The 144179-nt window shown below is 40.5% G+C and overlaps 4 protein-coding genes across 5 annotated transcripts in view; 2 read left to right on the forward strand and 2 right to left on the reverse strand.

The window, feature by feature from the left end:
- Window positions 1–999: 999 nt before the first annotated feature.
- AXDND1 (axonemal dynein light chain domain containing 1) lies at window positions 1000–91806 on the forward strand. Its single transcript, XM_032393416.1, has 26 exons — window positions 1000–1120; window positions 1654–1859; window positions 3834–4006; window positions 4989–5092; window positions 10234–10354; window positions 11147–11232; window positions 13306–13362; window positions 14537–14639; window positions 15937–16058; window positions 31991–32131; window positions 32809–32913; window positions 41269–41389; window positions 42923–43024; window positions 44091–44254; window positions 45775–45847; window positions 48151–48385; window positions 52280–52481; window positions 53296–53389; window positions 60305–60504; window positions 61969–62065; window positions 70417–70527; window positions 79665–79769; window positions 81880–81984; window positions 87054–87136; window positions 87997–88247; window positions 91467–91806. The coding sequence occupies exons 2-26, from the start codon at window positions 1766–1768 to the stop codon at window positions 91538–91540; spliced, it is 3123 nt and encodes a 1040-aa protein (XP_032249307.1). The 5' UTR covers window positions 1000–1120; window positions 1654–1765; the 3' UTR covers window positions 91541–91806.
- LOC116625097 (28S ribosomal protein S35, mitochondrial-like) lies at window positions 23651–24554 on the reverse strand. Its single transcript, XM_032393415.1, is given in 2 exon segments — window positions 23651–24026; window positions 24028–24554. Coding segments are annotated over 2 exon segments (867 nt in total). The 3' UTR covers window positions 23651–23686.
- A 4257-nt stretch (window positions 91807–96063) lies between the features above and the next one.
- Window positions 96064–114205, reverse strand: NPHS2 (NPHS2 stomatin family member, podocin). Of its 2 annotated transcripts, XM_032393468.1 has the most exons (8): window positions 113947–114205; window positions 110293–110396; window positions 105616–105688; window positions 103975–104057; window positions 102113–102316; window positions 99331–99386; window positions 97964–98042; window positions 96064–96848 (listed from the first exon to the last, which is right to left on the reverse strand). In XM_032393468.1, exons 1-8 carry the CDS (start codon window positions 114203–114205, stop codon window positions 96570–96572), a joined length of 1137 nt encoding a protein of 378 aa, XP_032249359.1. In that variant the 3' UTR covers window positions 96064–96569. The 2 variants fall into 2 exon arrangements, with proteins under 2 accessions (XP_032249359.1, XP_032249360.1); XM_032393469.1 differs by lacking the exon at window positions 102113–102316.
- A 10498-nt stretch (window positions 114206–124703) lies between these two features.
- TDRD5 (tudor domain containing 5) overlaps window positions 124704–144179 on the forward strand; it is a gene marked incomplete at its 3' end in the record, with an annotated part of 65262 nt that continues 45786 nt past the window's right edge. The window contains exons 1-4 of the mRNA XM_032393432.1: window positions 124704–124779; window positions 125469–125705; window positions 126459–126866; window positions 128870–129063. Coding sequence (XP_032249323.1) covers window positions 125474–125705; window positions 126459–126866; window positions 128870–129063 — 834 coding nt within the window. The remainder of the gene's footprint in view (window positions 124780–125468; window positions 125706–126458; window positions 126867–128869; window positions 129064–144179) is intronic.

The following is a 144179-nucleotide window of genomic DNA, read 5'->3' on the forward strand; positions in this document are numbered from 1 at the left end:
CAGATACTTAACCGAATGAGCCACCCAGGCACACAAGATTGTTTTTATTTTTAACACTTTGCTCATATTTTTTCGTTGCTATTATCACTGCTATTATCCTGAAAACCAGAAACCAGAGACCAAATCCATCAGCACAGGAGCAGAACTGTCCAGTTGATTTTCAAACACCAGGTAGTTTGGGCCAGGCACTGTGCTTGGTCCTAAGGAGTAGGACGGTTGAACAAGTTATCTTCCCTTCTAAAATTTATTTGCCAGACTAGAGTCATCTAGACACTGGGATTCCACTCGTACTATTTGGCATTAAGGCTCCATCTTTTTCTTTTTTTTTTTTTTTAAGGTAGTGAGCGGTATTAGGGAATTTGTTCATAATATTGCTAGGGCTCTAACAAGTGTATTTTATTTATTTGAGAGAGTGAGTGAGCACGAGCAGGGGTAAGAAGCAGGCTCTCCCTGAGCAGGGATCCCGATGTGGGGCTGGATCCCAGGACCCTGAGATCATGACCTGAGCCCAAAGCAGACACTTAGCCGACTGAACCACCCAGGCGCCCCAAGGCTCCATATTAACAGAAAATGATCCCTGGTGGCGGCAAGGGGCAGGATTTCAGCTCTTCCTTGCCAATGCGTTTATCCCATTCTTCCCTGAACAGGTTTTTGGGAAGCCCCAACAATTTTACTTGGGTTGACTCCGCCTAAAGCGCAATCTCCTTCCCTGCCTCCAGCGAAAAAAAATCCTCGACCTAAGAATGCCTTGAACGTGCTGGGTGGGGTGGGGGTTGTGCGTAAGTGCCCAAGGAAGACTTAACCAAGAGGTCAAGGGCAGGGGCAGCATCCGCAAGGAAGCCTCAACAGATGGGAACCCAGAGCTTTTGGTTACCTAATTTCGCCTTGGATTTGGCTTTTAGAAAAATAGGAAAAATAACAAAAAAGTGGGAGAGAGTAATGGAAAAACAAATCTCTTCCGGGATGCTGGCTCCAATCTGGCGCCGGGTGCCGCGAAGGTCGTCCGCGGGGGCGGGAGAGCGACCCCGGCCACCGCTGGCGCCTGCGCACTGGCGACGACCTGCGGGCGGAAGCGCCGGGATCGAGTCACTTGCGCACTCCGTGAGAACGGCCCGATTAAGTATGTTTGTTCTCTATTGCTGCTGAACCTATGCTGTGGTGAAAAACCACCGCATCCCTGGGTGTTGGGAGTCTTTAGCAGTCCCCCTCCTCCGCCGGCACCGCCGAAGACAGCCCCCAGTGAGGGCGGCCAAAGCTCGGGGTCCTGGGTTTCTATGACGACACGCAGGCGCTCCGGTAAAGGGCGAGGCGACCAGCTGTCTGGCGGGAAACACAATTTACCGGTAGCGGTTGTGTCTGTTTCCCATCACTTCTGAGGCGGAAGTGCTGCCCTGCCCCGAGTCCGCGGAGCTGCTGTGCCCCAGGGCGCTGTGTGCGGGCGAGGCCTCGGCCCCGAGCTCCCCGTCTGGAGCCGGGGACCGCCTCCGGGTGGGGCCGGCGGTCGGTGGGGGGCCCGAGCAGGCTTCTCAGTCGCGTCAGGTGACCTGAGAGGACACAGAAGGCTCCCCAAAGAAGGAAAACCGAAGCTAGATGAATTATAAACTCTGATCCTAACATAAGCACTAAATGGGTCTCTCTCTTTTTTGCCTGCAGGACAGTGTGGCGGCACTGCCAGACCCCAGTACGCCGCTGATTTGTTTCTAAGTTAGCTTTCTGGAGCGATATTTCAAATTACTAAAGCGCGTGGTAGGAGGCCTTGACTGTTATGTCTCTTCCGAAAACGTCCTCCACGTTGCTAACCTCCTTGTCAACACCTGAGGGCAAGAAATTAAAAGTCTCTGCATCCAAGGAGGAGACAGGTAAAGTTCTTCAAGGATCCCGCAGACACAAGTAATCACGGCCCTGGATGGAACTCACAGCCCCTTCCCCCGTTCCCCTGAGTCTGAGACTTCAGGATACCTTAATCAGTTTCGTTTTTCTAATACACTTGTTTCAATAAAAGCCATTCCTTTTATAGTACTTTTGAGTCAGAGTCCTGTCTCACTACTCCACCTAAAGACTAATTTTTTTCAAATGATGATGAGTTTTATATTGTTTTAAAACTTCTTTTTAGAGATTTATTTATTTATTTTAGAGAGGGAGAAAAAGTGGGGGGAGCGGCAGAAGGAGAGGGAGAATACCCAAGCATTACCCCCCTGCTAAGTGCAGAGTGCAAGGGATGGCTGGATCTCGCCACCCTGAAATCATGACCTGAGCCCAAATCAGGAGTCCTATGCTCAGCAGACTGAAGCACCCAGGCACCCCTAGTTTTATAGTTTTAAATTCACCCCATTTTAAGTTCCAGTAGTTGCATGAAACTACTTTTTTTGGTACCTGGGCTCTGACTTTAAGGAACCAGTTTGTATCAGGTTTTAACAATATATCTAAATGACAAGAATTCCCTTAAGATTTTCATTCATCTAGAGATAACTGCAGATCTGCACTAGAATAAGAATCAGCTAGACTCATCCCTACTCCCATTATGTCAAAACTCCCTCCAACACCTTCATCTTTTTTTTTTTTTTAGAGGAGATTGTGCTAAAGCCCCACCCAGCTTTTTTTTTCTTCCTATTTCTTGTGATATTGTAACTCCATTTCAAATATTCAAGAGATAAAGAGATTTGGTAATGTGAACTTTAGAAGTTTTGCTGGTGAACAAGGAAGGCATGATACCTCCTTATAGAAATTAATGATGAGGGAGCAGAAAGCAAGCTGAGGGCAAAGCACAAGCTGACAGCCCACAATCCTCCCAGCCCCCCTCCTGGGTGGGATGTGTGTGACATTCCTCAGGTACTGCTGGCTGCCCTAAAGCCAAGGGAAGGGAAAAACAAACGGTTAACTAATAGAGATCACAGTCCCGCGAGACATGAGTCTCCATCAGTTTTCCAATGTCTTAGTGATTTACAAGGAAAAAGCATTCTTATCAATAGCCTAACTTTCAGAGACCCATAATTCAATTTTCTGGAGCCCTAACATCACCCTCTCTTCCATGAGTGATGTGGGAAACAGAGGCATAAAGAAATGTAAACAAAGTTGAGTTTGTTAATCCACTAATCTACACCCCTCACCAACATTCCAAAAATATATCATTAACATAAGCCATACTTTGTGAGGGGCGTAGATTAGTGGAGAGTTCTGTAAGAGCCACAACCCCACTCTCCTTGACTGACTTCACAGGAGGCCTTTACCTATTTGTTCCCATTACCTGTCTTTACAACTCCTCCGCCCTACTCGGGCTGAATAGAACACTCTTGGTACAGTTCTGACTCTGCCAGTTTGCTCAGATTATTCTACTCTCTTCATTTCCAACAATCCTAATTCTGCTTTTCCTCTTAAACCCAACTCAGATCCCTTCCACTCTAAAAATGCCCCAATTAATGCAGTTATCCTCACCTTTGGATTTACATAGAAATAATTACTAAATAATTTGACAGTTGTGAGGGGAACTTTCTTTTGTCCTTTTCACATCAAAGGGAAAATAGTCATTTTAAGGCTGTTCCACTTAATTGAGCAGGTGATGTGAGTTTAATTTTCAACTTTGAATTTGGAATAATGGAGGTTCATCTTTGTGCCTCAGTTTTTGAAACTGTGTGTGTTAAAAGTGTGAGGAGGGCAGGCAATATGAGCATTTTTTTCTTGACTAGATGATGTTCAGTACTGTTAACTATTCTTGGCAACCAGAAACAGTATTTGCTCTGTTAGAAACATACAGGTAGTATTGATGACGCAGCCTGGGAATTTCCAACTAACTACAGAAAACTGCAGCAAGTTTTTCTTTCCTGTTACTTTCTTAGTACTTCCTGAACTAAAGGAGAAAAAAAATATGGTGGATCGTTCAAAACCCCTTCCTACATCCCTTCAGAATGAGTTCATCCCTGAGGAAGTTCTTCTTTCTCTGACCTATGCAGCCAATGCTGGTCCTTGTCCTGAAAACTTACTGCCCCCTAAGAAAACTAAAACCCCAAAGGTGAGTATATACCTATACGAAGAACTGGGGAACATATGTCTTTTTGGTATCCAGTTCATTAGGTATTTATTGAGCATGTTCTTGTAAAAACCAGAATTCAACTGAGTAAATTTGAGGCTCTAAGTGGCTTTATTCAACAATTCATGAGTCAGGCAGCATCCCATATAGGAAGTGGAAAGGAATTCTGAGAAGCTATACAAAATAGAGGGCTGTTTTTGGTGGAAAGGGGCAGGGACAAGGAAATCATAAACAGAAGAAAGGGTTATTTTGGGCAAGGTCATCTTCTGGCAAGGGTGGGAGCCTATCAGGCTGATTACCTCTCTAGTGCTGATCAGGAACTTCCAGCTGATTGGCTTAAAATGCCACTCTTGGGAGATGCCACAACTGCCATTAGGTAAGGTGTTAAGTGTTGGTTTGCTGATGTGAGGCTTAGCACAAGTGACTTCATTTTGGGCTTGTTTCTTTTTTAATGTTATATATGCCTTTTTTTTTTTTTTTTTAAGATTTTATTTATTTATTTGTCAGAGAGAGCAAGCACAAGCAGGGGGAGTGGCAGGCAGAGAGAGAAGCAGTTCGATCCCAGGACCCTGGGATCATGACCTGAGCTGAAGGCAGACGCTTAACGACTGAGCCACCCAGGCGTCCCAGTGTCATATGTTCCTGATTGTCTTTCAAAATACTTTAAAATTCATTTCCTAGAATGAAAACTAAAATCATTTGCAACAGTGTTTCCAAGGAAATGCTTTTTTAAAATGTGATTTACCTAAGTGATCATTATTACTACTGTCAGTCTTGATATTTTTCTTTCACTTTTGAATTGTCCCAGTTTCAGTTTTTCTCCATAGTATTGATTAAGCATTCTGCTCTCTCTTTTTTCCATAGACTTTCCAAATGCCTTTAATGTAAACATTCCAAAGGATTAACAGATTTCATTTGACTAGAGCTCCCTCTGCTGTATATTCATGTATTTGCTTTTTCTTAGGGTACACTTCTGCGTCCGGCTGACCAAGTCTGGTATCACCCTATCAGAAGAAATAAGTTCAAATACTTGATTGACCATCCTGTTTCCTTAACTGGTGCTGGAAGGTAAAGAAGGCAGATGGTAGGGTAGATGCTGATGAATAGAGTTGTTTTCTCATTTTTTTTCATTTCTTTGGGAGGGGCACAGTTGAAAAAATCATAGAATCAAAGATTTTAAATTTGAAGCTTACAGTATCTTTGATAAATCAGAAAACAATCTGAAGAAGACACAAGACCACCCTTCTGTGTGTAGGATTATTAACTCTACTGGCTTTTGCTTTAAGATTTGCTTTTTGCATGCCTTTGTGTCCTTGTCCACTTACTCTTCTGTCCCTTGTTGTACCCTAGTAAAAGGGACAAGATCCCAGAGGCAGAGTGTCTCATAGTGCCTCTTTCATCTGTACATTTAAGAAGAGTGAGGTAACATAGCTTCATGAAAACCTTGAAAAGCAAGTGCTTACTCCTTGGTTTTTCTCAAAGTGAACCCTTCACCTTTCGATCAAATCAGCAAATACTATTTGTTGTTTTTATGTCATTCCTAAAAATATTATGAATGTCCTGGGTTTCCCTGTGAAGATTGTGACCAGCTCATTTTCTATGTGTAGTCCATTTATCAGTTGCATGCCCCTTATGAGATATCACTTCATCTGAAAGAAATAATATGTAATATTATGACACATTAATGACACATTAATATGTAATAATAAGCATATTAATACATGGGTAGGTTATTTAGTCTTTCTGAGTTCCATTTTCTCATTTGTAAAAAGGGAATAATAGACTTGCTCCATTTTGTGGACCTCCCGGAGATATTGTAAAACACATATTTTAAAGGAAATAATGGGCAGTGCTTTGTATGTATGTATGTATGTATGTATGTAAGCTCTACACCCATCATGGGGCTCGAACTCACGACCCTGAGATCAAGAGGCACGTGCTGCACTGACTGACCAGCTAGATGCCCCTGTACAGTGCTATTTAAATATAAGCTGTTAATACTCAGGTATGTCTCAGTGCTAGAAAAGGTGGCAGGAACTTGGGCTATTACCTTTTGTGTCCTGGGGCTTTGGTGTCAAAGTATCGTATTTTATTTTATACCTTCAGATCATGGTTATAATTATCACTAGTTATAATTAATAGTTATGAAATGTTTGAAGTACTTTGAAAAAATAATAAGCTATATCTGAATGCAGGAATAACCCAATATTAAAGTTTTAATGTCAAATGACTTCACTTGGAATTTTTAAACTGTGAAGATCTGTATTGTGGTAAGCAGGATAATAGCCTCCCCGCAAAATGTTCTCGGTGTACCTCAGAACTTGAATACATACCTTACGTAACCAAAGAGACTTTGCAGATGTGATTAAGGTTAAGGACCATGAGATGGTGAGATTAACTTGGATTCTCGGGGTGGGCCCAACCTAATTGCCTGAGTCTTTGAAGTGGAAAAAGAAGGAAGTTGAACAGGTCAGAGAAGAAGGAGGACACAGTGGAAGTATGAGAGAGACGGAATTCAGCCTACACTTGCTGGCTTTGAAGATGGAGGAAGGGAGGACACAAGCTAAGAACTACTGTTGGCCTCTAGAAGCTGGGTATGGCCCTCAGCTGGCAACCATCAAGGAAATAGGGATCTCAGTCCTAGAACTGCAAGGAATTGAGTTCTGTTAACAACTCCAATGGGCACAGAAATGGATCTTCCCTTAGAGCATCCAGAAAGGAATACAGCCTTGTCGACACCTTGATTTTAGTCTGTGAGACCTGTGTTGGACTTCTGACTTATAGAACTATAACATAATAAATTTGTGTTGCTTAAGCTGCTAAATTTGTGGTAATTTTTATGGCACCAGTAGAAGATTAACACATGTATGTATAACTAATAGTATTTATAACAAGAGGTTATAGAGTTAGGTTAAGAGTATAATAAATACTATTATGTCTAGCAACCTTAAATATTTAGAGCACAGCAGTAAAATATAAAACAACCCAGCAAATAGCCTCTGAGTAATATTTTTCAACAGCTTTATCAGTCAGAGTTCAGTGCAGAAAATAAAACCTATTTTATTTTATTTTTTATTATTTTTTAAAGATTTTATTTATTTATTTGACAGAGAGAGACACAGCGAGAGAAGGAATGCAGGCAGGGGGAGTGGGAGAGGGAGAGGCAGGCTTCCCGCCGAGCAGGGAGCCCGGCGCGGGGCTCCATCCCAGGACCCTGGGATCATGACCTGAGCCGAAGGCAGACGCTTAACGACTGAGCCACCCAGGAGCCCCAATAAAACCTATTTTAAACAGTAAATTGAGTATTTACAAAATTGTCAGGAGAGCTAAAGGAGAAAATATGAAGCAATACTTTTGGGAATAACTCTCAGAACAGGGTGGAATTAACCTACCATGCAGGCTGCTACCTCCAAGGCTGCCACAAGAGTTCAAGAGTCCAAAGAAGGTAAAAATGGCCAATGACCTGAGCTGAAGGCAGACACTCAACTGGCTGAGCCACCCAGGTGCTCCCAACCATTATTTTTTTATTTTTTTATTTTTATTTTATTTTTTAAAAGATTTTATTTATTTATTTGACAGAGAGACAGAGCGGGAGAGGGCACAAGCAGGGGGAGAGGGAGAGGGAGAAGCAGGCTTCCCGCGGAGCAGGGAGCCTGATGTGGGGCTCGATCCCAGGACCCTGGGATCATGACCCTAGCCGAAGGCAGACGCCTAACGACTGAGCCACCCAGGAGCCCCAAAACAGATTATTTTTTAATGAAAAATTATATACTAACAAACAAACCAAATGTTTCCTCTAAAAATAAAGATAAAAAAATAAAAATAAAGTAAAATAACCAATAATTTTAATAATAGAAATATAAAAGTGTCCTATAGTTACTTTTTGAGAAAATTTGAATGACAGTTACCAAACCAACATTTCCTTTACAAAGATGTGTATGTGTACCTATGTATATATATGAACCATTCATTGTTTTTATTTTTTATTTTTAAAAGATTTTATTTATTTATTTGACAGCGAGAGAGAGAACACAAGCAGGGGGAGTGGGAGAGGGAGAAGCAGGCTTCCCGCGAAGCAGGGAGCCCGATGCGGGGCTCGATCCCAGGACTCTGGGATCATGACCTGAGCCGAAGGCAGACGCTTAACGACTGAGCCACCCAGGCGCCCCTCATTCATTGTTTTTAGCTAACAAAGTTATATTGGCCAATCTCTAGCAGTTATTGGTGTGATAGTGACTAATGTCCCATCATCCTGAGAGCGACTTTAAAAAAAAAACTTTATTAAAAAAAACTTTATTGATATATCTTTGACACAAAAATTGTGTACATTTAAGGTATACAAGTTGATGTTTTCATAAATGTATACATTGTAAAAAGATCACAGTCAAGCTAAATAACTCTGTATAATTACCATTTGTGTGTATCTGTGAGTTTATATGCGTGTGGTAAGAAGATTAAATTTCAGATCTATTCTCTTAGCAGATTTCAAATATATAACACAGTATTGCTAACTCTCATCACCGTGCTATACATTAGATCTCCAGAACTCATTCATCTTGCATAACTGAAACTTTGTACTTTTGGACTAACATCTCCTCATTTTCCCCTCTTTCCCCATGCGCTCATCTGACATATAAATGAAGTCATACAATATTTGTCTTTGTCTGGCTTATTTCACTTGGCACAGTGTTCTCCAGCTTCATCCATGCTGTCACAAATGGCAGGATTTCATTTTTAAAGGCTGAATAACATTCCATTGTCTATATATACACATTTTCTTCATTCATTCATTCATCAGTGGACATTTAGGTTGTTTCCATGTCTGGGCTGTTGTGAATAATGCGTCAATGAACATGGGAGTGCAGATATTTTGTCAAGATCCAGATTCATTTCCTTTGGATATAAACCCAGAAGTGGGATTGCTGGGTCATATGGTAGTTCTATTTTTTATTTTTTTGAGGAAGCTCCATACTATTTATCATAATGGCTATACCAATTACAATTGGGGGAGGGGCAGAGACATGTGAAAATCACGTGCAGTAAGTGGCGTGATTATAACTGCTATAGGAAGGTGAATTGGCAGAAGTGTGTAGAATGTACTAGAGAGACTTGAGAGCCACGTAAAAAGTAGGGATAGCTTGGACTAGTGATTTGGCATTGGCAAGAGACAACAGGGTCAATGCTAGAATGCTATGAGGGTGACTGTGAAATTAATAAGTGTTAGTGGTGGATGGGAATTTAGGGCAATGGATGGGAAGGAATCAATTATGTATGCTGAGCTTTTGATGGGTAGAGTGGTAGTAATTCCTGACAGAATTAGTGAGGATAGGAGGGTGGAGAGTTAGAATGGAGGGAGGAGGATTCAGTGTATGTAGAGGTAACAAATGTGATAACAAATGTGATAAGGTGAGATTTGCATGGCATTGCCAAGAGAGAAAGTATAGGGTAAGAAGACAGAGAGATGAGGCCATAATGTTCCAGGGCATTTCCATTTAGTAGACAGGAAGTCACAGAGGAGTCCAAGGAGAGGTTAAGGCAAAAGAACCAGGAGTCCAGTAGCACAGAGGATAGAGGAGAGGATAGTGTTTTTAAAAAAGAGATGATCAACCCTGGGAAATATTACAGGGAAATAGTGGAAGAGAAGAGCTGATGACTTAGCAGTAGAAAGTTATCAGATTTCTAGAGTGGTTTCAGAAGAGAGAGAGGGATTGAAATTAGATTGCAAGGAAATTTCAAGAAATCTGATTAACGGAAAGTGAGAGATCGGTTGATAGATCCTGATAACATGGTCAAGGAAGGACTTTTAGAAGGGGAAAAGACTTGAGTTATAGATCAAAGGGAATATTCCAAGGGAGGGGGAAATATACAGAAAGTAGATTGGTAGAATGAGATCCCAAAGGATGTGGGTAAAGATGAAATCAAGGACATCAGTGGAGGAAATAACCCTGGGGAAGAGAATACATCTTCACCCGAGGTTGAAGGAAGGGAAAGGATTTGTGATGTGAAGGAGAAATATGAGGTGGAGAAGAGGAATAATGGGGTGGGGGTGGCTCTTGTCTAATGCTTCTGCTGTCTTAGTGAAGTATGAAGTAAGGAGACTGGTTTTGTGCCCCTTTTCACCCACTAGAAGATGTATGTGGATCTTACCCACTCTTATCCAGTAGCCAGACAGAAAATTTATTTTGTAAATATATTTTTCTTATTTTTAGGGATATTTCTTTTCTGTACGATGTTAAATATGTTAAAGGAGAGGCCAGGGAGAGTTCGCTTTGTCCCCCACGTTTGGAACGTTCATTACAGTCACATGATGGTGTCATTGTGCCTCATAAGGTAAATAGAGTATTTGACAAATAATTTCCTCTCCCTCTAATTTTTAAAAATCATTTCCTTAAAAATATAAAGCAATGCTGTACTGTAACACTTTCTAATTATTTCTAGGAAAAAGTATTTAGTGGGAAAGTTTCTATGATACCTTATTTTAAGCCATTTTTCAAACTACAGTTACCCACTTTAATCTAGAAAATACAGTATAGAAGGCTAGATTTTTTTTTTTTAATTTACAGTTCAAAGTTGTAGAATTCTTATTTTTGGCATGTTGCTAAGGTAAATTTTAAATTGCTATTGAATTTTATTTATTTTTTATTTTTATTTTTTGAAAGATTTTATTTATTTATTTGAGAGAGAAACAGAGATAGCAACAGAGAGCACTTGTGGGAAGGAGAGGGAGAAGCAGGCTCCCCACTGAGCAGGGAGCCTGACGCTGGGCTCAATCCCAGAACCCTGAGATCATGACCTGAGGTGAAGGCAGATGCTTAACCGACTGAACCACCCAGTCACCCCTCCTATTGAATTTTAAAGAGTCAATGGATTACTGAATGTGTGGGACATGTGTGAATAATACTAAAACCAAGGTTGTTCTTTAATTCATGGTTATTTTTTAAATGTGTGCTCTGCTAAATGTTTTTTATTATGTCCTATGGTCCGTATTACTAATACTGTTATTTCTATAATCAAACCTCTTAATAAATAGTATCCCTTTGGGATAGGAATGTTGATTTATGCAATCCAACTTTTTTCATTTACTAATGTTTTCATTCTTGTCCTTCTTTCTTTCTTTTTAAGCCAAAGAAACTAACAGATACTTTGCTTCCTGAAGAATTTCATATTGTGTCAAATACAGGAGTTTCAGGTTTGGAGTGTTATGATGAGTGAGTACCATAGTATATCCTGAATATCTGACAAGTGGAACTGTTTCCTCCTCCTCAGACATAGAGGAACCTGAGAACAGTTCCTAGGTAATATCTACATTGAAATAAGGAAACATTTGGCCTTCCATCCTAAATTTAAGAATGAAAATGTCTTATTGAAAAGAGTTTGGGATTTTAGTGATCAAAATGTTCTCTGTCTTTTCCTACTATTTAATTTTCAATTAAAGAAGTGGATCTGTGTTCTGAATGCTCACCTAGGCCTCCTTAGGAATGGTTTTGGGTAGTGGCCAAAGAGACAAAGGAAAGTAGCCCTCTGAGTTGATGTCTCATAAGGCACACTCTAGGGCTTGGATCCAGCCTTCACACTAGTCATCTCCAGTTTTCTTTGTTTCCTGCTTATGTCATTGAAAATGGGATCTTCCTTGTATTTTCTGAAACAACGTTTGAATGTTTCATAGTGTAAAAAACTAGAATTATGGACTAAGGTTTTATAATAAAATCTCCAGAGGCTGTCACTCTTTTTACTTTTTCAATACACATGGCATTTCCTTATGATAGTGGGGTTCAGAATAATATTTTGTCAAAAAGAACTAAATGGAATTCATTTTGGGGGAACTTTTAATTTTTATATAATTTCAAAATTATAAAAATGTTACAAAAATATGGCAAGCAACTCTCATGTACTCTCTGTTTTAACTCACTATTTACATTTTGCCTTATTTGCTTTGATATACACACACACATTAAAACTATTCAAGAGTAAGTTGGAGATATGACCCTTTACCACCAAATACTTCAGTGTATATTTCCTAGCAACCTACCAGTTATAGATCTTTTTGATGACTTTTTTAGCTTCATCATTTCTTCTCTGTTTATTAGTTAGCATTTTACCATATGAATTCATGGATTTCTATTTTTTTTCTGTGGGTTATAGTTCTTTACTATGATTATTTTTTAAAAAAGATTTTATTTATTTGTCAGAGAGAGAGAGAGGGAGAGAGAGCACAAGCAGAGGGAGAAGCAGGCAGAGGGAGAAGCAGGCTACCAGCTGAGCAAGGAACCCTATGCGGGACTCGATCCTAGGACCTGGGGATCATGACCTGAGCTGAAGGCAGACTCAGCTTAACCGACTGAGCCACCCAGGCGTCCTTACTATGATTATTTTTATGTTCAAAAATTTTTAGATTTGGCCAATGTTAGCTCCTCTGAGCTGGCTCTTATGTTCTTTGGACATGTCCCCATGATTCTTTGAGTGTTTCCTTATTTTCTGACTCAATAAGATTTCCAGGTTCATCTTATATTTCCCAACTCCAGCTGTGGAATGAGCTATGTCACTTCTCCAGGGAGTACTGATTCCTTTTAGTGGAGAATGGTACTTAGAAATCAAGATCTGGGTGGTAGGCATGCTCATTGTGCCTAAGGCTATCATTGTTTCTGGTTCCTCTCATTCATTTTTGAAACTTTGAGTCTTTATAGTCCCTGGAGATTTTTCACTGATCTAAATTCTGAAAATGGACCTTATTAACCAACTGAGTTCCAGTAGGGGGCAGAACGAAAGGAAATGCTTATTAACAAGGGGAAGAAAAATGTTACATAAATAATAATGAATTAGGATTACCATGTGGTTCTCACTGTGATACTCCTTTAGGTGGAAATGAGCACTTTCAGAGGACAGATTTGGCTGGGAGTTAGGAAAACTGGGTTCTAGCTTCATCTCTGCTTATTAATTTTATAACCTGTTTATTCACTTAACTTTGTTGACTTCAGAGTTCTTAGAACATCCTTCCACCTTTGAAAAGGCATTTAAAAAAATGAACTAAGGAAATGTTCATATTGTCACATATGAGGAATGTTATTAAAACTCCTTTACTAAAAATATTCCAAATATGATAAATGTCATTACATCTGTGTCTGTAGATGCCTTGGTATGATCTTGTGGGTAAAATGATAGACCCTTTCGATTGCCTCCAAGCTTCCCAATTTTTGAGGTCTAAGGTTTATCATGTTGTGATATGTGATAAACAGGCCAGTTAATTTTCTTACAATAATATTTATCTGTCTTATTTATTGCAGCAAATATACTACTCTCCTCACAGATAGTGAAAACAGGCTATTGCTCTTCCCATCCATGTAAGTACAGTTTATTTTTGAAAGTATTTCTCAGAAGGAACATATACATATGAATATGTATTTTAATATACATATGTATTTTTCTTAGTACTTTATTGCACAGAAAATATTAAAATTATAGCAGAAACCCAAGACAATAAGTGTCCACAATTCCATCATCTAATCAGTGTTTTCAATTTTCACATATTTATAATAATATTTAAGTAGTATAAAATATATTTTTTTTACAGTTAAAAAAATTTTTTTTCTAAAATTTTATTTTGTTGTGGTAGGAACACTTAACATGAAATCTGTCTTCTTAACAAATTTTTAAGTTTTCAATACAGTATCATTCAATCTAGGCACAATGTTGTACAGCAGATTGTTTGCTACAGTCTTTTTTTTTTTCTTATCTCTCCATTGTCCCTTTTCTTCACTTACATACTTACATTGTGAAGTAACCAATACTAACAGCTTGGTATTTATCTCTCCATATTTCTTCTATGTTCTTACAATCCTGCACACTAGGTGTATAGAATTTTTGGAAGGAAGCATTATTTTATTTACAAAGAGGATCATACTATTTACATTTTCCTTTTCTTTTTTCTTTTTTAAAGATTTTATTTATTTATTTGACAGAGAGAGACATAGCAAGAGGGAACACAAGCAGGGGGAGTGGGAGAGGGAGAAGCAGGCTTCCCGCAGAGTGGGGAGCCCGATGCGGGGCTCGATCCTAGGACACTGGGATCATGACCTGAGCCGAAGGCAGATGCTAAACGACTGAGCCACCCAGGCGCCTCCCTTTTTCTTTTTTTAAAAATTTTATTACTGCTATAATCCACTAGATCAGTACATACAGGGCTAATGCTTTGAAATACCATTAATATTCCATGGGCAGCTGGGTGGCTCAGTCCGTTGGGCGACCTCTTGGTTTCACTCAGGTCATGATCTTCGGGTCCTGGGATTGAGCCCTAGGTTGGGCTCCACACTCAATGGGGAGTCTGCTTGGGGCTTCTCTCCCTCTCCCTTTGTCCTTCCTCCTCCAGCTCGCTCTCTCTAAAAAAAAAAAAAAAAAAAGAAAAAACCATTAATATTCCATAGTATATACATTTTGTATATATTATATTCTTTTTGTCATTTGAGGATAACCTGTTACAACACTTAATTACATAAGTCTGTCACCTTAATCTTTTAGGAAACCTAATAAAAGAGTAGACGTGGTCCAGCTGAATGATGTGATGGATGCTATGCTAGAGAGGGCTGGTGTGGAAAATCAGGAATATACAGGGCCAACCAAGGTAATTGCAAAGATCAATGTAACCTAGTGGTTGAGAGCATGCATTCTGGAGCCAGAATGTCTGGATTGGAATCCTGGCCCTGCCATTTATTAGCTAGTGACCTTGGGCAACTCACTTAATGTATTTGTGTCTCAATTTACTCATCTTTAAATTAGAGATACTAATAATACCTACCGCATAGGGTTGTTGTGGAGATTAAATGACATATGAATATAAAGGGCTTAGAATAGTGCTGGGCATGTAGCAAACACTGTATAATTGTTGGTATTATTATTACCGTATTTCATTGACTATAAAGTACCATTGATTATAAGACCTTTATTATTTTATGTACCACTAAAAAACACTGCCAATTAAACCATGCTTTCTTACCTCTTAAAATTTTTATTTCATTAATGAAAAAGCTCTTTCAACCTTACAGAGATACAGATATTTTTCTTTATGAGGGCTCTTCCTCTTTTGTTTTGTAAATTTTTATTTTTACAGAATTTGAAACTTAAAGACAAGTTCAGTATAAGGCATTCCTATGTAAGCTTTACCCAGATTCACTAATAGTTTACATTGTGCCCTACTTGCTTTATCATTCTCTCTTCCTCTTTACATACATATCTCTATATGTATAGTTTTTCCTAACCATTTTACAGTAAGCTGGTGACATCATGCAAACATTACAGGGTATGTTTCCTATGGATAAGGATATTCTCTAATATATCCATAATATAGTTAATCAAAATCAGGAAATTTAACATTGATGTGTTGGTAGTACCTGTCCATATTCAAATTTCAAATTTTATCAGTTGTACCTATAATGGTTTTTATAGCTCTTGTCCCGTCTGTTTCAGGATCCCGGGATCACATAGTGCTTTTATGTGTCATGTTCCTTTAGACAACTATATTCTGAAACAGTTCCTTGTTTTTCTTGACATTGATATTTGGAAGAGCATATGCCAGTTATTCTGTAGAATGTTCCTCAATTTTGGTTTGTCTGGTGTGTACTCATGATTAGATTCAGGTTATGTATTTTTGGCGGGGATGATACAGAAGTGATACTGTGACCTTCTCAGTGCATCATGTAAAGAGGTACATGATTAAACATACTTTAAAAAATATATTTTTATATTTATATTTTAAAAATAATATATCATTTTTGTAGATATAGTTATAAAGAAAAATATAAGTGAAATAAATTATCAAGGTGTTTCTAAAACATTCACATTCAGAGTATTTACTTCCTAAAATGGTTTTTTTACTGATAAGACAGTTATAAATACTGATGATATTCCTTATCTTCTGCCAGATGCACAAACTACTACATGTATTGAGGAAGGAACAGACCATTTACAATACAGTATTTCATGAACTTATTCGACAAGTCAGTGTGGATTGTGCAGATAGAGGAGAACTACTGTCCAAAATCAGGTTAGAGCTGTTACTGGAATATCGCGGTTTGAGTTTTATATTACAATTATGTTTATATCTGCTTTTGAGAAGATCACAAAAGTTCCCTTCTCTATTCTATTGATAATAAGGAACTGAATTGCATTTCTATTTTCTGTAGTAAAAATATAATAGTTGAGAACTTCCTTAAGATGATTTCTGTTGAGATGTTTGACACCATCTTCTTCTTTTTTTTTTTTTGAGATTTATTTATTTTAGAGAGGGGAGGAGGGGCCGAGGGAGAGGGAGAGAGAGAATCTCGAGCAGACTGTGCACTGAGTGCGGAGCTTGATGTGGGGCTCGATCCCACAAACCTGAGATAGTGACCTGAGCTGAAATCAAGAGTCTGATGCTTAACCAACTGTGCCACCCAAGGGCCCCGACACCATATTCTTTTATGACTGGGAGTGAAGTGCTATGTGAATTACTAGAAAATGTATAGATTCTGGAGACAGACTGATCTGGTTTCAAATCAACATCTAGATGTGTGACCTTGGCAAAAGTGTGAGCCTTAGTTTTCTCATCTGTAGATGCAGATAATAACTACTGTGAAAAATTTTATTTGTCCATTTGTTCATTCATCAGTCAGTGATGTCTACTGAGTGTCTACTCTGTGTCAAGCATCAAGAGGCTTCACAGGATTGTGGTGAGGTTAAATGAGAGCACAGAGGTCGATGGTCAATACATATAATTATTATAGATGATCATGATAAATACTATCATAACTATAATGTTTCTGAATGACTGTGGTACTTTACAAAACCTGGAAGGAATAGTGGAATTAGAATATTGGGTTCAAATTACATATCTGCAGCTTACTTGCCATGGAACCACAGAAAATTATTAGATCTTTCTGAATGTGTTTCTCCTGAATTAGAATAAATAATATAAATTTGCCTTATTTGCCCACTGTCTGACTTATGGAAGCTGAGTCTTCCTATCTGATGGTGCTGAGAAACGAGGAGCAAAGCTGTTAATAAGATACTTGTCAAGATTAGGTACTAAGGAGTCAGTTCTTGGAAGACGTCAGGAGCTGGAGAATGCAAATTAGAAGAAGGATAGGGACAACTGAAGTCTGAGTTGTCAATCTAAGAACAGAGCTAGGAGGGACAGATGACGAAGCATAGCAAAGGAGCTAGATGACTAATGGTGGATCCAGACTTTCCCATTTATGAGGAGTAGAGGTGAGTGGGACTCTTCCAGCTGATTTTAGGAGTTAGCTTCTAGGGGCCAAAATAGGGTGGGGTCCAATCCCAAAAGTCTAGACAGAAAGAGACAGGCAGGCAAATCAAAGCCAAAATCCTTTAAGAAAAGTTGAGTCACCATGGACACAAAAATACTAACTCCAAGGTACCAGAGACAGGATCTCAGTAGGGCATAAAACCAAGGACTTAGAATAGGGTAAAGTTGGGAATTAAAAATGTAAAGTAGCTGATGGAGCGCCTGGCTGGCTCAGTCAATAGAACATGTGATTCTTGATCTTGGGGTAGTGAGTTCAAGCCCCACTTTGGGCATGGAGCTTACTATAAGTAAATATATACATACATACATAAATAGAAAGTATACATGAGTGTGGAATATTCTTTAAAAAAAAAGAATACAAAGTAGGTGAGAATAAGCAATGAGATTTTAGACTGATTGCTGCAAACATTCATGATGTGTCTATGGAATGGTGAATCATTCACTAAGTTCAGAATAATCTAGTGGTCAGCATTTTGTTGTGGTAGGAGATCTTTTGAAGGTCTAGGGCCTACCTTCAATGGGGAAGGTTGTCCTGAGTTTGGTATCTTCAAGAGTTTTCCCTGCTTCACAAGACTGTTGTGAAGATCCAATAGAAGTCCCCAGGAAATGGTAACGCCATGTATGCCTTGGAAATACTTGAGATCAGCCTGTGACTTCTCTCTGTTTGCATGTTACTGTAGCTTTCTGCTTCTGGTCTCATTGAGTGCTTCCTGATCTGCTTGTGTGTGTCTCTGCTTTTCACACTACTGCCCCTGAGGCCTGTTACAGCAGAAGGAAGTTTTCTGTCGTTTTTTTTTTTCTTAAGATTTTATTTATTTATTTGCCAGAGAGAGAGAGAGAGAGAGAAAGAGCACAAGCAGGGGGAGCAGGAGGCAGAGGGAGAAGCAGGCTCCCTGCAGAGCAGGGAGCCCGATGCTGGGCTCGATCCCAGGACCCTGGAATCAGACCTGAGCCGAAGGCAGACACTTAATCGACTGAGCCACCCAGGCGCCCCAGAAGGAAGTTTCATATGCAGCAGGGTTTCATAATAACACTTTTTTATAGGAGGAGTAATAACTGCCAGAGTGGATATGAGCTGAACAAGATTCTCACATTACAAAGAAATAGGGATGCTGTTGTAATCTTTTTGGTTGACACTATAAATATCTTTGGACGCAGCAGGCACCTGACATTTTTTCAGTTGTTATTTTTATTTTTTACAATATTTTACTATGGGAATTTCCAAATATCTGTAAAAATGGAAATTATTTTAAGTTTATTATTTTAAAAAAGATTTATTTATTTATTTTTTTAAGATTTTTAAATTATTATTATTTTTTTTTTTAAAGATTTTATTTATTTGACAGAGAGAGAGACAGCGAGAGAGGGAACACAAGCAGGGGGAGTGGGAGAGGGAGAAGCAGGCTTCCCGCCGAGCAGGGAGCCCGATGCGGGGCTCGATCCCAGGACCCTGGGACCATGACCTGAGCTGAAGGCAGACGCTTAACGACTGAGCCACCCAGGCGCCCCAAGATTTTTAAATTATTATTTATTTATTTGACAGAGAGAGACACAGCGAGAGAGGGAACACAAGCAGGGGGAGTGGCAGAGGGAGAAGCAGGCTTCCCATGGAGCAAGGAGCCCGATGTGGGGCTCAATCCCAGGACCCTGGGATCATGACCTAGCCGAAGGCAGACGCTTAGTGACTGAGCCACTCAGGTGCCCCGATTTATTTATTTATTTTTAGAGACAGAGAGAGAGCGCGAGCAGGGGGAGGGGCAGAGGGAGAGGGAGAGAATCCTCAAGCAGATTCTGTGCTGAGCACGGATCCCGATACAGGGCTCATCCGAGCTGAAATTCAAGAGTCGGTCTCTTAATTGACTGAGCCACCCAGATGCCCCAAAATGGAGATAATTTTAATGTGAATGCACACATACCTACTATCTAGATTCTGCCGTTAACATTTTACTCTATTTGCTTTATCACTTGTCTCTCCATCTAGCCATCCTTCTATCTATCCATCAATTTCATATACTTCAAAGTAAATTGCTGACCTCAGTGCATTTCCCCCTAAATACTTTGTCATGTTTTTCATTAACTAGACAGAGTTCATTATTTATTTGCCTTTTTTTCCATTTTGAGTAAAATTTACATGTATCGAGAAACACAAATCTTGTTTGCCTTTATTGACTTTTGACAAATACAAACTCTTAACAAGATATGGAGGATTACCATCATCCCACAAAGTTCCCTAATGCTCTTTCCCAGTAAATGCCCATCCCCACTTCTCCAGGAGTTTTGACTTCTTTCCCTCTTAGATTAGTTTCACCTATTTAGGAATTTCATATAAATGGGATCATGTAGCATATATCAGTTGACCCTTGGACAACATGGGTTTGAACTGCAGAGGTTCACTTATAGCAGATTCTTTACAGTTCAGTACTGTAAATGTATTTTCTCTTCCTTATAATTTTCTTAATAATATCTACTTTTCTCTAGCTTACCATTTTGTAAGAATACAGTATATAGTACACTAGTTTGCTCCTAGTTTGTTATTTACCTATTCATTTTTTTAAAAATGTGCTCATCTGACTTTCTTTTATTTCTTTTTAAAGATTTATTTGTTTATTTTAGAGAGAGAGAGAACATACATGAGCAGGGGGAGGGGCAGAGGGAGAGGGACAAGCTGACTTCCCTTTGAGCAAGGAGATGGACTCAGGGCTTGATCCTAGGGCCCTGAGATCACGACCTGAACCAAAATCAAGAGTCAGGAGCTCAACCGACTGAGCCACCCAGATGCCCCTGACTTTCTTTTAAAAGATAAAAGGTTCTTTTTAAGAATAGTTTTAAATTTACAGAATTGAACAGATAATAGAGAGTTTCCATTTATCCCCCCTTCTCCGTATATAGTTTCTTTCATTATTAGCATCTGGTATTAATGTGGTATAATTGTTATAATTAATGAAACAATATTGATACACTGAAGTCCATAGGTTACATTATGGTTTATTTTTTTGTGTTGTATTGTTCTATGGGTTTTGACAAATGCATATCTTTCAATCATAAAAAGGAATGAAGTACTAATACATGATATAACATGGATGAACTTTGGGGCACCTGGGTGGCTCAGTTGGTTAAGCGACTGCCTTCGGCTCAGGTCATGATCCTGGAGTCTCGGGATTGAGTCCCACATCGGGCTCCCTGCTCAGCAGGGAGTCTGCTTCTCCCTCTGACCCTCCTCCCTCTCATGCTCTCTCTCTCTCTCATTCTCTCTCTCAAATAAATAAATAAATAAAATCTTTAAAAAAAATAACATGGATGAACTTTGAAAACATGCTAAGTGAAAGAAGCTAGTCAGAAAAGGTCACAATATCGTAATATGAAATTTCCAGAAGAGGCACAGCCAGACAGAAAGTAGATTAGTAGTTGCCAGGGCCTGGGAGATAGAGAAATGAAGAGTGATTGCTAATAGGAACCGTTAAGGATTTTTTTTGGGGGGGGGCAGGGTAATGAGAAAATACTCTGGAGTTAGATAGTGCTAATAGTTGTACAACTTTTTGAATATACTAAACAGTATTATATACTTTAAAGGGTGAATGTTATGACATGTAAATTATATCTCAATAAAAAATTATAAAGTGTTCACTGTCATTTCATCATTGTGATTCCTCATTTGCACATATTCCTTTGTGTATCAAATTTCACATACTAAAAAAATTAAACAGCTACTTTATATAAATATAATCTGCTTCTCTATAACTTTACCCACTAATTCTCATTTTGTACTGTGAAAATACTCAGAATAACTCGGTTCTTTCTTTTACCTTATAGCTATTTAAATATTTGAAAATAGCCATTTTTGTTTTCCCTCTTATGCATTCCCTTATCCGGGCTAAATATCCCCAGTTCTTTTAAGTTTTCTTGGTGAAATATACTATATGTGGAAAGCACACTAATTAGTCAATGTTGATTTTAGTCTGTATAACATTGTAATGGTGGTGATACTGCATCCCTCCTCCGTTCCCATTCCTTCAAGCCCGCAGCAACCACTGATCATTCTACTGTCTCTGTACTTCTTTCTTTTCTAGAATGTGATATAGTTGGGATCATACAGCATGTAGTCTTTTCAGACTAGTTGCTTTACTCACACCTCAATTTTAACTGCTGAAATGTTTTCTGACCATTATACTGTAGAATTCCCTAAGTTGTGAGCATCATATCATTGCTTTCGAGCAATTTGATTATGATACACCTTGGTGTAATTTTCTTCATGTTTCTTGTGCTTGGTGTTCATCAAGGTTTTTGGATTTGTGAGTTTATATTTTTCATCAAATATGGGAATTGATGGGATCACTGATGCTTTGAACATTTTTTCTTATTTTTAAAATCTTTTTCTGTTCATTTTGGATAGTTTCTATTGCTCTATTTTCAAGTTCACTAGTCTTTTCTTCTGCAGTATCTAATCTGCTTTTAATCCTCTCCAGTGATGTTCAACTCAGATATTGTAGTTTTCATCTCTAAAAGCTCAATTTGGGTCTTTTCAAAAATATCTTCCATGTCTCTACTTAACAATGCAAACATATAGAATATAGTTATAGTTTTTTTCCCCCCAAAGCTGATACATCCATTTTATATTGGAAGCAAGTGCTTTCAGTATTTTTATTTGCTACATTTTAAAAACATCTAGGGCTATTTGTGTGGTTCTTCCCAAACCCTCGATCCTACCATGGCCACTTTAACATCCAAGGTCCTTTCAGGATTCCAGGCCAGGAAGCTGTGGGAGGGATAACTGAATCCTCAAGGGCATGACAATGGTGTCCTTTGCCCAAAGTTTCTCCAAGCAGAGCCAACTGCTCCTCCAAACAGGGCTGGTGGGGCTGTCTCAACACTCCTAGGAAGTGGTAACCCTGAATGCAATACTTGGAGGAGAGCCTCTCTGATGGCGGAGGTTTCGGGCTAGTCTTCCCCAGATTCCTAGCCAGGACAATCATCACTGGCTACCAGAAGAGTCAGGCTGCAAAAGTGTTTTTCTAGCTCAATCAGGGCCTGGAAGTGATGGGAAATGGCGTTCTTCTCAGCTATGGGCATCTTTGCATATGCCTGCTCATATCCATTAGGCTGAAAGCAGAGGTCCCAGACAAAGTTCTGGAAGCCTTGGGGCACCCTGATCTGGACCCTGAACAGGGGCACTAGCTTGCCTCTGCGGACTTCTAGGGGATTTTCTGTACAGCTCTTTTCTCTCTGGTACCCTGTCTTCTTTCCTCTCCCTAGACTCTTAGCTCTGTCTCCTTAACTCAGGGAATCCACTGGGCTTCTCCTGGGTTTCTTTGTCCTTGTGCTTTGGCCTTTCAAGGCCAAAACTTGGAGCAATCATAGGGCTTACTTTATTTACTTCTGGCCTCCCAGTGATTACTTTCTTTCATTGCCTTATATCCAGTGTCTTTAAAATTTTTGTGTCACACGTGTCTTGAAAATTGTTCCACATACTTTGTCTTTTTGTTGTTGTTATTGTTCATGCAGGAGAGTACATTTAGTTCCTCTGGATTTCTTTTTATTTTTCCTATACCTATATCTATACCACAATGCTATATATAGATTAATGTCCTTGATAAGTTTTCGAAAATTATCAATGGTGATCTCTTTGAAAAATGTCTGTTTTCCATTTTCTCTTTCTGGAACTCTGATTAGATTTATATTAGACATTGTCATCCTATGCTTTTTGTCTCTTAATCTCTTTTTCCTCATTTCCATCTCCTTGTCTCTGTGCTGCATTCTAGGTGGTTTTTTGAAGACATTAATAATCTCTTTAGCTGGGGCGCCTGGGTGGCTCAGTTGGTTAAGTGACTGCCTTCAGCTCAGGTCATGATCCCAGGGTTCTGGGATCGAGCCCTGCATCGGGCTCCCTGCTCGGCCGGAAGCCTGCTTCTCCCTCTCCCACTCCCCATGCTTGTGTTCCCTCTCACGCTGTCTCTCTCTCTCTCTCTCTCAATTAAATAAATAAATTAAAAAAAAATCTCTTTAGCTGCATCTATTCTAAAACCCATCTTTTGAGTTTTATAATTCAGTAATTATACTTCTCACCTACGAGTTTTCTGTTGGTTTGTTTCCATATCTGTCTTATCATAGTTAATATGCTTTATATTGCTTATTCATTTATAGATTCAGTCTTTCATTTCTCATACATTTTGTGTATAGTTTTATATTTTAAATCTCATACTTCTAATATATGAAGACTATTAGTGTCTAAAATTACTGTTTGTTGTTTCCTCTGAGTCTCATTTGTGATGATTTATTTATTTATTGGCAAATTTTTCAAATTTATATAAAATGAGATAATGATTACAGATATATCATAAAATTAACAAATCAAGGAGATTTTTCTAAATAAATCACATTAGATTTAATAGTTTCTTCACTGATTCTTTGTACTGAGAAAGGGTATTTTCATTGTCCCCCTCGTTCTTAAGACTAACAACAGACTTTTTGTATTCTTCAACTTCTTTTGTAGCAAGGAGCTCTTCTTTATTTACTTCCAGATTTTTCTCAGCAACTTTCATTTGGAGAAGTGTTTCCAGGATATTTTTTTCAGAGGAGCTATTGTTCCATACATACTCTTCCATGTCTGCTTCAGTCTTATCTTTCTCCCGTTCTTTGGTTTTCCAAGACTCATGGTATAAAACTGTTAGCAGATACATTGCATAATCATAATTCTGTCTCTTTAAAGGGCACCCTTAAGGTTACTACTCGTGCTTTGGGGTTTCGAATAGATGGTGCGGCTGAAACATAATCAGTTGTGTCAATTTCAATGGGAAAATGCTTCTCGCATTTCTCATCACTGTCCAGTGCAGCTGGCCACTCAGTGCAGAAATCTTTAAGAGCTTCACAGTGCTTTTTAATTGCTACAGGAGTTAAATGCAGATAATTGGGTATCTTTAAAAGTTCTAGATTTCCCTCCTTTGCCTTGGGCACCCCCCTTTTTACTGGATAACCCATTCGAATGGGAAGAGGTACAGCAGACGGTTTAAATGGTGCTGCAACAGGATCAACACTAGGCCAGTCTTGGTCAATGGTCATTTTCTCTGTCCTAGGAGGTAGTGCCTTTCTTCTCAGTGGTCTTTCATATCTGGATGTTCTGTCTGCTGTACGCGGGCTTGGTATCGCAGAGCGGGTGGCCAGAGACACAGAGGTACAGAAGGCACGCGGGGTCCTGGGCCCTGGTGGCAGGGCCAGCCATGCGGGGAGCGCAGCGGCCGCCATGGCTGCAAAGACGGCAAGGCGGATGGGACAAGCACAGTCGGGAGTCAGGGGCGGGTCTGTGTGATGATTTATTTAGATGAGTATTTTGCAGTATTTGCTTTTATAGGTAACATTTGGCTAATCTTAATCATGAAATCCTCAGGCTGTAAATCATGGATGCTTCCTGAAGAGAGGATTTGCATTTTCTTCCTTCTGGAATCCTGGCTTCATGCAGTAGTTCAATACTCAGGTCTCCTACTTTGAAGCTGGTCCAAGGCTTAGTCTTGGACCCAGTGTTGGTTTTTTTTTTTTTATTTATTGGGCGCCTGGGTGGCTCAGTCAGTTAGGCACCAGCCTTTGGCTCAGATCGTGATTCCAGGGTCCTGGGATCAAGCCCCACATTGGGCTCCTTGCTTGGTGGGGAGCCTGCTTCTCCCTCTCCCGCTCCACCTGCTATGCTCCCTCTCTGTCAAAGATTTATTTGTACTTTTGTACAAATATTTGTACTCTCTCCGTACAAATATATATTTTTAAAGATTTTATTTATTCATTTGACAGAGAGAGAGAGATAGTGAGAGCAGGAACACAAGCAGGGGAGCCCGATCCCAGGACCCCAGGATCATGACCTGAGCCGAAGGCAGACACTTAAGGACTGAGCCACCCAGGCGCCCCCTCTCTGTACAAATATTTATTTGACAGAGAGAGCACAAGTGGGGGTGGGAGGGGCAGAGAGAGAGGGAGAGGGAGAAACAGACTCCCTGGGAGCCTGGATGCACGGCTTGATCCCAGGACCCTGGGATCATGACCTGAGCTGAAGGCAGCTTAACCAACTGGGCCACCCAGGTACCCATCAGTGTTGGTCTTTTTAAAAAATTTATTTATTTTTAATTGAAGTATAGTTGACTACAATATTATATTAGTGTCAGATGTACAACATAGTGATTTGACACTATGTACATTATGAGATATTCTCCATGATAAGTCACCATAAAGTTAATACAATATTTTTGACTATATTCCCTATGCTGTACTTTACATCCTCATGATTTATTGTATAACTGGGAGTTTATACCTCTTAGTCCCCTTCAACTGTTTTGCCTAGCCCTTTACACCTTCCCCTCTGGCAACCATCAATTTGTTCTCTGTATTTATGAGTCTGTTTCTGTTTTCTTTGTTTTGTTTTTTAGATTCTACATATAAGTGAAGTCAAATGGTATTTGTCTTTCTCTGTCTGACTTATGTCACTTAGCATAATACCCTTTAGGTCTAGTCATATCACAAATAGCAAGATTTCTTTTTTTATTGACTGAATAATATTCTGTTGTATCCATTCATTTATTGATGGATACTTAGGTTGCTTCTGTATTTTGGTTACTGTAAATACTGCTGCGATAAACATAAGAGCACATATATCTTTTCAAATTAGTGTTTGCATGTTCTTCAGGTAAATACTCAGAAGTGGAATTACCAAATCATCTGGTATTTTTATTTTTAATTTTTTGAGGAACCTCCATATTATTTTCATAGTGCTGCACCAATTTACATTCTCCCCAACAGGGCACGAAGGTTCCTTTTTCTCCACATCCACACCAACACTTGTTATTTTGGGTCTTTTTGATTTTAGCCATTCTGACAGGTGTGAGGTGATATCTCATTGTGGTTTTGATGTGCATTTCCCTGATAATTTAGTGATGTTGAACATCTTTTCATGTGCTTGTTGGCCATCTGTATGTATTTTTTGGAAAAGGGTTTATTCATGTCTTCTGCCCATTTTTATTTATTTTTATTTATTTATTTTTAAAGATTTATTTATTTATTTGAGAGAGAGAGCACGTGCACGAGCACACGAGCGGGGAGGGGAGGGAGAAGCAGGCTCCCCGAGAGCAGGGAGCCTGATGCAGGGCTGGATTCCAGGACCCTGGGATCATGACCTGAGCTGAAGGCAGATGCTTTACTGACTGAGCCAGCCAGGCGCCCCTTCTGCCCATTTTAAAATCAGATTATTTTATTGGTGTTAAGTTGTATGATTTCTCTATATATTTTGGATAATAGCTCCTTACTGGGTATGTCATTTGCAAATATCTCCCATTCAGTAGATTGTCTTTTGTTTCATTGATGGTTTCTGTCACTGTGCAAAAGCTTTTTATTTTGGTATAGTCCCACTTGTTTATTTTTGCTTTTGTTGCTTTTCCTGAAGAGATAGATCCAAACAAATATTGCTAAGACTGATGTCAGAGAGATTATGGCCTATTTTTTTTTTTTTTTTAGGAGTTTTATGGTTTTAGGGCTCACATTTAAGTCTTTAATCCATTTTGACTTTATTTTTGTATATGGTATAAGAAAGTGGTCTACTTTCATTCCTTTGCTTATGTTTGTCCAGTTTTCTCAATACTATTTAACAAAGAGACTGTCTTTTCCCCATTGTATAATCTTGCTTCCTTTGTCATAGATTAATTGACTGTATAAATGTGGGTTTATTTCTGGGCTCTCTGTTTTATTCCATTGATCTTTGTGTCTATTTTTGTGCTAGTACCACACTGTTCTGATTACCAATGAACTGTAGTATAGTTTGAAATCTGGGAGTGTGATACCTTCAGCTTTGTTCTGCTTTCTCAAGATTGCTTTGGCTATTCAGGGTCCTTCAAGGTTCCATATGAATTTAGGATAATTCTAGTTCTGTAAAAAACGTTGTTAGCATTTTTAAAAAGATTTTATTTATTTGACAGAGAGAGACACAGCGAGAGAGGGAACACAAACAGGGAGAGTGGGAGAGGGAGAAGCAGGCTCCGCTGAGCAGGGAGCCCAACGCAGGGCTCGATCCAAGGACCCTGGGATCATGACCTGAGCTGAAGGCAGATGCCTAACGACTTAGCCACCCAGGAGCCCCTGTTGTTAGTATTTTGATAGAAATTTCATTGAACCTGTAGATTGCTTTGGGCAGTATGGACATTTTATTTTATTTTATTTATTTTTAAAGGTTTTATTTATTTATTTGACAGAGAAAGACACAGTGAGAGAGGGAACACAAGCAGGAGGAGTGGGAGAGGGAGAAGCAGACCTCCCGCCGAGCAGGGAGCCCAATGCGGGGCTCGATCCCAGGACCCTGGGATCATTACCTGAGCCGAAGGCAGACGCCCAATGACTGAGACACCCAGGCGCCCCAGTGTGGACATTTTAATGATATTAATTCTTTCAATCCATGAGCAGGGTATATCTTTCAATTTGTTTATGTTACCTTTAATTTCTTTCATCAATATCTTGTAGTTTTCAGAGTATAGGTCTTCCACCTCCTTGGTAAAATTTATTCCTAGGTATTTTATTATTTTTGGTGCAATTGTAAATGGGATTGTTTTCTTAATTTCTCTTTCTGCTAGCTTATTAGTATATAAAAACAACATATTTCTGTATATTAATTTTATATCCTGCAAATTTACTGAATTCATTTATTCTAATAGTTTTTTGGTGGAGTCTTTAGGGTTTTCTATATATAGTATTATGTCATCTGCAAATAGTGAATTTTATTTCTTCCTTACTAATTTGGTTGCCTTTTATTTTTGTTTCTTGTCTATTGCTGTGGCTAGGACTTCTAGTACTGTGTTGAATAAAAGTGGCAAGAGTAAACACACTTGTCTTGTTACTGATCTTAAAGAAAAGCTTTCACCTTTTCACCACTGACTATGTTAGCTGTGGGTTTGTCACAGGTAGCCATTATTATATTGAGTTTTGTTCCCTCTGTATCACTTTGTTGAGGGTTTTTATCATGAATGGATGTTGAATTTGCCAAATGATTTTTCTGCATTTAATGAGATGACCATATGGTTTTTATTCTCCATTTTGTTAATGTGGTGTATCACACTGATTTGTGGGTATTGACCCATCCTTGCATCCTTGGAATAAATTGCAGTTGATTGTGGTGAATGATCCTTTAAATGTATTATTGAATTCAGTTTGCTAATATTTTGTTGAGGATTTTTGCATCTTTGTTCATTAGGGATATTGGCTTCTAATTTTCTTTTCTTTTCCTCCCTTCCCTTCCCTTCCCTTCCCTTCCTTTTTTTTGCGGTGTCTTTGGTTTTGCTATCAGGGTAGTGCTGTCCTTATAGAATGAATTTGAAACAATTCTTCCTTTTCTGTTTTTTGGAATAGTTTGAGAATAGATATTAAGTCTTCTTTAAATGTTTGGTAGAATTTACATTTGTAGCAGTCTGGTCCTGACTTCTGTTGGTTTTGAGAGTTTTTTGTTTATTGATTCAATTTAATTACTAGTAATTCATCTGTTTAGATTTTCTATTTCTTCCTGATTCATTCTGGGAAGATTGTATGTTTTTAGGAATTTATCCATTTCTTCTAGGTTGTTGAATTTGTTGGTAAATAAATTGCTGTATCCCCTTTATCATTATGTAATGCTGTTCTTTGTCTCTTGTTATGTTTGTTGTTCTAAAGTCTATTTTGTGCGATATAATTATTGCTACCCCAGGTTTTTTATTTCCATTTGCATGGAATATGGTTTTCTATCCCTTCACTCATTTTGCATATGTCTTTATATTTAAAGTGAGTCTCTTGTAGGCAGCATATAGGAATCTTATTTATTTTTATCCATTTAATTACCTTATGTCTTTTGACCTTTAGTCCATTTACATTTAAATTAATTATTGATAAGTTTATACTTACTGCAATTTTGTTGATTGTTTCTGGTTCTTTTTTTTTTTTTAATATTTTATTTATTTGTCAGAGAGAATGAGAGAGTGAGAGAGGCAGGCAGAGGGAGAAGCAGATTCCCTGGTGAGCAAGGAGCCCTATATGGGACTCAATCCCAGGACCCTGGGATCATGACCCGAGCCAAAGGCAGATGCTTAACCGACTGAACCACCCAGGCATCCCGGTTCTTTGTTTTTTTAAGATTTTATTTTTATTTCCATACTTAACATGAGGCTTGAACTTACAACCCCAAGATCAAGAGTTGCATGCTTACTGACTGAGCCAGCCAGGCACCCCTCTGGTTCTTTTTATAATTCTTCTCTGTCCCTTTCTTCTCTGGCGATTTGATGATTTTTTTTAGTATTATGCTTGGATTCCTTTCTCTTTCTGATTTCTTGTGTATTTGTTATAGGTTTTTGGTTTGTGGTTATCATGAGGTTTATCTATAACACCCTATGTATTTAACAGTCTATTTATTTATTTATTTATTTAAGAGAGAGTGTGCATGTGCATCTGTGCAGGGGAGGGGCAGAGGGAGAGGGAGAGAGAGAATCTTAGGCAGGCTTCATGCCCAGCACAGAGCCTGACACGGGGCTCAATCTCATGACCCTGAGATCATGACCTGTGGTTACCATGAGGTTTATATATAACACCCTTTGTATTTAACTGTCTGATTTATTTATTTATTTATTTGAGAGAGAGCACGTGTCATGCATGAGAGCAGGGGCAGGGCAGGAGTCACTCTGGAGGAGTGTCTGTCCTAGCTGAGGCTACCTGCTGGGCATGACAGGACACTAGAGGCTTTGGAAGACACAGTTGCCAGGGTGGGCAGGTTGGGCAGGATGGGTCTGCAAGGGGATGCTGGGATGGGTCCATAGGTGCAAACAAGGTAAATGGAGAGTGTCAGAACTGGCATCCACCAGTGTTAGGCCATCTAGGCTGAAGGAAGGCTAAATAAATAAATAAATAAATAAATAAATAAATAGTGCTTACCAGCACTTTTTTTCCTGGAGAAATTTCCTATAGATCCCTGTCCCTCCATCACACACCCTAAAATTTGTCAGTAAATCTCCTTCACTCCAGCCCAGGTGCTTTTCAAACTGCTGCCTTTGTGTTGGGTCTCAGAGTGAGGGTTACTATGTGGCAGCCCTTTAAGAACAGAATCTCGGTTCCTATAACCCTCTGGCTCCCCTGGAGTAAGCCCTGCTGATTTTCAAAGCCAGATGTTATGGGAGCTCATCTTCCCAGTGCAGATCCCCAGGGCAAGGGTTGCCCAGTGTGGGGCTTGAACCCCTTGCTCTTCAGTGTGGAACCTCCACACCTGTGATATCCCTCCTGCTTGTGGGTCTCTGCATCAGGGGTTTAGTTCTTGATTGCATCTCTGCCCCTCCTACCCTTCTTCATGTAGATTTTTATTTATATCTTTGGCTGTGGAAGTACTGTTCTGCTAGTGTTCTAGTCTTAGAGTAAGGTGTACTGTACGTAATTGCAGCCTTGGTGTGTCCAGGGGAGGATGTGAGTTCAGAATCTTCCTACTCTGCCATCTTACCCTTTCTGCCCAATGTTGTTATTTTCACTGGGGCAACCATGACCTTGGGTTTGCCTGGTGAATACTGATTACCATTTCCCACTCCATTCTTAGTATATTGTATCTTATTTATTGTTTTTGTTTGTCGCCCCTAGAGACTTCTGTTGTTTTCCTGCAAGCCCAGTAATGCTTCAGAAAGTATGCTCTGTCATGGATCTAGTTGTATTGTAATAAGAAGACCCTTCAGAGTATTTTGTCCTTGTATTTCCAGGAGGGAAGTCTTAAAGAATTGATACTTCCTAGTGTATGAACTACATACCAAACTGATAAACTCTCTGTAATTCTAGGCGTTTAAGCAAGGTCTGGGTAATTCTTTCTGTTATGGGTGAGAGATTAAACTAAATGACCAGGGGCGCCTGGGTGGCTCAGATGGTTAAGCGTCTGCCTTTGGCTCAGGTCATGATACCAGAGTCCTGGGATCCAGCCCCGTGTCAGGCTCCCTCCTTGGTGGGGAGCCTGCTTCTCCCTCTCCCTCTGCCTGCAGCTCCCCCTGCTTGCACTCTCTCTCTCTAACAAATAAATAAATAAAATCTTTAAAAAAAAAAAAAAACTAAATGACGATTCCAACTCAAAGATATTATAATTCAGTGGTCTCAGGCTTAGGATATAACACCAGGATCAATTTTAATACAAATGCTGCTCAGTATGGTATTTGTAATTTATCATTTGTGATCACTTCCAAATATTTGGTTTTATTCAGACTGAAAGAAATGACTTCTTTGAATTTAGGGTCTTTATTCATTTTTGAACAGTTGGTGTCTTTTTGGGTTTAAACAACTTGAGAAAAATGGCTTTATTCATGAATTCAACTATTATAAAAAATCCCATTCTATATAAATACATAAGACATGGTTTCTATCCTCATAGAATTTATAATTTAGAAGAAGAAATAAAAGAAGTCCTCATTTTGTTTTACATCTCAGACATTATATTCCAAATGATTATGACTCTGGTTAAAATCCTCCACAGTTCTTTTGCTTGCGTGAGCATGGCAGGAATATACATATTAGATTCCTTTCTTTTCCTATCTTGTTCATCTTGCATATCTTTTATGAGTATCTACTATTTCTTTCCCTAACATTACTTTTTCTTTCATATATTTTCTCGCTCTTTTTTCCTTTTCTTTCTTTTTTTTTTTTTGCATGATAACCTTGTTTTCTTTCTCATGCAGAGAGCGGTATGTACAAATGCTTGACCAAATTGCCCGGCAGATGATTGATTTCTACAAAGACTTGGTAACTCAGCGAATGATGGACCAGCGCATTTTAGAAGAACTGTACAATTTTAAGAATGTTATTGAAGAACTGACCAGGTAAAATCTGTGATTATCTTAAATACAAAACACAAGTCAAAACTGTGACTCTAAAGAGAAGAAAAAACAGGAAAAGTAGAATGGTTAAAAGTGAGGACTCTTTTTCTTTTTGGGGGTTTAGGAAGAGACAGAAAGGACTGGGTTACACAGGTTAACACGAAACTAGGGCTCCGTGTATGTTTGATAGGGAAGCGATTCCTGTTCTCCTTCTAGGACTGAGATGTTGATCTTAGTCATGTTTACAGAGTAGTGCCATGATTACGGATATTAAGGTTTAAATCCCAAAGAGGATAAGTGTTATATAGCAATCAAGGTTAGTGATGCTCTAATCTGTGCCAAGATGATTCGTGGCAAGAATGAAGAGGGTAAGATAGGCATGTCAGAGGGTAGGATAGAGCAGCCTGCTGGCCTTGCCTGTTAGCATCTGCCTTCTCTCTATTCGAGAGATCTCTCACATCATCTTTCTGCCCTTTCTAGCCAACCAGATTCCATTGCCAAGCCTGACAGAATTCCATCCAAATGGACACTAGATTTCTTGATTTGGCTTATAAGGTATAAAAACTAGGAAGAGATTTACACATAACTGAGAAGATTCCTGAGTATAAATCGGATTTTCTGGGTAGAAACTTTTTGGAACTCTTCAACTATGAATATAAAATTTCTTTGCTTTATTTCAGGGAGCTGTGTCTGGTTCGGGCTCATGATATGAAATTAACAAAGGAAGCAGAGAAAGCCCACAAGGATTTGGCACAAGCTCTTTTAGATGCTGAAAAGAATGCTAGGTGAGTTACCAGATGTTAGCCATTATGTCATACGTGCTTCACACCTTATTTGAAGAAACAAAATTTTATAGAAACATTTGAAGTTTTTTATTACAACAGTGCCTGGAGGAGTTAATATATGTACAAGAAACTTTTAATAAACATATTTATTAACTCCTCCGGGCACTGTTTAATACACATCTCATAAATGTCTTCTTGTGTGAATTTTCCAGGGGTGTATCCCTAGAAGTGGAGTTACTGGGTCATAGGCCATGCATGGCCTTGTCTTGCCAGGATGTTGCCAAATGCTCTACAAAGTAGTCGGACCAGTATATCCTCTCATCAGTGTATGAGATTTCCCTTTTGTCCATATCTTTTATCAGTCTGATGGGTATGAAAAGGTATCTGGTTTTTGTTTGTGTTTTCCTAATTAGTAGTGTGAGTCTAGTTCTTTTTTAGATTTTAATAAATCCACTACGATCCTAATGCTTTTATCCTATTTTAGGGGTTAGCAAACTTTTCCTGTGAAGGGTCAGGTGGTAAGATGTGGTTTCTGATGCAACTATCAATCAACTCTGCCTTTGTAATGTGTGCTACTGTAGTGTAAAAGAAGGCAAGGGCAATACCAGAACATGGCTGTGTTCCAATAAAACTTTATTTATTGACACTGAAATTTGAAGGTATAAACATTTTCACGTGTCACAAAATATTGTTATCCTATTGCTTTTTTAACCATTAAAAATATAAAAAGTAAAATATGTAAAAAACTAAAAATCTAAAATTCTTAGCTTATGTTCTATACAAAACACAAGTGGTGGGTTGTAAACCCACAGGCTGTAATTTGCTGACCTTTATTCTATTTCATTTTCAGTTAGAGTTATAATTACTAGGAAGCTCTTGGGTATATATCAAATGACATATCTGATTGTATTTTTAATTTTTCTTATTTAATTGATTAAAAATAATATACTATCATAGAAGCATTATATGTGCCTTGTAAGTAGAAAATACAAACAAGCAAAAATGAATTAAAAATATCCGTTTCACCACCCATAGATTACTGCTATACATGCCTTAGTGTATATCCTTTTTTCCCTATGTATATGTGCACACATGCATTGTTTTAAATTGTACTGTATATACTGTTATACAGCCTGTTTTTTTTTTTTTCAGTCAACAGTCTCTACCTGTTTCAGTAAAGTTTCACTTCACAAATTACCCAGGTCATATTCAAATTTTCCCAATTATTCCCAAAATGTATTTTACATTGGGTTGTCCAAACAAGTATCCAATCTAGGGCCACACATGTACCCTGTTTTATGATCCTTTTAATTCAGCATAGTCTTCTGCTTTTTTAAAAAATGTGTTGAAGAGTAACTGTATTTTTTTAAAATGTCAAGAAAAACACAAATGTATACAAAATCTAAATTCAGAGATATCTTACTTTTATTCTATTTTATTCCTTACTAGAATGAGAAGGGTACCTTGATCATTTTTTGTGCACTGAATATACTACTGTTTTCTGTAGATGATTCACCCTTCTTGTCTTAGCAGAAAACTATTCTATACTTTGTCTTCTATCCTCATTCCTCTAATAGTATCTCTCCATCCTTTTTCTGAGCTGATGACCTTTCTTTCTAAAAAGCAGAAGTAAACGGAAGAGAACTCCAGCTCTCACCCCTACATCTACCCACCTGCCTGCATCTGTGCTCATCTGATACTCATGCCCATCTTTTACTGTGGACCAATTGTCTCTTTCTTTCTAAGGCCAATCTTCCCATTTGTGTACTATTCCATCATCTCATACCTACTCAAGATATTTTCAGCAAATATTCCCTATTTCTCCCATATCAATTTTTCCCTCTTTTCCTGATTAGTCCCATTAGTATACAAATATGCTATAAGTACTCCCATCTCAAAAACAGCCAAAAAACAAAAAGACTCCTAAGTCTCTTAGGACCGCATGCGTATCCCCTTCTAGCTCTGGCCGTATTTCCTCCCCACCCCCGCTGCTTATAGTAATCTTCTTCAAAAAGTTGTCATATTCATTGTCTACTCCTGGTCCTCTCTTTGTCACTTGAACCCACTCCAATCAGGCTTTCACTCCCCCCACCCGACCAAAGTGCACTTGTCAAAGTCACCAGTGACTTTCATGTTGCTAAATCTAAAGTTCGCTTCTCAATTCTCCTTTAACTTGACTTACCGGCCGCATTTATCAGAACTCATCACTTGCTCTTGCATGAAGCAATGTCTTTCAGTATATCACACTCTCCTAGTTTCCTCCTCCTTTACTATCTGCTCTTTCTTACTGATATCCCTTGCAGATTCCTTTTCTTTTCACCAATTTCTATTTTTTTTTTAAGATTTTATTTATTTATTTGACAGAGAGAGACACAGCCAGAGAGAGAACACACGCAGGGGGAGTGGGAGGGAGAAGTGGGCTCCCCACAGAGCAGGGAGTCCGATGCGGGGCCCGATCCCAGGACGCTGGGATCATGACCTGTGCCAAAGGCAAACGCTCAATGACTGAGCCACCCAGGCGCCCCTCACCAATTTCTAAATGGTAGAGTGTGCATTCCATGGATCTTTTCTGTATCTATATTCACTGATGAAATCTCTTCAGTTTCCTGGCTTTCAATGTCATCAACCTGTATACTCTCAGCTCACAAATATGTATCTACGCCCTTCTCCACAAATTTGTACGCCCAGTTTCAATCTTCTCTTTGAATTCCAGACTTACATATTCCACGGCCTCAACACTTCTCTTAGCTGCCTAACATTCCCAAACCGAATTCCTGTTCTTTTCCCCAAAACTACTTCTCCCACACTCATCTCATTTCAGTTAATGGCAACTCCATCCTTCCAGTTTCTGGGGCCAAAACTCTTGGAGTCCTTCTTGATCCCTTTCTTTCTCTCACATCTCACCTTTCTCTGTGGCAGAGTCGGTCACCTTTCACTACATATGCCGAGTCCTCCTCACTTCCGTCCTGCCATCTGCATCTCTTGGCTGCGGTGTTGCGGTAACCTCGGAGTCACCTTTTTATTTCTGCGTGTACACCGCGGTAGGCTGTCCTCCACACACCAGCCAAGATTGTTGTCGAAAACTGACCTCTGGGCTCCGGAGCCAAAATACGACACGAAGACGGAGTTTGGGGATAAAGAGGAACAATAGTTTTATTACTTTGCCAGGCAAAGGAGGCCGGAGCAGGCTAATGCCTTCAAAACTGCAGACCTGCCCCGGGTAAAAGGCTGAGGGTTTTATAGGAAAATGCAGGTTCTGGGCGGTTTCACTAGGAATCTGGTATGTGCTGCCAGCCACGTTCCTCATGTCTTCAAGGTGGTCTCGTGACTGATGCTTGTGCCGGCCATGAGTCTGGTTACTAGGTATCAACATCCATACCAAGTTCCTGGAACAGAGGATCCCACAGAAGCACAAGTGAATGGGGGAGGGGGCTTCAAGAATGAGGAAGAGAAAAATTTGTTCAACTTGGAGTCAAACCTTGCTGAAACATTAGTATGTCCATCTTAATTTCCATCCGTCTTTACAGTTCTATGTGGTTTCAGTATGATCTATTAAAATTTGACTCCAATAATGTCATTTCTCTGCTCAAAATTCTGTAGTAGCTCCCCATCTTAGAGTAAAGGGCAATGTTTTTAAAAAATGGTTTACAAGACTCATCCTACCGGGATTTCTCTGACTTCTCCTACTTTATTCAGACTTGCGGCCTTTGTGCTGTTCTTGAACATACCAGACAGGCTCCCACTTGGGGCCTGGAATCCTCTTCTCCCTCCCCACCCCCAGAGAGCTGCTAGCTTCCTCCCTCCTTCCTTTGGACCTTTGCTCATCCCCCTCCATTTAAAGCACAATATATTTTGTGCTCTCAATCTCCTTTCCCTGATGATTTTTATCTATTGCACTGTCACTACTTTGTATGTTTTAGTTTTTTATTTGTTGATTATCTCTTCCAACTAAACTTTATAAGGGCAAAGTTTTGTTTTGTTTTGTTTTGAATAGTGCCTGGCATATAGTAGGCACTAAACAGATATTTGTTGAATGAATTAATAAAAATAAGTTAGAACTTCTTTTGTGCTAATGTCCATTATAAGAACATCTAAAACCAGAGAGAAAGGGAAGGAAATGGAGAAAGTCTGAAGTAGGATGGGTTTTGTGTGTGTGTGTGATTAGAAATTTTTACTAATTTTTTTTTTTTTTTTTTTTTAAAGATTTTATTTATTCGACAGAGAGAAAGACAGCCAGAGAGGGAACACAAGCAGGGGGAGTGGGAGAGGGAGAAGCAGGCTTCCCGCGGAGCAGGGAGCCCGATGCGGGGCTCGATCCCAGGACCCTGGGACCATGACCTGAGCCGAAGGCAGATGCTTAACGACTGAGCCACCCAGGCGCCCCTGTATTTTTTATATAAATGAGATCAAACTGAATATATAATTTTACCATTTGGGTTATCTCATGTTACAAACATGAAAAATTTTCCCATGTACCAAAATACTAACAACAACAAGATCTTTAATTAGTTGCAGAGCATTTTCATCATAGAGCTATATCATATATTTATCATATATATCATAATCAGATGAGGTTATTTCTGAATTTTTTTCCTTTGCTATTATAAGCAAGGGTCATTGATTCTCTTTTTAAAATCACTGTCTGGGGTGCCTGGGTGGCTCAATCAGTTAAGTGTCCAACTCTTGATCTCAGCTTAGGTATTGATCTTGGTGTTGTGATTTCAGGTCCTGCATTGGGCTCTATGATGGGTGTGGAGCCTATCTGGAAAAAAAAAAAATAAGCGTCTTACTTTCAGGTAGTAATGTGTACAAATTGTAAGGGTATATAACTTGTTGAATTTTCATATGTGTATTCACCTATGTGACACCTGGGGTGATTAATTTTTATTAGATATTCTGGACACGTGGAAGTCTCCAAAAAGAAGCCTTTCAAGAACTGATGCTGGTGGTTCTTGGCTTTCACCAAAATTAGAAGAATTCTATGTCACAGGCCTTTAATTCTTAAAAAAAAAAAAAAAATATATATATATATATATATATACACACACATATATATATTTATTTAAATATAATTAATTAACATATAGTGTATTAGTTTCAGAGATAGAGTTCAGTGATTCATCAGTTGTATATAACAGCCAGTGTTCATTACATCACATGCCCTCCTTAATGTTCATCACCCAGTTACCCCATCCCCACAACCACTCCCCTTCTGCAACCCTCAGTTTGTTTCCTATGATTAACAGTCTCTTATGGTTTGTCTCCCTCTCTGGTTTCATCTTGTTTTATTTTTCCCTCCCTTCCTCTATGCTCCTTTGTTTTGTTTCTCAAATTCCATATATGAGTGAAATCATAGGATAATTGTCTTTCTCTGATTGACTTATTTCGCTTAGCATAATACCCTCTAGTTCCATCTATGTTGTTGCAAATGGCAAAATTTCATTTTTTGATGGCTGCATAATAGTCCATTGTATATATACATATATACCACATCTTTTTTTTTTTGTTTTTAAGATTTTGTTTATTTATTTGAGAGAGAGAGAATGAGAGACAGAGAGCATGAGAGGGAAGAGGATCAGAGGGAGAAGCAGACCCCCCGCTGAGCAGGGAGCCCGATGCGGGACTCGATCCTGGGACTCCAGGATCATGACCTGAGCCGAAGGCAGTCGCTTAACCAACTGAGCCACCCAGGCGCCCCTATACCACATCTTTTTTATCCATTCATCTGTCAATGGACATCTGGGCTCTTTCCATAGTTTGGCTATTGTGGACATTGCTGCTATAAACATTGGGAGGCAGGTGCCCCTTCGGATCACTACATTTGTATCTTTGGGGTAAATACCCAGTAGTACAATTGCTGGGTCATAGGGTAGCTCTATTTTCAACTTTTTGAGGAACCTCCATACTGTTTTCTAGAGTGGCTGCACCAGCTTGCATTCCCACCAACAGTGTAGGAGGGTTCCCCTTTCTCAGCATCCTCGCCAATGTTTATGGTTTCCTGAGTTGTTCATTTTAGCCATTCTGACTAGTGTGAGGTGGTATCTCATTGTGGTTTTAATTAGTATTTCCCTGATGCCGAGCAATGTTGGGCATTTTTTTTTTAAAGATTTTATTTATTTATTTGACAGAGAGAGACACAGCGAGAGAGGAAACACTAGCAGGGGGAGTGGGAGAGGGAGAAGCAGGCTTCCCACTGAGCAGGTAGCCCAATGCGGGGCTTGATCCCAGGACCCTGGGATCGTGACCTGAGCCGAAGGCAGACGCCTAATGACTGAGCCACCCAGGCACCCCAATGTTGGGCATTTTTTCATGTGTCTGTTGGCCATTTTGATGTCTTCTTTGGAGAAATTTCTGTTCATGTCTTCTGCCCATTTCTTGATTGGATTATTTGTTCTTTGCGTGTTGAGTTTGATAAGTTCTTTATAGATTTTGGATACTAGCCCTTTATCTGATAAGGCATTTGCAAATATTTTCTCCCATTCTGTCAGTTGTCTTGATTTTGTCAACTGTTTCCTTTACTGTACAAAAGCTTTTTATCTTGATGAACTACCAGTAGTTCATTTTTGCCTTTGTTTCTCTTGCCTTTGGAGACGCGTCTAGCAACAAGTTGCTGTGGCCAAGGTCACAGAGATTGCTGCCTGTGTTCTCCTCTAGGATTTTGATGGATTCCTGTCTCACATTTAGGTCTTTCAACCATTTTGAGTCTATTTTTGTGTATGGTGTAAGGAAATGGTTCAGTTTCCTTCTCCTGTATGTGGCTGTCCAGTTTTCCCAACACCATTTGTTGAAGAGACTGTCTTTTTTCCATTGGATAGTCTTTATTGCTTTGTCAAAGATGAGTTGACCATAGAGTTGAGGGTCCATTTCTGGGCTCTCTATTCTGTTCCATTGATCTATGTGTCTGTTTCTGTGCCAGTACCATACTGTCTTGATGATGACAGCTTCGTAATAGAGCTTGAAGTCCAGAATTGTGATGCCACCAGCTTTGGTTTTCTTTTTCAACATTCCTTTGGCTATTTGGGCTCTTTTCTGGTTCCATACAAATTTTACGATTATTAGTTCCAGCTCTGTGAAAAAAACTTGATGGTATTTTGATAGGGATTGCATTGAATATATAGATTGCTCTGGGAAGCATAGACATTTTAACAATATTTGTTCTTGGGGCACCTGGGTGGTTCAGTTGGTTAAGTGTCTGCCTTCGGCTCAGGTCATGATCCCAGGGTCCTGGGATCGAGCCCCATGTCAGGCTCCCTGGTCAGCAGGGAGCCTGCTTCTCCCTCTGCCTCTCCCCACCCCCACGTCCCCCGCTCATGCTTGTGTGCACGTGCTCTCTCTCTCAAATAAATCTCAAATAAATAAAATCTTAAAAAAAAAAAAACCCACAATATTTGTTCTTCCAATCCATGAGCATGGAACGTTTTTCCATTTCTTTGTGTCTTCCTCAATTTCTTTGATGAGTATTCTATAGTTTTCTGAGTACAGATCCTTTGCCTCTTTGGTGAGGTTTATTCCTAGGTGTCTTATGGTTTTTGGTGCAATTGTAAATGGGATCAACTCCTTAATTTTTCTTTCTTCTGTCTCATTGTTAGTGTATAGAAGTGCAACTGATTTCTGTGCATTGATTTTATATCCTGCCACTTTGCTGAATTCCTGTAACGGGCCTTTAATTCTTGTAGCAAAGTTAATATTCCTTGGGAGGAGGTGTTTCAAATGGCTTGTGAAATGCTACCCCTTTACAACTTCTTTGTTTGTATTCAATCTCAGAAGCACTTTTAATTCTAATTTAATTCTAAGTTTCAGTTTAAGTTGGAAGGAAAAGGTATGTTCTGGTAAACATGAAGAAAAGATAGTTAAGAAAAAGGTACTTACTTGATTATACTTAATCTTTAGTTGGTTGGTAGAGAATTTCTTTAAATCATATTAATTATATATAATTTAAAAGTATAGTGGCTCATAATTACTGGGCTTTGTGTCTTTAATAAAGAATCCTAATTCTATTTTGTATTCAGATTTTTAAAATTAGATATACTGCTGTTATTCTATTGCAATACCATGTTGTGAAAATTCTAGTGAATAAACAATATGAAGAAAAGCATTTAGAGCAAGGAACAATATATTGAATTTTTTACTTTAAGACTTTTGTAAGATTTATACATGAAATGTGACTATTTTTTCTTCTATTTCACTGGGTACCAGCAATTATGCCATAATTACTTTATGATGAATTTTAAAAGAACAAATTGCCTATTTTAGAACAAAGTTGTTGTTTTTAAATGTCCAGTATCATAACAATTATCCAATAAATGTGACTTCTCAAAAACAAAGTCTGTATATACTTTTTAATTTTTCTTTTAGGATTGTAGAAGAATACCATGACTTACACACATTGCAAAGAGGAAGGATGGAGAGTGATATTAAACAGTTAATGGCAGAAAGAGATCTCTGGAGCTCAGCCACATATGAATTGGCCCTAAAGGTTGGCTCATCTGGAATCATAACTCAGACTTCTTTTTTGACTGAATAAAGTTTTGTTTTACAATTTTCAGTAATCTAGACAAAAATTTTAAAAATGAGAATGTATATTTAATTTATGAATAATGTAGCTATTATGGGCCTTAAAAAAAGAAAGTTACATTTTTTTCTTTTGTTTCTTCTCTATTAAGTACTTCTCTATTGCCTAGTTAAGGGCTCTTTTTCTCACCAGAATCTATGAAGTATGAGCAAGAATTCTTTTTCTATGGTTTGTGAACATGTTAAAACTTTCAAGTTAAATTTATACTAATAATAAACTAGGAAAAATTGTTTGTATTTTTTCACACAGTGTAACAATATTAGGATTATATGACTTTGGTTCTATTACCTTGGCATCTAAGATGACAAATGAGTTAAAATATGGCAGTCTGTGGGCCACTAATGTAATACTTTAGGGAAATAGCATAGTCCCACAATATTCTATTTTTTTGAAATGTTTGCTGGTTGGTTGCCTATTCTCACACCTGGGACTTGGTGTTTATTAAGTATTAACAGCAAATTATGACCCTCAACAGATTCAAACTTCTGTCTCATTTTCTCTGGAATAGTCAGATCTCATCTAGGATATAATGTTTCATCCGATGCAGAATTTTAAAATGACATGTCAAGAGGAAACAATCATGACAGTAAATGTATAATATATTTTTAGAGCTAGACCTGTTCAGTAGCAATAAGAAGAAGACAAGTGAGTTTCTTCACTCTAGAAGTATTTAAACAATAGAGAACTGACCCCTTGTAGTGGTTTCTGTGGAAAAATACCTTGAATTGGTGGAGGCTTCGTGTTAGCTCATCTCTAAAGGCCCTTCCAACAGGAAATGAATGACAGCTAGAATGTCACCTCCCTAAAAAAAAGACTTTGTTTCTTTTGTTCATGGCAATATGCACAGTGTCTAGAACAGTCATTCATTGAATGACTATATAATTGATTCAGGATACCAGTGGTTCTCAAAGTATGATCCAAGGACCCCCTGGGGATACATGAGACCCTTTCACGAGGTGAAAACTAGTTTCATCATAATATTAAGATGTTATTTACCTTTTTTCACTCTCATTTGCACATGAGTGCATAAAAATACCATTTATGTTAATGTATAATGGATTTATTGTTATGTTTAAGTGAATTAACAAATACATATTTTAAATAATTTCAGTTTTAAGTTTCAATACAGTGACTATCGAATAGATTTAATGCATATAAATGAAAGTTCTTTGGAGTCTTCACTAATTTTTAAGAGTATAAAAGGGTTTTGAGATCAGGTTGCTTGAGAACCTCTGCTATATACTTCAGTTAGATTCCAGTTTAGGAGGTTTAGAAAACATGAGTTTATGATTCAAATTAGCTCATGATTTAAACAAGAAATTGTGATTGAATTAATGATTCAATGAAAAATTGATATTTGAAATTGGTTTGGGTTTAATAAATCACAGTGGTTTATTAATGTCTTAGATTCCTCATTTTAGTACTTTCTTCAAATAGGTAATTGAAAAAAATAGAGTCATATTGGCTAAAAGACTTTACCTCAATGAAAAAGGTTGGAATAAATATGCTAAGCATTTCATCATACTGCTGTCAACCAAGGTAAAGCTCAATTTACTTATGTTATGAGAAAAGAGACTCTAGCCTTTGAGGGTTTAAGAAGCCTTTGCTAAGTTTATAAATTTTAAATATAGTTTTGTATTTGTGCTTTATTGTGAGCGGAATGAAAAATCTAAGGAAATGTGAATAAATGCTCTTCTTTATATTTGTCTTCTAGCCTAATTAAAGCAATTAAGCAATTTATCTAAGTTAATAATACTGCAAATGTTATTTATAGGCTTATTCTATTTGTTAGTATTTAAATTAAAAAAATGTAAGTAGCTATGTTCATTGAAATAGTGGTATTCTTGATGCATTTTATGCAATTTTATGCAAAAATTCAATGAGCACACTTGGTTGAAAAGGAGAGAAGTGGCATTTAGTGTGTTTCTAGAGTCGTACCATTTACCCTAGTCATTTCATACTTTTTTTTTTAAGATTTTATTTATTTGTCAGAGAGAGCATAAGCAGGGAGAGCAGCAGGTAGAGGGAGAAGCAGGCTTCCGCTGAGCAGGGAGCCTGATGTGGGACTAGATCCCAGGATCCTGGGATCATGACCTGAGCTGGGGGCAGCCGCTTAACTGACTGAGCCACCCAGGCATCCCTCATTTCATTCTTATAGCAATTCTGTGAGATATATATTAAGGTCTTTATTTTGTAGATAAGAAAAATTAATCCCAATAAATTGAATAACATCCTGTAAGGTTACATAGCCAATAATTGGCTAGGATTCACATTTGGTTTTGTTTGGCTTTGAAATTCCTGTTCTTTCCAATGTACCACACTACCTCCCATGAAAGTCCTGTGGGGAAACTGGGCTCATGTTGCAAAGGAAAAATATCTTGTTTCCAATATTTTATGTACCATGGAAAATTCACCAGCAAAGGAACTGTGTGGTGTTACTGATGATATTTTGAAAGAGAAATATCTTCTCAATTTTGATCCATTTTCTATGGATGTCTCTAGTATTATGATATTAATACACTAATTAATTTTATTAGTGTATGCTAATAAGTATTTGTTATGTGAATAAGTGAATGAGTGGTTTGATTCCATGCATATTATCTAGGACACTGCAGACCTTGCACTATTGCAGAAGTTGACACAGAAATGGAGAAGCTCAATGAATAGATTTAAAAAGGAAGTGGAACAAAATGAAGAGTCTACAAGGGAGAAATTACAAACTGTTAAGGATGGTCTTATCACATGGCAGGAGTTCTTCAGAAATGATGGGTGGGTCTACAAGAATCTTGTTTTTGATTATACTGTGTCATGTCTGATAAATCAATCCAATTCTTTCTCTCTTTTTCTCTGCCTCTCTTTTCTGTTGTGATGACTCTAACATTGATTTGGTCAGGCAACTAACAGCCCTTCCAAGGCTGCAGTCCTGCTAGGGGCTTGAGTGGTTTTGTGGTTTCTGGTGCTAACCATCTCTGTGGTCCATCCTGCTCCTTCTACCCACCTGCTGCTGCCTCCATTCTGTTCAGCTGTTTTACTTTTCTCTCCTCTCCTCTTCTCTTCTCTTCTTCTTCTCTTCTCTTCTCTCTTGTTAAAATCATGTCAACTTATGTCATTATTACTGGAGCCCCTGAATATCTAGATCCATCTGCAGATTCTGTAACATAATGCATATGCAGAGAAATAGAATCAATGGGTGGCCATTATAAGGTGATTGATTTGGATTGGATATTATACTTTGTAACAATTAGAGAAATCTGACAGTGGACAAGCTGCCTATAAAGTAGTTAAGTCAAGGTGGGATGATTAAATCGCAGCCAAAGTTAGTGGGAATCTGGACTTTGAATGCAGGCTTGATTCAGTGATTTCTAAGGTTTTTAGTTACTTTAAGATGCTTTGTCTGTTGAGGAAACATGTTTAGGTACCATTTCCATTTCAAATTGAGGATGATGGTTTCGGTTTTTCAGATCCTCTAAGGTTTCCGAGTTAGCAGAGTTGGAAGTTCTGGAAGCTGAAGCTGGTACATATCCAAGCTGTTGGCTGCTGCCATCCCTGTTTCTACTGTTTGTTGACTCTTAGCTGAGAGGGGAGCTGAGGTGGGACAGGGGTTCTTATTTCTCTTTCTTTTTTTTTTTTTTTTTTAAAGATTTTATTTATTTATTTGAGACAGAGAGAATGAGAGAGAGCGAGCACATGAGAGGGGAGAGGGTCAGAGGGAGAAGCAGGCTCCTTGCTGAGCAGGGATCCCGATGCGGGACTCGATCCAGGGACTCCAGGATCATGACCTGAGCCGAAGGCAGTCGCTTAACCACCTGAGCCACCCAGGCGCCCCTTTATTTCTCTTTCTCTTCAGAACCTTTTATCAAGAGCTTTCTCCTTGTGAGACTTCAGAGATACTAAAGGAAACTTTCTTACCAAAAATTGGGCCTCTTGACCTAAATGTTGAGTCTTAATTATTTATTAGGCTTCCCTTCTATTTACAAATTGTTTTGTCTGCTGTATTCAACCGAATTGCTCTTAAGATGATCTAATTTTGGATGGCAAAGACCCAGAGACCACCCTTTTAATACTCTCATGGCCTCTGACCCTGTAACTTGATTGCTCAGGGCTGGTTGGAGCCTGAAATCATATTTATATTTGCAAATTTAAAGATGAATGCGTATGAGGATAGAAGGCATGTTTGAAAATCATTCGGGAGAAACCTAATATTGTTCTATAGTATATGGATTCGTGATTTTCTTTGTTTATACATTGTTCTGAGACCCTATTCTTGCTCCTTTTCCTTTTTCCAATAGAAGAGACATTTCATCTCCTAGTAAAGAAAACATATTCGAATCCATTATTTCAGATTTCAAGCAGTGGCAAAAGGTAAGACTTTCTAATAAACCGTTTGGTAATCAAAATGCCGTTTGTAAGCTTGCCACTCGTCACCTACAACTGAGTCACACCTCATCCTTCCAGAATGCCATACTGCGTTTTATGAAAGACAAAGAAAACAGCAAGATTCCAGGGGCTTTTAAAAACACACTTAAATATTTTATTTTCAGTTCTATTTTAGATTTTTGAGGCAAATAAAGTTAGGCTGCCAGAAAAAAACTGGGAAAAGATACTTGGGTGGCAGTGAGGGTAGTTCTGATTCTCTCCTCTAAACGTCAGATATAGGTGACATTTGTGCCTCTCCTGTCCCTGCCTTCTCTCTTAAGGACAACTTGGACTTTTACAATTCATAACATCTCTTTAAAACTTGTGGTACAGTATATACATAACATCACATTTACCGTCTTAGTCATTTTTCGGTGTACAGGTCAGGGGCATTAAGTACATTTACATTGTCGTGCACCCACCACCACCATCCATGTCCAGTATTTTTTCATCTTCTTAAACTGAAACTCTACCCATGAAACAAGAACCCCCTCTATCCCCTCCGCCCCCAGCTCCTGGCAACCACCATTGTACTTTCTGTCCCTCTAAATTTGACTACGCTAGACATCATATGTCTGGAATCACAGTATTTGTCCCTTTGTGATGGGCTTATTTCCTTCAGCATAATGTCCTTAAGGCTCATCTGTTTTGTTGCCTGTGTCAGGATTTCCTTCATTTCAAAGGCTGAAGAATATACCATTGTAGGTGTGTACTACACTTTGTTTATTAATAACATCTTCTTAAAAGAGTTTGAGCTTTGAAAATAGCTTTCATTAATCAAATTACTATAATGTCATAGCAGTCTGACAAAGGAAAATATGTAAGATATTGAAATACCTCCAGGGGCGCCTGGGTGGCTCAGTCGTTAAGCGTCTGCCTTTGGCTCAGGTCATGGTCCCAGGGTTCTGGGATTGAGCCCCGCGTCGGGCTCCCTGCTCGGCCGGAAGCCTGCTTCTCCCTCTCCCACTCCCCCTCCTTGTGTTCCCTCTCTTGCTGTGTCTCTCTGTCAAATAAATAAATAAATAAATAACATCTTTAAAAAAAAAAAAGAAAGAAAGAAATACCTCCAAAGCGAGTATCGGACTCACAGCGTGGGTGAAGTCTCCTCCAGATCCCAAGGAAGCTGTTTTCTTGTCTTTTGGAATGACGGGAGCAGAATATTCTCAGAATTGATGTTTGTTGTCTTGTTTATATATAGCAGGTTTAGTGACTCTACTCTTTATCTGGTAATTTTGACATTGCATAGGTAAGATTGAAAAAAAATCATGCTGCTTTATTTCGTAGGGGTAATAATAATTCGCATTCATTAAGCACTTACGCTGTCAGGCTGAAGGTGCTTTCCACACAGTATGGTACTTATTCTTCACTGCAACCGCCGCATGCAGGTTTTATGATCCCCGTCTCGCAGATGCAAAAGGGAAGCTTAGAAATGTTAAGTCACTTGCCTAAGTTGTCTATAAATGGTAAGTGGTGGAGTCAGAATAAGTCCAGGTCTCTCCACCCGCAAAATCCTTGCCCTTAATTGCTCTGCTACATTGCTTCCCTGTACTGATTACTCTTTTTGAAGCATGGGTGATTTGTTTGCATTATCTGGGTCACAATTATGTAAATTGCACTTTATTATAGGACTTGGACTCTGGGCTAGACAAATAAAACACAACCTATACATTCTAGCAACTTTCCCAGTCCAGTGGGGATCATGTAAACAGATATGTGATACCCTCACCAAAGCAGGTAGTAATTAAACATGCTCAGCTCTCTGGTTCTTATTTGCTTGTCATTCATTTTTACCCATATAGGATTTAATATAATTATTTTCAACTGGTAAAATATGGGTTATCTTACAGGATATTATACTGAATTTAAATTCACTTTAATTTTTTTAAAGATTTTATTTATTTATTTGATAGAGAGAGAGAGAGCATAAGCAGGGGGAATGGCAGGCAGAGGGAGTGCGAGAAGCAGGCTCCCTGCTGAGCAGGGAGCCCGATGCGGGGCTCGATCCCAGAACCCTGGGATCATGACCTGAGCCGAAGGCAGACGCTTAACCGACTGAGCCACCCAGGTGCCCCCCACTTTAATTTTAAAAATAAAATTATGTCACATGAAAAAAATTGTATGAACAAATAATAATAGGGCATATAACTCTAGAATAATTGGCAGTCATTGGGAAATAAGGATCTGGGTAGACTTTGATGAAATCATTAGTGAATAATAGTCTAATTTCCTCACCCCCTTTCATTCTCTAGATGTTGAATGAAGATAAAGACAAGTATACTGGGGATTTTCTAGTGTCAAAATATGATTCTCTCAAGATTATTAAACATTTACAAGAAAACTGGACAGATGTTGGGTTTGGGATATTGAATCGCCATAAAAGTATGGAGGGGGAGATGCCACCAGAGCAAGAGCACATGAAGGAAATTGTGAAAACCATAGGAAGACTCTACAAAGAATTTGAAATAAGAATAAATGGGGATAATGGTAAGAAAAAAACAATGATATGTTGCTTGACATAAAACATTTTAATAGTGACTGTTATTTGTAATACAATTAATATTTAAAATCTAAATAATGTTATGTATGGTTTTAAAAATCAAGCAAAATAAAGCATTGAGCACTGCTTTTTTTTTTTTTTTTTTTTAATCAGAGAGAGAGCACAAGCAGGGGGAGTGGCAGGCAGAGGAAGAAACAGGCTCCCTGTTGAGCAAGGAGCCTGATGTGGGGCTCAATCCCAGGACCTTAGGATCATGACCTGAGCCAAAGGCAGCCGCTTAACCAGCTGAACCACCCAGGTGTCCCTGAGCACTGCTTTTTTGAAATATAATTCATATGCAATACAATTCCCCGTTTAAAGTATATAATTTGATGATTTTTAGTACATTCACAGATTTGTGCCACCATTACCACAGTCAATTTTAGAATATTTTCATCAAAATAAACCTCAGAAGAAGCACTGTACCCATTAGCTATAGCCCTTTTGTCCTCCCATCCCAGACTTTCTGTCTCTGTAGATTTCTCTAGTCTGGACTTTCATATGAATGGAATTATATAGTATATGATGTTTTATGACTGACTTCTTTCACTTAGCATAATGTTTTAAATGTTCACCTATGTTTTAGCATTTGTCAGTGCTCTATTAATCTTTATGACTGAATAATATTCCATTGTATGTGTATATTGCATTTTGTTTATCATTTCATCCATTGATGGACACTTGTGTTGCTTCCACTTTTTTTATTTGAGAGAGAGAGAGCATATGCTCGCATGAGCATAGCGAGGGGCAGAGGAGAGGGAGAAGCAGAGCAGGGAGCGTGACTTGGGGCTCGATCCCAGGACCCTGGGATCATGACTTGAGCTGAAGGCAGATGCTTTTTTTTTTTTTAAAGATTTTATTTATTTATTTGTGAGTGAGAGAATGAGAGAGAGAGAGAGAGAGACAGAGAGCATGAGAGGGGGGAGTGTTGGAGGGAGAAGCCGACTTCCCGCTGAGCAGGGAGCCCGATGTGGGACTTGATCCCGGGACTCCAGGATCATGACCCGAGCCAGAGGCAGACGCTTAACAACTGAGCCACCCAGGCATCCCAGGCCGGATCATTTTATTTTTATTTTATTTTTATTTTTTAAAAGATTTTTATTTATTTATTTGACAGAGAGAGACACAGCGAGAGAGGGAACACAAGCAGGGGGAATGGGAGAGGGAGAAGCAGGCTTCCCGCTGAGCAGGGAGCCCGATGCGGGGCTCGATCCTAGGACACTGGGATTATGACCTGACCCAAAGGCAGACACTTAACGACTGAGCCACCCAGGCACCCCAAGGCCAGATCATTTTAAATACCCACCCCTAGTGTTTGAGGGCTTTGATTTTTCCACATCCTTGCCATCACTTGTTATCTGACTTTTGATTTTGATTCATGTTTTTCTGATGACTACTGATGTTGAGCATCTTTTTAAGGCTTATTAGCCATTTGTCTATCTTCTTTGGAGAAATGTCTATTCAGATCCTTTGTCCATGTTTTAATTGGGGTTTTTGTCTTTCTTCTATTGAGTTGTTAGAGTTCTTTATATACTCTAGATACAAGTGTTTTTTCGGATATATGAATTGTAAATATTTTCTCTTAATCCGTGGGCTGTTTTTGTTTTTTCATTTTTCTGATGGTGTCCTTTGCAGTCCAAAATTTTAAATTTTGAAGTCCAATTTATCTATTTTTTCTTTTTTTTGTTTGTGCTTTCAGTGCCATGTCTTTGAATCCTTTGCCAAATTTAAAGTCATGAAGTTTACCCCTAATGTGTTCATCTAAGAGTTTTGTAGTTTTTGCTCTTATATTATGGTATTTGACCATTTTGAGTTAATTTTTGTATATAGTGTGAGGTAAAGGCTTCTTTTGCATGTGGATATCCAGTTATCCCACTACCATTTGTTAGAAAGACCATAGTTTCCACATTTAGTGGTCTTTGACACTCTTGCCAAAAATTAGTTGACCATAGATGTACGGGTTTATTTCTGGATTTTGAATTCTGTTCCGTTGATCTGATGTCTGTCCTTGTGCCGGTACCAACTGGCTTGATTACCGTTGCTTTGTAGTAGATTACTGCCTGTTTTCTTCTAGGAGTTTTATGGTTTTAGGTCTTACATTTATTCTTTAATCCATTTTGTGTTTATTTTTGTGCATGGTGTAAGACAGTGGTCCAATTTCATTCTTTTGCATGCAGCTGTCCAGTTTTCTCAGCACCATTTATCAAAGAGACTGTCCTTTCCCCATCATATATACTTGCCTCCTTTGTCATAGATTAATTGACCATATAAGCGTGGGTGTACTTCTTGGCTTTCTATTCTGCTCACAGTTAATTGTAAAGTCCATGCCTGATAATTTGGTACTATCTGGTTCTCCTATAGGTCTTTTTTTTATTGTCTGTATTTTGTCTTGACTCACAAGAGTCAATTCTTCTCATATCCTTGACTGTTTCTTGATGTTGGACATTGTGTGTGAGAAACTCTAGAGATAATTTGAGACTCTGGATGATACTATATTTCATGAGAATGATGACTTTACTCACTGCATCATGTGTTACTTAAGAATCCTTCCCAGCTAGGTTGACTGGCTGGCTCAGTTAGTAGAGCATGTGACTCTTGATCTCAGGGTCATGAGTTCAAGCCCATGTTGGGCATGGAGCCTACTTAAAATTAAAAAAAAAAAGAAAAAAAGAAAAAAAGAAAGGAATCCTTCCCAGTAAAGTGTTTAGGTAACCCCGGTCCATTGACTGGCACTGTTGTTCAATATAAAACTACTTCCACTGGGAAAACACAATCTTAATTATCTATAGCCTCAGTAATATAGTTAGAGATAAGATGCTAATACTTCCCCATGAGAATATATAGTGGGCAGAGAAAAAATGAAGTAGTAAATGGTTTAAAATAAATGAGTAAGTCAAAATGATGAATGATAGTGAAATTAACAGATCAGTTTGAATACTCATAAGAGATCAAAGTTTACTGATGAAGGCAGTAAAATATTTTCATCAAGGACAAGAAAAAGTTTGCTTTTTAACTATTCCTCTTTATAAATCTCTAAGGTGGAAGCATTTCTTTTTTTTTTTTTAAGATTTTATTTATTTATTAGAGAGAGAGGGAAAACACAGAGGGAGAGTGAAAGGGAGAGGGGAGAAGCAGACTCCCTGCTGAGCAGAGAGCCTAATGTGGGATTCTATCCCAGGACCTGGGGATCATGACCTGAGCTGAAGGCAGATGTTTAACTGACTGGGCCACCCACGCACCCTTAAGATGGGAGCATTTCATCTCTTATTTTGCAAATGAGATAAGACAAAGGTATAGAGGGGGTAATTTGCCAATATTTTCACAGTGAATCGGTCAAAGATTAGGATCCAGACTCAATCCTTGTTCAGACCAAAACTATAAGCTTCATGAAAACCTGAACAGTCACCTAAAAAATGACTCAAATACTAGACTATTCTCATTTCTGTTATCAACTATCCTATAATCACAAAGAAGCTGTTTATCATCGTCTTCTTAACAGAATGACTAAGTGAATTAATGCCTATTATAGAAAACTAATTTGTAGTTTCTGAGTTTAATGCATTTGGTTCTCAGCTGAGAAGACAAGAAACTTAAGGGTATAAACTGTCATCAAAGAAATAAATAGTCCATCAGTCAGAACAGCACTGACTGCACCGTGTTTATTCACTAAACATTTGTTTAAGAACTATTCTTTGCAAGATTCTCTGCTAGGGCCTAAACTGTAGGATAATAAAAAGATGAAAAGAAGATATGCCCCTATCCTTTAGTATTTTTGTAATTTATTATTGCAATGGTAGACTTACGAATACTTTTAAAAGTTAGTACTTTTCTCACTTTTCTAGGTATCTCTAAAATTATTCCAAGTTTGGTTAGTTCTCTAGAATTCTGTTCTTTCAAGTTGGCAAATGTCCTGGAGTTTCCTGAAATGCTTCATGAAGAATGGGAAGGAGTTAATGAAAAAGTTAATGAAATGAAATCTCAGTTGGATGCATCAATAAACATTATTGGTACCGTTCCTCAGTATATGGATGTGGATTCTGGCCCGTAAGTTCCCACAGCTTTCTGCTGGATGGAAGGGAATCCCCACTTCTCAGCTGCATTTTCCCAGTACCTAGCCTCAGCAACAGGCAACTGGGGTCACATAAGAAGCCTTGGAATTCTTGTGCCTCCCAGGAAGAAAGCCCTCTGACTGGGAGCTGGAGGGTAAGGGAGGGAGTTCTGTGTTCTTGGCTGCAGCAGTCTAGAGTGGAGTTTCTGCCTCACTGAGCTGACAGCGGAAAGAGGGGGGTAGTCTTGTTTTTAAATACCATAGGATCTTGCCTTTCTTATTGAATTTTCATAGATTGTCTTGAAGACATGTTTCTTCAGTTGCTCTTTGTCCTTAGGACGTTTCTAGAGGCTTTCAGTGTTTTGGTTTTGTTTTGTTTTTAAAATAATTCTCACCAGCTTCACTGGGAGGGTGGATCAACTTTGCTCCTCACACTCTCATGTTGGAAATTGATCTCTTGAGAATTTAAAAATTCATTCTTCTCATTTTGTGGTCTCACTGCCTAGAAGTGAATGTAAAGGGTATGAGTGTGAGTTTTTACAATAGAGAGCTAGCACTGAAGGTAAGATCTACGTTGTTCAAAGTGCATCATGCCAGTTGCTACCTGCCCACGGTTAGGAAGGCTGTGATAGTGAGTAAGCCATTCTACCAGGTAATTCAGGGCTTTGATTCCCCTTTCCCTGAATTCTCAAATAGTTGTCAACACCTACATTTCCTAGGCCCCGCCAAATAAAACCCTTTCTTTTAGCTGATAGACTTTTACACTCTAAGTATATCTTATATTTATTTTACTTGATTTTTTTCCTTCAGGGTACTCCAAGCACAAATATTTAACATGATTCAACAGTGGCTTTTGAAGATAAGCAATGAGATTAACAACGGTAACATTGAACTTCAGCGCCATGTATGTACTTGTAGGGGTTTGTGAAATTATATTTTGCCTTGGCTGGGAGTTTTCTTCAAGGAAAGACTAGGTCATGCCCATCCAGCTGAAGCAGGAGGTTAGGAGGGCAAAATGGGAACTTTTGTGATATAATTACTCATGATTTGCAGGGATTTTTTTTTTTTAAAGATTTTATTTATATATTTGACAATGAGAGAGAGAGTACAAGCAGGGGGAGTGGCAGGCGGAGGGAGAGGGAGAAGCAGGCTCCCCGCTGAGCGGGGAGCCCGACGTGGGACTTGATCTCAGGACCCTGGGATCATGACCTGAGCCGAAGGCAGTTGCTTAACCAACTGAGCCACCCAGGCGCCCTGCAGGGATTTTTAAATGTAGTGTGTTCCTGCATTTGGAATGAAGTTTCAGAGATGATCAAAAGTTTCGAGTTCTAATTATTATCTTTGCTCTTTACTCAGTATACTGATTTTTTCCCCCTTAATAGTATTAATCTGGAATGTGAACATTTTAAGGATTTATGTTGGTGCTCCTGCCTGGCTGAAGGATGACAAAACATATTAAGAAGAAAGACAGGATGCCACAGTATTATTAGTCTATAATTTTTAGAACAAATAGAATTATTCCTCAATTCTGAAGAACTGAACCTGTGAATTTTTTTTTTTTAAGATTTATTTATTTATTTTAGAGAGAGAGAGCACACATGAGCAGGGGGAGGGGCAGAGGGAGAGGGAGAGGGAGAGAGAATCTCAAGCAGACTCCCCACTGAGCACAGAACCAGATGTGGGGATGGATCTCACAGCCTGAGATCATGCCCTGAGCCCAAAATCAAGAGCCAGATGGTCAACCGATTGAGCCACCCAGGCGCCCCGAACCTGTGGACTTCTTAACCAGCACAACATGAAATAATAATTTCCAAAGGCATAGTTTACTTCATTTACTCCTACTGCCTAGTCTTAATTATAATCTAGATTTACACAGGAATCTCTTATTATAATTAAACTTAGTATGCAAATATTTGAACTTACAAAATTGGTAAAATGAACTTAATTCACTTAAATATTGCTTAAATTAGGAATTTGAGGAGCGCCTGGGTGGCTCAGTTGGTTAAGCGGCTGCCTTCAGCTAAGGTCATGATCCCAGGGTCCTGGGATGGACCCCTGTGACTGGCTCCCTGCTTGGTGGGGAGTCTGCTTCTCCCTCTGCCTTCTACCCCCACTCATGCTCTGTCTCTCTCTCTCGGTCTCTCTCTCTCTCTCAAATAAATAAATAAAATCTTTTTTTAAAAAAAAGGAATTTGAAAGGCAAAGACTGTGATGTTATATGGGAATTCTATTTACGAAGCATTACATTGTATCACAGTCTATGAACTATGTTGTAAACATAGACACCAAGAGTTGAGGAGCAAATATATTAAGACTGGAAGAATGAATCCAGGGGATCCCCAAACTTAAGAGAAATTTCTATAACTTGGAAGAGAACCAAAATTAAGAAAAAGGGTAGCATAGTATTGTCACATAATGAGACTCAATAAATACTTATTGAATGAAGTAAGGAAGAACATTCCAGCACTGTTGTCTTATGGTATTGTTACATTGACCCCTTCTTTGGTAAATACTCGGTTTACTGTTAGGTATTTATCTCCATGGAATCATTTACTCAATTTTTTTATATTATGGAATTCAGTCTTTATAACACAAGGTTATTTAGAAAGTAGCCATAATATACTTCTATTTTAACACTACATTATGATATTATAATTGAAGTGTGTAGGAAACTTGCAAGATTATAAATTCCTTGAGGAACTGTGTATATCCATATTAACTGCTATAACTATTTAAAAATGAAAAAGTTTGCCTTTTTTCCACCCGCCATGCATTTTCCTTTCTGATTCATTTTCTTACCTTCAGTTTTGTTTTGTTTTTTTTTTCTTTTACATCGTAACTCCATCTACTCTGTGCTGCTTGACAAGCTAAAACACTGATCTTCAAACCCTTTTCACCATGTGTCTCTATCAGCAAAAAGATCTTTGTCATTCCTAACTTACATGTATAAAACACATATAAACAGTGAAACAGGAGGTAAACAACATTTTTTTCCTTGAATAGCTTTTTTTTAAATTAATTTTACTTTATTATGTTATGTTAGTCACCATACATTACATTATTAGTTTTTGATGTAGTGTTCCATGATTCATTGTTTGTGTATAACACCCAGTGCTCCATTCAATACGTGCCCTCCTTAATACCTATCACCGGGCTAATCTATCCCCCCACCCCCCTCCCCTCTAGAACCCTCATTTTGTTTCTCAGAGTCCATAGTCTCTCATGGTTCGTCTCCCCCTCCGATTTCTGCCCCCCTCATTTTTCCCTTGCTACTATCTTTTTTTTTTTAACATATAATGTATTATTTGTTTCAGAGGTACAGACCTGTGATTCATCAGTCTTACACAATTCACAGCGCTCACCATAGCACATACCCTCCCCAATGTCCATCATCCAGCCTGCCCCCAACCCTCCTACCCCCCACCGCTCCAGCAACCCTCAGTCTGTTTCCTGAGATTAATCTTATGGTTTGTCTCCCTCTCTGGTTTCATCTTGTTTCATTTTTTCCTCCCTTCCCCTATGATCCTCTGTCTTGTTTTTTAAATTCCTCATATCAGTGAGATCATATGATACTTGTCTTTCTCTGATTGACTTATTTTGCTTAGCATAATACCCTCTAGTTCGATCCATGTCATTGCAAATGGTAAGATTTCGTTTTTCTTGATGGCTGCATAATATTCCATTGTATATATATGCCACATCTTCTTTATCCATTCATCTGTCAATGGACATCTGGGCTCTTTCTATAGTTTGGCTATTGTGGACATTGCTGCTATAAACATTGGAGTGCAGGTGCCCCTTCGGATCACTACATTTGTATCTTTGGGGTAAATACCCAGTAGTGCAATTGCTGCATCATACAGTAGCTCTATTTTCAACTTTTTGAGGAACCTCCATACTGTTTTCCACAGTGGCTGCACCAGCTGACATTCCCACCAACAGTGTAGGAGGGTTCCCCTTTCTCAGCATCCCCGCGAACATCTGTCGTTTCCTGACTTGTTAATTTTAGCCATTCTGACTGGTGTGAGGTGGTATCTCATTGAGGTTTTGATTTGGATTTCCCTGATGCTGAGCAATGTTGGGCATTTTTTCACGTGTCTGTTGGCCATTTGGATGTCTTCTTTGCAGAAATGTCTGTTCATGTCTTCTGCCCATTTCTTGACTGGATTATTTGTTCTTTGGGTGTTGAGTTTGATAAGTTCTTTATAGATTTTGGATACTAGCCCTTTATCTGATAAAACATTTGCAAATATCTTTTCCCATTCTGTCGTTGTTTTTTGGTTTTGTTGACTGTTTCCTTTGCTGTGCAAAAGCTTTTTATCTCGATGAAGTCCCAATAGTTCATTTTTGCCCTTGCTTCCCTTGCCTTTGGGGATGTTTCTAGGAAGAAGTTTCTGCGGCTGAGGTTGAAGGGGTTGCTGCCTGTGTTCTCCTCAAGGATTTTGATGGATTCCTGTCTCATATTTAGGTCTTTCATCCATTTTGAGTCTATTTTTGTGTTGAAGTAAACAACATTTTAAGATAATTTTTAGTAATAGTTAAAAAACTGATGTGAGTGAACAGGCTTTATAATTTTTTATAATCACAAGTTAATACTTAATGATAAAGTCATTTGAAGGTCAGCTTCAGCACTTGCTTTTAAGGATTGTCATTCTGAAATGATAGCTCACAAAGAAAAATGAATCAAAATTGAAGAAGTGCCTTATTGACTGTATTTATTAAATAATAAGACTCATCCTTTAATTCCATCAGTGTTATGCAAAGGTTTCTATTAAATTGACTAGTAAAATTTTCCCTCTACTCTAATGTCAGTCAGTTGTTCTTGCTGACATTAGACGATGGAGCACTTCTACATTTTAACAAAAGATTCTCAGCCAGCTGAAACACTTTAATTGTAAGATTTTAGAACAATTAGAAACTTATTTCCAGATTTTCAAGTATATAAATTTGAAAGTTTTAGGGGCACCTGGGTGGCTCAGTCGGTTAAGCATCTGCCTTCGGCTCAGGTCATGATCCCAGGGTCCTGGGATCGAGCCCCGCATCGGGCTCCCTGCTCAGCGGGAAGCCTGCTTCTCCCTCTCCCACTCCCCCTGCTTGTGGTCCCTCTCTCGCTGTGTCTCTCTGTCAAATAAATAAAGTCTTTAAAAAAAATAAATTTGAAAGTTTTAAAAAGTGAGCTATGTGTCATTGTCAGCAGCAAAATCATACCAAGGTGGAAATTCTTCTTATCCATTTTCAAAATGACCTGCCCATAACATAAACTTCTCTTACTCATTATTAAACATCACTTATATTTTGAAGGGACAAATTATTTATGATTAAAAAAATCAGCTAGAAGGTAGCTAAGTAGCTACTTGTCATCCCTGACAAGATTAGTGAATTTGGAATAAGTCTTTTCCTAAAAGAAAATCACTTAATTCATTAAAAATTCTCTTACGAATTTTGTATCAGGATCACAATAAACCTCTGGTTTATTATAAAAGTTATCATACGTACTCTCTAATTACAAAGAATGCTTTCACATCTTTGCGAAAGTAAAAGATATACTTTTGTGTGTAATTTGATTCTAATTTTAAATTCACATGAATTATTGCATGTCCTAGATTCTATCATTTAATCTCTCCAATATAACTCTGAAATGAAGATAACATTTTTCTGTTTGTTTATTAGGGACAGTTCAAGGATTGATTAATATTTTATGTAAGCACAAATTAGTTCTTTCAATGACAGTATAATCCAGGGCATTGGTATAAGAAAGAACAGTTAGGAATTTATTTACTTTGAGAAGCAGCAGGGGCATAGCTTATGAATGTGGGGGGGACATGTCTTTTGACTTGTGAAATGGGATAGCAGTCTTTTTAAACCATTCCTCAGAAGAGTTGCCCTGTTCCTGATGTGTCAATTAAGGTGTAAAAATACACTCATCAACATTGCTTTAGGTCATTAACAACCTTTCCTTCTGAGGTGGGGGGCTTGGGTTTTACTACCAGATGGGCTACCAAGTTTGATTTTTATTTGTCCCTCTAACAAACATCTATTAAGCACTTAATTCTCTGCCAAGTACTGTGTGTGGTTTTGAGGGATAAAATGATGGCCTGTGTCTTAAAGAGACGCACAGGCTAATTGAGGTCACAGATGTGCAAACTGTTATAATAGAGGTGTACAAAGTACCATAGAAACGTGGGAAAGGAGCAAATTAAAGCCAGTCGAAGTTAAAAAAAACTTCTCAGAGTAGGTCATGTTTAAGCCTAGAGAAGAGGACTGAGGAACTCACCAACAGAGAAAGGGGATAGAGCATTTGAAGGGTATGGTGTGCTTAGATGTTTGCATTTCATAAAGTTTTCTGCGTTTGATTTTTCGGTCCCAGCCTCCGCAAATAGCATAATGCAGAGGTTCCCAAACTTGACCGGTTCACACTGCCCTTTGTGCCTCGGTATTTTCATACTCCTAAACTAAAATAAATACCTCAGAGTTCAGTTTATTAAGTAGGTAGGTTCAAACAACTTACTAAATATTTCTGTGCTAATAACTTAGTAACTGTTTGGAAAAGTAATACATGTTAAAACACTTAAACAAGGAGGCCTTTAGACTGGGGTAGCCCTTGTGCCTGTGGTAACCTCTATAAACAAACCAAAACCAGAGTCCATGCACTTGAATCTAAGAAAACCAAACTCAAGAACTCTTCATATTCAACTAGATTTTCTTGATCATGGAAAAATGAAACTCAAGAACAACTATTATAACAGCCAAATAACTAAATTTTCCCAAATAAGGCAAACATTTGAGTTATAGCCAATTAAATAATTTCTTTGCTCTGCTTTAGCATCTTCTCTTTTAAAATCTTTTTCCTGGCCCCTGCCAGCAGAATGCCCCTAACCATTTTTTGGTTTTGATGCTGCCTGATTCTAATTGTTTGCTCAAATAAGCTTTGTAAAATTTAATGTCTTTTTTTAAAATTTATTTTTTTAAAATTTATTTTGTCAGAGACAGAACGAGTGAGAGCGAGCGAGCACAAGCAGGGGGAGCGGCAGGCAGAGAGAGAAGCAGGCTCCCCCCCAAGCAAGGAGCCTGATGTGGGGCTCGATCCCAGGACCCTGGGATCATGACCTGAGCCGAAGTCAGATGCTTAACCAACTGAGCCACCCAGGCGTCCCTAAAATTTAATGTCTTAATTTAACTTATTAGATACACATACACTGAAAAAAAAGAACCTTTTATTTTATTCTCCTCTAATCAGAATTACTTACCAATGGAACATATGTATTTGGACATTGTACAACTTCTCTGACCTTGGAACCAGGTTGGACAGTGCCACCCTGTTGTACCTTGATTTTCCCAAAGTACTTGTTTTTTTTTGTTTTTTTTTTAACCACACAACCATCAATAAAACCAGCTTTGCAAAGGTAAGATGTCATCAGAAGTGATACAGTGCATCTAATGTTGGAACTGTGAACTATGTCAAGTTCATGCTGTGTTGATTGATGTCACACATCACTATTACTTCCCTCAAGAATTTAAAATCCCATGGCATCCTTGACAGTTTGCTGCAGAGCCCTTCAATGCCTTGGTACACAATCGGGGAACTGCAACTTTAATGGGTTAATACCCTTGACCAAGCTAAAGAGGAGGAGGAGGGTAGTTTAATGTAGTATAGTGAACAAAAGAACAAAATCAGAGTAGTGATGATTTGATGTCATTAAGAATGAGAGTGTTGTTAAAAGTTGGACACAGGTGTGATTTCTCTTTTTAAATTTGGTATGTTTTTCACTATTTGATTTATTTAAAATGAGTTATTCATGTTATAACCACTTTTTAACAGATGGATGAATTGCATATATCTATGATCCAGTGGATGGTAAGCTTGCTGATTTTAATGGTGCCTGACTGTACTGACCAAAACACTCTCCCAAATTTGAGGAAAGAAAGTGCTGAGAAACATGATCTAGGAGTTGCAAAGTTAGAGCTAGATGCGATTGCACTGGCCAGAAAGTTGGCGCAATATTCCAGCTATTTGAGCAGGTGAAACTATCTGGCTGTTTTATTACTATCCTTTTGAAGATTAAATGTGACATAAAGAGAGTAGATAAGGGCAAGGAGGTAGCAGCAATAAGGGACTATTTGCAAACCTTGAAAGAAATGCTAGTTTTTCTAGTTTTTTTTTTTTTTAAAGATTTTATTTATTTATTTGACAGAGAGAGGCACAGCGAGAGAGGGAACACAAGCAGGGGGAGTGGGAGAGGGAGAAGCAGGCTTCCAGCCAAGCAGGGAGCCCGACGCGGGGCTCGATCCCAGGACCCTGGGATCATGACCTGAGCCGAAGGCAACGCTTAACGACTGAGCCACCCAGGCGCCCCTAGTTTTTTCTAGTTTTTAAACTATTTTCAACACTGCCCAGTTGAAATACATGATTTTAATGTTTTCCCAATGGCTTTAGAATTCTTTTGAACATAATGTTACCATAAGTAGGGTGGGAAGTATATGCCTGTTCGGGAGTGAGAATTAGTAAAAAGAAAACCAAATTAAACCATAAAGGCCCACTTGCTTGCATTAATAAGATATATCTTGCATGTTTGCTCATACCGAGGGGGCATTTATGAAGAAGCTTGTACTTCCTGTGTCATTCCGTGCAAAACTGAATGTACACTTATATTTCACTAAATATGTTTGGTTTCACTGAACACCAACTGAAACATCTCTTTTATTTTATTTTATTTATTTATTATTATTATTATTTTTTAGATTTTTTTTATTTATTTGACAGAGAGAGACACAGCGAGAGAGGAAACACAAGCAGGGGGAGTGGGAGAGGGAGAAGCAGGCTTCCTGCTGAGCAGGGAGCCCGATGCGGGGCTCGATCCCAGGACCCTGGGATCATGACCTGAGCCAAAGGCAGACGCTTAATGACTGAGCCAGCCAGGCGCCCCAACATCTCTTTTATTTTAAAAATTTATTTATTTATTATCTATTTGAGAGAGAGAGCAAGCGTGAGCAGAGGGAAAGGGAGAGGGAGAACCAAGCTGAGCAGGGAGCCTGATGCGAGGTTCCATCCCAGGACCCTGAGATCACTACCTGAGCCGAAGGCAGACGCTTAACTGACAGAGCTACCCAGGTGCCCCCAAAACATCTCTTAAAAAAATTTCAGCCGAAAATCCCTTATATCTGAAAAGGTAGAAGATTCCTACCAAATACAGATGAGGTCTGAAAAATTATAATTTATTAACTAGGAAGCATGTGTCACTAGGATTGCTTCTAATTCAGGAAGTAACTTTTATGGTCTAGCCAATTTTCTCCTTCATTTCCATTCAGTGTTACCAATGGTCAAGAGTGAGAGGAATGGAGGGGGGGATCAGGATGAGGGTGAGAAACTGAGAGATTATTCTCAACAGTTTAATTATTATGGTAACTGAATAGGGATTTAAAACACTTACAAGAGGAGCCAACAATAAATAGATCATTCTGTGTGTGTGCTTTTTGTCCCCCCAGTTGTTGCAAAGGGCTGGTAACAGCTATGGCTCTGAATAAGGCAGGTCACTTAGAAAAAAATCCTGCTAAGGAACTTCGGGAGCTGGATGAGATGAAGGTAATAACACTATCTTGCCCTTACTTTTGTTCTGTTTGTTTTTAGCAGACGTCTTAGGTTGACTTGATTTACAACAAACTACACAAACTACACATACAATCTGATAATTTCTAAATTATGGATACACCCATAAAATGATTATGACGATAAAAAAAAGGAAAATATCTAACACACTCAAAGTTTCCTTGTACCCCTTTGTCATTTCTCCTTCCAGCCTCATCCCCTCCCCAGGCAATGTCTGATCCACTTTCCAACACCAAAGATTATTTTTCATTTTCTAGAATTTATATAAATAGAATGTATACTTTTTTGGTCTGACTTCTTTGACAAGGCATAATTATTTTGAGATTCACACAGATTGTTGCTTTTATTAAAAGTTCATGCTGAGTAGTATTTCATTATATGGGTATACACTATCCATTCTGTGTTGATGGGCATTTGAATTGTTGTGGTTTTGATTATTGCAAACAAAGCTTCAATGCGTATTTATGTACATATGCATTGCTTTCATTCCTCGAGGTTGAGCAAATATCTAGGAATGGGATGTCTAAGTCACAGTGGTATGTGTGTGTTTAACTTTTTAAGAAACTGTTAAACCAGTTTCCACTCATGCCAGCAGTTGTATGCCTGTTGGTGTTGCTCGCTTCCTCACCAGCGCTCGATATGGGCTCTCATCCACAGTGGATATTACTCTGCACATTCTGTTGTGTTCTGTTATGAAACTATCTGGATTACTGCAGTTTTAGAATTTTTGAAATCCAGTAGTGTATTCTCCAAATTTGTTCTTTTTTTTTTTTCCAAAGATTTTATTTATTTATTTGAGGGAGTGAGCGAGAGAGAGCAGCAGCTGGGGAAGGAGCAGAGGAAGAGGGAGAAGCAGGCTCCCTGCCGAGCAGGGAGCCCAATGCGGGGCTTGATCTCAGGACCCTGGGATCATGACCTGAGCCGAAGGCAGACACTTAATGACTGAGCCACCCAGGCGCCCCTGTTGTTCTTTTTCCAGATTGAGCAGGCTATTCTAGGTACTTTGCTTTCCATATATGAAAATTTTAAAATTAGCTTATCAGTTTCTCCAAGAAACCCTCTTGGGATTTTGATTGTGTTTACATTTTATCTATTGATCAATTTGTGAAGAATTGACATCCTGACAATATTGAGTCTTTGGATCTGTGAAGACCATATATCTTTTCATTGACTTAAGTCCTTTATTTCTTTCAACAAAGTTTTATTGTGTATAGATAGGTCTTACACAACAGTTTTTAGTGTATAGGTCTTACACATCTTTTTTTTTTTTTTGAAAACAAATCTTCGATAAAGCAGGAAAGAATGTCTAATGGAAAAAAGACAGTCTCTTCAACAAATGGTGTTGGGAAAATTGGACAGCCACATGCAGAAGAATGAAACTGGACCATTTCCTTATACCACACACAAAAATAGACTCAAAATGGATGAAAGACCTCAATGTGAGACAGGAGTCCATCAAAATCCTAGAGGAGAGCATAGGCAGCAACCTCTTTGACCTCAGCCACAGAAACTTCTTCCTAGAAACATACCCAAAGACAAGGGAAGCAAGGGCAAAAATGAACTATTGGGACTTCATCGAAATAAAAAGCTTTTGCACAGCAAAGGGAACAGTCAACAAAACCAAAAGACAACCGACAGAATGGGAGAAGATATTTGCAAATGTCTTATCAGATAAAGGGCTAGTATCCAAAATCTATAAAGAACTTATCAAACTCAACACCCAAAGAACAAATAATCCAGTCAAGAAATGGGCAGAAGACATGAACAGACATTTTTCCAAAGAAGACATCCAGGTGGCCAACAGACACATGAAAAAGTGCTCAACATCGCTGGGCATCAGGGAAGTCCAAATCAAAACCTCAATGAGATACCACCTCACACCAGTCAGAATGGCTAAAATTAACAAGTCAGGAAACGACAGATGTTCGCGGGGATGCTGAGAAAGGGGAACCCTCCTACACTGTTGGTGGGAATGCAAGCTGGTGCAGCCACTCTGGAAAACAGTATGGAGGTTCCTCAAAAAGTTGAAAATAGAGCTACTGTATGATGCAGCAATTGCACTACTGGGTATTTACCCCAAAGATACAAATGTAGTGATCTGAAGGGGCACCTGCACGCCAGTGTTTATAGCAGCAGTGTCCACAATAGCCAAACTATGGAAAGAGCCAAGATGTCCATCAACAGATGAATGGATAAAGAAGATGTGGTATATATATACAATGGAATATTATGCAGCCATCAAGAAAAAAGAAATCTTGCTATTTGCAATGACATGGATAGAACTAGAGGGTATTATGCTAAGCGAAATAAGTCAATCAGAGAAAGACATGTATCATATGATCTCACTGATAATGAGGAATTCTTAATCTCAGGAAACAAACTGAGGGTTCCTGGAGTGGTGGGGGGTGGGAGGGCTGGGGTGGCTGGGTGATAGACATTGGGGAGGGTATGTGCCATGGTGAGCACTGTGAATTGTGTAAGACTGATGAATCACAGACCTGTACCTCTGAAACAAATAATACTGTATATGTTAAAAAAAAAAGAAGAAGAAGAAGAAGATAGTAGGAAGGGAAAAATGAAGGGGAGGAAATCGGAGGGGGAGATGAACCATGAGAGACTATGGACTCTGAGAAACAAGCTGAGGGTTCTAGAGGGGAGGGGGGGTGGAGGAATGGGTTAGCCTGGTGATGGGTATTAAAGAGGGCATGTACTGAATGGAACACTGGGTGTTATACGCAAATAATGAATCGTGGAACACTACATCAAAAACTAATGATGTAATGTATGGTGATTAACATAACATAATAAAAAAAGAATTTATTATTTTTTTATTTGCGAGAGAGAGCGCATGAGAGAGAGGGCGAGGGCACAAGCAGGCGGGGAGAGTAGAGGGAGAAGCAGGCTCCCCATGGAGCAGGGAGCCCTACATGGGGCTCGATCCCAGGATTCCGGGATCATGACCTGAGCTGAAGGCAGATGCTTAACCAACTGAGCCACCCAGGTGCTGCTACACATCTTTTTTCAGATTGATCCCTATGTAATTCATATTTTGGTACTATTATAAGTGTTTCATTTGTTTTTTTTTTTAGTAAGTGATTCATTTGTAATTTCAATTTCTGATTATTCATTGCTAATGTATAGAATTATAATTGATTTTTAAAATATATTGATTTCATATCCTGTGACCTTGCTGAACTTATTTTTTTTAAGCAGTTTTTTCCCATTTAGAATCTTTAGAATTTTCTCTGTACACAGTCATGGCATCTGAAGATAGGAGCAGTCTTCTCTCTTCCTTCCAATCTGTATGCCTTTTATTTATTTTTCTTGCCTTTTGCACTACGTAGACTCTCCAGTACCAGGTTGAATAAAAGTGGTGAAAGCTGATATCTTTGCCTTGTCTGTCTTAGGGGAAAAGTATTTATTCTGTCATCCTTAAGTATAACCGTGGCTGTAGGTGTTTCACAGATGCCCTTTATCAGGTTGAGAAAGTTCCTTTTTAGTCCATGTTTGCTGAAAAAGCTTCTTAAAGATTTTTATTTATTTATTTACTTTAAAGAGGGTGGGGGAGACGGAGCCAGCATGTGAGCAGGGGCGGGGAGGAGCATAGGGGGTGGGAGAGGGAAGGAAAGAATCCCAAGCTGACTCTGCGCTGAGCATAGAGCTCAATGTGGGGCTCAAGCTTATGACCCCGAGATCATGACCTGAGTTGAAACCAAGAGTCTAACGCTTAAGTGACTGAGCCACCCAGGTGCCCCTGAAAAAACTTTTTAAAGTCAAAGATGAATGTTGGATTTTTTCAAATCCTTTTTTGCATCGAATGAGATGATCATATGAGTTGTGCTTTTTAGTTTTCTAATATGGTGAATTCCAGTAGTCCCCCCTTATCCACAGTTCCACTTTCCACCTTTTCAGTTACCCACGGCCAACAGAGCCCAGCACAGTAGATGGTCCTCCTACTGATGTAGCATCACAAGGTCACATGTCTGTGCCATTCCCCTCACTTCATCTCATCACATAGGCATTTATCACATCATCACAAGAAGGATGAGTACAGTACAGTAAGATGTTTAGAGAGAGAGAGAGCACATTCACATACTTTTATTACAGTATATTGTTATAATTGTTCTATTTTATTATTTGTTATTAATCTTTTACTGGGTCCTTTATTATACATAACATATAGGAAAAAACGTAGTTTATATAGGGTTTGGTACTATCTGTGGTTTCAGGCATCCACTGGGGGTCTTGGAACATATCCCCCATGGATAAGGGGGCGACTACTGTACCTTGATTGATTTTTGAATTGAACATTAAACCAACCTTGCATCCCTAGGATAAACCTCACTTGATCATGATATATTATCTTTTTTATATGTTGCAAAATTCAGTTTGTTAGTTTTGTTTAGAATTTTTGCATTGACGTTCATGAGGGATATTGATTATGTGGTTTTGTTTTCTAATACCTTTGTTTGGTTTTGATATCAGGGTAATACTAGCCTCTTAGAAGGAGTCTTCTATTTTCTGGAACAATTTGTGTAGAATTGTGTATTATTTCTTCCTTAAATGTTTGGTAGAATTCATCAGTGAAGCCATCTGGGCTCTGTGGGAAGGTTGTGAACTACAAAAATAGAGCAATTCAGATAAAAGGCTATCTAATTTCCTCAATAGATTCAAGGAAATGTCTTTATTAGATATAAGGCTATGATCTTTTTCTTCTTGAGTAAGCTCAGTGGCTTTGGTTTTATAAGGAATTTGTGATTTCATCTCAGTTGTTTCGTTTATTGACATAGTTCATAATATTCTCCTATTATCCTTTAATAATGATAGGATTGCACACTCTTCTTCCTGTTATTGAAATTTTGTGTCTTCTCTCTCTTTGTCCTCATCAGTCTACAAAAAGAGTTATCATTTTTCTTGATCTCATAAACCAGCTTTTGGTCTCATTGATTTTTTTTGTTTTCTATTTCCTTAATTTACAGTCTGGTCCTTATTATTTCCTTTTTTTTCTACTTCTTTAGGTTTAATTTGCTCTTTCTTTTCTAGTTTCATATGGTATAGCTGAGATCATGATTTCAGACCGTGGATAGACAGTGGAATGGATAAATACATTATGGTATATAAGGACTTGCCTATAGGGTACAGGTGACGTTCTCTTCTCTGGCCTGTGTGATGTTTACATGACTGTTCTTATTAAATTCTACATATGTATTTTATGTCTTACATATGGGATAGGTCTCACTATTTTTAAAAATTAGGTTGTAAGGGGTGCCTGGGTGGCTCAGTTGTTAAGCGTCTGCCTTTGGCTCGGGTTGTGATCCCAGGGTCCTGGGATCGAGCCCCGCGTCGGGCTCCTTGCTCGGCGGGGAGCCTGCTTCTCCCTCTCCCACTCCCCCTGCTTGTGTTCCATCTGTGTGTCTCTCTGTCAGAAAAATAAATAAAAAATAAATAAAATCTTTAAAACAAATTAGGTTGTAAAATAATTTATGTGCACCATCTTACTAATTTCAGAATCTCTAGGAGATGGAGACTTTTCTAGGAAAAAAATTAAGTAACATTAACACACCTACTGATTCCCCCCCCCCCAGTCCGAAGTCTTATGGTAGTATTTTCAATATCTCAGAAGTTTATAAGAAAATGACTAGGATCTGGTTCACATTATACAAATTCAACTAGAAAATAGTTTATTTCTCATGAATGATGAATTAACTCTGAAGAAAATAAGATTTCAAAAATATTGTTACTATTTTCAAAATTAACTAACTCTTTGATCTGTGGTACAATAAAGTTAAATAATATATGCTTCAGTTTTGTAGCTGGAAGGATCCTTAGGGGCAGTGGTTATGATGGCGATTCACAATGGCAAGCAAGAGCTGACTGTGCACGCCCATTCCCAGCTCCACATTTAGTGATAACATACTGAATTGATGAATACCATTGAAACTGCCACAGTGGGAATGTGTATGCTATGGAAATCAGCAAATGCTACAAATTAGGACGCCCCACCCCACAAGATGGCTTTTGCCAGTTCCCCACTGCATAAGGGTCACCTGGAGTAAACCAACAACCTCATTTTTTGAAAAAGATTTTATTTATTTTTTTGACACAGGGAGAGAGAGAGCACAATCAGGGGGAGCGGCAGGAAGAGGGAGAGGGTGAAGCAGGCTCCCCGCTGAGCAGGGAGCCTGATGCGGGGTTTGATCCCAACCCTGGGATCATGACCTGAGCCGAAGGCAGATGCTCAACCGACTGAGCCACCCAGGCGCCCTCAACCTCATTTGTTTTTAGTAAATAGAAGACTTTTAAGGATTTACTCAAGAAGTCAACCAATTAGATGAACTTAGGACTAGAACCCAATACTTTCACATCCCTTGTTTGATCCTCTTTCTGATATGCAGTAAGACATCATCCTAATCCTTGAATCCAGAATTGAAATTTATCAGTGACACTAATGAAGCCGTGCTAAACTTACTCAACCCCCATAGGCTTCAGTTTCCTTATCTAGAACATAAGGTTTTAGATTGGATTTCTAAAATTTTGTGGCTCTGACATTTCATAATAATTCCACAATTAGAATTAAGTCTAATAATGAGAAAAATATAAGACATATTACAGTTCTGTATGGTTGATTTCAGGAACCTAAGTGGGTCATTATTTCACCACACAGTACAGTTTTTTGATGATTAAGGTGACCAGATCTCCATCCCCAGAGAGGATAATGTTTCCTAGTTTACTCTGCTGTTATTCACTAATAAGGAATTACATCTCTTTTAAACATGGAAGCCTGATCTGAGGTGTTCAGAGATCTTGGTTAAGTGAATGTAGTGTTACTATACACTTTAGGTGGATGAGATCTGCTGTAGACCTTTCCTGTATCTCAGCAGATAAGGGGTGAGCACCTTTTCCAAAACAGTGCTGCTGCTGCTTCTTTTTTTAAATAGACTCCATGTGGAGCCCAGTGTGGGGCTTGAACTCATGACCCTCACATCAAGACCTGAGCTGAGATCAAGAGTCAGACGCTTAACTGACTGAGCCACCCAGGCACTGCCCCCAAAACAGTGCTTCCAATCTTTATTCATTTTAATGGAGGTGGGGGAGTAATATTTTTGTAGTAGTTAAAAGCCCATAGCACCTGGATTAGAGTCCAAGTGCCATGCTTAACTATATATATGACCTTGGGCAAGATGTTCAACTGCTCTGTTCTTCAGTTTCTTCATCTAAAAAATGAGAATGACAGTAGTACATATTTCCATTCTCACCACAAGAAAAAAAATTATAACTATATATGGTGACAGATATTAACTAGACTTATTGTAGTGATCATGTTGCAATATACACAAATATTAAATCATTATGTTGTTCACCTGAAACTAATGTTATTTCTTTTTTTTGTGTGTGTGTTTTGGGGTTAATGCATTTTTTAAGATTTTAATTTTTTAAAAAATTAAATTTTTAATTCAATTCCAGTTAACATACAGTGTTATATTAGTTTCGGGTGTACAATATAGTGATTCAACAATTCCATACAACACCCTGTGCTCATCACAAGTGCTCTCCTTCATCCCCATCATATATTTCACCCATCCCCCCCACCCACCTCCCCTCTGGTAACCATCAGTTTGTTCTCAATATAATGTTATTTCAGTTATACCTCAAAAATGATAGCGTATATTTCATTTTTTTTTAAAGATTTTATTTATTCATTTGACAGAGAGCACAAGCAGGGGAAGTGGAGGCTGAGGGAGAGGGAGAAGCAGGCTCCCCGCTGAGCAGGGAGCCTGATGTGGGGCTTGATCCCAGGACCCTGGGATCATGACCCTAGTCAAAGGCAGGCGCTTAACCGACTGAGCCACTCAGGCGCCCCATAATAGCACATATTTCCATACTGAAGATCAAATGAGTTAATATTGCACATGCTTAGAACAGAATCTGGCATATAATTAATGCCATGTAAATGTGGGCTATTTTTATTGTTCTTGTTATGCAATCCCAGTTGACCTGGTCAGTTGTGAACCATTTGTTGGGACAGACCGTTTGCCCATAATAAATCCAGCAATCTTTCTTCATCTTGTTTTATGGCACTTCACTGCTCCTTGTCCCAATACGACCCAGATCTCAAACTCTGTTGATAAGAGATGATATGATTTTAGATCTGTATTCATAGAGAATTATTTCTGCACAAATCTTTGAACTGAAGTGATAACAAGTTAATTGAATGGAGTTGTATTTAGAAGAGTTGTACTTAGTAGCTCCTCAATAGAAGTGAGTGAATAAATGAGTTGGTATAATCTGTTTTTTCTGCTTAATAATTATCTTTTCTCTTTCCTCAGAGAGAATGTTATGAGTGGATCACCACATGTTCTCACCTCCTTTCTGGGATCAAAGGCAGAAAAATAAAGTTACTGACAAAGGAAGAAAAAGAACACCTATTTGGAGAAGAGGTATTTGCTGTGTGTTGGCACTGATCATTATTCTGGTTCTTCCTGTATTTCACCCCCCCCCCCCGTATATTTCAATAGGTAAGGATTCAGTGACTTTTTCCAATTCATATTCTGAGTCCTCATTTATTTACCCTACCTGAAGAGAATTTTGCCCCTGACCTAGAGCATTGGCAGCTCTTCTCCCTTCTTTCTTTTTTTTTTTTTTTAAGATTTTATTTATTTATTTGACAGAGGAAGACACAGCGAGAGAGGGAACACAAGCAGGGGAAGTGGGGGAGGGAGAAGCAGGCTTCCCGCGGAGCAGGGAGCCCGATGCGGGGCTCGATCCCAGGACCCTGAGATCATGACCTGAGCCGAAGGCAGACGCTTAACCGACTGAGCCACCCAGGCGCCCCAGCTCTTCTCCCTTCTGAGGGAAAGAATCATCCACCTAAGCATCTCGTCTCACTTTCTTAGAGGATGATTTTGTTTCATCCTTCATAAAGGAAAGGATGGCTTTCGGAGGGGGAGCTGCTTGCCACTTCCTGAGGCATGTCCTTGGACTGGTCTTCTTCTGCGTACGCTTCCTCCTCCCCTCCAAGCTCAGTCTTCCCATTTAAGGTTATTTCTTCCTTTGAGCACCTAATCCCAGCCCACTGTCCTCTCTCTTTTGTATCTTCAATGTCTTCCTCTCTAGTAGTTCCATTGTGTCAATATATAAACAATCTATAAGCATGGCCATTGCTTTCATTCTAAAAGATCCCTTGAGCATGTCTTTTTCTCTACTACTTCATGCTCTCCTTCCTATCACAATCATTTCTCTTAAAATGCTGAAACTATTGCAAGGTACTGTAATGATTCCTTATTGTCAGATCCAAGGAACCCCAATGCTGTATTTAACTTGACTTCTCTGTAGCATTTGACCCTGTTGACTAGTCGTTTACTCCTTTTGTAATCTCTCCTCACAAGACAAACATTTTTTCTCCTACTTTTTTATTTCTTTTCACTCTCCTTTTGGTCTTCCTCCACTGCCTGTCTCTTAAATGTTGATATTCTGTCCTTGACTTGCTTTTACTTTTTATTCTACACCCCACACATGACTGTGCTAATCCAGTGGTATTAACTACCACTGTTTACCGAGGATCCCAAATTAATGAATATCCTGTACTTCATGGCAATCACAAATGTTTAGTTTTACTTCAGTCTGTTTGAAGGAGTTGGTTTCCAGTAAAGACTGAAGAAGCCCGCATTGCTATCAGAGCTGTGAACTGTGGAGGAGAGATGTGATGGTGTCTCTGTCAGTGCTCTAGGGTCTGCCGGAGTGGCGGGGCGGGGATGCTTCTACCTACACACGTGTGGGACTTTTATCTTATATTTAAACACTGAAGAAACACCACCTTTCTAAATTATACATCTTTTACAAATGCTTATTTTTCTTTGCTGCCCAGATCTTGGCCAGAATTATTTTGAATTAATCACTGAATGATTTCATCAACATTAAAAGTCTTAAATTACATGGGGCACCTGGGTGGCTCTGTCGGTTAAGTGTCTGACTCTTGGTTTTGGCTCAGGTCATGATCTCAGGGTTGTGAGATGGAGCCCCACATCAGGCTCCATCCTGGGCATGGAGCTTGTTTAAGATTCTCTCTCTCTCCCTCTGCCCCCCACCCCATGAGCTCTCTCAAAAAAAAAAAAAAAAATTACCAGTATAGTTTTAGAAAATTAAGTACCACAGACATGATCTTGGCTACACAACAGATCTATGAAAAAATTAAATTCGAGAACTATACAGAATCATAGAAACTGAAGAACAGAAAGGATTTTTTTTTTTTAAAGATTTTATTTATTTATTTGACAGAGAATGAGACAGTGTGAGAGGGAACACAAGCAGGGGGAGAGGGAGAGGGAGAAGCAGGCTTCCCATGGAGCAGGGAGCCCAATGTGGGGCTTGATCCCAGGACGCTGGGATCATGACCCGAGCCGAAGGCAGACGCTTAACCACTGAGCCACCCAGGCACCCCAAGAACAGAAAGGATTTTAAGGGAGATTGAATTCAGCAAAACATCTGATGTGTGAATCAGATGTATAATACCCACCCTTGATCATTATGCCTATGTTTGAATATCTGAAGTGGCAGAGACCTACTTTCAGAATTAGCCCATTTGTTTTGGTGACCACTGACTATTATAATGTTATTTTTTCTATTGAACTAAATGAAATATGTTTCCTTGTAACTTTTTCTACTCACTGGTCCTTGTTTAGACTTTCGGGTTGATATGAACAAGGCTGATTTGTCTTCCACATTATAGTATTTACAACATTCCATGTTTTAGTGTTTTCCAGCATTTGAAAATAGCTATATTCAACCTAAGTCTGTTTCTGAAATTTCTGTTATTTTCTATTAATCTATCTCTTCATGGGTCATCACCACAATATTTTAGTTTTTGAGGCGCAATTGTGCATTTTCATATCTGGCTGGGCCAGCCCTCCTCACTGATCTTCTTCAGGGGTTTCATCCCTATGCTTGCTTATTTATTCTTCTATGTAACTCTGTAATCTACCTCTGGGAAAATATGAGTTTTAAAGACTGGGGTAATACTAAATTTATATATTAACTTAGAGCAGAGATAATTATGTTGTCAAGTTGTCCTATCCAAAAATATAGGATATCTACTTTAAATGCCTTTAAATAATGTTTTATGGTTTACTCATTTTGCACATTTCTTGTAAGGTTTATGCCTGAGTATTTCATTTTATTTTTTGCTATTTTATTTTTAAAAGGTTTTATTTATTTAAGTAGTCTCTATAATCAACATGGGGCTCAAACTCACAACCCCGAGACCAAGCCAGGCACCCCTATTTTTTGCTATTTTAAATAGGATCTTCTTTATCATTGTATCTTCTAACTGGTAACTGTGTATATGTTATTGATTTATGTATTTTTATTTTATATTCTGTGACTTTATTAAATTATCTTATTGTTTTTAGTCATTTTTCAATAGATTCTTTTGGGGTCTCCAGATATTTAATCAAATCATCTACAGATAGAGATAATTTTACCTCTTTCTTTCAATTATTATGCCTCTAATTTCTTTTTCTTGTCTAACTGCAATGACTAATTCTCCCAATTTGGTGTTAAATAGTAGTGGCAATATCAAGCATCCTCTTCTTATTTATGACTTTAGCAGGAATGCCTTCAGTGATTGGAGTTGATTTTTTGTTTAATTTCTTTATTGTTCCTTCAGATATCTCAGATCTACCCGAGGTCACTTTCCTTCTGCCTTAAGCTTTAAATTTTTCTTTAGTGAGGATTTACTGGAGGCAAACTTATTTTTTTTTTGTCTGAAAATGTCTTTATTTCACCCTCACTCTTAACAATTTTTGTGGGATATACAATTCTAGGATGATACTATTTCCTCCCCACCCATTGATGATACTATTTCTATGGTTTTCTGGATTTTATTGTTACCAAACTGACAGTTGAGAATTCAGCTGTCAGTTCTTTGAAGTTAATCCCTCTCTTCTCTTTGGCTACTTTTAATATCTTTATGTCTTTCTGTTGAATCACAGATCTGTACCTCTGAAACAAATAATGCAATATATGTTAAAAAAAAAAAAAAGAAGAAGATAGTAGGAGGGGAAGAATGAAGGGGGGGAAATCAGAGGGGGAGACGAACCATGAGAGATGATGGACTCTGAAAAACAAACTGAGGGTTCTAGAGGGGAGGGGGGTGGGAGGATGGGTTAGCCTGGTGATGGGTATTAAAGAGGGCACGTTCTGCATGGAGCACTGGGTGTTATGCACAGACAATGAATCATGGAACACTACATCAAAAACTAATGATGTAATGTATGGTGATTAACGTAACAATAAACAAGTAAAAAAAAAAGATCTTTATGTCTTTGGCATTTTGCAGTTTCACTCTGATATATGTGGGTGTGGAATTCCTTTTCTTTTTAAATTTTGCTGGGGATTCTTTTGGTTTCCTAAATCTTTGACTTGGTATCTTTCATTAGATATGGAAAAGTCTGTTATCTCTTCAAATATTGTCTCTACTATGTTTGCTCTCTCCTTTCTTTCTGGAACTCTGAATGGATATATATTGAAATCTATCCCCATGTCTTTTAACCTTACTTCATATTTTTCTTTGCTTCTGCATTGCATCCTGAATAATTTCTTCTGGTTTACCTTCCTGTTCACTAATCTTCTATTAAATCTTTCTGTTCAGTTTTTAAATTTAATTGTTAAAGTTCTATTTGGTTCTTTTTCAAGTCTGATCATTCTTGTAATCTTTCTCTCTTTATTCATATTTTTAATCTCTTCTTTAAACAGGTTAAATATAACTTTGTAGTTATATTTTGGTAATTCTAATATATATCTGTATAAGAATGTTAATTATAGGGCGCCTGGGTGGCTCAGTTGGTTAAGTGACTTGTCTTTGGCTCAGATTATGATCCCAGGGTCCTGGGATCGAGTCCCACATCGGGCTCCCCCTGCTCTGTGGGGAGCCTGCTTCTTCCTCTGCCTCTGCCCCTCCCCCCTGCTCATGTTCTCTTTCTGTCACATAAATAAATAAATAAAATCTTAAAAAAAAGAATGTTAATTATAAAACTGGACAGCTACATGCAAAAGAATGAAACTGGACCACTTTCTTACACCATACACAAAAATAAATTCAAAATGGATTAAAGACCTAAATGTGAGACCTGAAACCATAAAACTCCTAGCAGAGAGCACATGCAGTAATTTCTCCAAAATCCACTGTAGCAACATTTTCATAGATACGTCTTCTAAGGCAAGGGAAACAAAAGCAAAAATAAACTATTGGGACTACATCAAAATAAAAAGCTTCTGCACAGCAAAGGGAACAATCAACAAAACTAAATGAGAAGTACTGAACGGGAGAAGATATTTGCAAATGACATATCTGATAAAGGGTTAGTGTCCTAAATATATAAAGAACTATAATTCAATGCCAAAAAACCAAATAATCCAATTAGAAAATGGGCAGAAGACATAAACAGACATTTCTCCAAAGAAGACATCCAGATGTCCAACAGACACATGAAAAGATGCTCAACTTGACTCATCATCAGGGAAATGCAAATCAAAACCACAATGGGATATCACTTCACACTTGTCAGAATGGCTAAAATAAAAAACACAAGGAATAAGAAGTGTTGGCAAGGATGTGGAGAAAAAGGAACTCTTGTGCCCTGCTAGTAGGAAGGCAAACTGGTGCAGCCACTGTGGAAAACCGTATGGAGGTTCCTCAAAAAGCAAGACTTAAGGTTCCTTAAAAACAAGACTACTATGTGATCCAGTATTCCCACTACTGGGTATTTAACCAAAGAATATGAAAACACTAACTCGAAAAGTTATATGAACCCCTATGTTTATTGCAGCATTATTTATAATAGCCAAACTATGGAAGCAGCCCAAGTGTCCATCGATAGATGAATGGATAAAGATGATGTGGTACATACACACACACACACACACACACACACACACACACACACACAGAGGAATATTACTCAGCCATAAAAAAGAATGAAATCTTGCCATTTGCAACAACATGGATAAATCTAGAGAGTATAATGCTAAGTGAAATAAGCCAGTCAGAGAAGGATAAATACCACATGATTTCACTCTTACGTGAAATTTAAGAAACAAATGAACAAAGGAAAAAGAGATTAAAAAACAGATTGTTAATTATAGAGAACAAACTGATAGGTGTCAGAGGGGAGGTGGGTCGGTGGGGAATGGGTGAAATAGGTGAAGGGGATTAAGAGTACACTTATCACGATGAGTACTGAGTAATGTATAGAATTGTTGAATCACTATATTGTAATATAACACTGTATGTTAATTATACTGGAATTAAATAAATAAATAAAAAAGAATGCTAAATACAGCATTATTTATAGTAGCAAAATACAGATCTTCCTTGACTTATGTTGGGGTTATGTCCCAATAAACCCATTGTAAGTTGAAAATATTGTAAGTCGAAAATGTATTTAATACATTTAACTTACCCCACATCATAGCTTAGCCTGGCCTATCTTCAACGTGCTTTGAACACTTACATTAGCCTACAGTTGGGTAAAATCATCTAACACAAAGACCATTTTATAAGAAAATGTTGAATATCTCATGTAATTTATTTTTTTGTTCATTTTAAAAATTTATTTATTTGAGGGGAGGAGAGGCAGAGGGAGAGAATCTTTCAAACAGACTCACTGCTGAGTGTGGAGCCCGACCCCAAGACCCCTGAGGTCATGACCTAAGCGGAAACCAAGAGTCCATGCTCAACCAACTGAGTCACGCAGGTGCCGCTGAATAGCTCATGTAATTTATTGAATACTGTATTGAAAGTGAAAAACAGAATGGTTGTAAGTGTATCAGTTGGTTACTCTTGTGATCATGAGGCTGACTAGAAGTTGTGGGTCACTGCCACTGCCCAGAATCATGAAAGAGAGTTGAACCACGTATTGTTAGCCTGGGAAAAGATTAAAATTCAAAATTCAAATGACAGTTTCTACTGAATGTGGATCATTTTTGTACCATTGTAAAGTTGAAAAAATTTTAAGTCAAACCATCATAAGTCAGGGACCATCTGACTTACAGTTTATACCATAATTTATTTATGCATTTTCCTATTGTAGACATTGAACTTACTATTAGCTTGTTTTATACACGTCATTGCCATAAACTGAAGGACATTTTTCAGTCAGTATTTGTGTAGACTCGTTTGAGGTATTCAACACTGTTGAATCCTTCTTTCTCTTCTTTTGACTTTCCTGGTGGCTTTGTCAGACTTCTGACACAACTTCTGGCCTTCTGTGCAGACTTGTCTTTCTTCCCTAGTCTTGTATGTGACTAAGTTCCTGTTCTAAGCCCTCATCCTCCAGCAACTTCACAACTTCTCCTTTGGTGATATAATTTACTTTCTTGGCTTCAACTAAATGCAGATAACTGTTAAATGATTATCTTTAGCCCAAATGCCTCCATCTAAACTCTATATCTGTGTATTTAGCTACTTACTGAATATTTCCACTTAGATATATTAGTGGTACCTTAAAGTCACATAGCCTAGTCTGAACTCATCTATTTTCCCAAAGCTCCTTATGCAACTTTGTTCATTTTCTCTGTGAATGGCATTATCATCTATGTAGTGGCCTAAACCATTCACCAGGTATCATTCAAGATGCTTCCTTTCCCTAGGCATCCGATATCAATCTAATCACTCCAGCACTGAGAGTTAACTCCTAAATATCTCTTGAATCCTTCTCCTCCTCTTCATTCCTGCAACCCTATGTTGTTCATTCTCTACTCTTGTCTTTTCTTCTTCCCACTCTTCCTCCCTCTCTCCCTTCTTTCTCTTTAAATCTACTCTCCTGCTGCTAGAGTGATTGTTTTAAAATGCAAAACAGATCAATTTATTAGTACTTCATTGCCTTCAGGATAAAATCCAGTTTCTCTGGAATGACACTCTAGCCCTTCCTCTATGACTGTGCTCCTGTCCATCTGCCCCTAAGTTTCTGTCCTACTAACTACTTTTGTTCTCAAGAGCCAGTCATGCCCATGCATCATCCTTTGCCTAGAATCGTGCTTTTTTCCCTTACTCATCCTTCAAGAAGAAACTGAGACATTATGTCCTCCAGGAAACCTTCCTGACCAATCCTCTCTTTCCACTACCACATCCACTACCACATCCATTACCATAGATTAGGTGCTCCTACCATGTGACTATATGTATCCATAGCATTTTCTTGTCCACTAAATTGTTAAGCTTCTTAAGACAGGGGCTATTCTTTTTTTAAAATTTAAATTCAATTAATTAACTTACAATGTATTATTTGTTTCAGGGGTACAGGTCTGTGATTCATCAGTTTATATAATACCCAATGCTCATTACAACACATACCCTCCCCAATGTCCATCACCCAGTTACCCCATTCCCCTACTCCCCTCCCCTCCAGCAAACCTCAGTTTGTTTCCTATGATTAAGAGTCTCTTATGGTTTTTCTCCCTCTCTGGTTTCCTCTTGTTTCATTTTTTTCCTCTCTTCCCTGTGATCCTCTGCTTTGTTTCTTAAATTTCACATATCAGTGAGATCATATGATAATTGTCTTTCTCTGATTGACTTATTTCCCTTAGCATAATACCCTCTAGTTCCATCCATGTCGTTGCAAATGGCAAGATTTCATTTTTGATGGCTGTGTAATATTCCACTATCTATCTATCTATCTATCTATCTATCATCTATCTATCTATTTATATATCTATCTATCTCATATCTTCTTTATCCATTCATCTGTCAATGGACGTCTGGGTTCTTTCCATAGTTTGGCTATTGTGGACATTGCTGCTATAAACACTGGGGTGCAGGTACCCCTTTAGATCACTAAATTACCACTAGATAATTTAGATAGTTATCTTTGGGGTAAATTCCCGTAGTGCAATTGCTGGGTCATAGGAGGACAAGGGCTATTCTTTTTTTTTTTTTTTTCTTATTATTATGTTATGTTAATCACCATACATTACATTATTAGTTTTTGATGTAGTGTTCCATGATTCATTGTTTGCTTATAACACCCAGTGCTCCATGCAGAACGTGCCCTCTTTAATATCCATCACCAGGCTAACCCATTCTCCCACCCTCCTCCCCTCCAGAACCCTCAGTTTGTTTTTCAGAGTCCATCGTCTCTCATGGTTCGTCTCCCCCTCCAATTTCCCCCCCTTCATTCTTCCCCTCCTGCTATCTTCTTCTTCTTCTTTTTTTTTTTTTTTAACATATAATGTATTATTTGCTTCAGAGGTACATATCTGTGATTCAACAGTCTTGCACAATTCACAGCGCTCACCATAGCACATACCCTCCCCAATGTCTATCTTCCAGCCACCCCATCCCTTCCACCCCCCACCACTCCAGCAACCCTCAGTTTGTTTCCTGAGATTAAGAATTCCTCGTATCAGTGAGGTCATATGATACAGGACAGGGTCTATTCTTATTACCCTTTTTGTCATTATCCCTAGCACAGTGTCCAGTTGCAAGATTAATGCTCACTAAATTTTTGAATGAATAATTAGTATATACTAAAAATTATTAATATACACTAAACTATAATTGTAGTATTGTTTTATCTCACAGGATTTTATAAAAGAATTAATTGAACCTGACATAGACAGGCCTTCTAGAGAGGAGGAAGAAGAAAGTATGGAGGATAATTTTAAGATGCAAAGGGAAGAAGAGGAGGTAAGATGATTTAGTATTATATTTTCCTTTCCCTTTATATTTTTAAGGAATATATATATAGGTACTGAGGTGCCTGGATGGCTCAGTTGGTTAAGCATCTGACTCTTGATTTCAGCTCAGGTCATGATCTCAGGGTCATGAGATCAAGACCCGTGTTGGGCTCCACGCTCAGTGCAATCTGCTTGAGATTCTCTCTCTCTCTCCTTCTCCCTCTGCCCCTCCCCTCACTCACATTCTCTAAATAAATAAATAAATAAATAAATAAATAAATAAATAAAATAAAATAAAAAAAGAATATATATAGGTACTATTGAAAATAGAAATAGGTCATCTGGAATGAACACCCTAGCTCCCTTCCTTTCTTCGTATAGATTTAACCATACCTGAGATACCCTTGTCTCTTTATTTTCCAAGGTAGGGGTGTCCTTTTCCTTTTCAAAATCTAGTCACTTCCCATCAGCCTCATTCACCCCTGTACTCCTATTACCTACACAATCTACCTCTCATCCTGATGCTGTTTCTTTGTCCTTTCATTACCAGATTTTTCAAATAGTAATTTAAACTCTATGTGTTTACTTTTTCTTCTTTTTTTTTTTTTTTAAGTAGGCTCCAACATGGGGCTTGAACTCATGACTCTGAGATGAAGACCTGAGCTGAGATCAAGAGTCAGATGCTCAACTGTCTGAGCCACACAGGCGCCCCTGTGTCCACTTCTTCAGTTCCCATTCTGGGCTACCTTTCCCCTCCTCCCAGACCCATCTCCACATCTCCTTTCTCCTTACCTTGTCTGTATGCCTGCGGGACATTCGTAGTAATAAAACCCTTCCTGGGGTACTTATAATAATAATAATAACAATCCTAAAAATACAATGATAACTACCAGTAACTGAGTCCCTACTGTGAGCTACATGTTCTGCATGTGTTACCTCTCATCTATACCACACAACTTCAAGGTAAAAATTATTGCCCCATTTTACAGATAAGAAAACTGAAGCTCAGAAAGGTCGACTTGACTTACCCTAAGTCAGAAAACTGTGAGTGGCAGAACCAGTGTTCAAACCTAGATTAGTCTGGCATAAGAACCCTTGCTGATTCCTGGATTGACTACTACTGTCCTTGGCTCTCGGAACTCAAGATCACCTAACACTCTCTAGACTGTCTTAACTTCCTTCCCTGATGTTTCTTCTCTGTGAATAGTTTAAATGTTGGCATGATCCCAGGCTGTGACCTAGGTCCTCTAGACCCGCTGTACATACTAGACAGCAGAAGAAAAATGTACGACAGCTAAGCTGCTTTTCGCCAGCATTTTCTGTTTTATTTCGGTACAGTGCTTGGCATATAGAAGGCACAAAATAAATGGGAAACAGTGTTATTTGGGCACTAAATTCCATTGTACCTTTTAAATGTGTAATGCATTCCCTCTTTTCCTCCTCTTGTGGCCTTAGTTCTGGCCCTTTCCTCTCTATGTTACAAAGTCTTGTTCGGTCTTCAGGTATCACTTTCTCTGTAAAAACTTCCCTGAATGTCGAGGCAGAATTCAGGGCCCTTTTCTGGGTGCACAGAGCTTTTGGAACACACCTCTTTGCCAACATCAATCATGCATACCATAATTATTTTCTGGTCCATCTCTCCTAATGTGCTGTGAATTCCTGGGTCTGGAAGACATCCTTTTTTTTTTTTTTTAAGATTTTATTTATTTATTTATTTATTTGAGAGAGAGAGAGAGAGAGAGAGAGAGAGAAACAGCATGAGAGGGGATAGGGTCAGAGGGAGAAGCAGGCTCCCCGCTGAGCCGGGAGCCCGATGTGGGACTCGATCCCAGGACTCCGGGATCATGACCTGAGCCGAAGGCAGTCGCTTAACCAACTGAGCCACCCAGGCGCCCTGGAAGACATTCTTCTTGTTTCTCTCACTGTTGTTTACCCTGGTCTCCACTTCCCCATCCCCACTGATTTCTCACACAGTGTTTGCTGTAAGTCTTTGAAAATGCTTGTTGAATGACTAATGCAAATTGAAGATTAAAGCTTCAGACATTGCTCTGGGGAACTTGCCATGCCTCTGGGTCACACACCAGCTCTGCTAACAGGTCCTTTGTGTTTCTGTGCCCTAGAAGCCTTCAACATCCAAGGAGGAGGAAAAACTCATTAGAGTAATTGAAAAAGATGAAAATATTCATTCCAAACCTCTATTTGAAGCAAATATATTCTCTTCCTGGGTATGTATCTGAAACACAAGTAGGAAATTCAAAACCAGAGAAAAAAGCTAAGAAATTTAACATAATGTAAAAATGATATGGATTTAACATAACTTTTAGCTCCAGGAGGGCCAGGAGCTCCTATATAATGCATTTTTCAGATTTTTTTTTTTTCTTCCCAGCATCATCTCTGGAAAACTCTTGTTTTTCACCTTAACTTTATAAAAAACGTCTCATTCTTTTCTTTAAACCTCATTTTAAAATTAGTATTTCATTGCCCTCCTTAATTTAACAATATCTCGGTCAAAATTTGACCTATTTTTTAAATAAATTCATTCAGCAGACTCTATTGAGAACTGTGATAAGCATATACCTCTGACCACAAGAATTATTGGGAAATTGGAAACCTTTAGAAACTCAGCAGGAAAACCGATTTAAAATTCTTCCACAGAAAGTTCTAGGACTATGGTAGACTTAAGTCAGTCCTAGATTTCAGTTCTAGATTGATATGTGTCTCTATAAAAGATGTCATGCCTTAATCCCATTAATCCCCTGAAATGGTATATAGCATTTTGCATGTATGTTTATACTGTGTGTTTCCTGGGGGGTGGGGGGGGTGCCAGAAATCCATAGACTTAGTCCAGTTTCTCAGCCCCAAAGTTAAGAACCATGTCACTGTTAGAGATCTGATCCGCCTGAGTAGGCAGTGGTGTGTGGAGGGGTGGGAGCCGTAGGGAGGGTGGCGGCGGACCACAGCAGGATGACTGAGGCAGAGGTGTGGCCCAAAGGAGACGCAGATTGCGGGGATGTGTGTCTAGGGAGCTGCAAACTGGAGTGAGAGTAGCGCTGAGAGGGGTTGCAATCACTTTCTCCCCAAGTAATGCCTTTTCAATAAGTTTTTCATATAATATATTAATCTGTCAGTCTTTAAGACTGGATGAAGCAAGGAGGTAAGAGTAAGCAGGGCCATGAGCCATGTAAGGAAAAGGGAAATAAAGGGTAGCACCATTTAATCTGCTTGATGGCCCCTAATCCTACCCAAGGCCTTCCTGCTTCAGTGTTTCTCCCCTGCTGTGCCATCCAGGCAAGGAGTCAGGGTCAGACCTCCCCGATGATCCTCAAGCCAGGCAGGAAGCTGGCAGGAAAACAGCCTGTAACCGGTGTGTGTGTGTGGGGGGGGGGGGGGTGGGGGGGGTTGTTTTTGATGGTGGCGGTCTCCTGCTCGAGGATGCTGCCTTTCCAGCTGACATGGTGTGGTAGCACGTGACTAGCTCACGTGAGGACAGTGTGGCCCAGAAACTCTATCTCTGGGCTCTGGAAGTTTGCTAATGCTGCTACTCTAGATCACTGAAGATCGAACTGTTTACGTTCTCAGTGACCATAAGGTCTGGGGCATGGACCCACATGGCAGCCGGTATATAGTTACTTGTGACTTCCTGGAGGTAAAGAAGAATCACGTTCATCCTATGGGATGGCAGCTTGAACACTCACAGGCAGAAAGGGATCACCGGGTGCCCAAACAGAAGGGACCTAATTGTGCTAGGCCAGCAGAGACAAAGTTGGTATTTGGGGATGTGAGTGCCCAGAGAATGAAGATTCCTTGAATTGGCTTGTGAGGTCAGAGATGTGGGGCAGAGTTGGGGCTGGGGAAGGGCTGTCTTGATTTAGACTGCGCTGCAGGCCAGGAGGAGCTGGGGGGGAGGGGGGCGCCTGAGCTCTGTACACTTGTCATTCACGAAAGTCCTGGCGCTCTCTGAGGGCACTTTAAGGTTTCAAAACTTTTATTGTAGGTTTTTCTTGTGCTTTTGTTTGCTCATTTTTTTCCTTTATTTGTTTATTTTTGGGCAGACAGCCTCTGGTCCTAAGGACATAAATACCATTTCGCAGGGATACCAGACCTTTCAGGCAGCGGCACTCCCCCGCTGGTCTAAAAACACAGCTCCCAGGAGGCAGTCCATTTGATTAGCACTGGGGAGGGAAAGGAAAAAGGAAGGGCTCGGGAAGCAGAAAGCCTGTGTGTGCAGGTATAACTTGTCATGTCCCTGGGAACTGAGCTGTGAAACTGGAGAGCTCCAAGAGATAGAGGGGTCCCAGGTTTCTAGCAAGAAATAGCTCCAGACCTCTGAGAAGCTATGGACCTGAGCATGGAGATTCCAGTTACTCTTACTATCCCTTCCTGCAGGTGACTCCGGGACGGGATTTTTCTGGGGGTTGAGATATGAATGATATCTCAACAGGAGGGGTGGTAAGTCACCACCAGCTTGGGCAGACTAATAGCTTGGCCTCATTCATACCATTGCCTGATGCCTAGTGTCCACCATAATGGGGCTGGACCATCCACTATGCAAAATGCTCCTCGATTAGCTGGGAGTTAGGGCTCTGTGGGAATTCCTGAGAGTGTACTCACAGCAGGCCCCGTGTATGTGACATGGCCTGCTGTGCCTGAAACAGGTACACCCAATTTGGCACTGGGCCCTATTCACTGGTGAACCCAGTGATCCCATTAAGCTGCACCAACTTTGCCGCTGCCCCTCCTGGGAGAAGGCCGCTCTGCCTTCAGCTGCGGCCCAGTTCAATCAGTTCTGGAACCTGGTCATACAGCACCGCTTATGGCCCTCTCCGAATCGCAATCATTCCAACACTGTTCCTGCAGGACAAGCAGCCAGAATTCTGTAACATCTCAGCTGACTGGAGGAGATAGGGGGTGACTCAACCCACCAGCTCTCTCAGAGGTAATACCAAAAAGGCTCTGAGCTACACTGGCCCCCAAGTGCCGCTGCTTGGCCGCATGAGCAGCGCTGCCCACAGCTCAGCGACCCCAACAAGCAAGATATTAGAAACAGTCTTTTTCAGGCTCATCTTCACACCAGAGATTCTGGCTGTCTATAATGAGTGATAAGTATATGAGGGAGATGGGAGAGTTTGCTGGATCGCCTGTGAACTGAGGATGAACAGGGGCCAGACTTGGGGGCATCAGCAGTATTTTTAACATAAGATTAGACTTTCTGCCCTCCCTTCTGTTATTGGGCTGAAGGTGGCCCTTAGACATCTGTGTTTCCCTCTCACTGTACCATGTACGTACACCAGAGCAGCGACTAATTTACTCATTTTATAACAGCAACAGGGAAAGGCTGTTGGAATTGGTGGTTCTAGAAAATATGTCCAAAGCTGATGAGGCACTATGTCAGTGCTTGGATCCCAAGGAGCTGGGCCTGGGGCCAGATCCTCCCTGAGATAGACCCAAACTGGAGATACTGTCCAGTCAGAAGCCCATAAGTAGAGTCAAACCTGAGGCAGATCCCAAGTCAAAAAGGTCAAAGAGAGAATGGGAGTCAGAGACCAAGTGCAAAGCTACAGCAGATTGGCACAAACAAGGAAGGACCAAGGCAGTTACTGCCAAGAGCCATGAGGCCCACGTTAACTACCACTAGCCCACTGTTGGCCAGAAGCCTTACAGATAACATAAACAGTCATTGAACACACATTCTGTATGTTCTATGTATTATATACTGTATTCTTACAATGAAGTAAGCTAGAGGAAAGGAAATGTTATTAAGAAAATCATAAGGAGGAGAAAATACATTTACAGTGGTGGACTGTAAAAAAGTCCACGTACAAGTGGACCCGCATAGTTCAGACCCATGTAGTTCCAGGGTCCACTGTATATCTGTTGAACGAATGCGGAGTCTGAAGTCTCACGTGTACACAGAGTACAGTCCTGGTTTACTCTGGTTTCTACCTATCAAGTTGTTCCATACAGCTGTAAACCATGTGTGGAATTCCAGCTCTAGAAGCCTCTGCTCTGAAAACCTTTCTTTTGGGCTCAAAGAACAACTAAGTGAGTGGCGTGTGCGGCCTAGGCACAGCCACGTCCCGTGCTGCGGGTCCCGGCTGGACAGTGACCGCCATTTACTTTCCAAATAAGCTACTCAAGAAAAGGGAGCAAAACAGAAAGAGGAGAATAGGTGACCGGGGAAATAAGAGTAGAAGAGCGAGAGTAAAAGTGAAAATGTTTAACATAGTTTCTTTTCTCTGGTTTTCCTTTAGAAAAAGCTAGCAGAGTGCAATGGGTTGTGTGCTTGAGAACGAAGAGGCCTCGATGAGGGTTTTGCTTTAACCCACTAGATCCTTCTGTGAGGATGGCAGGCTGCCTACCCTCTTCAAGCTCCCTTTCCATCTATAATGTAGGGCTTACGTTTTACGTTCCTCAGGTTGGGAAGCATGGATAGATGAGATTTTAAACACAGTTCTGGGCAAAAAGGGGGGTGAAGGGGAGTGGGAGGTTCAGGCTTCCAGTGACCAGAATGAATAAGTCATGGGGATGAGACGTAGGGCATAGGGAATATAGCCAGTGACATATAATAGTGCTTATGGTAGCCACACTTGTGGTGAGCATAGTGTGCTGTTGAGATTTGTCCAGTCAGCATGCTGTACACCTGAAAGTAATGTAACATCGTGTGTCAACAATGCTTTAAAAAAAGGTGCACAGTTCTGGGAAAATGGTATAATATTTATTTTTAAATATGCTTATAATTTTGGTTTTCTAAATACCTTCTTTTACCTTCCTCTTATTTTTTTTCCTAGAATGTATTTAGAGTCAAAATAAATGAAAGAGTTGTTTTTTCTTCATATTTTCACTGCCTTGATATTTATGAAGTTCCCTAAGGAACTAAAATATCTGACTGGATTTTGCAATGTTAAGAGCTTAGTGAAGTAAATTATTAAGAAAAATATAGTCAATCTCTTTGATCATTAACTTGATTTATTACAGGAACATGTTTACCATTCTCTTTATTTTTAAACCTTTTCTTCCTTGTTTCTTTTTGTTGATACTGTTTTCCCTGCTTTTTTACAATTCTAATCAAATTTTATCCACCCATAGCATGAATAATTTGGAAGCTGGTATGCTATGTGGCCACAGGTAATCCCTATTCTTTTTTGGTGTTAAGATTGTGCTTAATCATCTACTTTATAAATATGGATAGTAGAAAAAAAATATTCTGGAAGGTTTGGTGCAGAACATCCTGAAGAAGTAGAGTATTAACTGTTGGGACTCTCAGTTCATTCATAATGCATATTTCCTTTGTCAGAGAGAATCAGCGAATCAAGGTACATTGGCCCCAAAGTATCTTGAAGCAATGGCTATCATTGAACGCACACAAGAGAAGTTATTGTGAGTATGAGGCACCACAATGGTAATTACAAAGATTGCTGGCCAGGAGGTGTGGCTGGGAAATCCACGCTTCTCGGCTTACTTTTGTTTCTTCTGCTTCTTTTATCCTTATTAGTGGGATGGGTATCTCCAAATCTTCTGCTGGAGGCAATGAATTCTACTGCTCGCATAAAACATCCATCCTCACCCACAGTGGAGATGGAGGAAGTGAAAGTGTGTGTATGTGGGGAATAGGGTGTTAGGAGTGATCTATCCAGTATGCTTCTACGAGATGAGCTAGAGACGTAAATGGAACCAGGAGAAACTACTCTGTTCAAGAAAGAATGCTACATACGCTGAAGAGTAGGAAGGACGGTATAGTTAAGATGGTCGAGAATGCGAAGAGAAGAGCATAGCCATGTAGACGTAGAGCATGTACTCTAGGAAGTAAGAAGCACATTTCAAACTAGTTTTCTTGGTTGTAAAATCTGGTTTTAGAGGTCCTGGGCAAAGAAGGGAAACTACTGGACTTAGTTTGTTGGATCACATCAATGAAGAGAAGCCAAAATTAGCTCCTGAAAAGGGGTTCCTTGCCTATTGATGGAGAATTCCAAATACCCAAAGGTCAGATTTCACCCAGAGCTGATAAATACATTGCATTCTTAAATCACAGCATGACTGTCATGCTGACATTACCATCCAAAGTAGTGTCCCGGACCCCAGTTCTTGCCTAAGGATTGATGCTCCTGCCTCCCTTATTTGTACCTTTCAGATGCAGTTAGCTAATTCTACTGCTTCTTCTAGACAATGAGTTTCTATACGTGAAATACTTTTCAAACCTTTCCATTTTGTTGTGTTTCTCTGGACTCTGTCCCCATCAGAGAGGTTGAAAGCAGAGCCAGACAAGCAGAGGAGAAGTTTGAGGATGTAAATGAGAAACTTCATTATACCCTTATAAGAAATAAAGAACTGGAGAGAGAATTAGAGGCTATTTTGATGAGGTCTAGAGAGAAGGAGTTTGAAGGAAGAGAAGAAGAAAATGAAGGAGAAAGAGAAGATGGAGAAGATGAAGAAGATGACAATAACGAAGAAATCAGACCAGTAGAACATTCCCCAAAATCTCTAAAGAAAGGTGAGGCTTGCTTTCTCATTTTGCTTTATTTAGGTTATATTTATGAAACAAAACATGTTTGGGTCACAAATATCCTAGAAGAATATTAATATTTTTAGTACTGATTTACTGGTTCATATTTTTCATAGGAATATACATACATTTAACTGTATAACTATCTTATTCAGACAACTCACAAAAAGAAAACCAAATGACTAACAATCGTAGACTAAGAAACTAACATAAAATACAAGTTTTGCTTCTAAAACTGGCAAAGATTTTTAAAAATGAAAGAATATAATGGTGGTCACAAGGGGCAAACTAGTTTGTTTTACAGATAATACTTGTGGGTGGACAGACATGTAACTTTTTCAGAAAATAATTTGAGAGTATGTATAGATATCCCTTAAATATATGCATATACTTTGACCTAATAATTTTATTCTTGAGGATCTAGTCCAAGGAAATAATCCTAAATACAGAAAAAAAGATTAATGCACAAAGTTGTTCAATGTATCATTGTATATAATAGAGGCAACCTACATCTCCAATCATGGAAGAAAAGTTAAATTATGTTATACTAATATACTTGAATAGTATACCACTATTAAAATGGTTTATAATGACATGGAAATTTTTTAAAAAGATTTTATCTATTTGAGAGAGAGAGAGAGAGAGAGCATGAGTGGGGTGACGGGCAGATGGAGAAGCAGACTCCCTGCTGAGCAGGGAGCCTGATGTGGGGCTCAATCCCAGAACTCTGGGATCATGACCTGAGCTGAAGGCAGATGATTAACCAACTGACCCACACAGGTGCCCCGGGAAATTCTTTTTTTAAAATTTATTTTAGAGAGAGAGAGAGAAGTGAGAATGAGCAGGGGGAGGGGCAGAGGGAGAGAGAAACCCAAGCAAACTCCACGCTGAGTGCAGAGCCTGATGCAGGGCTTGATCTCACGACCCTGAGGTCACGACCTGAGCCCTGAGCCAAAACCAAGAGTCAGATGCTTAACTGACTGCGCCACCCAGGTGCCCTGGAAATTCTTATGTTTGAATATCAAATGCAAGAAAACACACTTTTATAAAGCTAGAAAAAAGACCGAGAAGGAAATTGTATCCAAATATTGATAGACATTGTCTCTGGTTGATGGAGGTTTGTGGGGAATTTTGACTTTGGTTTTTGGTACTTGTTTGATTTTCTATGATGGAAATAATCACCATTATTCTACAGGAAAAGGAATTTAACTCTTTATTTTCTTATCTCTAATTAGTGCACTAACCTGCCCTCAGGCAGTTCTCAGTAAACCCCAGGATTGGAGGCTAGTTTTTTATTTTTACTCTCACCTTCACCCTTTGGTGTGTTCCCAGGACAATTTCTGGTGCAAGGGATAGGACAGGGAGGATAGCGACTTCTGTCTCTGTCTCATCCCTATTTTCACCTATGCCCCCAGCCAAAGCGGTTGGTTAGCTAGTGCCCCACAGTCTCCCACCCAGGTACGTTGTGTTTGCACTATCACCAGACTGAGCTCATTTTCTCTCCTCTTGTTACCTCTCAACTGGTAAGATGCTAATTATTCCAAGCGTGACAATCCTTTAGCTTTAGGTTTGAATATATGGGAGATAGTTTTTGTGGATTAAAAAATTTTCATCTTACACTGTAATTTTATCCTGATTGTTTGAAAACTAGACTTTTTCCAGATTACAGAAAAATAAATATGCAAACTGTGCAAAAGACCTGCATGTTAAACTGGAGAGGTTAGCTCAGTATGGAATGAGTGATGTTATTTTCTTCCATTTCCATAAAGATCTTGGGGATGAGGTTAAATCCAGAATGAAAAGTATTAATAATTTTAAGTAGAGGATAACTATATACAGTTAGTCCCCAATCTATATAAACAATTGCCTACACAAACATAGCCACCCTTCGCCCTCCTTCCAAATACTCCCTCAGAGTCATTCCCGGAGGCTCAGAGGTGGAGGATGAGAGGCTCTGCAAAGCTTAGGGGAATCGGCTCCTAAGCCAAGCCCTTCTCATGCCATGTAGGAGACCTGAACCTTTTCCCCAGAAAATCTGAAAGTTGGACATTCCTTAGGGTTTGCAGGCAGCTCCTTTGAAAAATGCAGACCCTCCAGAGCAATATGAGATTCCTATGGCATATGCAGCATCATTTTTGTGTGACTTAGAGTATGAGATCACGTTTCCCTCTAGAGTTGTGCAGTGTATGGTAAAGGCTTGTGGATGCAGGACAGGGGGAAGATCTGGACGGAGCAGAAGACATATTTATTTTTGTTTTTGTGTCAGTCTTTCTAATAATTAGCAAATCATTGTGCTCTGAGCTGTGAATGAAGACAGGAATCGAGAGGGAAGTTTACGAAGATGAGTAGTGGCTTAGGCTCTAATCTCAGTGAAGCCTACAGTTAGGAGCTAGGAGCCGGGAGAGACACGAAGAGCAAGACAAGGGCATGAACAAGATGACCAAGTGTGGGATGGAGGTGGCAGCAGCCAGTCAGAAGGATTCACAGTGAGAAGCTTGGTGTCATGGAGCGGCCAGGGAGAGCCGGCTTGATGGCGAGAGGCCTCCTGCCTCCATCCCGAGGGCTGGGCCTGAGTCGGGTCTGTGCACAGGAGGCTGTGCACAGAGGGACCAGGAGACAGAACAGGAGTGCAGGAATGGGTGTGGGAGGACTTTGGATACTAGCTCTATTTGAATTGTTTTGTTTCCGCCAAGCTTGGGATATGTATAGGAAGGAAGGCGGAAATGTTCTTTCTGTTTCTCTATTTTCCTTGATCACATAGTCCTCTTTTCCAGGACCCAGAACTCAGGTAACTAACTGATTACACTTTAACTTTGGGAAAATGCATTCTGAATCCCAGTAACCAACTTAGAGTCAAATTTTGGACATACTGCCTGTTTATAGCTTGGGAGTTAGGCAGAATGGAATTTTTTTTTTTTAAAGATTTTATTTATTTATTTGAGAGAGAGAGAATGAGAGAGAGAGAGAGAGCACAAAAGGGGGGAGGGTTAGAGGGAGAAGCAGACTCCCTGCTAAGCAGGGAGCCCGATGTGGGACTCGATCCCAGGACTCCAGGATCATGACCTGAGCTGAAGGCAGTCGCTTAACCAACTGAGCCACCCAGGTGCCCCAGAATGGAATTTTTAAAAAGCTTTGTAAAGCTAAAAGTCCTTAGTAAATATTAGATATTGTTACTACAATACTCTGATTTTTTTTTTGTCTTTTCAGAGGTACAGCGCAAGGAAGGTCCTCTCAACCCTAAACCCAGACCCCGGACTAAATCCAAGACCAAGTCCAAGTAGCGTCCTTAGGGTGCTGGGCTTCAGCAGGGCTCCCCTCACTGATCTCTGTGTGCTACTTAGCTGACCCTGTGGCTCAACTGGAGGGGCTCCCTGTGCAACAGCTACTAGAAAAGTCATGACATACAACCCAAGAACATTTTCTCTTTAAAAGTCACAGTGAAAGCTGTAGGGAATAAGTGTGTTAGTTTATCTCCCAGATTAAAAATAGCTTGTGCCAAAGTTTGCTGGCCTCTTCAAATGATTTCCTAACAGAGGTCTGTGAAAAGTGTCAGTTCCTGTCAAGCAAATAATGCTTTTTGAAAACTCTGAACTCTGCAGAGAAGAGTGGCAAATACAAAGCATTATTTTTTCAATTTAAAAGAGAGGAGCCTGATGATGCTCTTGGGTTTTGGCAGCATTTTCAGATTTCTTTTTTTTTTTTTTAAGATTTTATTTATTTATTTGACAGAGAGAGACACAGCAAGAGAGGGAACACAAGCAGGGGGAGTGGGAGAGGGAGAAGCAGGCTTCCCGCCAAGCAGGGAGCCCGATGCGGGGCTCGATCCCAGGACCCTGAGATCATGACCTGAGCCGAAGGCAGACGCTTAACCGACTGAGCTACCCAGGCACCCCCATTTTCAGATTTCTTATGATTTCAGGCATTTTTATGATTTATTTGATTTTCACAATAACCCTACAAAGTAGGTGGGGGAGATGCTGTTGTTATCCCATTTCTCAGAAGATTAAACTGAGGCCCCCCCCAAATGGTTATAAGACTCCCCAAGGTCACAGAACTAATGAGTGTCAGAGGCCCCTGCTTACTGGACCTGTGTCTGGATGTTTGACAGTAGTGATGGGCCACCAGGCCACTGCTCAGATGGTTTCCTTCACAGGGAAAGGATGGAAGATTGTACTGAAATTTAGGAATGCTGCTGAAGATTCACCCAGAATCGCCATTTTTTGCTTTGATCGCCTCACTTGTCTGCTCTGTTCATGACCCCAGATCCATTGAGGCACTAGAGATGGACTAACCTGCAAAAATAAGTTGCGAGTGACAAATGGACATTTGGGGCAAGCACTCGGCAAGGACCCCCTCCTACCTTACTGCTCCCGGCACACCTGCATTTGCTCTGATCTCTGGCTCCAAATACCTATGCACCTGCTTTGGCTCACATATTTGCTGTTCCTTTGGATTTATCTCCGAATTTTAGACCCCTGCCTGTTCCCTAAGCCTCAGAAACCCTGTGACTCAGAGTCCCCAGTCTTTTTCAGCCCAGTCCCTGGCCAGGCCTGCCTCTGCCATCATCAAAGTAGGCATAAGATGGGTTTCAAAAATGCTTAGGGTCTGTCCACCTGAGCCCACTGGATGACTCTTGAAGTCTGAGCAAAGAAACCTGACTTCAGACAGTCGGCTGTGCTCGTGGCCCAGCTGACAGCCAGAGCTGCCGCTCTTGGCCCCCGCTTACAGTTCTCGCTTGCTGGGGCATAGCCAGCCCTACCCTTCCCCAAAGAGATTCTTAGGTAATCCTAGAAAATTTGGAGGCTTTTTGGTGGGATTTCCGAATGCTGCTTTTTTTTTAAGATTTTATTTATTTGTCAGAGCACAAGCAGGGGGAGCAGCAGGCTCCCCACAGAGCAGGGAGCCTGATGCGGGACTCGATCCCAGGACCCTGGGATCATGACCTGAGCCGAAGGCAGACGCTTAACCAACTGAGCCACCGAGGTGTCCCTCTGAATACTTCTTAATTGATTTCCCACTTTGCAGGAATGAGTGGTCATTTCCATACAAATCAGCAGCCCCTCTCCCTGAACATGAGAACCTTGCCCCTCAGAACGTGGCAGCTCCATCGGGTGGACAGCTCAGTCTCTAAAGGCCAGAGTTAAGCCTGCTGCCACTACAATTAGGATGAGATGTTTGGCACCTAGTTAGGTGGTTTGGTTGTGAGCCAGAGAAACCCACTCTTGCAAACACACATAGAAGGCTAATTTATTGAAAGCGTGTTGGGGAGCTCAGGGGGCTGAAGGGAAGTCTTTTTTTTTTTAATAGCTTTTTTTTTTTTTTTTTTTGAGAGAGAGAAAGAGCACAAGCAGGGGGAGCGGCAGGCAGAGGGAAAGGGAGAAGCAGACTCCCTGCTGAGCGAGGAGTGCGACGTGGGGCTTGATCCCAGGACCCTGGGATCATGACCTGGGCCGAAGGCAGCCGCTTAACCGACTGAGCCACCCAGGCGTCCCACACACCTTAGTTTTGGATTGTACTGTCCAACTTGTCCTCCACACATCATTTCAAGATCAGTAACCAGCTAGAAGGCAGCTCCTGGTGTCAAGAGGAGACTTCTGCTGCTGGGAACTTGCAGACAGCACGATCAGCTCACCTTGCTAGTCTCAACAGAGTTTCCCTTGACCATTCACAGTTTCATACAACTTAGTCCCGATATTTCCCACCCATCAAGCACTCCCATCCCAATGGTCAGTTAATAGTTGAAGATATCACAGGCTGCTTGAGCAGAGCTGGAAGGTGCCCTCTGGCAAGCTAGTGAGAAATTTAAATGTTGACTGAGCCAGACAGCAGAGGAGACCAACGAATGGGTGATACCATAACTCCCCAGACCTGTAGGTAAATCTGCCTTTGACAAAAGGAGCCATGCTACAAGGAATTCTTAAGGGTCTTAAAAGCCATTATTATTACCTTATTACCCTGGCATTCACTCCTAATTGGTCCTTTAAATGGGCTGGATCATCAATGACCATGCCCTGGCTGGTCCACAAAAGCAAACCGCAAACCCCATCTGTTAGATATTCTGGGAAATCACCCAGGAATTTTCCCCAACTCTCATCCTATCTATTACTGCCTCCTCAGTGCTTGCTTTCCTCTCTCTGGTACCCTACTTTTGGCAGATTTTGGTACCTGCTTTTGGCTTACTTGGATTTGGCAGCCTTTTGGATTCCATATTTTGTATTTTGGCACTTCTTCTGGTTTAAAGCTTTGCCTGCTCCTTTGGCTTCAGAATCTCCCATTGCCTCCAGCCGAGACTAATCAACCTATGGCTCTCAGCACTGCCACTCCCCCACAACCAAGTATGGTCCTTGGGAGTAGGGAGGGAAACTTCTTTTGAGAAGATATGGAAATATTTTTCAGAAATGGATGAAATAGCCTTTTGAAACAAAATTCAAAGTTATCATCTCAGTACATAGTAACCATATAAGCTGATTGCTAAAATAATAAACGAATTGGGCATGATTGTATGAATATGTGGGTTTTGAAATCATCTAGCAGTTCTGCATAATCTTGGGAAGATGCATTGCTTGGCCAACGCCCTCAGGCTTGCAGGCTTGGGCTAGAGTGTGTGGCTTTCCCAGCTGTGGATGGAGGTGAGAAGGAGGCTTAGAGGTGTAGGACAGAGATGGCCCTAGGATGGCATCATTATATACTGCTATATTACCATGTGCTACCAGGGAGTTTTTGGTCTTTTTTTGTTGGAAAACAGGAGGAAAGGCAGAGAGGGCAGAAGTGTGGAAGTGATCGAGAGGCAAAGCATCCTTGATCATGGGCCCCGTTTCTGTTACTTAAACATAGTGGGGAACCAGCCCATCCCCAACAGACACAATGCTATAAAAGTTTCTAGGTCCACTCCTAGGAGCTCAGAATACATTTTCTCTCTTGAAATAATGCGCTGTAGGGTTTTATGGGTTAACGTTCATAAACAAAAACCCTTTACAGGTGTGTTTATGTAAAATGTTTAAAGTTCTCACTTAGGGATACCACTCTTTCTTTCTGTACTACCAACATGGAACTTCCCATTATAAGTAGCATTTTACTAACATACACGATATTAGTAATATTTTTGGGATGTTAGTAAGATTTTATAATATTATTGATTTTTTTAAGTCTATAGAGGATTTGCTGTATACCTCAGGATGCTTTCTTTTTTACTTGGCTAATTTTTTTCTATAGGTACGTATTTTTTTTTTTTTTTAAGATTTTATTTATTTATTTGAGACACAGAGATACAGAGAGAGAGAGAGAGAACACAAGCAGGGAGAGAGGCAGAGGGAGAAGCAGGCTCCCCACTGAGTCAGGAGCCCGATGTGGGGCTCGATCCCAGGACCCCGGGATCATGACCCGAGCCGAAGGCAGACGCCCAACCATCTGAGCCACCCAGGTGCCCCTATAGATACATATTTCTAATTGAGTAAGACAAGTTAATGGAAAGTAAGACTTATAAGAATATATTTATATTAAAAAATATCTGTACTAGAAAAGAATGCTTCAGGGCATGTATAGGTCACATAATGTCATTACTGTTTGAGAAATAAGCAAGCTGGTAAATGCTATACTGAGAATACGTCAGTCCCATGTTTACAGTGATGCTTCTTAAGATTTTAAGCAACATGTATCAGGTAAATGTTTTTGTCCTTTTATTTCTCTATTTTAAAAAGGAGGCTCCATAAAAAGAATTCCTTTTAAATTCTTTTAATTAGATGTAAATTTTATATCCAGCCCAAGTACATCTTCTTTCATTCGCTCGGGAACATTTAAGTGTCACTGTGGTGCACCTATCAGGGTTAGATGTGAAGACCATAGGGTGGAACATACAAGATTGAGTGTAGTTGGGGCGGGGGTGGGGGGAGCCAATGACCAAGATGTGCCTTTGAGGAGTTCATAGTACAGCTGGAGAGAAGCCTGCATCTTAACTACAGGATTACAATAACGTGTGATGAACACAATAAAAAGGCCACGGGAGCAGCAAAGACCTTGCCAAAGGGGCCAGGGGGCATACAGCAAAATAGACATAAAATTCTTTCCAGAGTAGAATGTTGGCTAAAGCTCTCTCCCATAGTTTCTCTAATTAAAATGATCCATCTAAACTTGTCATTACGTCATCTCACTGTCCCTCACAATTGTTTCGGATTGCTGAGTTGTGACTGTGCATTCCAAGGGTATTCCGTGTGGCCACCGAAGAAAGCGTGGGACGTGAGGACAGCGTGCCTCCCTTGGGGATGTGGCTGTCGCCTGACAGGCCCCTTCCAGGCCCGTTCCCCGTGGCTCCTCCTATAGCATGGGAGAGTCTTTCCTTTTAGGACTTGGTGGCTCGACAGGTTTGGAAGGATTGGGGAAGGGGAGGCTTCCTTGAGTTCTACTGCCGGGCGAAGACAGGAAATTGAGCAAGTCAAATGGCAGAGGCAAAACCACTGTGGAAGGTTTGTCGGTAGACAGGGCTTGGAGGGTGTGGAGGTACCGCAGCTGAACAGCGGCCGGAGTGCCTGCCAGAATCTCAGCTGCCCTTCTCAGGGACTCCGACGCGGCCTTCTCCCCCTCCGCAGCGATCACCTGGGAACAGATGTGAGGAGAAGCAAAGTGGTTCTTACTCACCATTCGGTGTCCCTCAGTGAACGAGCACAGAGCACCGCCTGGCGCCAGGCCCTGTGAAGCAGCCAGCAGGCTGACGGCCTTCTTGCTCAAGGATCCTGGTCTAGGGGAGATTGGCTGCACTCTTCGTTGTAATTTAGGGCCGAATTTGTCAAGGGCCCTGACAAGCATAGTGATGTGTTAGGGGAGTTATTAATTATGTCTGCGGGGCCTTGAACGATTAGTAGGATTTTGCCATATTGAGAAAAAGTTGGCCAGCATTCTAGGCGAGGACGTGGAAGCCTGAAGCGGGGACTCCTAACCAGGGCAAAATGAACGAGTGAGCATTTCAGAGGAAAAAGCACGAAGCTCACCACCCAAGTGCCACCTTAAAGTGGACTAAGAGGACTAGACTCAGATCTAGAAGCAACTCTGCCCAGAGGACCACTTTCTTCCCTTCCTCCTCTCAACACTCCTCGGTTACTGAGCTCCTCTGTGGTGGGGTTCTTCTTTACCTGCTTTCTGTTCTTTAAGAGCAATCTGTCTCCCCTTCAGTCCTCCTTTTCCTTTTCCCAGCACCCCTCCCACCCCCACCTCCATCCCCAGGAGCTGCTGGTGGCCAGCGCTGTGCGGCCGGCAGGCCTGCCTGGAGGCTGTGTGTGGCGCGACCTTCTCTTGGCTCTGGCATTGAGCGAATCGGGCCTCATCATGGTCATCCCTCCACAGCCTGCACGCAGCTAGGGATACGGGTCTGCTGTCATTTACGCATTAACAGAGGTGACAGGTGGCTGATATTACCTAGGAAAGATGCCAGCTCGAGGAAAGAGGGATGGCGGGGTGGGGGGGGGGGGAGGATGCCTTTCAGGAGAGCGAGTGAAGGCAAGACTCGAGGAGGAGGAGCTCACTGTTTCCAATGGCTTCAGAGGGAGGGCATCGCGGAAAAGGCTGGGTGGCATTAGTCAGGCAGCTATGAACACACTTTAAGGGAATACTTTTAAAAGGGTGGGGTGGGGGGCACCAGCTCTGGATGAGTGGGAGGTGAGGAAGTAGTGGGAAACGTTCTCGGTGGGGGGCAGGCCTGCGCCGCGCTGGCTCACCCGCACTTTGGCCTGTCTCTGTGCTTCGGCCTCCACAGCCAGGGAGTGCTGGAGCCCTGCTGGCAGCCTGACATCCTTGCTGGAAAAGAAAGAGTGTGGACAGGTAGGTGTGCAGCACTGCTTTTAGCAGCCAGGGGTTCAGCCAGACTGGCCAACGTCTCTGTTATTATTTCAGGATGCCCGGCAAATTCTGATCTAACAGGGTGGCCGTCCCTAGACCTCTGAGGCCAATGGTGGGCAGAGAAGGGCCACTCGAAAGTCAGTGCCTCAACTGCAGACACATGATCACTGATGTTACAGCAGCGCCCTGGTTTGCTCTGTGCAAGGAGAACACATTCTTTAGTTGACAGATGATTATGATCTTTCCCACTTAAGGTTTAATCTAAATCCCAACTATTAAATTTGAACAATGAAAAACAGCTTTGATGAGCCATACTATCCGTGATAAGGGAAGGCATCTAAGTTTATGAAGGAATTGATTTTGAAAAGAGTAGAACTGACCACGTAAGAGTAATAACGTTATTACATAAAAGATACAAAATTGTATTTTTACCCTGTTTGTAACTACGAAAATGACATAGCCAGAAAACAATCTGGCAGTTCCATGGAGAGTTAAACATAGAGCTACTATACGAGTCAGTAATTCTACTGCTAGGTATATGTGAAAACATGTTCCCACAAAAGCTGGCACATGAACGGGCACTGCGGTGTTCTTCAGAATAGTCCTAAAGTGGAAACAACCCAAATGTCCATCAGCGAACAGCAGGTTAACCAGATGAGCTGGACCACACAATGGATATTATTTGACCGTCAAAAGGAACGATGTCCTGATTCCTGCTTCACCACAGATGAACCTTGAAAACAACATGCTAAATGAAAGCAGCCAAACACAAAAGGCCATGTAACATTTGTATGAAATGTCCAGGATAGCCAAGTACACAGAGATTAGTGTCGTTGGGCTGGGGGGAAAGGGAGCAATGAGGAGTCCCTGCTTGACAGGTGTGGGCTTTCTTTTTGGGGTGATGAAAATGTTCTGGAATTAGACAGTAATGATGGTTTCACCACTCCATGAATATAATAAAAACACTCGTACTTTAAAATGGTTATAATGGTGAGTTTTTATGTTATGTGAATTTTATCTCAAAAAATTATTTTAACTCCATGGAGAGAAAATCATGAAAGTAATTTGCCTAAATGTTACAGTGGTTGTGTTATGGCTCTGAGTCCTAGGTAATTTTTTCCTTTGTCCGAATTTATGCCAGTGTGGCTATAGTACTCATTGAAAATAATTTTTAAAAGTTATTTTAAAATAAAACCAAAATATTTCCCTTTATCACATTGTTCTTCTTGCTTAATTTCCTACCCACATTTCTGTTCTCTCCACTTTGATTCCCCAAATACAGGTCACTGAATCCAAGGCCACCTGTGGAGGGAAGAGTTGAGATGTCAGTGAGAACCTCCAGGTGAGAGTAGAGCACCCCTATGCCCTCATGGCCATTGTTCTGAACTGAGAAAGTACATTTCCTCTGAAGGAACATTCATTTCCTTTTTTGTTTTAATGTTACGGTGCCTTGCAAAAAGTTGCTTAACTTTGGGGCACCTGGGTGGCTCAGCTGGTTAAGAAGCTGACCATTGATTTTGGCTCAGGTCATGATCTCAGGATCGTGAGATCGAGCCCCACATGGGGCTCCATGCTGAGTGTGGAGCTTGCTTGAGATTCTCTCCCTCTCTCCCTTTGCCACTCTCCCTGCTCTCTCTCTCTCTTAAAAAAATAAAGTTGCTTAACTTTGCACAGTGCCACTCAATAAATACTTGTGGAATTAAAGATGGTGTGGTAGGCTGAATAATGGCTCCCCAAGACATCCATGTTCTTATCTCTGAAACCTGTGAATGTTACCCCAGAAGAGACCTTGCAGATGGGATTAAGTTAAAATCGCCCCATTTATGGGGCGATTATCTAGGATCTTCCCTGTGGGGCCCAAATGCAGTCACAAGTATCCTTTTAAGGGGGAACAGAGGGAGATGTGACTACAGAAGAGGAGAAGGTGATGTGATTCTGTGGGCAGAGTTTGGAGGGATGGGCTGTGAAGATTGAGGAAGGGGCCACGAGTTGGGGAAACGGGGCTGCTAGAAGATGGAAAAGGCAAGGAAATGATTTCTCCTCTTGGAACCTCCAGAACGAAGCTGCCCTGCTGACACCTTGACTTTGGCCCCAGTGAAACTATTTTTGGACTCCTGGCCTTCAAAACTGTATGAGATTAAATTGGCATTGCTGTAAGTCACCAAGTGTGTGGTAATTTGTCACAGAAGCAATGGGAAACCAATACAGACAGTGAAGTTGATAAATCTGTTTTAAGATGCACTTATTAGAGAACCAGAGTCTAATCTCTCCCAAATGGTTTTCATTTAGAGGTGCTTCCTTCCTGCCGGTGGCCCCTGTTTGCCCCACCTCCCAGGCCCAGAAGGCAGAAGACGATGAACTGTAGGCTCTGGAAAAGAGGGGCAGGGCATGGCACGCCCCGGGGGGGGGGGGCCCTACTCTTTTCTGGTTCACTGGTGTCTGGTGATTTCTCAGTGGCTGGACAGCTAGCTAGCTTAGTGCACCGAGAGCCCTGAGAAGGCTGACTCATCTGGCGGGGGGAGGGGGTGATGAGAGGAAGGAGTGTTGAAAAGACCTCGCACAGGAGGTGGCATCTTAAAAGACAAATAGGACTTCGCCTGTGGAGAAAAGGGAAACATTCCTTGCAGAGGAGGCCCATGGAAAATGCCGGAGGAACGCTGAGGGGGATGGAGGGTTAGCCGACGGGGGAGGGGGCGGTTGGGGGGAGATGGCAAGGGGTGGGGCTACAACAGTTGGCTCATTTGTTCACTCATCCGGAGAACATTATCTGCCTGCTGTGTGACCTTGTCCTCTCTCCTTTAGAGGGGAGGGGTGAACAGGAAGAGAGGCTGAGGGTGCCGAGGGGGAGCACGCTGGAGTGGTTTTTTTTTTTTTTTAAGATTTTATTTATTTATTTGACAGAGAGAACACAAGCAGGGGGAGTGGGAGAGGGAGAAGCAGGCTTCCCGCCGAGCAGGGAGCCCGATGCGGGGCTCGATCCCAGGACCCCGGGATCATGACTTGAGCCGAAGGCAGACGCACAATGACTAAGCCACCCAGGCGCCCCTGGAGTGGTTTTTAATTTCCAGAGCAGGAACTGCCCGTGTCCCTCTTGTTCTAATTTCTTGTTTCTTTTTAGTTCTCTTGTTTCTGAATTTGTCCCTTTTCCACCAAGACTCTAATCTCAGTTTTATAAGTAACAAGCTGGACAAGTCACCTGCGAAGATGAGTGAGTGCTCGGGCGCCATCACTACCTAAATGCCTTTGGTCCTCCGGCCCTTCTGCTGGAGGTCCTCCTTTTGGCGAGACAACATTCCGACCTTCCTGTCTCAATTCTGGGCCAGGGAGCCTGTGGCCCCCACGACAGGCTCCCCGACTGGTGGTAACTGCCATTTGGCCAGCTGCCAGGAATCCGGCTTTGTTCTCCCGTCTCAATACCTTTGCCACATTGTCTTGGTAAGAAGGGAGGATGCCACCGTGGCCGCGGGTGAAGAGGCTGAGCTTGCCGCCTGGCGGCTGGATGGGGCTGCCCGTGAGGCACTTCCTGCTCCTCGATTCCCTCCCTAATTCCCAATCAATTAAATCTCAGTAATTGATTGGGAGATTAATCATGTAAGGGTCTGTGACATTTTCTTTTTAGCTGAAAGTCTTATTTGAACTAACTTTGCCTGTTTCCCCAGCTAGACTGTCAGCTCCCAGGAACCATGCCTTCTCATGTCTGTGGGACCAGCCACGTGTCCCACGTGGCCCCATCCTCCCTGCCAGCTCTCTTTGGGCTCTGGGGGCACGTTCCAGTGAGTGTAGAGCCACCGGGGTGAGGGGATGAAGGGCAGAACCTGTGGCAATGACTGACTAGTCATCACCTGGTTGACTCAGGGTCAATCTGGCAACCTCTCACTCAGCTGTCAGCTCCTTGAAGGATGGTACCTTCAACAGTGAACGCCTGCCAGATGCTTCCATTGCATGTGCTTCAATAAATGACCGATGAAGAAATGAATAAAAGAGAAAGAGGTATTTCAACATATTAGATGATAAATTTGTTGAAGTACCTTTATATCTTGGGCAATGCTCTTCCTCTCTAGAAGAATTTCAGTGAGGGATCGGTGTGCTAGGAGACGCTTCATGGTGGTCTGCACAAGAAATTGGACAGCTCTGGGCATGTGAGCAAGACTGCTTAGGAGGAGAGAGGCATTTTCCATTCGATAGTAGCAGATGGCATCCATCTCCATTATAAACATGTCTTTGGTCACAACCTGGGCAGAAAAAAGAGTTTGGAGAACATGATTTTTTTTTTTTTAAGATTTTTATTTATTTATCAGAGACAGAGAGAGAGAGTGCACAAGAAGGAGGAGGGGCAGAGGCAGAAGGAGAAGCAGACTCCCCACTGAGCAGGGAGCCCAATGTGGGACTCGATCCCAGGACCCTGGGATCATGACCTGAGCCAAAGGCAGCCACTTAACCGACTGAGCCACCCAGGCGTCCCGAACAGGACTTAGTTTAGTGCTCCTTTCCCAGGAGGATGATAGAGAAGCTAAATGTGTTCAAGGGAAATTTTCTCAGTAAGATTATAGGAAAAAAAAAAAAGAGTCGTTGGCCCACCCTTTTATTCGAAATAGATGTGTTTTTGAAGATTATGGAGTTTTTATGAAATACACTAAAGAACTCACAATTTAAAGGAATCCTGTTGTAAATAGTTTTGTAAAAATATCAGGAATAATTTTCTCAGACAAAAACATTCAGTTAATTGTATATCAGGTCTTTTTAAACTGATGCCAAGGGGCACCTGGGTGGCTCAGATGGTTAAGCATCTGTCTTTGGTTCAGGTCATGATCCTGGGGTCCTGGGATGAAGCCCCACATCAGGCTCCTGGCTCAGCAGGGAGCCTGCTTCTCCCTCTCCCTCTGCTCATGCTCTCTCTCTCTCTGTGTCTCTGTCAATTGAATAAATAAAACAAAAATCTTAAAAAAAAAAAAAAACCCGATGCCAAAAAATGTACTTAAAAGAGAAGCACGTTCTGGGAAACAAGTGCTCTGATATGTTGTTTGCTGAGTGTCCACTAGGGGGCAGACTGGTGCTACACACCAAGAGACCTAAAAGCTGCTCATTCTCAACATTTCCATTTTTAGACACTTATCACAAAGACATATTTTTAAGGATTTAGCTGCAAGGATGTCATTCATAGTATTGTTTATTATAATAAAAAATTAGAAATCAATTAATATTCGCAACAGGGAATTGTGAATTGTGGTACATCCATACAATGAAATGCTATGTGTCCATTTAAAACAAAGGGCGCCTGGGGGGCTCAGTGGGAAGAGCAGGCGACTCTTGATCTCGGGGTTGTGAGTTCAAGCCCCATGTTGAGTGTAGAGATTACTTAAAAATAAAATCTTGAAAAAAAATAAGACAAAGGGGTAGAAATATAGCTAATATATGAAAACATGATCCAACAGAGTATTGAGGGAAAAAAGACACGTTATGAAATAGTATGATATGTACACCTGTCTGTAAATATAACCACATACATAGAAAAATTTGAAAGGATACACTCTGATAAAAGGGGAAGCTAGCCTAGCCAAGCTGACACATAAAATTAACCATCACAAAGTCCTTTGCCCATTTTTAAGTGAGTTGTTTGCTTTCTTGTTGATTTGTAAGATTTCTTTATATATTATGGGTATTAATCCCTTATCAGAAGTATTATTTGCAAATATTTTCTCCCACCCATAGGTTATCTGTTTATTCTTTTGATTGTGTCCTTTGATACACAGGAGTTTTTAATTTTGATACAGTCCATATCCCTACTTTCCTCTTCGACTTTTGAGTTAAATAGTCATTTTGACTTGGACCAGAATTGGTAGCTCAGCCATACAAAACGAAGAGAGAAAGCAAAATCCATCATTTGACTTACCTCATGAAAGGGTATCTCCAAAGTTTGGAGGCGAAGGTCAACCTTGTGGTAGGTATCCAGGCAGGGCAAAAAGAAGAAAAGGCCTAGAAGAGGGGGGTGGAGAAATTGACAGGTGAATGGTTAGTATGGAGATTGTTTGGGGTTCACCTCTTCGGGGTGAGGTTGCATATCGCATTGCTTTCCTTAGCCTCCAACTACACACAGACTGGGCAATCCCACCTCTATCCTGATAGTGAGTTTGTGGTTGCTAAAGTTACCAGACAATTTTTTGTTCAATCTAGAACACTTTTGAGGGTGAAAGGTGAGCGTTGTTACAACTTACTCCAGGACGACAGACATAAGCGGGGATTAATCCCAGCAAAATGGGCTGTATGGTCACCTTGGTCATGGTGCTAACCCCTCCAGATTTTGAGTAACATGTCTGTCTTCTTCACTAGATTTAACTCCCTAACGAGAGTGTCTCATGCACCCTCGTTAGTTTTAGTGCTTGACTTGGTGCCTTTTAGGGGCTCTGTAAAATTATTTTTGAATCCATGCATGTACCAACATGACCAACTTTAGAGCCGGCAACCTCCATGTGGTACTTCTTAAAATGTGAACCCCAGAGGGTATCACAATAGCAATATCATGATACCAGCTTCATGTTACCTAATGTAATATACAAGGTCAATGTGCAATAAGTATTTTTAAATTGATTTATTGAGATTTTCTGAGAGCCACTGGACAGTGTGGGCTCCTGTAAGAGCCAACAAGCAGCACCTCACAGAGCCCAGGACCTCTCTGAGGAGCAGCACAGCTACTAGCCCTTTCTAGCCCCAATAAAGAAGGATGCAGAAAATTAGAACCAGAACAAGATGGTCCCTGTCCTAGACCACAGGGTCTGGTTCTACTTTTGCGTGGACCCATCTGTTTGTTTTGAATTGTCAAACTCGGATTTGTGTCTTCTAGTCTAGTCTCTGTTCTCTACTTGTTTCTGTAAAGCTGGCTTGGAACTTCCAATATATGCACCTGGGACTTCGCTCCTTCCCATGCCTTTCTGGCTAGCTGGAATCTCCAAACCCCAACTACTTTAGACTTTGTGGACTAACCATATTTCTATCTGTGCTTGGACCTCTGGACATCAACTCCACTAGACTTTAAGGTCCTAGAGATCAGAAACCATCTCATTTATCCATCTTCACCTCCTGGGCAGTTATACAATATCTAAGACACAGGAAGTGCTCCATCTATGTTTTCTAAATTCCATGAACCAAAGGCCAATTTGTCACTCGGATGCTGGACTTTTCCTATCTCCCATGGTTTGGTCTGACCCCCTGTATCTGAACTAGCTCAGCTTTGCTCAGCACTCTAACCAAAACATGTTCTGCTCAAACCAGTGCCCAGCCACGGGTCCTAAGCCTACTTGCTAGTCCAGCCAGCCTGGCCCCGGCACTTGACTCTGCACCCAGCCTCTTTCTTGGCCACTGTTACCCGATAGTAATGCTCTCTGAAGAATCTTTCATAACCTGTGTTACAAGTAACAGATTAGAAAATGCAGATATCACAAATCAGGTTATGTCATATAATCTGAGGTCCATATTACAAATATGCACGGATTGAAGAAACTGGCAAGTCTATGGGGGGTAGAAGGGTGTTTCATACCAGGGCCTTTGGCTCTTCCAGGAAGCAGGTGTCCCAGTCGGAATATTATTACTCTCTCATACTCTTGTACAACCTAAAGGGAAAAATAATACTTTTGAAACACTCCAAGAAAGAAAAATAAAGTCTTCAAAAGGACTTGGCACACGAGAGTGATCCTAGATACCAGAAAACTTTAGTTTTGAGAACCAAGAAAAAATTTCTATTAATATTTACATTTCCAAAATCTACACTTAGTAAGTGTAGAACTTCAGAAACCAGTGCAAGTATATTGGCCACGTTAATTTTAGAGCCCATGAACAGAATTTTGATTAAAGAGTCATGATTATCTAAAAAATAATGCTTCTACTACCTCCAACATATCGAAATCAAGAAAATCACAGCATGTTTAATCTTGTATTTTGCTGTGACTTCTGCCATTATTAGCTTTTATATGGATCCCACATTTGCTATTTAATAGAAATAGCTATTAAATAGCTATTTGTTTCAAACAGCAATTTCTTCTGAGGTTGCTTCAAAATTATTCATTTGGGTTTCAATTTGCCAATTCTCATTGGTGATTGTATCTAGAAAGATTAAGTGTGCCCTGAAAATATGTAGTTATTTTTAAATGACAAAAAGGGAGATTCTCTGTGTAGAAATTTTTGCATGTTAGGAGAGAAACAGGAAAGTTAACACACACTACTTCAAAAATAAACTTCATTTTTCTGGCCCAGTATCAAAATCTGGGTTCTTTTTTTTTTTTTTTTTAAAGATTTTATTTATTTATTTGACAGAGAGAGACACAGCAAGAGAGAGAACACAAGCAGGGGGAGTGGGAGAGGGAGAAGCAGGCTTCCCGCGGAGCAGGGAGCCTGATGTGGGGCTCGATCCCTGGACCCTGGGATCATGACCTGAGCCAAAGGCAGATGCTTAACGACTGAGCCACCCAGGTGCCCTTTTTTTTTTTTTTAAGATTTTATTTATTTATTTGACAGAGAGAGACACAGCGAGAGAGGGAACACAAGCAGGGGGAGTGGGAGAGGGAGAAGCAGGCTTCCCGCGGAGCAGGGAGCCCGATGCGGGTCCCGATCCCAGGACTCTGGGATCATGACCCGAGGTGAAGGCAGACACCCAACGACTGAGCCACCCCGGTGCCCCAAAATCTGGGTTCTACTACTTGCTTACCATTAGCTTATTTGGTCTGTTTATTTGTATATATGCCCCACCCGTGAACTTCTGTTCACGGATTATTTGTGACTGTAGACATGTTTTCCTTCTTCATCCTCCCTCCACTTTAGAAAGCTCCACTGAATGATAATTAGTCAAATATGAAAATGTCATGAAGAGACCAAAAGTAACACATTTTGAAGTGTGCTTCCTAAGGGAACAGGCTCCCTTACCCCACTGTAAGTCCCTTGGGGTCAAGTACCAGGTCTTGTTGATCCTTCCAAGGTTTACAACTCCTGTGCCTGAATCTTGCCTTGTTTGTTGAAACAATGAATGAGAATGAATGCCTAGATTTGGTTCCCAGAGCAGGCCCCAGGCATCCCCGATTTCCTGGCTCCCTGGCATTACTTGTTTCATTTCTGCTTTTACTGGGAGAAACAAATTCTTCCTAGAGATGCAGAGGAGCCTTACTCCTTCAAGACCTTGGTTAAGTGTTACACATCATTCTGCTTTAGTATCCTCTACCTAATTGACTTTTAGGGTTTACCATCTTTTTTTCCCCCCTAAAGATTTATTTAATTATTTTAGAGAGTGAGAGAGAACACACATGCACAGGGAGGCGCAGAGGGAAAGGGAGAGAGAATCTTCAAGCAGACTCCCTGCTGAGCACAGAGCCTGATGTGGGGCTCAATCCCAGGACCCTGAGATCATGACCTGAGTCAAAATCAAGAGTCCAATGCTTAACCCACTGAGTCACCCAGGTCCCAAGACAAAATGGAATTTAAAACAAATACAAAAATGTGCTAGTGATAAAGAGAGACATTGTATAACAATAAAAGGGTCAATGTGTTAGGAAAGTATAACAATGATGAACATACATGTACCTAAAAACAGAGATCTAAATTATAAGAAGCAAAAACCAAAAGAACTGAAGGGAGAAATAGACAATTCAAGCAACAAAAATAGTTGGAGAATTTAATATTCCACTTTCAATCATGTAGAGAACAACTAGACAGAAGATAAACAAGGAAATAAGACTTGAGCAACACGATACATAAACTAGACCTAACAGACATCTACAACACAACACCCAACAACAGCAAAATACACTTTCTTCTCAAGAACACATGAAATATCGGGGCTTCTGGGTGCTCGGTTGGTTAAGCGTCTACCTTTGACTCAGGTCATGATACCGGAGTACCAGGATTGAGCCCTGCATCGGGCTCCCTGCTTAGTGGGGAGTCTGATTCTCCGTCTGACTCTCTCCCCTCTGGTGCCCTCTCTCACTCTCTCAAATAAGTAAAAATCTTTAAAAGAATAAAAAGAACACATGAGACATCTGTAGGATAGATCAAATGCTAGTCATAAAACAAACCTCAATAAATTTAAAACTATTGAAATTATACAAAGTATATTATCTGATTACAATGGAATGAAATTGGAAATCATTAACAAGGAAGTTTGGGGAATTCACAAATATATAGAAACTGAATGACATACTCTAAAATAACCAATGGATCAAAGAAGAAATCAAAAGAGACATTAGAAAATATTTTGAGCTGAATGAAAACAAAAACACAGACACCAAAACATATGGGATGCAACTAAAGCAGTGCTTAGAGGAAAATTTATAGCTGTAGATGCCTACAATAAAAGAGAAGAAATACTCAAAATAAAACCCTAATTGTCTACCATAAGACACTGGATATAGAAGAGCAAACTAACCCTAAGGCAAGCAGAAAGAAGAAAATAAGGAAGATTAGAGTGGAAATAAATGCAATAGAAAATAGAAAAATAATAGAGAAAATCAAAGTTGGTTCTTTGAAAAGATCAACAAAATTGACAAATATTTAGCTAAATGGACCAGGGGAAAAAAAAAGAAGACTCAAATTTCCAAAATCAGGAATGAAAAAGGAATGACAGGAACATCATTACTGTCCTTACAGAAATAAAAAAAAAGATTATAAAAGAAAATACTATGAAAGACTATATGCCTCAAAATAGATATAACTTAGGTGAAATGGACAAATCCCTGTATAGATGCAACTACCGAAACTGACTTGAGAAAAACAAAAACAAAAACAAAAACAAAAAAAAACCCTGAAAAGACCCAGAAGTAAAAGACTGAATTAGCAGTTTTGAAATTTCCCACAGAGAAAAGTCCAGAACCAGATGATTTCACTGGTGAATTGTGCCAAACATTTAACAAGAAAGTAATACCAGTCCTTCACAGATTCTCCCCCAAAACCAAAAAGGACAGAAATCCGTCCAGTTCTTTCTCTGAGGCCAGTATTACCCTGATGCCAAAACAAGAGAGACATCCCGAGAAAACTACAGACCAATATCTCTTAAGAATATAGAATCTTAAAACCCTCAACAAACTACCAGCAGCCTGAATCTGGGACCATATAAAGAGAATTAGACACCATAGCCAAGTGGGGTTTATACTGGGAACACACAGTTGGTTTAACATCCAAAATGCAATGAATGTAATACACCATCTCAATAGAATAAAGGGCAAATACCACTTGATGATCTCAATGGATGCAGAAAAGACACTGGACAAAATCAACACCCTTTTGTGAGAAAGGAGGAGGGGGAGGAAGACGGGAGGAGGAAGGGAGGAGGGGGGAAAAGGGGGAGGAGGGGGAGAGGAGCCTGCATGAGGAGTGCAATCAGCAATGGCCCCAGCAGCACCTGTAGCCTTCTAGCCAAGGACATGCTCTTCCCCAGCAGCCCCAGCCAATGATAACAATGGCGGGGCTACTCGGGCCCGGCCATTTCTGCCCATCAGGAAACTCCTCTTTGAAGCCGACTTTGCTCTGGAGTTCCCTCTCAGGCTGGCCAACACTACACCCCAGTCGGAGGCTCCTTCTGTCCTATCCTTCCTTCACTTCTCATAGCACAGGTGTCAGACCTGCATCATTGTCTGAAGGCTCCCTCTGCCTACTCTTATTCTCTCTCCCCTTAATCTTTCACAGACAGTGCCTCCCAATAAATCCCTTGCATTTCAAATTCTGTCTTGGCGTGTGCTTCCCGAACAGACATGGCCTTCATTTACTTCAGGGACAGGCATGTGTAACCACCTGTGGGCCAAATCGTCGTTCATGGAATAGAAGCTGCCTGAGAAGTTTCCTAGAGTGCCAGAAATGGACACCATCATCTATTCCGGGCTGACCTCTGTGTTGCAGGATGCAGATGACCTAGACGTAGACCCTGACCTGAGGGCTCTCAGTCTAATGGGAGAGATTGGGTGTCGACAAAGAGTATACGCGCGGTAAGTGCTGGAATGGATATGAAAGCAGAGAGACAAGAACACAAGGAAGGAAGTGATAGTCTGGGGGAGTCAAGGAAGGCTTCACAGTTACATGAGAGCAAGGTCTGAAAGGAATAAGAGCTCTCCTGGCAGAGGAGTGGGAGGTGAGGCCATTCCATGTGGAACAGACAGCACATACAAAGTCACAGTGGAGTGGACCTGGGGTCACTGAGAGGCACAAGGAAATTCCTTATTGGGTTCTCAAGAAGTCTTACCTTTATGCAGAACCAGATCGAAAAAGGGAAGGTCACAATGATGAAGAGCAGGGATGTGAGGACAAGGAGCCACTCACAGACCCCTAAACCTGAAGACTTGGTACCTAAAAAAAAAAAAAAAAAAGGAAAAGAATAATTATATTAGAATGTTACCATATTCACTGACCAGTACTTGTTGGTCCCGTTCTTGGTAGGAGGATCACAGCAGTGTGTAGACTTTGCTGGAAATTTAGAGGGAGCTGGATATCACTGGTCAGTTCACATGACGGGACATTGTCTGTGAAGGGCTCTGTGGGGCTGTGGAAGGTGGAGCAGGCTTCTGGAAAGGCAGTAGTGGGGTACCTGGAAGAAGCACAGAATCTGGGCAGAAGGTCTGGGTTCGAGTTCTGCTCCACCATTTTCTGTCCAGTGACTTTAAGCAAGGCATATGAACTCTTCAAACGTGTTTCCTCATCTACACAGTGGGGATGCTAACTAGCTCATAATAACTATCTCATAGCTGTCTCACGAGATAGTCTTCACAGCGTTGATGTATGAAATTTCGTATATAATGAAAATCACTGAAGTGTGCTTACCATGTATCAGGTGTTGATTCTGAAATGATTCAAACCACATGTGTGCAGAGGCTCACCTTCCCTGAAATGACTTCCCCGTCTACCACCTGCCCCAAATGTCTCAAATTCCTCCATTAGAGTCCCTTCTTTGGATTAGGGTGTGGATCTCTAGGCAGTCTTTGAAAAATCATCTCTCTAGGGTAATATTAGCCTAGTAGTGTCTGTAAATAAAAGTAATGAGGAACTGGACTGCAGAACGTCCATGTTGCTTGAGTGATAAATGAAAATATTTCAGGGAAAGTTAATCTCAAGAACACAAGCCTCCTGGGTTATTTACGTTGTGTGCCCAGGGCCTAGAATTGTGTCCGACACAATAGAGGTTCTCCATAAATATTTGTTGAATTGTAAGGATGAAGGAGTGCATAGAAAAAATTATTTAAATGTAACAGTTATGGAAACCTCAAGAATATTAATCTCTAGGTACTGGGAAACTGGCCAAACGGATACTATTTGTGAGTTTAAAAACATCATACAGGTGTTGACTAAAGATTAGGAAGGTGAAAAGCCTAATTTTAAGGGATGGGGGAAAAAGAGGAAAACTAGTTGGTAGGCTTGAATATTTGATTTCTGTGCCTGGAAAATAATTGGAAGGATCATCACCAAATTGATCACTTGGTACACAAGCTGCATCAGCCCAGAACTAACATCAGTGCTAAATGCTATAATATGGTAGTTCCCGAAGTGTGTCCCACAGAACACTAATCCCACAGGGTGCTCTGCAAAGCAAGAGTTCCCTGGGAAAACAAGTTTAGGAAATCCTGGGTTCTGTGTCCTACTTCTAGAGTTCCCTAGTGCTCATCTGCATTTTGAGGCGAGGGGAATCCCTGCAGTAAAGAAGCATTCTTAGCTTTGTTTAACCCAGGATTTCCCAAACATTTGACAAGGCAATGTTTTCTCCAAGGAAATTCATGATCCATAAAATTTATTTCTCATGCAATCTATTTTGGGAAATGCTACTCTATCAACATCATGTTAGTTTTTCTTTTTTTTTTTTAACATCATGTTAGTTTTTACAATATTCTTCCTTAAGGACAATAAGGGTGGTATTGCCATGTTTAATTAGTTTATACATATTTCACTTGCCAGTGGTAACCATGGCAAGTAAAAAGAAATAAATACATATACAGACAAAATAGCATTTTATAAAGGAAGAAAGGCCTCAAAATGCCTTCACATAAGAGTTAGAGATGTGAACAAAAAACTAATATTTATACCCCAAATTTAACTTATAGCTTTACTCACAAAGTATTGTTCTCTTGGAATGAGTTCCTTGAATATTCACATTGTTCGGTTTACATGAATAGTGAAATATTAAATGTTAGGGCAGGAAGAGCCTTAGATATGACATAGTCTAAGAATCTCCAACATTTTGGTAAGGTGGAGCTCCTTCATCTCTCCCAAGTCTTAAGGAGCCTGGTGGGAGGTGAGGAGAAGGAAGTGTTGTTGCTCCTCTTGCTTCCAGGGCCCCTGGAAGCCACAGAAACTTCCCAGACAAGGGCTCAGCAAGGCCTCAATGGGACTTCTCATCTATTGCTTGGGGTCTTGGGCTCTAGTCACTTTATAGCTGGAGAGACTGAGTGAGGCCCACAAAGGTGACACTCCTTGCCTGAGGCCACACAGCTGGTGGCACTGCTGGGACCGTGACCCGGAAGCAGGGGCAGCACCGTGCAAGGATGGGCTTTTCGGTCAGGCCATCATACTCTGGAATTCTGGCCCCTCCATTTCCAGCTGTAGGTCTCTGGCAAGGTACTTAATTTCCCCACATGTTTTCCGGTCAGTGATGCAGAAACGGTAATACTCAGTACAACACCCAGTGTGTGCCTGGCACATAGTAAAGACTCCACACATGGGGGCTCCCTTCGTGGCTCACCCCAACCGATGTGGTTTGACACACAGTTACAAGACCTCTCACCTCAGCAATACTGTAGCATTGAACCTAACAAACCTTTAATGCCTGGAAGTTTCTGACTGATGAAAGGGCATCCATTGGGCAAAAGGGCATTAACATGGTCCATACAAACTGCACCCCAACTGTAGGAATCTTTGTCAAATCGTACCTTTCAATGTTCCCGCATATACTGCATTGCTGGTAACCAGGAAATGATGTTAAAATTTCATAGCCCTCAGAAAGCAAAATAACACACAATTCCTTACTGACTTTCCTTGAGACCACTGTCATTCTACACTTAAGGTGTGATGAATTTTTTTTCTTCCATTCACTACAAAAAAGGACTGGAAGCAGATAAATTTGTTCCTAAGAGTTGCTTTACCCACAGAAGCCAAAAAGATATTTTTCGCCGTGATTCCCTCCTTTGGTCTAACTTTCCTCTATTTTAGCTTGCAAGTGTTCTGTTCAAATTGGGTCTGTTCTTTGCTCCAGGCGTTGTGCAAAGTGCTTTGGATGGTATATCTCCTCTTATCCTCACACCTACCCTCCGAGGTAGGTACTGTGGTCATTCCCCTAGCATAGCTGGTTAAGGCCCCACCTCTGATCAATGGCTAGCAAACTGAGATTTAAATTCAGGTCTAGCTCTTCTCCACTTGGCTCTGAGGCCAAAGGATCACCCCAAAGAAAGTTTAAAATACTTTTAGGTAAGACTGAGGGGTGGGGATGAGGAGAGAAGAATAAGCTGCCCAGTTGCCCAGAACCACCAGTTCATGCATGTTTTACTTAAATTAGGTGCCCATATACTCTTCCTTGGCCACAAAAACCGCTGCAAGATTCCTTTGCCAAAAGCGTTCATTGCTCCCCAACCTGGACCACTCTCCCTCCCACTTCCTATCCATGGCTCGCCTCTGAGACCAACGGTATTTAGTTGACGTTATCTGTATTTCTTCTGATGTATTTGGGTCCCCACACTGGGCAGGACGTCCGCGGGTCCTAACTCAGGCCTTTCATTTCCTGGGAATCCGAGCAGGTCCAGGAGGCTGCTCTGGCCTCGGTGGCTCTCAGCGCCGTGACTCGTTTCCCTCGATCGGCCATCCCTTGGGTACCACGTGGAAAGGCCACCCCGCCTCCCACATCCCCGACCTGCCATACCTTCCTCGGGCCGCTCGCTCTCCAGCAGCGCCACCACCTCGGTGCCCTCCTCACCGGAGCCCCGGACCTCATCCACGTCCACCACGGTGGCTGCGGGCGCGGGGGACTCCCCCCGACTCCCCGCCCGCTCGCGCCCTGCGTCCCGGCGCCCACGGCCTCCGCCGCCCCTCTCCGCCCTCGCCCTCTTGTTCTCCTTGTGGGGGGACCCGCCGCCTCTCCCGTGGGACTCTCTGGAGGAGCTCCGAGCCCTCCTCTCCATCGTCGGGAGCCGGCCCGGGAGCGCTGTCCGGGCGGAGTGACCCGCGGGCGCGACCCGGGACGGTAATGACCGTGGGCGGGCGCGGGGCGGGGCGCGGGGCGGGGGCTCTGCTCGCCGGGAGGCGGGACCGCGGGCCCTTCCAGCCCCCAGACTCGGGCGATCTCCCGCGACGCGTTTGTGTGAAGCCCGTGTGCCGCCTCGTGGTGTTTGAACATGGGTTTCTACAGACGACGATCTAGCTGTAAAGCAGGTTCAAGTTGCCTGCCCCACCCCGGGGGCCCGCAAATCGCCGAAAGTGCGGGGGCTCCGCGCGGGATTTGTGAACGTCGTAGGAACTAGGGAATGTGGTCCTCGTGCAGCGCTAGACAGCTGGAGAGAACAGAAGAGGTCGACGAATTAGGGTCCCCAAGCGCCCCCTTATCCTCCTGGAGGCTTCCCGAGGGCGCCTCTCCCCCCTCCCCCTCATTTATTTTATATCCTGGCCCTACTCTTTCTGCTGATGCTTTGTAAATAAGAGGTATTGGTGTCGGCGGACTACTCCTGGGAGGATTTACATTTCAAAAGGTTGGGGGGGGGGGGAAGTTTCCTTTCCTAAAAGGAAAACTCTTTTAGGCCCCTTTCTTCTCTTTCACATACACTCTCTCTCGTATTTGCATTTATATTTATTTTTATTAGCTTATTATTGTGTTTACTAATGCTTAAGCCTGTTGATGTAATGCTTCTTGAAGAATCAGAGAACGGAAGGGGTTTAACTTTTGTTTTAGGAAAGGGATGCTTTTGCCCTTGGCTAGGCTCTGTTCGCATGCCTCCTTGATGAAGGCAGGACTTGGACTTTGTCAAGGTTCATTGGCCAAGCTCCATCTATCAGCGAACTGGGGGGGAGGGGGGCTGCCCCACTTGCTTCTGAGGAACTTGAAACATGGAATACATTTATTTATCCTTTACCCTCTATTGATGACTTGTTTCTCACTGAATGGGTAACCCTTCAAATTCGAGATTTATGATTCTACTCCAACAGCTCAGATCAGGATGGCAGAAATAAGGTTCGTTTATTTGTATTTTTCAATATCTACTGAGTTCACACAGGTTTTCCTCTCAAAAACCTTATTAAAGGGACCGAAGTAACTTACATGGCTCTGGAAAAACCATTCCACTACTTTCTTTTATATATTCCAAGTTAGGTCACTAGGAATAAAGTAATTATTTTACAATTATATTTACAAGATTGATAATAAAGTAATTTAAATAGATTTGTTTTTTCTCTCTAAACCTGATTATTGTATGGGTGACGTAAGGGAGGCAAATGTTTCCTCTGAGTGCCTGACTCAATTAATAGTTCCTGCCTAGAGAATGACATTGAGAAAAATTCAGAAGCTGAATTGGGCCCATAGAGGAAAAAGTATCATGATTACTTAATATTCACTCAAATTAACAGTTGCAATTAAACAGTTTATCATCCTGTAAAGATTTCCCTGTTCAGAAAAGCATGAAACCGATTGTAGCATTTATTATTTTTTCTCAGCCTTTGATTCTCTTGTGAATTAATTTGATCTGGGGTTCTAGCTATACATTCCTAAAATAAACTTGCACCTCAATTTTTACTCCAGTAATTGGCCAAATGATAATCTCAAAACTGCACCCTGTCTGCCAATAAGATAGAGGGATTTCTTGCAGGAGAAAAACTGATGAGAAAAAGGTCCTACTTGGCATTGGAGTGCATGTTGGGTGCTTCTTCTCAATCTCCTGTGGGACCTGGATAAATTACATAAGTGGGACCTGCTGTGGGACCATGGATAAGTTACATAATCTGTACTTCGTTTTCTGTATCCACACATAACAGTAATACAAGGGCCTGCTTATAACACAATGCTGTCGGGGTTATGGATGGCAATGACGATATCCGAGAAAGACCATCACATTCCTTCGAAAAAGGTCAACCCAGCATCTCTGAAAGGTGGAGGGGTTGGGGAGTGCTGAGGTAGCAGAATGAGTCCTTATCTCACTGTTCTTACAATGATGTTGCTGTTTTCTTTTTAGATTCCTTTTTAATTGAAAGTATTGCTCATCCCTTGGTTGAAAGTGCATGTACACATTTTTGTACTCTTAATACTTTACTCCTTGTTTGGATTTGTTATGAGACTGGCATCTGTGAGGGGGTTACTAGGTAGGGAGGACCAATTACAGTTGTTGACTTTCGAGTTTGTTTCCAAGACATAAAGTCATGGATGGTTTTAAGGCTTTCTAAATTATAATTATTCCTGTTTAGTGTTTTGAAATTTTATATCCATATATGGATAAATGGAAGGAATATTGACTTATATTAATTATTTAATGGAAAACCTGGAATTCATTGTCACTGGATAAGATTGCAAATCTTATCATTTTAGAGCTGGAAGAAACTACAGGGACTTAATTTGACTTTCTCAATTTGTAGATGGCAGAGAAGCCAAGCAAGAGGGCACAGAAAAGTGGTGCTGATGGGAGCTGGTGGGGCCATGGCGATGGCCAAGGTGTGGGAGCTAGTTCTCAGGTAGAGAATCAACAGAATTTGGTGACCACATGGGTTAATAAGGGAGGTGGTGAGGAGATAGAAGACATGAGAAAGGTGACTATTTTGACCTTCATGGGCCGAGTAGTTGGTCATAACTGAAGGCATTTCTGCCAGACCCACTTCCCCTAACTCTACGGATCTTGTGCATCTATGTCCCCACCTTGTTTGTCTGGACATGCAGTTGTTGGCTTGTTAGGCACAGTGGTGAGATAAGACTGACTTGACTTTTCTCTCATTAATTCACTTCACAGATACTTAGTGAGCACCTACTATGTGTTTAGCCCTGCTCACCTCTGAGGACGTAAAGGTAAGATATGGGGCCTGCCCTTGAGGAATTTGTAGCCTAATAGGGAGAAACAGATGTGTAATCAGGTGTGATAAAGTGAAACTCTCAGTTTCAGTGACCAAAAATATCTCCAGACATTGCCAAGTATCCAATAGGGACAAAATTTCTTCTGATAGAGTACCCCTGATCTATATGGTACCATGATGACCATAGAGAGGAGGGGGTAATTCTCTTTGGGTGGAGTCAGAGTTTGAGCCATATCTCGAGATGGGCAGGTAATCCTCAGGTGGGTTTCAAGAACTGAGCCTTCCACCAGAGGGGGTAGTACAGAAGGTAGGACTTCATATGTGTTGGGTCATTGACAAATTGGCAAAGGAGGAGACCAGAGAAGTAGGCGGCCCAAGAAATGAAAAGCCTTTTACACCATATGAGAGAATTTGGATTTTATCTTACAGGCAAAAGAAGCTATCAAAGCTTTATAAGCAAGGAATAATATGGCCAGATTGGCAATTTAGAAAAGTGACTTTGTAGACAAGATTGAAGGTAAATTGAAATGGGCAGAGGATGGAGGTAGAGAGACTGGTGAGGAGACTCTTCCAATAATCCAGGTGAGAGGGGGGATATGAGTTATGTTTCAATGAAAATGTGATGACTCTCTGGTCAAAGTGACTGGGTGAGTGGGGCTGATGTCCAACTGAGGGGATATGAGGGAAGAAAGAGCTTTTGTTTAAAGGTAGGTAGGCACAATAAGTTCAGTGTTAGTCCTATTGAGCTAGCAGTGTCCATAGTATATCTGTGTGAAAATGTACAGTAGACACTCAAATATTTAGAGTTGAAGATCAGGACAGATGGTGACCAAGATCCTCACCTTTCACCATTGCTGACTGTGGCAGCAGCCTCCTCTGCTGGGTCCTCGAGACACATGAGCATAGATTCTCCAAACAATGTGCTCTGTTGCTGGCTTGAACTTTGGGCCCTAACCCCTAACTGGTCTTCTACCTTGGCCGGTTGAGTTAGATGCTTTGTAGGCATTGAGGGCCCTCTTGGCTCTTTCCTTTAGGACTTAAAAAGCTGATCAGGAAAAAAAAGTCCGATGGCCTGATCCTAGGCCCTGTGTCCTTAGGTTTTGACATTATAGTTAAGAGCAGAGCTGACCTCAGTTAACCACTCCATACTTCCTTTACCCCAAGCCCCATCCTAGTGCCCACTAGGTTATTCCTTGATTGTAGGTAACCCTCCATTCCAAATCAGGAGGTATTCCTGATTGCCAAGTGGGAGGGAAGAGGGAGAACGACTGAAAGAGAACGTCGCACATGGAAAAGTGATCATGAGCAGCTTTGGCTCCATTAGACTTCAGTTTAGAATTTGTTCCCATCACAAATGATTCATTTCCTGTTTCTGGTGGCTTGTGTGACCCTGAGGATGTTATTTTATATATTACCTGTTTCAGTGTTGGGCTATAGAAGGGATGGAGGGGGAGGAAGAGAGAAAGAGAGGGAGGGTAAGAGAGATATTGAGATCCTAGAGCAGTGCTTCCAATCTTTGCCCATTATGACAAACATAGAAAATGATAGTATTTGAATAGCATACTGGGGCAAACAAAGGGATTTGACAGTATCTATAAAAGGCTTGGTGATAAAGTTATATCTTTGATATATAATCATGGTAAAAATAAAATGCGAAGTATTAGGGATTCAATATCAGAAAATTTGTATACTAATAAAATATTTTCAATTTTAAAATAGAATCTTGAAATGGGTGAAGGCAGTCAAAAGTTACAAACTTCCAGATAGAAAATAAATAAATAATGGAAATGTTTAGTACAGCATGGTGACTGTAGTTAATAGTACTATATTGCATAAGAGTAGATTTTTAAAAAAAGATTTTATTTATTTATTTGAGAGAGAGAGAACGCACAAGCAGAGGGAATGGCAGAGGGAGAGGGAGAAGCAGGGAGCCTGACGCGGGGCTAAATCCCAGGACTCTGGGATCATAACCTCGGCCAAAGGTAGATGCTTAACCAACTGAGCCACCCAGGTGACCCGAGAAAGTAGATCTTATAAAGTCTTCATTACAAGAAAAATATTTTTTTAAACTATGTATGGGGATGGAAGTTAACTATTAAGACTTATTGTAGTGCTCATTTGCAATATATATATCAAATCCTTATGTTGTATTCCTGAAACCAACGTATTATATGTCAATTATATCTCAATTTAAAAAAAGTAAGGTACACTTTATTTTTTAAAAAGGATTTATTTTTGGGGGGAGGGGCAGAGGGAGAGAATCTCAAGCAGACTCCCTGCTGAGCACCAAGCCCCATGTGGAATCATCTCCTGACCCAAGAGATCACGACCTGAGCTAAAACCAAGAGTCAGCCCCTTAATCAACTGAGCGGCCCAGATACTCCATGTTCACACAATTTTTGTTTTTATTTATGTATTTATTTTCTAGCTTCTGAGGTATAATTGACAAAAACTATATATATTTAAGGTATATAACACAATAATTCAATATACATTGTGACATGCTTTTTAAAGCTATTTTTTTACAACCACTTGAAAATTTATGCAAGTTAAAGAATCAAATATCTTTTCTTTCACCAACAAATGTCATTTTCACACTTCTTGTGATGAGGCAAAAGGATTTCAAATCCAGTCAGATTTTTTCGAAAGTAAGGAGTATTTCAGAATAACGATGATACTTTCAGGAGCACGAAGCGCCGCTAACGAGCCTTCACAGCGCAGCTAGAGGGGAAGCTGCCGGAAGTGCGGGGGAGGGGCCAGCAGAAGCCACGCCCCCGCCCCGGGCCTCCCTTCGTGCTGCGCAGGCTCTTCTGCGTCCCTGTCGGGGACCTTCGTCCTTAGCCGCAGGGGCGGCCCTGAAGCAGTGGATCCGTCAGTGCCCAGCTTCTCGAGCCTGTCAGTGAGTGTTGAATGGCCTTACGTTAATACCTGGGTGCCTGTGGGCATTGCGGCTGACCCCACTTGATTGCCTTTGAAAAGTCTGGATGGAGGCTACTTTGTGGGGGGCGGGCTCCCAACACCTGCTGTCCCCCCAGCCCTGAAGCTGCCCCAGTGGGCTGAGAAAATCAGTACTAGACTTCACACCTGTGATGTATCCATGGCACGTGCGGTGGGAAACTGCTCTAGAGGGGCGGTTCTCACTTTAGCAGCATCAGAATCACCTGGAGGGCTTATTAACACACTGCCGTACCTGACACACCTGTCCCGCCACCGTTTCTGATTTAGCAGGTCTGGGCTGAGGCCTAAGAATTGGCATAGCTAACAAGTTTTCAGGTTATGCTGGTGCTCTGGAATCACACTTGAGAAGCACGGTCATAGAGGTTAAACAATGTTTTCTAAATACTCCCTTTTAAAGCAGCCCCTTCTCACTCCCTTACCCTGGCTTATTTTTCTCAAGAGCAGTTATCATTACTTGATATATATTTGTCTGCTTTTGCTTGTCTTTGGTAAGATTCAGGAGAACAGGCCCTTTGTTTTGCTCACTGTTTTAGTCCCATCTTCTAGAACAGTGCCTGGAACATAGTAGGAGCTGAAAGATATTTGTTGCTTAAATGAACATGCTATTTTGGAAGGCGGCAGCCGAAGCTGAAATTATGAGAGTGAAAAAGATCACTCAGGAAGAAGGGGGACAGTAAAAAGGAGAAGGGTCAAGGACAGACCCTGGGGTACGTGGGCATTTAATATCAGAAATAGGAAATAGAGCAGAAAGCTGGGAGCCAAGCCTGGTGCAGCAGCATAGAGACCCACTGAGGAGAGATTTTTCACAAAAGGAGGGGACATCAAGAGTAAACATCAGAGATCATCTAAGATGAAAAGACTGAAAAGTCCATAAGATTTGTCAATTACAAGATTTGTCATTGATGATTTTGGTAAAAGTAACTTGAGAACACTGTGCAGAGTAGCGGTCTCCTTGCTTAGTGAATGGTGGATGAAAAAGTGGAAAAAAAAATGTGTGGATTGTTTATTCAAGGATTTGGCCATGCAGGAATGGCCACAGAGGTATACAGGTCAAAAGAGTGTGTTTCTGTCTCTCACTCCCTGTGTCTGTGTTGTGTAAGATAAAAAGGATTCGAGCATAATTTTATGTTATAGGAAAGGAGTCTGTAAGGAGATGTTGAATATACAGGACTGGGTAATCATAGCCAAAGGTCATGGTCCTAGAGGAGTTAGGATAGACTCAATAGTGGGATGGTTGAGCCCTCCCCTGCTTAGACCAGGAGGAAAGATGAGAGCGCAGCTGGTGTAGAGGCCTGGGTTGGAAGTTGAGGAGGTTCGTACATGAGAGCCTCTATTTTCTCTGGGAGTCCAAGTGAAGTCATTTTCTAGTGGTGAGGTAGGACTGGGTAAAAAGTGTAGGAGGGATGGCAAAGGTTGGAGTAATTGCTTTGGGAACTAGAATTGAACAGTGGCATCAAATGGTCCCAAATCAGGCGTAATGTTAAAAAAAAACAACTTTGGGAGGTAGGAATGCTATATTGGTTCTATGATGAGCTTTAACTCACCTACTCCCTCTGTTTATCTGCAGATCCTCTCCTTCCTGTCATGAGGCACATATTAAAGCTGCAGAAGATTAAAAAAACACAAAAACTTTCCTGGCTGTTTTCTAAGGCGGCAAAGCTGTAGGAGCAGCTGCAATTGAAACACACTCCCAGAGGCAAGCAGGGCTGGGAGGAGGCCCGTGGGAGCCCGCTAATTAGCAGAATTAACTCTGATCATCATAATAGGCAGCAGGGTGGAAAACACGGTGGTCTAACTCACACAACTCTCTGGTTGTGCTTAATTAATGGCAGGATCCCAAGGAATGAACTCAACAAATAACCCACTAAGTCTTTTCGGTTTGTGTAACAACAAAAGCAAACAAACCAACAAAACACAGTTCCAGGTCTGGGGAACAGAGGCATCTCATGAGTGAGAGACGTGGTTTGTCACCCTGTTCCCAGAACTAAATCAGATCCCAGACCCAGAGCCTGTTGAATGTAGCCAAATATATATATATATTTTAAAGATTTTATTTATTTATTTGACAGAGAGAGATACAGTGAGAGAGGGAACACAGCAGAGGGAGTGGGAGAGGGAGAAGCAGGCTTCCCGCCGAGCAGGGAGCCCAATGCGGGGCTCGATCCCAGGACCTGGGATCATGACCCGAGCCGAAGGCAGACAGACGCTCAACGACTGAGCCACCCAGGCGCCCCTGTAGCCAAATATTCTTAAGGACGCTGCTGAAACGCTGTCCCTAAGCCCTGCAAACCTTCGTCCTGGCTTTTCCCCAAAGGCCTTGTGATCCTTTTAGGGTAACTGCTCTGAAGAAAAGGAAGTACCTACATTTTTTCAGTGACTATACCTTACTAATTCTAAACTAACACTAATTTCTGGGACCCCAGATGTCACTGTTTGCCATCAGCATTCTGAGCTTACAGGGGTTAGGTGATAAATGAATTGAATTCGGGCCCAAGTTCACCTTTGGATAGGGTGAACTTTGGATAGGGCAGGTGGGACTGTGAGTCCATCCTGTGGTTATGTACGCTACTTGCCAAGTGAAGAGCTGGAATAGGAATCCGAGTAACTGACAGAATTCCTGCGCTGGCACATTCACTCACTGAGCAAGGGCTCTTCTGGTAGGAAACACCAAGTGGAGGGCAAAATAATACCTTAAAAGCACTATCACATACCAGGAGAATTGCAGAGGTGAGTGTCCCCATCAAAGGTGTGAAGGATGCCAGTGTGATTATTCCCACCTCATTCCCATTCACTTCCCAGGTTATATACCACAAAAGACAGTGCATTATTGGAAACCCAAGCAAGTGATGACTCCAATTGCAGCTACTCTTACAATGGGGTCTCCTTACCCAAGTAACTCAAACAGCCCCTGACACTTGGTTTGCACGTTATTGGTCTGGGATTTAGCTCCAGAATATCGTTTTAAAGATCTCCTTTTACACATTATGCACTGATACCTTTCTAGATTCATTCATAAGTTTTATGTTTTTATTGACTATCCCTCTTTGTTCTATCTTTGTTCATGTCTGTATATCCATTTCTTCACTTTAAAGTGGGGATCATAATTGTATCTCTCTCAGAATAACTGGGAAGAAAATTAGATAATCTTTGTGAAGAGCATCGAGTCAGTGCTCAATATGTGGTAGCTCTTATCTCAGATAATTGGGAATAAGAATCTGGGATACTTTTTTCAACTCATTGTTCATTTTGCAGGAGTCATTCTCAAGTTACTTAGTGAGCTGATAAGCTTTCTGAATCTTACATGTCGACCAATGTTTTTTTTTTCTGCATGTAATGCTGATTTGGCTGGATAAAGGATTCCAGTTTCAGCTTTGAGGATAATGCTCCATTGAAAAATCCAATGGCAATCTCAATTTCATTGCTTTATAGGTAATCTCTTTCTATATAAAATCTCTTGATTCCCTATCTCCTAGGCTTTGTCTAGGATGGGATCTTTTTTTATTAGTTATTCTAAGGACTCAGTGGGCCCTTCTAATCTGAAATGTGTTTTTCTTCACATCTGGGACATTTTCCTTCTTTTTAAACTCCCAAACCTCACCACCATTCTTTCTGATTCATTTTTCACCTCTCATCACTTTCCTTTTTGTTGCCTTGTCCATTCTACTATAAACCCATAAATCTTTTCTATGATGTGTCTTTCAGGGATTCCTCAGTATACCTGGCTCGTTGATGGAACATATTTTTCCCAGAGCTTTTTTGGATTTAACATGTCATGGAATTTTAGATGGAAAGTAAAGTACAGGTGTGTGCACAGGTTTTCTTCTTAATTCAGATTCCTTGGTTATGTTTTGGTTTGTCGTGTTCCTTTAATTAGACTGTACATTTTGAGGTCTTTATACCATTCCTATTCTGTACCTTTTAAGCTTTTTTCTGGTTTTCAAGGACTTTAGAAAATTGGCTCATTCTCCCTATCCAGTAAACACATCCTCAGGTTATTTCTTCAAATACATTCTCTTCTTTAGTTTCCCAGCTCGTTTGTCTCCAGTGGCACCTGGAAGGTTCTTCACATTCATTCAAGAAGCTCTCCGCGCCCCGCCTGCTCTCTTCCGGGAGCCCAAGTTGCATCTGGCTCTGCAGTGATTCTCCACCAAGCTTCAGGGTCGCCTGTAATTTTACCCCAACAGCGTTAGGCTTGCTGAATCAGAATCTCTGCGGATCAGACCTGGGTATCATTCGGGTATCATTCTCTCCCCTCCCCGCCCCCAACTTCAATAAGCTCCACAGGTGATTCTGAGGCACACCCAAGTTCAGAACCTCGAGGCCCCCTCCCCCCCCCTCCTGCCTGCGCATCGCTAGGGCGGACGGCCCCCTGTCCCCGCCCCTGCCAGGCCGGGGAGGTGGTCGGAGAGGTTCTCGAACCGCAGCCCCACCTCGCGTCTCCCAGCCACGTCGTAGGAGGTAGGCGCCGGCGATCCCCCGAGGGAGCCAACGCTGCCCGAGAGACCGGTCTGGCGGCCCCGCGCCGCCCAGTCCCCCAGCCCCGACCCCCGAGCGACCGGCCCTGCTCAACGGTCGCACCGGCCGCGCGCCCCCGGGGCTGGACCGCGGCGCCGAGTCGCAGGCCGCCCGCCCTCGGGCACTGGTGCGCAGGCGCGCGGGCGCCTTGGCGCTGCTCCTCGTCGGCGGCTGGGCGGGAGAACCCCTTTGACCGTCCCGGCCCGCAACGGCAGCGCCCGCGCTGTGGGCGACACGGGTGAGGGGCGGCGCGCCACCTGCCTGCCGCCCGCCGGCCTTCCACCCCGCGGCGTGGGCAGTCGGGGTCGCGGGAAGGAGAGCTGCTCACACCGCCTGGGGCGGGGAGAGACGTTGGGGGCGGGGAGGGGACCCCTTGGCCCCGGCAAAAAGGAGGTCGTTGACTTGGGTAAGAGGAAGCGGGCGGCCTCCCGGTCGGTCTGGGCCGGAGCAGGTACGCTGGAGCGAGGTCTTCACCTGGAGCCCTCTCCGTGGGCTGGGGAAGGCGGTATTGCGTTTGCCTCCTTCCCGGGCCTTTTCCCAGCGTCGACGACGGATGCTGTCTGATGCGAAGTTTGCAGTGTAGACTAAGACCCCAAACAAACCCTTGTTAATGCTTCAGCAAAACAAAACAAAACACAAAACCCAACGAGCCCGGAACTTGGGACTTCGCACACATTAGCCAGGGGCGGTGATTTCTCAGGCGTGCAGCTTAATCAACACAGGTTGAGATTTAGAGTTTGAATTGTGTGAGGGCTTTGCGAAATGCAGCGTTTCAGAGAACCCTCACGGTTTTGCTTCTGCTTTATCACCTTTAGAACTCGCTTCTTGGTTGTTTATATTCCACTATTGATCCTTTTAACACCCCCCGCCCAACTTGGGTTTATTTGCTTTTCTCATGAGCCATGTTTCTATCTTAAATCCGGTAAGGTGCAATGTCTGAACAAGAGCGTGTACAGGAATGCCTGAGGAAAGAAATAAGGTCACTTCTCATTTCCACCAAAGATGGTTTGACCCCACAGCAGTTGGAAAAGGAGTACCTTTTGATGGTTGGCAGCCATTTGCCACTCCGAATCCTTGGCTATCGGTCAACTATGGAGCTGGTGTTGGACATGCCTGATGTTGTCACTGTCTGCCCCTGTGGGGATGGTACTGTAATACTGAAAGGTAAGCTTAAGATTTAAGATCTATAAGCTAAGCAATAATGATTACTTAGGAAGGAATTATTCTAGCAAATAAATAGGTGATAGGGATTAAGGGGTGCACTTGTGATGAGCACCGGGTGATGCATGGTGTTGAATCCCTATACTGTACACCTGAAACTAATATAACACTGGATTTAACTGGAATTGAAATAAAAACTTGAATTGTTATAGCAGTTATCCTGCATATAGCAATTATCCTGCATCCCAGCGAGGGGATTTTAATATTTTGAGGGGGAGAGGGTTCATGGTTACCTTTGAGGTTGTGGGAAGAGTGAAAGCTTTAGCAAAATCAAGAAATCTTTCCCCAGAGAAAGGTGCATTCACAAAAACTACAGTTTACATATGATTTCAGATTGCACCTTAAATTGGGAGAAGCATAACAATGGGAATTTTAAATTATGAACTCATGTTTTAAATTTCATGAAACAAACATTGCAGGGAAGTTTGTTCATCTTGAGAGTTTCAGGTATTTCAGCAGTCAGCGGTAATGCTAAATACTGGGATTTATCTTTCTGTCTTCATCCTCTGGTAGAGGAGCTAACAAGTGGTTGTAAAGTACAAGAAATGGAGGAACCAAGGGTTCATGTTTATAATGCTACCTAGATACACAGCTCCTTGGAGAGTTGAGAATTGTCTATATAACCACAGATGCAAAGGATAAAGAAAGGAGTTAAGTTTTCACCTAAATATGATTTCTTTTTTCACACCTCCTTAGCCATTCCAGATGAATCCACCAAAGGAATAGCAAGTTTGGTTGCAAAACAGAGGAGCAGCCAAAAGGTTCGAAACTCCGTGCAGAAGGGAAGGGCCAGTGTTTGCTCTGGGCCGAGCTCCCGTCGGCGAGTACCTTACCGAGGAAGGGTGCCCCCCATTCTTCCAGCTGTTGTGAAGAGTGAGTTGAAAGACCTCTTGGCGTTATCTCCTGTTCTCCTTTCTGATTTTGAGAAGGCATTTGTCAGACGATTTGGACGTTCATTCCAGTATGTGCAGTATGGATTCCTCTCTATGTTTGAAGTGCTTAATGCTGCTTCGGATGTCATTTCTGTAGAGCAGACCAGAGCAGGTTCTTTGTTGATGCTAAAGAAGGGCGTATCAGAGGAAAAGCAGAGAGGATGGCCAACAGGTAAGCATGCGAGCATTAGTCACTGTATTGTGGGTTAGCAGAATTTGGAGCAGTCCTGGCAGCTATGGAAGTGTGTAATGTCTTAGCTCCCAGAGTTTGTCAAAAGGTGCATCCTGGCGCTCCCACTTGCTGGCTGAGTGATCTCGAGCAAGTTACTTAAAACGTCTAAGTCTTAGGTTCCTCCTCCAGATTAGGAATAATAATACTTGCCTCTTGGAGTTGTGCTGAGGATTAAATGAGATGAACTCAGAAAAGTGCCTCGCATTTAGTAAGTTTATGATAAGTGGTAGCTGTTACTATAAAAACACAAGATCTGCTTTCTCTGGAGCACTGTAAATGAACATGAGTCCTGTGTGTTCATGTAAAGCTATAATGTGGGAAATGAGATTAAAAAAAAATACTGGTCACATTTGCCATCTAATTTTTGCTGGCACAGATCTTTGATAACCTACCAAGCACTGCAGTAATTTATATAGTGTAACTATAACCACCTTATTTAGCGTTTTACCTTGGATTCTCATTGCCACACCATAGAAGGGTGAATAACCCAGTCTTAGAGATAAGGAAAAGAAAGCTCAGGAAAGTTAAATGACTTTTCCAAAGTTGCATGACTAGGAAAGTGTTACAGCCAGGGTTTGATACTCAGCTTTTAATACTGTTCAGTGCTTTTCTTACCCAGTCGTTGTCCCTCTTGTTTTTGTTTTTTTAATGTATATATTTATTGAAGTATAGTTGACACACAATGATCCATTATTTTCAGGTGTACAACATAGTGATTTGACAACTTTGTACGTATGCTGTGCTCACCACAGTATAGCTACCACATTATTACAATACCATTGACTGTAGTCCCTATGCTGTGCCTTTCGTCCCTGAATCACTGTCTCAAAGTCTCAGAAGACCAATGTGATCATTTTTATGGTGCCTCACTAGATCCTTGACAGTACAGAATCTATACACTGAGTGTATTTGGAGAATTTCTATGCCTATTTCAGTGATTTTTCTTTTTCTCTAAAATCTGTATTTAGAGTAATGTAGGTGAAACCATGAGAAAGTCCCAAGTGTAGAAACCAATACTTAAACTATGATAGGAAGTATAATTTGATGAAGATATCCTAGGGTGTTTACATGCTCTGGTCAGGGAAGACTGCAGGGGCCAGTGAGTATTCTTGAGTTGCTCAAACTTAGGGATACAAACTCATCATGCTGTTAAACTTACAAGAGGTTGACTTGTATAAAGCAGTTTGCCAACTTATTGAATGAGGGGAGCGATATTCCTTCCCAGTGATTGGATTGTTCATGTTTCCCATCTGTGGACCCTTCATCCTGTCATCAGGATACATTGGAAACAATTTGTGTGTGTGTGTGTGTGTGTGTGTGTGTGTGTGTGTGTGTGTGTGTGTGCGCGCGCGCGCGCGCGCGCACGCGCTTGATCTTATGGTAAAAACTAAGCTATAATGAAGTCTAGTGATAGATCGTTCGTGTTGTACATCAACATATATCTCTCCGGTGGTATTTTCCTCCTACAGATCTTGAAGAAAAATATCTGTACTCTAGAATATCCTTATTCTGTAGCTTTTTTATTCCCCTTTCTTGCTCCCATACTACTAGGTGATTGTGTGGTTTGAGAAGCATAATTTTAAGCAGACTCCTTACTTGGAGGCTTTTTGACCTCCTAAACAGGACACAGCTTTTTAGGTTTTTACCTATTGAAACCTGCCTCTTTGTAATTATATTCAGGTGGCCTTAAGTGGAGTTTTTAGGTAGCCCCAACCTTTTCAGTAACACACTTAATGATCTCTTGGTTTTCGTCTATAGATGACGAGAATCTCTTCCATTGTATGTAGATTTTATTTGGCAATATGAAAACATAAGCTTACTTTCCTTAATTGTTATTTCAGAGTTGAGGGCAGTTAGGTCACAGTAGCCTCTATAGATAACCACCGGAAAATAAAGTAGAAATCGTTAGTGACAACTTTTCTCTGTTCTTTTATTCACAAAAGGAGGGAAAATGTTTACTCAGCCTTTTAGAATGAAGCAGGGGTCGTACTCCACAGGCTCCCCAGTTGCAAAGGCCCGCTTTTCACAACCCACTTCAAACATGGAACTACCGAGGCAAATATTGAACGTGGAAAAGACTTTTAAGTCAAATGCAGTAGAGACTTCAAGGCTGAATCACACTGAAAAATTAAACCAGGTAAGAGATCTGATTTTGGAGATATAAATACACCAAAAATGTGTTTAAATTCAGTATTTATTACTTAGAACTGATGGAAAAGCTTACCTTTTAAAATTAAAGTCATTTCGTATTTGAGCATTTTCTATGGTTGTGTTGATTATTAGCTAGTAAGAGGTGGCACTGGGAAAAAAGTACAATTTTATCAGTTCCTGTGGTTTCTTTGACAGGTTTCCCCTGATATTCGAAAGTAAAGTGTTCCTAGGAAAGCTTTCTTAAGTTGAACTGGTATAAAGCAAGGAAACAGTTACCATTAATTTATATGGAAATTATTTTGAACATTCCCAGACCCTCAAAATAATCTCTAGTGGGCATTTCTGATACCTTAAGACACATCTTGCTAATGGTTTTTCTGATACCTTAGGACTTACCTTGGTAATTGACACACAAAATAAATGAGATAAAGCACAGCATCAAGCCACCATAGCTTGATGCTGAATGAAGTTCTTGGGGAAGGAGGTTGGCGGTGCCTCTCCGGCTGCTCAGAGTGCACATAGCCCCTATAACCACTCATTGCAAAACAAATGCTGGATGCTGTTTTCACTTCTGAAAATCCTCTTTCGATTTCTTTGAATTAGCAAAAACAAGAACTAACTCTAGATCCTTCATAAAAGCAAAGGGGCATAGTGTGAACTTTTGAAAAGCAAGGGGTACCTGTACTTTCTGCAGATGACCCTCAAATCTCTCTCTAGTTTCAGCTTCTCACCAAAGTCCTAGAAGTATATTTGCAACTTACCTCGTGGATATCTTCACTCGAATGGCTGGCCTGAGCACTACAGTGCTGGTATTTTTTTGACTATGTATACACTGAAGGATTTTTCAACAAAAGCTACTAGAATATAACCAAGAAAGGCCTGGTTAAATTAGCAAGATAACAACCTTTTTTTTGCATTAAAAATTAATTATATTTTATTTAAATTCAATTAACACAGTGTATTAGTTTCAGAGATAGAGTTCAGTGACTCATCAGTTGTATATAACAGCCGGTGCTCATTACATCACGTGCCCTCCTTAATGCCCATCATCTAGTTACCCCATGCCCCCAACCAGTCCCCTCCAGCAACCCTCAGTTTGTTTTCTATAGTTAAGAGTCTCTTAGGGTTTGTCTCCCTCTCTGATTTCAATTTGTTTTATTTTTCCCTCCCTTCCTCTATGCTCCTCTGTCTTGTTTCTCAAATTCCACATATGAGTGAAGTCATAGGATAATTGTCTTTCTCTGACTGACTTATTTCGCCTACCATAATACCCTCTAGTTCCATTCACGTCCTTGCAAATGGCAAGATTTCATTTTTGTGATGGCTGAGTAATAGTCCATTGTATATATATACCACATCATCTTTATCAGTTTATCTGTTGTTGGACATCTGGGCTCTTTCCATAGTTTGGCTATTGTGGACACTGCTGCTATAAACATTGGGGTGCAGGTGCCCCTTCGGTCACTATGTTTGTATCTTTGGGGTAAATACTCAATTAGTGCAATTGCTGGGTCATAGGGTAGCCCTATTTTCAACTTTTTGAAGAACCTCCGTACTGTTTTCTAGATTGGTTTCACCAGCTTGCATTCCCATCAACAGTGTAAGAGGGTTCCCCTTTTTCTGCATCCTTGCCAACATCTGTCATTTCCTGACTTGTTAATTTTAGCCATTCTGAATGGTGTGAGGTGGTATCTCATTGAGGTTTTGATTTGTATTTCCCTGATGCCAAGTGATGTTGAGCACTTTTTCACATGTCTGTTGGCCATTTGTGTGTCTTCTTTGGAGAAATGCCCATTTCTTAACTGGATTATTTATTTTTTGGGTGTTGAGTTTGATAAGTTCTTCATAGATTTTGGATACTAGCCCTTTATCGGATGAGACATTTGCAGATATCTTCTCCCACTCTGTCAGTTGTCTTTTTATTTTTTTTTTTTAAAGATTTTATTTATTTGACAGAGACACGGTGAGAGAGAGAACACAGCAGAGGGAGTGGGAGAGGGAGAAACAGGCCTCCCGCCAAGCAGGGAGCCCGATGCGGGGCTTAATCCCAGGACCCAGGGATCATGACCTGAGCCGAAGGCAGATGCTTAATGACTGAGCCACCCAGGCACCCGTCAGTTGTCTTTTGTTTTTGTTGACTGTTTCCTTTGACTTGCAAAAGTTTTTTATCTTGATGAAGTCCCAGTAGTTCATTTTTGCCCTTGTTTCCCTTGCCTTTGGAGACCTATCTAGCCAGAAGTTGCTGTGGCTGAGGTCACAGAGTTTGCTGCCTGTGTTCTCCACTAGGATTTTGATGGATTCCTGTCTCACACTGAGGTCTTTATCCATTTTGAGTCTATCTTTGTATATGATGTAAGAGAATGGTCCAGTTTCATTCTTCTGCATATGGCTCTCTAATTTTTCCAGCACCATTTATTGAAGAGACTGTCTTTTTTCCACTGGACATTCTTTCCCGCTTTGTCGAAGATTAGTAGACCATAGAGTTGAGGGTCCATTTCTGGGCTCTCTATTATGTTCCATTGATCTGTGTGTCTGTTTTTGTGCCAGTACCATACTGTCTTATTGATGACAGCTTTGTAATAGAGCTTGAAGTCTGGAATTGTGATGCCACCAGTTTTTTTTTTTTTTTTTTTTTCCCAACATTCCTTTGACTATTTGGGGTCTTTTCTGGTTCCATACAAATTTTAGGATTATTTGTTCCAGCTCTGTGAAAAAAGTCGATGGTATTTTGGTAGGGATTGCATTGAATGTGTAGATTGCTTTAGGTAGCATAGACATTTTAACAATATTTGTTCTTCCAATTCATGAGCATAGAACATTTTTCCATTTCTTTGTGTCTTCCTCAATTTCTTTCATGAGCGTTCTATAGTTTTCTGAGTACAGATCCTTGGCCTCTTTGGTAAGGTTTATTCCTTGGTATCTTATGGTTTTGGGTGCAGTTGTAAATGGGATCGATTCCTTAATTTTTCTTTCTTCTGTCTCAGTGTATAGATATGCAACTGATTTCTGTGCATTGATTTTATATCCTGCCACTTTACTGAATTCCTGTATGAGTTCTAGCAATTTTGGGGTGGAGTCTTTGGGTTTTCCATATAGAGTATCATGTCATCTGCAAAGAGTAAGAGTTTGACGACTTCTTTGCCTATTCACATACCTTTTATTTCTTTTTATTGTCTGTTTGTGAGGCTAGGACTTCTATGTTGAACAACAGTGGTGATAGTGGACATCCCTGCCGTGTTCCTGACCTTAGGGGAAAAGCTCTCAGTTTTCCCCCAATGAGAATATTTGCTGTGGGCTTTTTGTAGATGGCTTTTATGCTATTGATGTATGTTCCCTCTATCCCTACACTGTGGAGAGTTTTAATCAAGAAAGGATGCTGTACTTTGTCAAATGCTTTTTCTGCATCTGTTGAGAGGATCATATGGTTCTTGTCCTTTCTTTTATTAATGTGGGGTGTGTCACATTGATTGATTTGCAAATGTTGAACCACCCTTGCAGCCCAGGAATAACTTTCATTTAGTCGTGGTGAATAATCCTTTTAATGTACTGTTGGATCCTATTGGCTAGTATCTTGGTGAGAATTTTGGCATCCCATGTTCATCAGGGATATTGGTCTGTAATTCTCCTTTTTGGTGGGGTCTTTGGTTTTGGAATCAAGGTCATGCTGGCCTCATAGAAGGAATTTGGAAGTTTTCTTCCCTTTTTAGTTTTTGAAACAGCTTCAGAAGAATAGATATTAATTCTTCATTAAATGTTTGGTAGAATTGCCCTGGGAAGCCATCCGGCCCTGGACTCTTCTTTGTTGGTAGATTTTTGGTTACTGCTTTGGTTTCCTTGCTGGTTATGGGTCTGTTCAGATTTTCTGTTTCTTCCTGGTTCAGTTTTGGTAGTTTATATGTTTCTAGGAATGCATCCATTTTTTCCAGATTGCCTAATTTGTTGGCATGTAGTTGCTCATAATATGTTCTTATAATTGTTTGCATTTCTTTGGTGTTGGTTGTGATCTCTCCTTTTTCATTCATGATTTTATTAATTTGGGTCCTTTCCTCTTTTCTTTTTGATAAGTCTGGCCAGGGGTTTATTGATCTTACTAATTCTTTCATAGAACCAGCTCCTAGTTTCGTTGATTAGTTCTGTTCTTTTGGTTTCTATTTCATGGATTTCTGCTCTAATCTTTATTAATTCTCTTCTCCTGCTGGGTTTAGGCTTTATTTGCTCTTCTTTCTCCAGCTACTTTAGGTGTAGGGTTAGGTTGTGTATTTGAGACCTTTCTTGATTCTTGAGAAAGGCTTGTATTGCTATGTACTTCCCTCTTAGGACTGCCTTTGCAGCATCCCAAAGGTTTTGAACAGTTGTGTTTTCATTTTCATTTGTTTCCATGAATTTTTTAATTCTTCATTAATTTCCTGGTTGACCCATTCATTCTTTAGTAGGATGCTCTTTAGCCTCATGTATTTGAGTTCTTTCCAACTTTCCTCTTGTGATTGAGTTCCAGTTTCAAAACACCGTGGTCTGAAAATATGCAGGGAATAATTTCACTCTTTTGGTACCGGTTGAGACCTGATTTGTGACCCAGTATGTTTTCCATTCTGGAGAATGTTCTATGTGCACTCGAGAAGAATGTGTATTCTGTTGCTTTAGGATAGAATGCTTTGAATGTATCTGTGAAGTCCATCTGGTCCAGTGCGTCATTCAAAGCCATTGTTTCCTTGTTGATTTTCTGCTTAGATGATCCGTCCATTGCAGTGAGTGGGGTGTTAAAGTCATCTACTATTTTTATTATTATCATCAATGTGTTTCTTTAATTTTGTTATTAATTGGCTTATATAATTGGCTCCTCCCATGTTAGGTGCATAAATATTTATAATTGTTAGATCTTCTTGTTGGATAGACCCTTTAATTATGATATAGTGACCTTCTTCATCTCTTATTATAGTCTTTGGTTTAAAACCTAACTTGTCGGGGCACCTGGGTGGCTCAGTCGTTAAGCGTCTGCCTTCGGCTCAGGTCATGATCCCAGAGTCCTGCGATCGAGTCCCACATCGGGCTCCCTGCTCGGCGGGAAGCCTGCTTCTCCCTCTCCCACTCCCCCTGCTTGTGTTCCTGCTCTTGCTCTCTCTCTCTGTCAAATAAATAAATAAAATCTTTAAAAAAAAAAAAAAAATAAAACCTAATTTGTCTGATATAAGGATTCCCACCCCAGCTTTATTTTTATATCCATTAGCATGATAAATGGTTCTCCACCCCTTCACTTTCAATCTGGAGGTATCTTTGGGTCTAAAATGAGCCTCTTGCAGACAGCATATGGATGGGTCTTGCTTTTTTACCCAATCTGATACCCTTGTCTTTTGATTGGAGCATTTAGCCCATTTACATTCAGAGTAACTATAGAGAGAGATGAATTTAGTGCCATTGTATTACCTGTTAAGTCACTGTTTCTATATATTGTCTCTGTTCTTTTCTGGTCTAAGTTGTTTAAACGAAGCTCTCTCTTCATTTAAAGGATCCCCTTTAATATTTCTTGCAGGGCTGGTTTAGTGATCACAAATTCTTTTAGTTTGTTTGTCCTGGAAGATTTTTCTCTCTCCTATTTTGAGTGACAGCCTTGCTGGATAAAGTATTCTTGGCTGCATGTTTTTCTCATTTAGCACCCTGACTATATCATTCCAGTCCTTTCTGGCCTGCCAGGTGTCTGTGGCTAGGTCTGCTTTCAGCCTTATGTTTCTTCCTTTGTAGGTTAAGGACCTCTTGTCCTGAGCTGCTGTCAGGATTTTCTCTTTGTCTCTGAGATTTGTAACCGTCACTATTACATGTCCAGGTGTTGACCTATTTGTATTGATTTTGAGGGAGATTCTCCGTGCCTTCTGGACTTGAAAGCCTGTTTCCTTCCCCAGATTAGGGAAGTTCTCAGCTATAATTTGTTCCAATATACCTTTTGCCTCCCCTTTCTCCTCTTCCTCTGGTACCCCAATTATTCTAATATTGTTTCGCTTTATGGTATCACTTATATCTCAAATTCTCCCCTCATGATCCAGTAGTTCTTTATCTCTTTTTCTCAGTGTCTTTATTCTCCATCGTTTTATCTTCTCTGTCACCAATTTTCTCTTCCTCATTTATCTTAGCAGTTAGACACTCCATTTTTGATTGCATCTCAGTAATACCCTTTTTGATTTCAACCTGATTAGATTTTAGTTCTTTTATTTCTCCAGAAAGAGATTCCCTAGTGTCTTCTATGCTTTTTTCAAGCCCAGCTAGTATCTTTATAATTGTTATTCTGAATTCTAGCTCTGACATCTTATAACCATATTGATTAATTCCCTGGCAGTTAGTACTGCCACTTGTTTTCTTTTCTGGGGTAAGTTTTTCCATCTTGTCATTCTATCTAGAGAAGAATAGATGAACAAGAGAACAAAATACAAATATAGCAACAATGACCCCATCAAAATATATACTAAAAAATCAGAAGAGATCAGAAACCAAAAAAAGAAAGAAGAGAGAATATAATCCAACAGGTGGACTGAACAGAGCAATACCCTTGGTCCTGGGTGTATTTTGGTCTGTTAGAAGAATCTAGATCCCAAAATTGTCAGGAAAGAGAAATATATATATATATATACACAAAAATAAAGTTGAATATAATGAAAGGAAGCCAAAAATAAAGAATATATATAAAAATGTAACTGTAAAAATGAAAATTAAACAAGACTTAAAGAGTTCATAAAATAAGAAACAGTTGAAAAGGAAAAAAAGAAAAAAAATTGAAATTAAATACTAAGGAATCATGAGAAGAAACCCCAAATCTACATACTATTTTATCCTAGTGCTGGAGTTTTGCAGTTCTGTGTGATCGGTAAACTTGGTATTAGCCAGATGTTCCTCCTGGTCTTCTGGGGGAGGAGCCTGTTGCACTGATTCTCAGGTGTCTTTGCCCCCTGCGGAATTGTACCACCCTTGCCAGGGGGCCAGGCTCAGTGTAAGCTGCTTCACATTGCTCTATGTGGCTTTTGTTTCTGAAAGCTTTCTGCCCCACTTTGGGGATGGAAATGAACATGAAAATGGTGGTGCCCCGATCTCCAGCCCTGGAGCTGAAAATTTGCACACCCCAGTGTTTAGTGCACCCTCAGGGAAAAGGAATCACTCACTCTTGTGTCCCTGGTTTCTGTGGGCACTGTGTTCACCCAGCCTGTGACTGAGTGTTTATCTCAGGCACATGACCCTTATCGAGTTTCCAAACTTACAGACTCCTGCAGTGTGCACTGGGACTGCTCCTCCCATGGCAGGGATGGGGTCTTGCTGTGGTTCTGCCTCTTGATAGGCCCCTGCTTGGAGAGCAGTTGCCCTACCATGCCCCGGCTCGGGGTTAATGGCAACACCGAGCTGAAAGCCCACTCCTGGGCTCGAGGATAGCAGCCGGCTTCCCTGCTCTGATGCTTGGGAACTCTGCTGCACTCAGGCACCCCTGTTCCTTCTGTGACCCTGGGGATCCTGAGACCACACTGTTCCACCTAGGATTCTGCCCGTTTGGCCACCTGAGCACCTTTCAGGCAGGGACTTCCCTCACTGGAACACATTTCTAAAAGTTCTAATTTTGCACTCCACTGCTATATCACTTTCTGGTAGCTGGCTCCCTCCCTCCGGGGTTTATCTTCTGATATATCTTCTTGGGTTCACTTCTCCACACCTCCTACCTTGCAAAAAGTGGTCGCTTTTCTATTTGTAGAATTGAGCAATTCTTTTCTTAGATCTCTAGTTGAGTTCGCAGGTGTTCAGAATGATTTGATAGCTATCTAGCTGAATTCCAGGAACCAGATGAAATTAGGGTCCCCTACTCCTCTGCCGTCTTCCTTCTCAAGCCATGCAAGATGACAGCTTAAGTAGAGTTCAGAATAAGCACATGGAAATTAAATTCAAGACATAAAAGTGCCTTACCTGTATAACTTAAAAAAAATTAGCTTTAGTAACAATTTAGGTACAGTAAAATTTACCCATTTAAAATGTACAATTTGAGTTTTGACAATGTAGCCAGTCATGTAATCACCATCAAAATCAAGAAACCATTTCCATCATTTTCAAAAAGTTCCATTATGCTGCTTTGTAATTGATCTCTTTTCCCAGCTATAGCCACAGATATAAAAATCACTGCTTTCTGTGAGTTTGACTTTTTAAGAGTTTCATCTAAATGGAATTAAATAGCATCTAGCTTTTGTGTTTAGCTTCTTAGCATGATGCTTTTGTTACTTTTTTTGTTGCGTATCATTCCACTGTATTGATATACTTCAATTTGTTACCTACTCCCATTAGATGATATTTGGGTTGTTTCCTTTTTGGGGTATTTACATATAAAGCTACTTTGAACATTTGCATATGCCTTGTATGACTGTGGACTTCAGTTCTCTTAGGTAAATACCTAGGAGTAGGATTGTTGGGTCATTCAGTAAGTATATGTTTCACTTTATAAGAAATTGCTGAACTGTTTTCTAAAGTGGCTGTACGATTTTACGTTCCTGTGAACTACATAAGAGAGTTCTAGCTGCATCTTTGTTAACATTTGGTATTGTTAATTTAAAAAATACCAGTCATTTGAGTGGGTGTGTGGTGGTATTTCATTATGGTTTTAATTGGAATTTCTCTAATGATGAATAATGTTGGGTATCTTTTCATATGCATATTTGCCTTTTGTAAATCTTAAAGTATCTCTTCACATCCTTTGCTCATTCTTAAGAATTGAGATTTGTGTTGAGTTGGAAGAATTATATATGAATGGGTACAAGTCCTTTACCAGAGACATGTTATGCAAATGCTTTCTCCTGGTCTGTGCTTGTCTCATTTCCTTAGTTCTGTCTTTCATGAGGCAGAAGCCATTAACTTTGTTGAAATCTAATTTACTTATATTTTTCTTTTGATTCTTGCCTACCTAAACTTTGTTGAATACGAAGTCACAAAAATGTTCTGTGTTTTCTTCTAGAAGTTTTTTGATTTTAATTCTTAGGTCTATTATCCATTTCTTTTTCTTTCTTTCTTTTTTTTTTAAAGATTTTATTTTTTTGACAGAGACACAGCGAGAGAGGGAACACAAGCAGGGGGAGCGGGAGAGGGAGAACAGGCTTCCCGTGGAGCAGGGAGCCCGATGCGGGGCTCAATCCCAGGACCCTGGGATCATGACCTGAGCCGAAGGCAGACGCTTAATGACTGAGCCACCCAGGTGCCCCTCTATTATCCATTTCAAGTTAATTTTTATGTAAGGTACCAATATGGATCAAAGTTTTATGCAATGGCTAGCTAATTCCTCTAGCACTATTTTTTGTAAAACACTGTTTTTCTCACTGAACTACCTTATTACTTTGGCACCTCTGTTAAATCTGTTGACCTCTTGTATATGTAGGTTTTAGGACTCTCTATTCTGGTCATTGATTTACATGTTCTTTTGTCAGTACCACACTATCTTATTACTCTAGTTTTATAACATCTTGAAATTATATAGTTAAGTCTTGCAACTTTTTTTTTAAATTGCTTTGTCTACTCTAGGTTCTTTGCATTTTCATATAAACTTAATTTGATATAAATCAGCTTGTTAATTTCTACCAAAAATAAATACACCTCTTGTGATTTTCATTAGAATTACATTGGGTTTAGGGGCACCTGGGTGGCTCAGTCATTAAGCGTCTGCCTTCGGCTCAGGTCGTGATCCCAGGGTCCTGGGATCGAGCCCCGCATCGGGCTCCCTGCTCTGCAGGAAGCCTGCTTCTCCCTCTCCCACTCCCCCTGCTTGTGTTCCCTCTCTCACTGTCTCTCTCTGTCAAATAAATAAATAAAACTTTAAAAAAAAAAATTACATTGGGTCTGTAGATAAGTTTGGGGAGAATTGACATCTTAACAATATTGATCCATGGACATAGTATATTTCTCCATTTGGGTCTTTAAGTTTTCAGTACTGTTTCATAGGTTAAGTACCCAAGGCCTGCATATATTTTGTTAAATTTTACCCCCACATTTTTCATATTTTTGATATCATAAAGGATGTTTTCAGTTTATTTTCTAGTTAATTGTTGCTAGTATATAGAAAATTAATTGGACTTTTTTGTATATTGACCTTTATCTTGTGACCTTGAATCAAAGTACTTGATAAACTTATTTCTGTAGTTCAGATCATTCTAGTAGCTATTTTGTAGAGTTGGGATTTTTTTAAAAAAAGATTTATTTACTTATTCATTAGAGAGAGAGAGAGAGGGAAGGGGCACAGGGAGAGGGAGAGAAATCCTTAAGCAGACTCCTGACCCTGAGCGTGGAACCTGATGTGATTGGGGGAGGGGTGATTGATCCCAGGACCCTGAGATCATGACCTGAGCCAGAATCAAGAGTCAGACGCTTAACCGACTGAGACACTCAGGTGCCCCAGAATTGAGATTTTCTGCATAGATCATCATACCATCTGGGAGTAGACAGTTTTACTTCCTTTTCAATCTGTATGCCTTTTTTTCCTTCTTAGATAGGCTGGGCTCTCTGGTATAATAATGCATAGAAGTGGTGAGAGTGGAAATTCTTGCCTTGTTCCTGACTGTAGGGCAAAAATATTCGGTCTTTCATCATTAACTATGGTTTTAACTGTACTATTTTTATAAATGCCATAAACCAGGTTGAGGAAATTCCCTTCTGTTCCTAGATTCTGAGATTTTTTTCCTTGGATGTATGTAGAAATATTCTCCATCCATTAAGATGATTATAGGATGTGATACTGTGATTTACTATATAAAAAATACATTCTTTTCTCTTTTCTGGCACAGAGCTCCTAAAACCCTTGGAATTTTTAAAGCGATGACAGCTTTAAAGATGTCTTTTATTGTTAATGATGTGACTTTTGGAAATCACCTAAGATGGGGGCTGGTTGCCAGTTGGAGCCAACAATGTGATTAGAGGGTTGGAACCTTTTAGTCCTACCCCCAACCTCCTGAGAGAGGAAAGGGGCTGGAGGTTGACTCATTGGCCCCTGGTGAATGAAGTCAATCAGTTATGCTGTTGGGACAAAACCCTCAAAAAACCCCCAATATGTTGGATTTGGAGAGCTTCTAGGCTAGTGAACAGTAGAGATTTGGGGGGAGAGTGGCACGCCTGGTGAGGGTGTGGAGCTCCATGCCTCTTCCCACATACCTGACTGTATTAATCTCCCCCATTTGTTTCTGAGTTATATCTTTAAAAAAAATTTTTTATTGATTGTTTTCAAAAATTGAGATATAATTAACATATTAGTTTCGATATTCAACATTGATGCATTGATATCATATGTATAATATGAAATGATCGCAGTAGGTCTATTTAACATCCATCACCACACATAGTTAAAATTATTTTTTTCTTGTGATAACTTTTAAGATTTACTCTCTTAGCAATTTTCAATTATACAATACAGTATTATTAATACTGTATTAACTACTATATGTTACTATAATTATATAATGTATGTTATGTAATATCTATTATTCTATATCATTAATACATATAGTATTAAATATATTTGCCATGCTGTACATTACATCTCCAGGACTTTTTTTAAAAGATTTAAAAAATATTTATTTGACAGAGAGCAAGCGCACATAAGCAGGTGGAGTGGCAGAGGGAGAGGGAGAAGCAGGCTCCCTGCTGAGCAGGGAGCCAGACACGGGGCTCCGTCCCAGGACCCTGGGATCATGACCTGAGCCAAAGGCAGACGCTTAACGACTGAGCCACCCAGGCGCCCCCCAGGACTTTTTATAACTGGAATTTGGTACTTTTTTACTCTCTCCACCTATTTTACCCACTCCCAAACTCCTGCCTCTGGATACCACCCATCTGTTCTTGTATCTGTGAGCTCAAGTTTTTGTTGTTGTTTTGTTTTTTAGATTCTGTGTATGAGTGAGATCATACAGTGGTTGTCTTTCTCTGACTTATTTCCCTTAGCATAATGCCCTCAAGGTCCATCCATGTTGTCACAAGTGGCAGGATTTCTTTCCTTTTTTATGGCTGAATAATATTCCTCTGTGTGTGTGTGTGTGTGTGTGTGTGTGTGTGTATGTGTTTGTATGTATGTGTGTATATGTGTGTTTAAGTGTATGTGTGTGTGTGTATACCGTATTCACCCTCAGACCCCATCACAAAAAACATCACATTGGGTGTTAGGGCTTCAACATATGAATTTTAGGAAACAAAATTCAGTTAGTATAGTACCCACCCTAACAAAGCAAAACTCAAAATGATTGAGTCCAAATAAATTAACTGTGTAAAGCTCAATAATGAAAGATAAGTTTGCTTTGTTTTTTTCCAATGTTTGAAGTTCTTCTATCTTCCAAATTTATTGTACTGACTAAAAATTCCAGAAAAAATGTTAATAATAGTACAATTTTTTTTGCAACTTTAAACTCCATAGAATTTGGTGGGAAGACTCTGCCTGTAACTGTCAGAACCAGGCGATAACAAATGCACAGGACCTTTGATCCTGGCATGGCTCCAAGGAGGGGATGAGAGGGATGCACAGACACTTTTTCTGTAACTGTTTTCCTTTGAGTTTCATGCAGCTCCAAGAATTCCTCATATATGCAATCTAGTAACCACATTTCACTGCAAGTTGAAGTTTTTGCCATGGGAGCTGTTTGAATCTTGTTCCAAAGAGTGGGCTCTAATTCCTAAACTATGTATTTTAATTTGCTAGCAGGACAGACTCCACATAATTATCAGATCCTACATAATCCTATTTATAAATGTACAACTTGACATTTCTTCAGAATTACAGATGTAACAGTTTGCTCTGTGGTCCTACTCAGAACTCTACAAGTGTATGTATTAGTGTAGAAAAAGAACAAATCCATAACAAATTTAAATTATACATTTACAGACTTTTTGATACTCTATTTTGTTTTTCCACAGTGAACATATGCTATTTTGTCATAAAAAAATCATGTTATTAAAAAGAATAAAAATAAATTTCTCCTTTGTCAAGTGAGTATTAGTATTTTTTCATCTTTCACCTCTGAGAGTAACAGCCAGGCATGATCTTTGGTCTGCTGCCCTTTGCTCATTGCCATGCTTTGTTTCACAAAGCAAACGGCTAGAACAGTTTAAACTCTGTTTTGCAAGATGTGAATAATCTTTATACCACATTCTATTAAATTCCCTTTATATTGACTTAGAGGATGTTTACATGGAGAATGAAAATGTGAGTGGATGAGTATGGATTAGCCATATTTTCTAGGGAATGAAGCCTCAGATGCTCTGTCTGCGTGTAGTCCCAGATCACAGCTAACCATGGTGTTACTTTGCTTCCATTAATAGGTCATTGCCTGTAAGAATGTTTGGTCAAGGAATAGGGATCTGGCATTTCTGGGTTCTCTAGCCTTCATACTGTATCTAAGAGTACCCCATCCTACTCTACTCCCATCTTACACATTAGAAAACTTCATTGTAACATTCACCGTGAGGTTTAAAGTAGGTAAACTTGGAATTATAAAAGAAGATCTGATCTTAAATGAATTAAAAATCAGGGATGGGTGTTAGTTTGCACCTAACTTTTGATTTGCAACCAAAGAGTTGATAGTTTTTATGTGCATTATGTGGTATGCTTGGTATTGCATATAAGAAAAGATGCTTTTTTATTTTCCTTGATTGACCTGGCCCAACTGTCTTTTAAGAGTATCCTGGACAAGCAACTGGGTATATTAAACAGTTACTGTCAGCAGGAGCTGTTTGATGGGTTCATTAATGCAATTTTTGGAAGTTGTGTTCCCTGGCCAACTAAAAGTAGCTGTTCCCTATATGTTTTCTTGTGAGTTTGGATGAAATTTTCAGTACGGCAAGTCACATTCCATACTGCCTGGCTTCTTGTCAGATGAGGTACCTAGTAAATATTTCAGGAGTTGAAAACTTTGCTTCTATATGTGTCTGTGCCAGTTTTGTGATCTTTATCAGAAATGTATTTATGTTTCACCATATGGCCACGGGGCTGTAGTATATTCCTCTAAGGATGTCACTTCTGTTCATTTCTGCTTTTAGCTTCATGCATTTTCTTTCCAAAATGCTCCCACCCTCATGTTTCCAAATATCACCCAGGTGTCTGTTTTTTTAAAACTTTTTATTACAAAGTAATAGAGATTGATTGTAGAAGATTTGAAATACAGGAAAGCACAGATGAAAAGAAAAAATCACCTATGCTTTTATCACTCAGAAAAGTTGACTTTTTCTTTTAAAGTTTTTATTTAAATTCCAGTTAGTTAACATACAGTATTATATTGGTTTTGGGTGCATAGTATAGTGATTCAGCACTTCATACATCGCCCAGCGCGCATCACAAGTGCACACCTTCATCCCCATCGCCTATTTCAACCCATACCCCCACCGCCTCCCCTGTGGGAGCCATCAGTTTGTTCTCTACAGTGAAGAGTCCCTTTCTTGGTTTGCCCCCCTCTCTCTCTCTGTCTCCCTCTCTGTCTCTTTTTTTCCCCTTTGCTCATTTATTTTGTTTCTTAAATTCCACATATGAGTAAAATCATATATTTGTCTTTCTGACTGACTTATTTTGAAAGGTGTACTTGTACCCCAGTGTTTATAGCAGCATTTTCTACAGTAGACAAATTATGGGGAAACAGCCCAAGTATCCATCAACTGATAAATGGGTGAAGAAGATGTGGTATACACACACACACACACACACACACGCAATGTAATATTAACCATAAAAAAATGAAATCTTGCCATTTGCAACAACATGGATGGAGCTAGAGAGTATTATGCTAAGTGACTTTTTTTTTTTTTTTTTTTTACTTTTAAATAAAGTTGGAATCATTCTGGCCCAGGTTTGTGACCTGCTTTTTTTTAGTCATGACTGTAAGTTGTGAACATCCCACATTATTAAGTATTGTGATGCAACATAATTTTTAATGGCAGTAGGATGCATCGTAATTTATTTAACTTGTAACCTTGGTTAGGCATTAAGGCTCTTTCTAATGTTTGTTATTAAAAATAACTTTGTGATGAAAATCTTGCTCAAATTTGCATATATCTCCATTACTTCACAGGATAAATTTCTGGAGCGACAATCACTGCATCAGAAAGAATGTGTATTTTTATGTAGTTAGGTTG

This window comes from Phoca vitulina, unplaced genomic scaffold (genome assembly GCF_004348235.1).
Source record: "Phoca vitulina isolate PV1807 unplaced genomic scaffold, GSC_HSeal_1.0 scaffold73, whole genome shotgun sequence".
NCBI classification, from domain to species: domain Eukaryota; kingdom Metazoa; phylum Chordata; class Mammalia; order Carnivora; family Phocidae; genus Phoca; species Phoca vitulina.

What these genes read in the sequence shown, in the direction of transcription:
- AXDND1 (XM_032393416.1), top strand. Translation starts at nt 1,766, where the DNA reads ATGTCTCTTCCGAAAACGTCCTCCACGTTGCTAACCTCCTTGTCAACA. An exon ending in CATATGAATTGGCCCTAAAG is followed by an intron (nt 41,390 to 42,922) that starts GTTGGCTCATCT and finishes TTCTTCAAATAG; the next exon opens with GTAATTGAAAAAAATAGAGT. An exon ending in GAGTTCTTCAGAAATGATGG is followed by an intron (nt 44,255 to 45,774) that starts GTGGGTCTACAA and finishes TTTTTCCAATAG; the next exon opens with AAGAGACATTTCATCTCCTA.
- NPHS2 (XM_032393468.1), bottom strand. Translation starts at nt 114,205, where the DNA reads ATGGAGAGGAGGGCTCGGAGCTCCTCCAGAGAGTCCCACGGGAGAGGC. An exon ending in GAGCGAGCGGCCCGAGGAAG is followed by an intron (nt 110,397 to 113,946) that starts GTATGGCAGGTC and finishes TTTTTTTTTTAG; the next exon opens with GTACCAAGTCTTCAGGTTTA. An exon ending in TGGAGATACCCTTTCATGAG is followed by an intron (nt 102,317 to 103,974) that starts GTAAGTCAAATG and finishes TTTTCTGCCCAG; the next exon opens with GTTGTGACCAAAGACATGTT.